The 139,940-nt window shown below is 41.1% G+C and overlaps 1 protein-coding gene, 1 long non-coding RNA gene and 1 other non-coding gene across 4 annotated transcripts; 1 reads left to right on the top strand and 2 right to left on the bottom strand.

Annotated features, from left to right (window-relative positions):
- Nucleotides 1-26,718: 26,718 nt before the first annotated feature.
- IL13RA1 (interleukin 13 receptor subunit alpha 1) lies at nt 26,719-103,524 on the bottom strand. 2 transcript variants are annotated; one of them, XM_025276423.3, is made up of 12 exons: nt 103,296-103,524; nt 96,977-97,116; nt 91,092-91,230; nt 89,723-89,843; nt 76,635-76,822; nt 74,332-74,483; nt 68,428-68,475; nt 68,021-68,153; nt 64,106-64,202; nt 60,379-60,463; nt 31,318-31,357; nt 26,719-29,186 (listed from the first exon to the last, which is right to left on the bottom strand). In XM_025276423.3, the coding sequence occupies exons 1-11, from the start codon at nt 103,372-103,374 to the stop codon at nt 31,343-31,345; spliced, it is 1,197 nt and encodes a 398-aa protein (XP_025132208.1). In that variant the 5' UTR covers nt 103,375-103,524; the 3' UTR covers nt 26,719-29,186; nt 31,318-31,342. The 2 variants fall into 2 exon arrangements, with proteins under 2 accessions (XP_025132208.1, XP_025132207.1); XM_025276422.3 differs by lacking the exon at nt 31,318-31,357.
- Nucleotides 98,404-98,531, bottom strand: LOC112582419. Its single transcript, XR_003106957.1, has one exon. It is a non-coding gene; the product is annotated as a small nucleolar RNA SNORA35 (small nucleolar RNA).
- Nucleotides 103,525-121,092: 17,568 nt separating the features above from the next.
- Nucleotides 121,093-124,345, top strand: LOC112582149. Its single transcript, XR_006548927.1, has 3 exons — nt 121,093-121,278; nt 121,432-121,600; nt 124,189-124,345. It is a non-coding gene; the product is annotated as an uncharacterized LOC112582149 (long non-coding RNA).
- The last annotated feature ends 15,595 nt before the right edge of the window (nt 124,346-139,940 follow it).

Genomic DNA, 139,940 nt, shown 5'->3' with positions numbered 1-139,940 from the left:
TTTTCCAGCATTTAAAACCTGAAGGTTAGGAGCTAAAGCTTTCAGTTGAAACAGTATAAGCTACTTTTGATGGCCTTACTCCTCTCTGTTACCTGTCTACTTTCATCTGTTACCTGTTTAAGCTTCTCCTGAAACTTTGTTGAGATAGACACTGTTCCCTCATCAAAGGACTGAGAGCATACAGGCACTTCACACCAGGGCTTCAACTCAGCCCTGGAAGTTAAAGCCGGGGTGAGGGTGCTTACAGGAGATCCTGCCTATCTGGGACCCTGAGGGCAGCATATTTCATGAAAATCTTCAACAAGAGGGTGAAATAAGATATTTTTAAAAAAACATAAACTAAGGGGGTTTGTTACCAGCAGACTGCACTAATGGAAATTTTAAAGGATGTACTTCAGGAGGAAAATGATTTGGGAAGAACTAAATGCAGGAAAGAATGAAGAGCAAGAAAAGCGATAGTATGTAGACAGTGTAAGGGAACATTGACGACAGAAGGAATCATAAAAAAGTCTATGCTGTTTTTTTAAAAAATAAACTTTAAGTACCATACAGTAAGAAAAGACGTCAGAAGGGGCATAAATGGAGTTCAACTTTTCTAAGAGACTTGTATCATATCGGAAGTGATTTAGGTATTTATTAAATTTATACTTTGATAAGGTAGTTATCTATGTAAGAATTAATAGGATGTAACTATTAAAATGTGGGGTCGCTAAGAGTCAGACACGACTGAGCGACTTCACTTTCACTTTTCACTTTCATGCATTGGAGAAGGAAATGGCAACCCACTCCAGTGTTCTTGCCTGGAGAATCCCAGGGACGGGGGAGCCTGGTGGGCTTCTGTCTATGGGGTCGCACAGAGTCGGACATGACTGAAGCGACTTAGCAGCAGCAGCAACTATTAAAATAATAGCAACAGGGAATTCCCTGGGGGGGGGGTGTCCAGTGATTAGGACTCTGAGCTCTCATTGGGCAGGGTTCAAGTTTGATTCCTGGTCAGGGAACCAAGGTATCACAAGCCACATGGCGTGACCAAAATTAATAATAATAATAGTGACAGAATAATTGAATAAAAAAATTCTGAGTCAATTTTTTTAAGTCAAGAAAGAAAAGGTTAAAATAATAGAAGGAAAAAAGATAGATTAAAACTATACGAGTACAGAAACCCAAATATATTAATAATTTTATAAATGTTTCTGTATTACATGCTCAAGTTAAAAAATATTGTCAGATGGAACTACTAAATACACCCATATGCTTTTCAGGAGAGATTAATCCAAAATATAAGGATACAGATAGGTTGACAAAAAAAGATGGAGAGAGACAAATCATACAAATAACATTTAAGTGATAGAAAACTTGTACAGCTGTGTTCGTATCAGACAAAATACACTTAAAAGCAGAAAGCATTATTAGAGATAGAAGGTTATTTTTAGTGATAAAAGGTTCAATTCACTAGGAATGATTTTGCACTTATAATAAAATTCCAAAATACATGAAGGAAAAGTTAACTTATGTAAAGAAGAAATAGATACCACTCATAGTTGATCAAGGAGAGGAAAATAATTGTCTCTGAGGATATAGAATATATATATATATATTATATTTGAATATAATTAATAAATTTGAGCTAATAGCCAATGTATAGAACAATGCCCACCAACGACTATAGAATACACATATAGAACATTTGTAAAATTTGAGCTTGTACTAGGACAGAAAGCAAGTCTCAATACACTTCAAAAATTGAAATCTGATCATAATGCAAATAAATTACAAATCAATAAATAGAAAAAATAACTGGAAAACCTCTATGTTTAGAAATTAAGATACTGACTCTGAAATAACAGATTGGTCAAAGAAGAATCATAGTGAAATTACAAAAATTTGTAGTCGAACAATAATGAAAATACTCACATCAAAACTTGTGGCATGTAGCTAAAACAGTGCTTAGAAGGAAAAGTATCTTTTGACAATGATGAAAGGTTAAAAGTTCATGAGGTATCTATTTCAAGACTTAAGAAAGCAAAAAGTATAAGCCCAACAAAATTAGGGCAACATGAAATGATAAAAATAAGAATATAAATTAATGAAATAGAAAGCAATAAAGACAACAAGTCAAGAATGTCCTATCTTGAACTGGAGTTCTAGCCGGGGAAATCAGACAAGAAAAAGAAGTACACAGTGCTGGACTGGAAAAAAAAAAAGTAAAACAATCTTTATTTATAGAGGACATTATTTTGCATATAGAAAAGACTACAGAAACCATTTAAAAAAAAACTTCTAGAGTGAATAAATTAGTTCAGCGTGATTGTAAGATGTAAGATCAAGCCTGGGTGCTTGGTATACTGGGCAAGTTCATATAGTATACATAAATGGCACATATAGTTCATATATAGTTCACATATAGTTCATATATAGTTCACATATAGTTCATATAGTACAAATAAACCCACTCCAATATTCTTGCCTGGAAAATCCCATGGACAGAGGATCCTGGTGGGCAACAGTCCTTGGGGCTGCAAAGAGTTGGACACGACTGAGTGACTGAGCATACACTCTTTCAGAGAAAACTTTAGTCTCTTTCATTCAGTAGACAAGTGTTCTTAGAAGTTGCTTAAATCATAATGTAGACATTTCTCCAGGGATGGTATAGAAATGGCCAATAAACACATGAAAAGATGCTCAACATCATTAACCATAAGGGAAATGCAAATCAAAACCACAATGAGATACCACTTAATACCTACTAAGGTATCTGTAATAAAAAAGAGACAAGTGTTGGCAAGGATATGGAGAGATTTGAATCCTCAAATATTGCTGGTGGGAATATAAAATAGATGAATACCTGAGAGAAATGGAAATGTATATCAATATAAAAACTTGTACACAAATGTTCATAACAGCACTATTAGCTCCCAAAATGGAAACAACCCAAATGTCCATCAACTGATGACTAGTTAAGAGGAAGGAAGTTCCGATATATGTTACAATATGGATAAAACTTGGGGACATTATCCTAATCCATGAAATAAGCCAGTCACAAAAAGGTCACGTATTGTATGACTCCATTTATAGGAAATGTTCAGAACAGGCAAATGTAAAGAGGCCAAAAGTAGATCAATGGTTGCTAGGAGTTGATGGAGGAGGAAAAAGGGGGAGACTGTCAATGGGTACAGACTTTCTTTCTTTCTTTTCTTTTTTTTTTGGCCATGCTAGGCAGCATGCAGGATCTTAGTTCCCAGACCAGGGATAGAACCCATGCCCTTTGCAGTGGAATATAGAGTCTTAACCACTGGACTGCCAGGGAATTTCCCATGGTTTCTTTTTGTGAATATAAAAATATTTGCTGATATAAAAATATTCTAAAATGATTGTGATGATGATTGCACAACTCTGAATTATTTTTAAAAACATTGAATTGTACACCTTAGAAGAACAAATTTTATGGATGCACACTGTAGCACAATAAAGCTGTTTAAAAAAAAAGAATACTTGTGGTATGGATCCATTTATATAAAGCTCAAACACAGGTGGGACTATATTGTTCAGACATGTATTCAGAGATGATAAAACTAAAAGAAAGCAAGCAAATATTAAATATATACATATTAAATAAAGTCAGGACAGTGGTTACCCTGCAGGTGAGGGTGGAGTTTTGATTGAAAAGAAACCTCCAGCAGGCTTCCCCAGTATTTTATTCCTGACCTTGATTGGTGGTTACATAGGCATTTTTTTTTCTGTTTGTTAAAATGTACATATGTGTTCTGTGCACATTTCTATATAAATGTCCTATTTTGGATAAAACAATAAAATTAAATTCATTCACATAAGTGTATGTGGACTACACCAAACTGTTAAAATGTTGGACTGAGCCAAGTTATTCATTCCAGATATTTAAAGAAAAGAATTTCTGATATTTGGCATAACTAATACAATTTTGTAAAGTTTAAAAATAAAATAAAATAATAAAAAAAGAATTTCTGTATTAACTGTCAGTGAGAGTCTAAGACTTCATAGAGGTGGACAGGAAATAGGGCAGAGGAAGAAAGAAGAGGATTTGACTTTCTTAAGAAGTACTACTCCTTGGGGTCCTGAGCAATGCACTGAAGATGGGGTAATTGTGGTAAAGTATCCAGACTCTGCAGCCAAAGCAACTAGGTTCAAATTCTGCAACTGCTACTTAGTTTCTGACTCCTCCTCTGTCTTAGTTTTCACATCTGTCAAGGGAGTTTATAATCCCATCTTGCTTTAAATGTTATCGTGAGGATTAAAGGAGACTACCCTTGTAAGGTCTCGTGTGTTCGGTAACTATCATCTGTTACTATTTCTTCCTAAAACTCTTAATAGGGCTTCCCAGGTGGCACAGTGGTCAAGAATCTCCCTGTCAGTGCAGGAGACACTGACAGGGTCAGGAGACTTCCCTGGGTCAGGAAGATCCCCTGGAGGCAGAAAGGGCAACCTGCTCCAGTATTCTCATCTGGAGAATCCCAAGGACAGAGGAGCCTGGCGGGCTACAGTCATGGGATTGCAGAGAGTCAGACACAACTGAGCGACTGAGCACACACAAGTTCTTAATAAGGTGAATAAGTTCATTCTGAGTCCCTGTTTTATGTCTATGAGATACACAAAAATAAGTTCTTGCACTTCTCCACTTGGAGCCCTGTCCCTTTTCTATTGACAAGGTGATGCCCCACAGGTATTAAATATCCAGTGTCCTCATGCTACTATGTTTTCCCTCACGCAGCCCTCTTGGTACCAATCATGAAAAGAATGAAAGCTGCCATTCATTGAGGGTTTTGATGTCCTTGGTACTATCTTCTACAGGCACATTCTCAGCTTGATCTTTGACTTCACCCCTGCGTTTAGTGACTATTTTTTCTTGGGGAAAAATATATGTTAATGGCTGTAAAGTTTTCTTATCTAGGCCATAAGGCAAATCCAACTACAGGAATGGGCATAATTACCGTTGGAGTTTCCTTTCTCAGAATTCTTCTAAGGCCAACTCAAACCCAGTCTCAAAATTGTGTGGGAAGGAGCCCATCTGCCATTGCTGTGCATAAGGCATGGTTGTGATCACTGGGGGCAAGAGCAAGGGCACGGCAGAAACTGGAGCTCTTTGTTCCTGAGGATGTTTCCAATGTTCTGAGGAATTAGCTAAGGACTCTTACTTTTGGTGGGTTCCAGCCTGTACTGAGGCCCTGAGGCTGTTCTATCTCTCTCACAATTACATTGCTGGGACAGAGTGGCTATCCTTCAAATCCAGGCAATTTTTTTCAATGCTCTGTGACATTTAAAGAAGCAGATGGAACAACTTGTCAGATGTTTGTCTGAAGCTGCTCACCTGAGCCCCCAAATCCTTCCCCTCAGCCAACAGATTTTTCATAAAGGAACACCAATCTCTCTGGATCACCACCCTTTGCATCCGTACACCCGTAGGTGCTGAGGCCATTTCTGGATTCAGAACCTTTGGGTAGGCTCTTTTATACCACCCTCTGCCCCTTGTAATTCTATCACAGTTAGAAAGAATAGAACTAGTTTGTGGAATGATTTTGATTTATTCAAAGTTTCCATGAGAGCAGATGGAATTGACTATCTTCTCTGCTATAGCTACAGTGCCCAGCTTTGCACCTGCCACAAAGCAAATACTCAATCAGTATTTGTCAAAGAATGAATGAATGAACAAGAGAGAGCAAAGTAGAAATGAATAAATGTAATGTTCTCAAACTTTTGCAGAGCTGTCATACAGAAGACAGAGGATTTTTTTAAATTAACTGTTTATTTTGAAATAATTTCAAAGTTACAGAATAGTTACAAGAATATTACAAAGAATTTTCATATGCTATATTATACAGATCCCACCAATTTAAACCATTTTGACATTTTATCACTCTTGCTACTTTTTTCTGAACTAGGTCTGTTAAACATACCATGTTACTTTATTTCTTAACATTTTAGTGCATAATTTCAAAGGACAAGGACATTTCCATAGATAATCACAGTCCAGTTATCAAATTCAGTAAGTTTAATGTGATACACTATTGCAGTTCTTATTCTAGTTTTTCCAATTGTAAGGGAAGATTTTTTTTTTCCATTTGGTTCCCCAAGGCAGAAGGAAGATTAAGAGGTAGACATATGAGGAATGTAATTTTTGGCTATATAATATAAAGATTGTAGAATGGTATACCAATGAATAAAATGGCCTTTCTCTAAAGATAGGGAATGCTCTGTTGTTGGAGGTATTTAGGTAGAGACTAGATGACCTGTTAGGAATGAAGGAAGAGGAGATGACTTTTGAACATGAGCTACAGAACAAGCTTCTATGTACTTCTCTAAACTAGATGACTTACATGCAATATACTGGGCTTGATTCTTTTTTTCCACTTACCATTTCTTTTTTTTTTTTTTTAAGTTTTTTGATGTGGACCATATTTAAAGTCTTTATTGAATTTGTTACAATATTGTTTCTGTTTTATTTTTTGTTTTGTTTTTGTTTTGTTTTTGTTTTTGGCTGAGAGGCAGGTAAAATCTTTGTTCCCCAACCACGGATTGAACCCATCCCCCCTGCATTGGAAGGGGAATCTTAACCACTAGACCACCAGGAAAGTTCCTCATTTAGCATTTCTAGTGTCAGAGTTGGCCCTATGTGTAGCTCTAGTAGCCAGCCTCTTCCATGACATGGTGTTGAAGCAACCTCAGTGTTCCATTAGGCTGAAACTATTTCCTCTGACATGTTCTATAAATAGGTCAGCCCTGAAATAATAATACTAATGAAAGGTTGCTGCTACAAGCTGTGAATGACGCCAGGATTCTTGGCCTCCAGAGGAGAGGAATTTGATCTAGGGCCAGTGACAAGACTTGATCACTCAGACCTTTTGTGTAGCAAAGTTTTATTAAAGTATAAAGAGATAGTGAAGGCTTCTGACATAGACATCAGAAGGGGAGAGAGAGAGTGCCTCCTTGCTAGTTTTTAGAAAGAAGTTATTTCCCTATTACTACTAAGTCACTTCAGTCGTGTCCGACTCTGTGTGACCCCATAGACAGCAGCCCACCAGGCTCCCCCGTCCCTGAGATTCTCCAGGCAAGAACACTGGAGTGGGTTGCCATTTCCTTCTCCAATGCATGAAAGTGAAAAGTGAAAGTCAAGTCGCTCAGTCGTGTCTAACCCTCAGCGACCCCATGGACTACAGCCTTCCAGGCTCCTCCGTCCATGGGATTTTCCAGGCAAGAGTACTGGAGTGGGGTGCCATTGCCTTCTCCATATTTACCTATTATCAAGTTGAAAATTTGAGAAAGGAAATGCCTCAAAATTGAGAGAGTTGCACCAGGCCCCTCCCCCACAATATGCATTTTGAGATAGTATTGGCACAAGGTGAGTCATCCCAGGCCATAAAACAATTGACATGAATTTTGAAGAAAGGCAGATTTCCAAGCAAATACATAGTTCATTAAAAACATAGCTTAAGGAAGACATTTCCATGGGATAAACACGTTGATTAGCTCAACGTTTGAGATAAAGTTAAGCTCAAGTGGAACCAGATAACCACAATGGTATGATCACTCACCTAGAACCAGACATCCTAGAGTGTGTGAAGTCAAGTGGGCCTTAGGAAGCATCACTATGAAGAAAGCTAGTGGAGGTGATGGAATTCCAGTTGAGTTATTTTATATCCTAAAAGATGATGCTGTGAAAGTGCTGCACTCAATATGCCAGCAAATTTGGAAAACACAGTAGTGGCCATAGGACCAGAGGAGGTCATTTTTCATTCCAATTCCAAAGAAAGGCAACGCCAAAGAATGTTCAAACTTTTGCACAATTGCACTCCTCTCACACACTAGCAAACTAATGCTCAAAATTCTCCAAGCTAGCCTTCAACAGTACGTGAACCGAGAACTTCCAGATGTTCAAGCTGGATTTAGAAAAGGCAGAGGAACCAGAGATTAAATTGCTAACATCCATTGGATCATTGAAAAAGGAAGAGGGTTCCAGAAAAACATCTACTTCTGCTTCATTGACTATGCCAAAGCCTTGACTGTGTGGATCACAACAAACTGTGGAAAATTCTTAAAGAGATAGGAATACCATCTGCCTCCTGACCTGCCTCCTGAGAAATCTGTATGCAGGTCAAGAAGCAAAAGTTAGAACTGGACATGGAACAATGGACTGGTTCCAAATTGGGAAAGGAGCACCTCAAGTCTATATATTGTCACCCTGCTTATTTAATTTATATGCAGAGTACATCATGTGAAATGCTAGGCTGGATGAATCACAAGCTGGGATCAAAATTGCCGGGAGAAATATCAATAACCTCAGATATGCAAATGACACCACCCTTATGGCAGAAAGCAAAAAGGAACTAAACAACCTCTTGATGAACATGAAAGAGGAGAGTGAAAAAGCTGGCTTAAAACTCAACATTGAGAAAACTAAGATCATGGCATCTGGTCCTATCACTTCATGGCAAATAGATGGGGAAACAGTTGTAACAGTGACAGACTTTATTTTCTTGGTCTCCAAAATCACTGCAGATGGTGACTGCAGCCATGAAATTAAAAGATGCTTGCTCCTTGGAAGAAAAGCTATGACCAACCTAGACAGCATAGTAAAAAGCAGGGACATTACTTTGCCAATAAAGGTCCATCTAGTCAAAGCTATGGTTTTTCCAGTAGTCATGTATGAATGTGAGAGTTGGACCATAAAGAAAGCTGAGCATCAAAGAATTGATGCTTTTGAACTGTGGTGTTGGAGAAGACTCTTGAGAGTCCCTTGGACTGCAAGGAGATCCAATCAGTCAATTCTAAAGGAAATCAGACCTGAATATTCATTGGAAGGACTGATGCTGAAGCTGAAGTTCCAATACTTTGGCCACCTGATGTGAAGAACTGACTTATTGGAAAAGACCCTGATGCTGGGAAAGATGGAAGGCAGGAGGAGAAGGGGACGACAGAGGATGAGATGGTTGGATGTCATCACTGACTCAATGGACATGAGTTTGAGCAAGCTCCAGGAGTTGGTGATGGATGAGGAAGCCTGGTGTGCTACAGTCCATGGGGTCGCAGAGTCAGAAACAACTGAGCGATGAATTGAAGTGAACTGATGACAATACAGGATTAGAAGAGAAAAGAAAAAGAAATGCCTGCCACTTGCAGTTTTATTTTCTCCTGCTGCTTGGGGACTTCTGGCCTCCCTACTTGCAGCTATTAACACTCTCACTAACACGTTCCATGTGCTTAAGGCCAGGCATTGGTGTAACTGGTTTGGATATGTTAATTCATTATGTTTCCAAAACCGCCCCCCCATACATGATACAGTTCTTATTATTAGCCCTATTTTAACAACAATGAATCTGAAGTTCAGACAGATTTTGATATCTTAATTTGATTCAAGTTCAATGTGCTAGAACACTTAAGACATTATGTTCTAGTCCAAGTGAGAGTATATGGAGATTTAAAAAATTGGTTTAATTCTTAGAAAAATAAAAATGAAAGAAAGAAGTAAAAATCTAGTATTTCAAGACTTCAAGAAAATTAATATTTCTTTATCTACTTATATCTATTCTTTTCTGAAAGGGGCAGCCTAATCTGTAGTTACTTTTTATCTCTACTATGTTTCCTGATTTTCTGATTGTTGCTGTAATTATTATTTTGATTTTAGACACATACTTTTCACTTTAATTGACATGCCAGCTCAGGATTAAAGGTTCTCCTAAGGATTGTCTGTGTAAAGCTTGGGATCTCCCTACTGCACTATCATTCTAGAAGACAGAAGAACCAGGAAAATGGCTCCTTATTTGCCCAGCCTTATGGGTTCCATATTTTTCAGAACAGTTAACTCCTGGCTAATTCCACTAATCCTTCAAATTTCAGCTTAAATGTTACATCCTTAGAAAAGTTTTTGCTACCCTTCAAGACTAGGTCAGATTACCTTGTTACCTGCTCTCACTGCATCATGAAACTTTCCTTCATAGCAATGATCACATTTATATGATTATTTTTCTCTCTTTATGGTTAGACTGTAATACAACTTTTGAGGGGCCCCATTTGTTTAAGTATTTACTGGTATTATTATGAATAACAAGCTCTCTGTTAAATTCAAACCTTTCATTTTTTATTTTACCTATTTACTATTTGGTGGAGAAGGCAATGGCACCCCACTCCAGTACTCTTGCCTGGAAAATCCCATGGATGGAGGAGCCTGTTAGGCTGCAATCCATGGGGTCGCTAAGAGTCGGACACGACTGAGCGACTTCACTTTCACTTTTCACTTTCAGGAATTGGAGAAGGAAATGGCAACCCACTCCAGTGTTCTTGCCTGGAGAATCCCAGGGATGGGGGAGCCTGGTGGGCTGCTGTCTATGGGGTCACACAGATTCGGACACGACTGAAGTGACTTAGCATAGCATAGCATTTACTATTTGGAGCTGCACTGCACAGCATGTGGGATTACTTCCCCTACCAGGGATCAAACCCACTGCCTTGGAACCATGGAGTCTCAACCACTGGACTACCAGGGAAGTCCCAGGGTCCCATCTGTTTTTGCTTCTCAGTGTATCCTCAGCACCTAGCACACTATCAGTTCAGTCACTTCAATCACTCAGTCGTGTCTGACTCTTTGCTACCCCATGGACTGCAGCACACGGCTTCCTTGTCCATCACCAACTCCCGGAGCTTACTCAAATTCATATCCATCGAGTCAGTGATGACATCCAACCATCTCATCCTCTGTCATCCCTTTCTTCTCCCACCTTCAATCTTTCCCAGCATCAGGGTCTTTTCTAGTGAGTCAGTTCTTCACATCAGGTGGCCAAAGTATTGGAACTTCAGCTTCAGCATCAGTCCTTCCAATGAATATTCAGGTCTGATTTCCTTTAGAATTGACTGATTGGATCTCCTTGCAGTCCAAGGGACTCTCAAGAGTCTTCTCCAACACCACAGTTCAAAAGCATCAATTCTTTGATGCTCAGCTTTCTTTATGGTCCAACTCTCACATTCATACATGACTACTGGAAAAACCATAGCTTTGACTAGATGGACCTTTATTGGCAAAGTAATGTCCCTGCTTTTTAATATGCTAAGTTGGTCATAGCTGTTCTTCCAAGGAGCAAGCATCTTTTAATTTCATGGCTGCAGTCACCATCTGCAGTGATTTTCAGTTCAGTTCAGTTCAGTCACTCAGTCGTGTCCAACTCTTTGCGACCCCATGAATTGCAGCATGCCAGGCCTCCCTGTCCATCACCAACTCCCGGAATTCACTTAAACTCACGTCCATCGAGTCGGTGATGCCATCCAGCCATCTCATCCTCTGTCGTCCCCTTTTCTTCCTGCCCCCAATCCCTCCCAGCATCAGAGTCTTTTCCAATGAGTGAACTCTTTGCATGAGGTGGCCAAAGTACTGGAGTTTCAGCTTTAGCATCATTCCTTCCAAAGAACACCCAGGACTGATCTCCTTTAGAATGGACTGGTTGGATCTCCTTGCAGTCCATGGGACTTTCAAGAGTCTTCTCCAACACCACAGTTCAAAATCATCAGTTCTTTGGTGCTCAGCTTTCTTCATAGTCCAACTCTCACATCCATACATGACCACTGGAAAAACCATAGTCTTGACTAGACGGACCTTTGTTGGCAAAGTAATGTCTCTGCTTTTGAATATGCTATCTAGGTTGGTCATAACTTTCCTTCCAAGGAGTAAGCGTCTTTTAATTTCATGGCTGCAATCACCATCTGCAGTGATTTTGGAGCCCAAAGAAATACAGTCTGACACTGTTTCCACTGTTTCCCCATCTATTTCCCATGAAGTGATGGGACCAAATGCCATGATCTTAGTTTTCTGAAGCAGTGATTTTGGAGCCCCCCAAAATAGAGTCTCTTACTGTTTCTATTGCTTCCCCATCTATTTGTCATGAAGTGATAGGACCAGATGCCATGATCTTAGTTTTCTGAATGTTGTATTTTAAAGCAACTTTTTCACTCTTCTCTTTCACTTTCATCAAGAAGCTCTTTAGTTCTTTGCTTTCTGCCATAACAGCAACATCATCTGCATATCTGAGGTTATTGCTATTTCTCTCTTGATTCCAGCTTGTGCTTCATCCAGCCCGGCATATTGCATGATGTACTCTGCATATAAGTTAAATTAGCAGGGTGACAATATGCAGCTTTGATATACTCCTTTCCCAATTTGGAACCAGTCTGTTGTTTCATGTCCAGTTCTAACTTTTGCTTCTTGGCCTGCATACAGATTTCTCAGGAGGCAGGTCAGGTGGTCTGGTATTCCCATCTCTTGAAGAATTTTCCAGTTTGTTGTGATCCACACAGTAAAAGGCTTTGGCGTAGTCAATAAAGCAGAAGTAGAGTTTTTTCTGGAACTCTTGTTTTTTTGATGATACAACACATGTTGGTAATTTGATGTATAGCACGCTATAGCCCATTTGTTGACTGAATGAATGAAAAGATGAAGGTCCAGTTCTGTTACTGAAAAGGAGACTGGCAAAAGAAAACATTCAAGTGGAGCCCCTGAATGCTAAATGTGGGATATTCTACAACAGTATTAAAAATCAGGGCCAGCCAGTGACTCAGTCAAAATCAAGAATTCGATGGGTCCCATAAGGAGTTGCGGTCCAGGCTAGCATTTTGGTCAGTAGCTACAAGACAGCAAGGGCAGCATGAAAGATCTCAATTTAGTGCTGTGATGCCAGACTGGAAGCAATCTGTGGTCAAGGTCAAGCCCTTTAAGAAAGAAATGATACTACGGAACATCTGCCCCCAGATTTCTTCCCTGGTGACAGAGACATAGATCTGGCGGAAAAGAATTTGAAGGGGAATTCCCCGGCCGTCAAGTGGTTAGGACTTGAGGATTTCGCCGCTGAGGACCTGGGTTCAGTCCCCATGGGGGAACTTAAATCCCTCAAGCCACGTGGTAGAGCCAAAAAATAATAAATTGAGGAAGAACTGTAAAAGACTTTTGAGAGGCGAGGTTTTTCTTGCTGTCTCAAAATACGTCCCCTCTCACTAAGAGGTTTCCACAAAGCCGCCGTTACAGTTTCTCCATACAGCCCCCAGAGGGCAGCAGTGCGTTAGTCTTCAGCTGGAAGGTCCTGCCTAGCGCTCTGACTCTCCGACTGTCCCATGACTGCCCCACAGTAAGCTTCGGTTTGGAGTTTCTTCACCCTGTGCCTAGAAGGCTTGCAATGTGTCTTCTCCTGGGAGTGCCCCCCATCGGTCTTCCTGGTGTTATGCTTCGGAGACCCCAACTCTTGAAGTCACTCTCCTCTCACTGTCACCCCCGAGTGCCCTCCACCCTGATAGAAATCATGACCCAATGGTTCCAACAATCCATGTCAACATGTCCAAGACAGAATTCCTATTTCTCGTCTGCCCCATCCCCCACCCCCACTCAAGCCTGCACATTTATCATCTTTTGTTTGTTTTGGCCGTGCCGCACTGCATGCGGGGATCTCAGTTCCCCCGACCTGGGATGGCACCCACATTCCTGGTTTGAAGTGTGGCGTTTTAACCACTGGACCACCTGGGATGTCCTGTCTGTCATCTTAGACACCTTCCATCCATTCTTGGTGAGTCCACCTCTAAAATATTTCAGATTTGCACCCTGTTCTCCAATTTCTCTGGCACAGGAGATCCTCGCACCTCTTGCCTGAGCTCCTATCTCATCTGTTTGTCTCCATCATCTCGCCTCCACAGTCCATCCTGGCACCATGATCTCTGCCTTCACTCCAACTTCTCCAAGGATAAGAGTGTCCCTTTTGATAATCTCTTCAAATTCTACTCACACTTCAAAATGCAGATCAACCAGTACTTTCTTTAAGAAATTTTTCTAGCTCTCCTCCCAGCCACATAACCCATATCACTCTATACCTTGCCTGTCTACAGCACTTTATTTGGACCTCTTTTTCTAGCTCTAATTTTTAGCATTCTGCCTTGTATAATATTTATTATTTATATAGATGAATATTTCCTTCTATTCCTTAGCCCAGGAGGGCAACTGTGTGGCACAAATTCTTCATCTCATCCCCCTGCAGCACCCAATAAGAGACATCATTATTAGATCCTAGCTGTAATCCTACTGGGTCCAAATTCTATCTCAAAATCCTACTTGAAACAGTACTCTAGTCAGAACCGGTCACAAGATGAAACAAATTTCCATCACTGCCCCAGACTATGAAAAACATTAAGACAGAAAACATATGCTATTCTTCCTTGAATAATAGCATCTTAAATATAATCTATACTCATTTAAAGACTTCTTGAATGAATGAATTTAAAAAAGTGGAATGCAGCAGACCCTGGCAGCAGGAATGCTGTTCCCAGACTCCATGGTTCAATTTAATCACTTCTTTTTTTTCACTCCAATATATCTGCTCTATCCTGCTGGTATATCCTAAATTATTGCCAAATTCAGACTGAAATGGAAGAAAGTGGAGAAAACCACTAGACCATTCAGGGATGACCTAAATAAAATCCCTTATGACTATACAGTGGAAGTAAGAAATAGATTTAAGGGGCTAGATCTGATAGATGGAGTGCCTGATGAACTATAGACGGAGGTTCATGACATTGTACAGGAGACAGTAATCAAGACCATCCGCAAGAAAAAGAAATGCAAAAAAGCAAAATGGCTGTCTGAGGAGGCTTTACACGTACCTGTGAAAAGAAGGGAAGCGAAAAGCAATGGAGAAAAGGAAAGATATACCCATTTGAATGCAGAGTTCTAAAGAATAGCAAGGAGAGATAAGAAAGCCTTCCTCAGAAATCAATGCAAAGAAATAGAGGAAAACAATAGAACGAGAAAGACTAGAGATCTCTTCAAGAAAATTACAGATACCAAGGGAACATTTCATGCAAATATGGGCTCGGTAAAGGACAGAAATGGTATGGACCTAACAGAAGCAGAAGATATTAAGAAGAGGTGGCAAGAATACACAGAAGAACTATACAAAAAAGATCTTCACGACCCAGATAATCACGATGGTGTGATCACTCACCTAGAACCCACCATCCCTGAGTCCGAAGTCAAGTGGGCCTTAGGAAGCATCACTACGAACAAAGCTAGTGCAGGTGATGGAAATCCAGTTGAGCTATTTCAAATCCTAAAAGATGATGCTGTGAAAGTGCTGCACTCAACATGCCAACAAATTTGGAAAACTCAGCAGTGGCCACAGGACTGGAAAAGGTCAGTTTTCATTCCAATCCCAAAGAAAGGCCATGCCAACAAATGCTCAAACTACCACACAATTGCACTCATCTCACACACTAGTAAAATGATCCTTAAAATTCTCCAAGCCAGGCTTCAGCAATACGTGAACCATGAACTTCCAGATGTTCAAGCTGGTTTTAGAAAAGGCAGAGGAACCAGAGACCAAATTGCCAACATCTGCTGGATCATGGAAAAAGCAAGAGAGTTCCAGAAAAACAGCTATTTCTGCTTTATTGACTATGCCAAAGCCTTTGTGTGGATCACAATAAACTGTGGAAGATTCTGAAAGAGATGGGAATACCAGACCACCTGACCTGCCTCTTGAGAAGCCTGTATGCAGGTCAGGAAGCAACAGTTAGAACTGGACATGGAACAACAGACTGGTTCCAAATAGGAAAAGGAGTACTTCAAGGCTGTATATTGTCACCCTGCTTATTTAACTTATATGCAGAGTACATCATGAGAAATGCTGGGTTGGAAGAAGCACAAGCTAGAATCAAGATTGCCGGGAGAAATATCAATAACCTCAGATATGCAGATGACACCACCCTTATGACAGAAATTGAAGAGGAACTAAAAAGCCTCTTGATGAGAGTGAAAGAGGAGAGTGAAAAAGTTGGCTTAAAGCTCAACTTTTTTTCAGAAAACTAAGATCCTGGCATCTTGTCCCATCACTTCATGGCAAATAGATGGGGAAACAGTGGAAACAGTGGCTGACTTTATTTTTCTGGGCTCCAAAATCACTGTGGATGTTGATTGCAGCCATGAAATTAAAAGACGCTTACTCCTTGAAAATAAAGTTATGACCAATCTAGACAGCATATTAAAAAGCAGAGACGTTACTTTGCCAACAAAGGTCCATCTAGTCAAGGCTATGGTTTTTCCAGTGGTCATGTATGGATGTGAGAGTTGGACTATCAAGAAAGCTGAGCACAGAAGAATTGATGCTTTTGAACTGTGGTGTTGGAGAAGACTCCTGAGAGTCCCTTGGACTGCAAGGAGATCCAACCAGTCCATCCTAAAGGAGATCAGTCCTGAGTGTTCATTGGAAGGACTGATGTTGAAGCTGAAACTCCAATACTTTGGCCACCTGATGCGAAGAGCTGACTTATTGGAAAAGACCCTGATGCTGGGAAAGATTGAGAGCAGGAGGAGAAGGGGAACGACAGAGGATGAGATGGCTGGATGGCATCACCGACTCAATGGACATGGGTTTGGGTAGACTCCAGGAGTTGGTAATGGACAGGGAGGCCTGGCATGCTACGATTCATGGGGTCACAAAGAGTCGGACACGACTGAGCGACTGAACTGAACTGATCCTGCCAGTAACAGACATGGTGTATATCAATATTTCCCAATGGTATTCAAGGCAGAAACTTAATGAAAGCTGCATGACTAAGTGTACACTCAGCAGGTTTAAGGAGCACATACTTAACCATGCATAACTTTTCTGAGCTTAATATTCAGACTCATAAACCTGTTTTTCTGCTTTGCTTTCAGATTTTCAGTGCATTTAAAAATATCATAAAGGGGTTGCACTATTTTGGTCTGAATCCATGCTGAAGTGCTCTTTCAGTATCACATTTCCAATATGCTTATATCAGTCATTATCCTGAGGGAAAAAAATGATGCAACACATGTATGCTTTGTACTGCCATTTGCAAGACCATTCCCTAAATATATTAAAAGTTGGCATTTGGGTGAGTGTGTGTATGTGTGTGTGTGTGCATGCAAGCTTGCAGGGTTTTTCCCCTCCCCCCAAGAAAACAATGTTGTGTAAGAACTTTGCGATTTCAAGGCCAAACTTGAGTTTTCACTTACTTCACAGATGTCTTACTGTTCTTATAAAGAATTTCTGGCGTCCAATTGGACATTTAATTAATGTTTAGTCACAGCAATCTGGAAAGGGAAAAAAAGCTACTTTGTGGTGACAGGGTCATATTCTTTACTGGTTGTCAACATTGTATGGTTTAAGGGCCAACGATTGTTTGTTTCCAAATCCTTGCCCCTAAGTATCACAGAGCATCAGTATTCAAAAATCCACCATGAGCCTTTTTGGATCCCCACTTGAACAAATTAAAAAAGATTTATGAGACAATTAAGGAAATATGAACATTGACTGGATATTTGGTAGTATTAAGTAATTATTATTCATTTTTAACTGCAATAATGGTATTGCTGTTACTTTTAAAATAAAAGGGTCTTCAGCTTTTAGAGATGTATGCCCTGATATGTTTGCTGATGAAATGATAGTGTTTGGGTTTTACTTTTTTTAGCTTTTTTTCTTTTTTGACACAGACCATTTTTACAGCTTTTATTTGTTACAATATTGCTTCTGCTTTATTATTATTATTATTATTTGGCCACAAGGCATGTGGAATCTTAGCTCCCTGACCAGGGATTTGAACCTGCACTCCCTGCATTGGAAAGTGAAGTTTTAACCACTGGACCCACAGGGAAGTCCCTGGGACTTACTTTAAAATAATTTATTGTGTGTGGAGTAAAGAATGGGTGGAGGTTTAGCTGAAACCAGATTTTGATAATTGTTGAAGCCAGATGATGAGTACATGTTGGTCATTCATTGTAAAAATCTCTCTACTTCTATGCTGGAACTTTTCCATAATAAATGATTTTCAAAAAAATATGAATCTTATCCAGGAATAATTATCCACAAATATCTTGGCCATCCTTGACTTTAGCAAAGATGAACTGATCAAATTTCTTAAAGGAGGAGGAGGAGGCCAAAAGGAAGATGAAATGAGGCAGATAAGTCTGAAAAGAGAGGAAGTTGGGAAAGGCTTGGAACATAGACTCTTGCCAGAGTGGACAAGTGACTGCCAGCCACAGAGAGAGAGCATTTGGGAGTGGTAGTAGCTGGAGAGAGAATGCTGCAAGAAAGTAGTAGACTCAAAAGAAGGAAGGGATCCTGTGTATGCATGTTGGTGAGGGCTAGTGAGATGCAGCTGGAATGTAAAACCTGTAAAACAAACTTACCTTTTGGGTCAAGCTGGCTTTGTCTCCCCTCTAGTGCCTTTGGAAACATCATGGAGATAAGGCATTTAGAATTCACTCCTGGTCCAATTCTCAAGTCAAACAGTAAATTATAGAATCATCTTCTGTTTTTGTCTACATTTTGAAATCTACAAGTCTTGGGTCAGCTGCTATTTTTCTATATCTGCTTTCATTTTTGGTTAAAAACAATCAAAAGTTACCATTTTAATGATGGTGGATGGCAGACCTGAAGGGGCTCCTATAGATCACTTACTCCTTTTCCCAGGAGAGAAAATAGAAACTAAGAGGAAGGAAGTGAGTTGCCTAGCATTGTACAGTATGGGGACATGGTGAAAGTGAAAGTGAAGTTGCTCAGTCATGTCCGACTCTGCTACCCCGTGGACTGTAACCCACCAGGCTCTTCCGTCCATGGGATTCTCTGGGCAAGAATACTGGAGTGGGTTGCCATTTCCCTCTCCAGGGGATCTTCCCGACCCAGGGATCGAACCCAGGTCTCCTGCATTGCAGGCAGACATGGTAGGTACTCAATAAATGTACATTCTAGTATAACTCTTCCCTATGGCTCAAACGGTAAAGAATCTGTGTGCTATTCATGTTGAAGTTTGACAGAAAACAACAAAATTCTGTAGAGCAATTATCTTTTAATTTAAAAAAATATTTTTTTTAATAATAAAAAAAGAATCTGCCTACAGTTCAGGAGACTCAGGTTCGATCCCTGGGTCCACAAGATCCTCTGGAGAAGGGAATGGCAATCCACTTCAGAATTCTTGCTTGGAAAATTCCATGGACAGAGGAGCCTGGAGGGCTACAGTCCATGGGGTCACAAAGAGACAGATATAACTGAGCGACTAACACACACAGTATAACTCTACCAAGAAATTACAGCTGGCATCAGATATGATTGGTTGGTGCCCATGTCACACAGTTTTAATACCATTCCTGGTTGGAAAAAATGAATAAATAAATAGAGAAAGCAAAGTTAGATCGTCCCTGACTTATAGGCCTTCTCTATAATTCTAGTTCTGGTCTCCATGGGATCCCTATGTGTAGACAGAGTGGCTCTTGGCTGTGAAGGTCATAGCTAATCCAGGTTCAAGGTTTGCACTGCACTCCCATAGTGAGAAAATGGTGAGTTGGGCACCAAACTACCTATTTTACTGTCAAGGAGTAGCTATATAGCATTATTTTTCCAATTTTTAATCTACCCCAGGGGTGAGGGGAGCAAGTGAATCCATGGAGTGTTTTTGTTTCCCCAACAGCTTGAAAAGTAGAAAAAAAAAAAAAAGAAAGGGGAAAAAACCCTACTTTTAATCTTAAGCATTTCTAGAAATGTAAACAAGAGTTAAGCTTTGAGTTCTAGCATTCTAAGATTTTAATATTGCTAACTAGATTAATACCATATTTTTCTAAAACAGTACAATTAGAAAATGTCATGCTATTACAAATTCAGTACAATGAAGGTTAATAGTATAATAAGATATTATAAAAGCAAGATATATTGCTGCCACTAGGATTGTCATTTTCACATAAGAAGGAAAAAGGAATTGATGCTAGAAAAACAGTATATGCAATTATAGCCATCATTTATTGAAGTTCACTTTACATGGTTTATTTCATCAATATCTCAAAATAACCTGATGAGGTAGGTCCTTTTATCACCATTTTACAGATGAGAACTGAAGCTCAGACAGATCAAGTTGAGGAAACCTCCCCAAAGTGGAACCAAAAGATGATTAACTGGAGCATGAAAGATGTGAAAATGAGAGAATCAGTCTAAGACATACAATATCCAATTTTTAGGAGTTCTAGAAGTAGAGAAAACAAAAAAGATATTATGTGAGAAATAATACAATGTCTCAAAAATGAAAGATAAGTTTTTTGATTGAAAGGGCTCACAAAAGCCCAGCCCAGTACATGGAAGACGATGGATAAGAAGGTATATTACTGTTTAATGTTAAAACACTAAAGATCAAAAGAGAACATTTAAAGTTTGTAGAAAAAAAGTTGTATACAAAAAAATAAGAAATCTTTCAAAAAAAAAAAAAAGAAATCAATAGAAGATCAGACTTTTCAAAAGCAACACAAGAACCAAGAACATTGGGATAAGGTTTTCAAAATTCTTACAGGAAATTGTTTCTAATTAAGAATTCTTCAACTGGTGAAACTCTGAATGATGTATGAAGATATATTCAGACACAGAACGGTTTTATTCAAATTACCTCCCATGTAATCTTTCTAAAGAAGTTAGTGCAGGGTATGGTCCAGCAAAACTAGATCATAAAGCAATCAAGAGGACAACCTAAGATCTAGGAAATGGAATTTAACACAGAAGAGAAGCAAAGGGAATTCCTGGGACGACAGCTGGGTAGTAGACAAAGAGGGCAACCATTCCAGAATGGAGAAGGAGGGCAGGGTTGTCTCTATGAAAAATAGAATCTCATAGATTACCTAATATACTTGACCATACTGAGTGGAGTTTAATGGTTTTGATAGAAAGTTTGAGCCTGGACTCGAAAAGGCAGAGGAACCAGAGATCAAATTGCCAACATGGTAGGTTTATAGAAAAACAAACCAAACCAAATGTACAGTGTGGGGAATAGAGTCACTAACTATGTGATATCTTTGTATGGTGACATGTTGTAACTAGACTTACTGTAGTGATCAGTTTGCAATATATAGAAACATCGAATCACTATGTTGTGTAACAGGAACCAACATAGGTCAATTACACTTCAAAACCAAACAAATAAAGTCATAAAGAAAGAGATCAGATTTGTGGTTACCAGAGGCAGGGGGCAGGGGAATTGGATGAACACAGTCAAAAGGTACAAACTTGCAGTTATAAGATAAAACAAGTACTGGGGATATAATGTACAACATGATAAATATTGATGTAATTAACATGGCTGTATGTTATATGTGAAAGTTGTTAAGAGAATAGAGCCTAAGAGTTCTTACCCCAAGAAAAAAATTGTTTTTTTCCTATTTCTTTAATTTTATATCTATGTGAGATGATGGATGTTTGCTAAACTTATTGTGGAAGTTATTTCATGATATATGCAAATCAAATCATTATGTTGTACACCTTAAATTTATGAAGTCAGTCAGTCAGTTCAGTCACTCAGTCATGTCCGACTCTTTGTGACTCCATGGACTGCAGCACACCAGGCTTCCCTGTCAATCACCATCTCCTGGAGCTTGCTCAAACTCATGTCCATTGAGTCAGTGGTGCCATCCAACCATCTCGTTCTCCATCATCCCCTTCTCCTCCTGCCTTCAATCTTGTGCAGTTATCAGGGTCTTTTCCAATGAGTCTGTTTTTTGTATCAGGTGGCCAAAGTATTGGAGCTTCAGCTTCAGCATCAGTCCTTCCAATGAATATTCAGGACTGATATCCTTTAGGATTGACTGGTTTGATCTCCTTGCTGTCCACTTATGAACTGCTGTATGACAATTATATCTCAATAAAACTGGAAGAAAAAAAAACAAATCAAAGCAAAAGAGACGATTTGGGAATCACAAAATAAAGGCACTACAGTTAATGGCATTTTACATGGATCAACTGTAGACCAATAATTATATGATATAATGCAAATACTGAATGTTTAAGCTCAAATTTGTTGCATTTGTGGAAGGGAATTATGGGTGCATGTGGTGTGTATGTAAAGCTAGTTCCTCAGCTTCTATAGTAGAAATTTAGAAATAGATAATCTCTAAGCCTAAGTAAAAATAAAGAAATAGCATTAAGTATTAGGGTATTATTCCAAAGTAAAGAGTTATATGCCAAAAGAAACAGCTACAGATGTTAAAAGCAGTTTTAAATAACACAAATTTATTAGCTTACATTTCTGCAGGTCAGAAGGGCAGCCCTGCATGACTGAATTCTCTGCTCAGGGTCTCACAAGGTTGAAATCACACCAGGCTTGCCAACCTGGGCTCCTCTCTGGAGGAAGTAGGGGAGAGTCTGCTTTCAGGCTCATTCAGGTTGCTGGCAGGATGCGGTTCCAACACTTTGTCCATGGCTTCTTCCATCCTTAAGCCAGCAACATTTTGGGTCCTTTCTGTGTTTTGAATCTCTCCTCCTCTTATGTTTTCAGAGAAATCTCTCTGCTTCTAGGGGCTCAAATGACCACATCTGACCCACTCTCATAATACAAGATAATCTCCTCACTTAAAATTCTGTTATGTTAACCACATTTGCTGAGTCCTTAGAACTGACTCATTGGAAAAGACCCTGATGCTAGGAAAGACTGAAGGAAGGATGAGAAGGGGACGACAGAGGATAAGATGGTTGGGTGGTGTCACCGACTCGATGGACATGAGTTTGAGCAAGCTCTGCAAGTTGGTGATGGACAGGGAAGCCTGGTGTGCTGCAATCCTTGGGGTCACAAAGAGTTGGACACGACTGAGTGACTGAACTTTGCCATGTAAAGTAACATTGTCATGGGTTCCAAGGATTAGGGTGTGAGCCTCTCTCCTGGGAGGAGGAATCAGCATAAGAGTGGCAGGACAGGGGAACTGTTTTGTTTTGTTTTTTACAAGCCCTGTGGTATTCTTTGACTTTTAAAATTGTTGTTGTTCAGTTGTTTCTGATTCTTTGTGACCCCATGGGCTGCAGCACACCAGGCTTCCCTGTTTTTCATTATCTTCTGGAGCTTGCTCAAACTCATGTCTGTGATGCCATTCAGTCAGTGATGCCATTTAGCCATCCCATCCTCTGTTGTCCCCTTCTCCTCCTGCCTTCAATCTTTCCCAGCATCAGGGTCTTTTCCAGTGAGTCAGTTCTTTGCATCAGGTGGCCAAAGTATTGGAGCTTCAGCTTCAGCATCAGTCCTTCCAATGAATATTCAGGACTGATTTCCTTTAGGATTGACTGGTTTGATCTCCTTGCTGTTCAAGGGACTCTCAAGAGTCTTCTCCAGCACCACAGTTTGAAAGCATCAGTTCTTTGGTGCTCAGCCTTCCTTATGGTCCAACTCTCACATTCATTCATACATGACTACTGGAAAAACCATAGCTTTGGCTATATGGATCTTTGTCCACAAAGACTTTTAAAATTAGGTACATGTTTTACGTTGATCAAATGAAATCCCAAAAGTTAATTGCAATGACCCAATTTCCAAGTATTGAATTCAAAGGGACTATTTTAGAGAATGCATCAGATATAGTAGCAGATGTACAAGCAATCTATATTATACAAAGTCCATTTTGGCATTTCTAGGCAAAATGACCTAAGACTGCAAAGCATGTTAAGAAATACTTGTTAGGTACAACCATGGCTGGGCCCTTGGGAAAATTCTGATTTGGATGAATCACAGGATTCTTCCAATGTATCAATTCCTTTGTTCTTATATTTACATTAAAGGACCAACTTTGGTTATTTTTGGCAGATACTGCTGATAGCTAACTATCTACTGTAGCGAGAATAGGAGGTGACCATAAACATATTCTCTTGATATGTAAAACAAAAGTCATCATCTTAATTTTTGCAGGATATCAGAACAGAGCCAATCTAGTCCAACCTCTTCATTTTACAGATGAGAATACTGAGGCTGAGAGAGAGAAAGGAAGCTGCCCATGCCATTGCTAGTGCATACAGCAAAGATCCTCACTTCTAAATGAGCTCTACAGCTTATGGCCATTGTTGTGAGCCTTGGATGGGATGATAAATCACTGTCTAACATCTTCATTTTCTAGATGGGGAAGTAGATGCAGATAGGAAGAGATACCTGTCAAAGCATTTGAAACTTCTAAATTCTAATCCAGGTCTCTTTCCCTGTACAAAGTAGCCTCTCCCTGACTAACCACCTGAAAGTGAAAGTGTTAGTTGCTCAGGCAGGTCTGACTCTTTGCCACCCTGTGGACTGTATTCCATCCTCTGTCCATGGAATTCTCGAGGCAAGAATACTAGAGTAGGTGGCCATTCCCTTCTCCAGGGGATCTTCCCAACCCAGGGACTGAACCTGGGTCTCCCAAATTGTGGGCAGATTCTTTACCATCTGAGCCACCAGAAACACCCACTAACCAGTCGATACCAAGACACACCTTACCCACTTCTAAATTCCTAGTGCCTAGCATACTGCCTGGCTCATAGAGGAATGAATGCACAAATGAATCTTTAGACAGTGTATAAAAGCTCACTTTGCAATGAAAAGAACCTGGAGAAGGAAATGGCAACCCACTCCAGTATTCTTGCCTGGTGAATCCCACGGATGGAGGAGCTTGGTGGGCTATAGTCCACGGATTGCAAAGAGTCGGACACGACTGAGCAACTTCACTTTCACTTCACTTTGCAACGAAATGATTTAAATTCTTAGTCTTCCAGTTGATAAGAAATCTGGTAATAATTTGAAATAAGATGTTTCTTCTTTAGCCTTCTAGAACAAATAAGTACATCACTGGCAGCATTATACAGGTTCTAAAGTCAGGCTGACTTGTTTTCCAATTCTGTCCTAGTCATGAGCTATGTGATCTTGCACTCCCAACTGAATCACATTATGCCTTGCTTTCCTCATCTGTAACATGAAGATAATAGCACAATTTATCTCATAGGACTCATATGGGGATTTAGTGAAATAACACATGTAACTTGGCAGACAGTAGCTACTGGGTAATTATTAATTTTCTCTTTTAATATAATGGTCTACCTAATAAATATTGAAAACTAGCAGTGAAATATTTTCCTGTTGCTAATGGCAAACCAAGTGTGACCTAGAAAAGACAGCTAAAGGCCAAAGAACCTTCAGGAAGAAATCATGTTGGGGATTGATACAAAAGTACATCCAAGTGTCAGCAAAACTCCTCCCTCACTTGAAGTAGAAGCATGCCAAGATTTTGCTACAGTATTTACAAAAACTGTTATTGCTTGATCTAATCATTAGGGTTTACAAGAAAATAGAGTCTCTGAAATAAGTATTCTGTTGTTGTTGTTCAGTCGCTAAGTCATATCGAACTCTTGTGACCCCATGGACTGCAGCACACCAGGCTCCCCTGTTCTTCACTGTCTCCTGGAGTTTGCTCAAATTTGTGTTCATTGAGTTGTGGTTGGTGTCTAACCATCTCACCCTCTGCCACCCCTTTCTCCTTTTGCCTTCAATCTTTCCCAGCATCAGGGTCTTTTCCTATGAGCCAGCTCTTCGCATCAGGTGGCCAAAGTATTACTTTCTTCTAAAACTATTACTTTCTTCTAAAACTATTAATATTCTAGTAGCATGAAACACTACTCATGTGAGCACAAAGTTGTGCTTGTAAAAGAGCAGGACTGCATGGAAATGACAAAATGGTAAATTATCCTGGAAAGCAAATGGGCTTAGATCGTTCTGGCTCCTCTTCCCTGAGATGAGGTGAACACATTTGTAGATACAGGAATTTGTTTTCTATAGATCTCATACAGATATATAATCTCAAGGGCCCCCAGTTAAATGTTTTCTGTCCTAATAGTGTTGATGTGTGGAGAATCAAAAGGCAGTTTCTTAATCAAAACTATACTTACCTAGAGATGGATTTCCAGAATCTTCCTGCATCATTTTAAATAATTACAAAAGTAACCTGACCCAGACCAGCACCTCCTATCCATACCCTAGGGCTTGGATCCTGGAAAGTTGCAGGGTAAGTGACAAAGGTCAGGTTAAAGACCCACTCCTAGAACATAATACAAATGAGAAACTCTCCATGACATTCAAACCATTTTGCTGTAGTTAAATAAAACATGGAAATATATTACTACCTCTTAAAAGGGAAAATTTTGTAAATGGATTTTCTTAGTCTCAAATCTAACTTGCTTATGTGATTCATTCATAACTAGAGGTCCCTCATCATGTATATACCATGACAGCTTCCTGAGGTACACTGCACTCTGTGCTGTGCTTACTTAGTTGTGTCTGATGCTTTGTGACCCTATGGACTGTAACCTGCCAGGCTCCTCTGTCCATGGGGATTCTCCAGGCAAGAATACTAGAGTGGGTTGCCATGCCCTCCTCCAGGGTATCTTCCCAACCCAGGAATCGAACTCAGGTCTCTCACATTGCAGGCAGATTCTTTATTGTCTGAGCCACCAGGGAAGTCCAAGAATACTGGAGTAGGTAGCCTATCCATTCTCCAAGGGAACTTCCTGACACAGGAATCGAACCAGGGTCTCCTGCATTGCAGGCAGATTCTTTACTAGCTGAGCTACCAGGGAAGCCCACACTGTTCTCTATTGGAAGCTTAAAATCAGAAAGGACCAGTTCCCCATTTCCCTTGTTAGAACCATGATTTATCAAACACTTATGTCCTTTTAGGTACTGTTTGCAAAGGCTGTGCTAATATTAAACCACATGCACACCTTTATCAGAAAACCCAGGCATGCCAAGAACAGCAGAGAAGCTCATGATAAATGGTTGTAAGATAAATTAGCAGTCTTGGAATTTTTTCCCAACTTACATTCTTTTAACTCCATTTTTTTCTGCCACCTACTCCTCATAACACTTTCTTAGAAATAAGACAAAAGGAAAACATTTGGGTGACATACAAAAAAACAATATTTATTTTACTCAAGCTTTACTGCAAGAAGTTAAAATGATCCCCAGTTGAAGGTATTACCAAAAATGTTAACATAGTTTCATGTATCCCTTCTGTGCCAGATGAGGAAAAGACTTATCTGAATGAAAGAATAAGAATGACCATTTTTACAGTGGGTTTACTTAGCTATGTGGACAAAAAAAATATAGGTTAGACATCAAATAGTACATAAATCTACTAGTTTCCTATAGGTAGTGGGAATTAAGCTGATGTATTAAAGTATCCAATTGCTCTCAAGACCTGGGGATCACTTTTCAGGAATTATAAAACAGCCATAGGCACTTTCATAATTCACCACCCCATTTTCCCCCCAACTATTTTGCTACTAAAAGAGCAAGATGGAAACAAAACACAGTTTTCCCACTCCCAGGCTGCAGGACTGTCTGGCATCAGTAGTTCCTTAGATCATCAGAATATTAGAGCATCCCCCACCACTGCCATCTAAGTAGGACGACAGGAAAAACGGCTTTGGGTGAGGCATTTAGGTGTTGTGTTTTCTGGAAGTATAAGATCTGGCTAGGAAATAATAATCTCCTCCCTACACAGGAAAACCAAATATTCTTTCTAGAGAACAGTAGGGCAGAATGGAACATCCATGCCTGTCTTCCAGCCTCAACCTGACCTCAAATATAGAAGTGCAGGGAGGAAATATCTTGACATCTGCCATTGCCATGATCCCCAATTTTCTCCTCCACTGTGGTGCAAGGACATTGCCACTTTTGCCCAAACCTGTAAAGAGTAGGGATGTCTTATCTCCCTTCCCCCTAAGAGCAGGAATTGGAACTAGCACTATCTTATTAATATGAATGAATGAATGTTTGGAGAACTTGTGACATAGAGTTCTCAAATTCCTACCAGTAATCGGAGTCTATGTGAGGAGGGGGACTTCTCATTTCCATACTCTGAATATAGAGGAAGTAGAAATAGAGGGAATATATATATATATACACACATATGAATATGTTGTGGGGATGGGTGAGGATGGAGCCCTAACATAGGCAAAAAACAAACAAACAAACAAAAAAACCCCACAAAGGACTAACGTTGGAGCCTGGGATGGCTGGCTATCAGTATTAGAAACGAAGCCTGCTAATAACCATTTGGGGGAGTAAGGGAAAAGAAAAAGATAAACTATTCTTTTTTTCTCAAGCAAATATCAAAGTTCTAAGTGAAGAGAATACTTCTTTTCTGTGTAGAAAATGCATAAACAGTAAATGCTGAAAACCTTCAAATAAATGCAGACTCACATAGAAGTTACAAAATATGCGAGAATTAGTCATTGTTTCTCAATCTACTCACACTTTTCCTGAGATGCAAATTACTCCCTGCTCCTCTAGGTGCTGTGAGCAGATTTATATTCTAATTGCTAATGAGAGGTGAAAGAATACACAGAGGGAGAATGCAAAAGGGGAAATCGGGGTGGGGAGTGGGGAGCTGAAACGTCTGGAAAATGACTAGTGGGGAGAAAAAACTGATCGAGCCCCAACTAGACTGTGAATTCTTTGAGGGAGTCAGCGCTTCACAGCTGGAGGCCCAATACAATCCGGACATGTGCTAAATACTTGATCTGAATAGCAGAGGTGAAGAAGAAGTTCATCATTAGAAACTGTGTCCTTCAAACTCTAATAGTCAATAAGTTGTTCTGCTTCCACTGCCATTAAAAGCCTGCGATGGCTTCAAAAGTTCTCAGTAAAGAAGCTGCCTCTGCTTTTTCTGTAGTCACAGCTGGCTGACATGGATGCCTGGGCCTTTCAAAGCAGAGAAAAATGCTGCTGGAGGGGATGAAGATTCCAGACTATTAAAGAGTTTTAATAGCCGTAGCCCCAACTCAATGGGATCCCAAACAATAGATAACAGATTCTATCAATTCTGTTTTGTTAGATGTTTTCTATGACTCAAGTTTGACTTCAGCATTTGCACCCAAAATGAGTTCTCCTACAAATAATATGTGTTGGTATTATCTGAGAAAAAGAATTCAAAGCAGGCATAGATCCCTCAGGAAGTTGTCACAATTCTTGATAAGATTAACTCGACTGCCATCATCACTTTCTAGCTTTTGCCCCCTAGTGTGAAGCCTTCGCAAAAGATGCCTGCTTTTATAATTCAACAAGAATGACTCTGTTCTTTTCTCCAAACGGCCTATTATTTTTAGTTTTTCGGTGCACGACTCAACAGAAAAACCTGTGGCTCTTATGAGCTGCCTGTTTTGAAATGGTCCAGTAGTTTCAGTTTCCCTTTAACAAGTTCCCAGATAATAAATGGAGAACAGAATGAATCTTCACAAGGTCACATTGAAGGTTAAAATAAATTATCTCCATCACTGAGAGGCTCTCTTCAGGCTTTCTATCAGCACTACAGAGTCAGTTTCTTCTTTGGTTTGCTTCTCATAGATGTCATACTTCTTCCAGTGCTGGAAGGGAAGAAAAAAAGCACATGATGACTTTTTTAAACAGTGTTCTTTTCCTGAGTACCTGCAGTAACTGCTTATTTTTAGGTTTGTGTTCATGGAACCCCGAGTGTATGTTTTCCTTTTTGTTTTGGGTTTTTTTGTTTGTTTGTTTTGACCCAAGAATCTTCATCTGTTTGGACAATTAAATGAATTTATCAATAAGAAAAGCATGGGATTGTTAATAGCTATCTCAAAAGGTAAACTTATGTGGACATACATCTCCAAAACTGGAAACAAAGTCTTTTGTAGAAGAATGAAAGAGTGACATGTTTTTCTTACTTCAACTGTTTCTATCTTTATTTTTTTACTGCTCAAATTTGACCATTGCTCCAGAGCTGTCAGAGGCTCAGAAAGGCATCAAGGTTTATGGCAATGTATAAAATATCCTAGAAGACAGTGCAGTTAAAAGTTTTGAAAGACCTTGCATTAACAACTTCATGCAAGAAAAGGGAATTGTGCATACAAAGTAAGCACATCTTGAACTCAAGTTAAGTGTGTCTCTTATGGTGAAAGCCAATATCCTAGTCCTTGCCTTCCTTCCTTCCAAGTCAGAGGAAAGGATGAAATGTGAGCTCAGTCCCCTCATCTGTAAAACACAGCTGTTAGACTAAACCAGGGGACAGCAAACTATGTTCTAAGGGCCAAATCTAGCAGGCTGCTTGTTTTTGTAAATGAAGTTTTATTAGAACACAGTCACGTCCATTTGTTTCTGTATCACCTATGGCTGTTTTCACGCTACAACAGCAGAGCTGAGTTGCTGTAATAGACCCAGTGGCTTGTGAAACCAAAAATATTTACTATCTTGTTCTTTACAGAAAAAGTTTGTCAATCCCTGCATTAGATTATTTCTAAGCTCCTTTCTGCTCTGCTGTTTTCTGGTTCTGTAAGACTAGAGAAGGAAATGGAAAGAAGAAAAACCAAAAACAAATGACAATGAGGATTCAGCTGCCTCATGTTGTGCAACTGGAGATGGACCCAGCAAGTCAGGAGCATCCAGTCTTAAAGCACATATAGAGGAATGAGTTGGGGAAACACTGCTTAAAATATCCAAATTATCCTAAATATTTAACCGTGATACTCCTAGTAGAAAGGCTACAATAAAAAAATACTGACAATTCCGAGTGCTGATAAGGATGCAGAGTACCTGGACTTCTTATATATTGCTGGTGGCAATGTAAAATAGCACAATCACTATGGAAAACAGTCTGACAGTTTCTTATAAAACAAAATATACACTTACTGAATGACCCAGAAATCTCACTCCCAGGTACTGACCGAAGAGAAATGAAAATATGTCCACACAAAGACCTCTACATGAATGTTTATAGGACCTTTATTCATAAAAGCCAAAAATCAGGAATAGTCATGATGTCCTTGAACAAGTAAATGGTTAAATAAAAATAAAAGCAATGGTACACAACAACACAGCAACATCATGCTAAGTGAAAGAAGCCAGACTCAAAAATCTGTGGGTTGCATGATTATTTTGGGCTTCCCTGGTGGCTCAAATGGTAAAGAATCTGCCTGCCAATGCAGGAGACCTAGGTTTGATTCCTGGGTTGGGAGGATCCCCTGGAGAAGAAAATGGCAACCCTCTCCAGTTTTCTTGCCTGGAAAACCCCATGGACAGAGGAGCCTGGCAGGCTACAGTCCATGTGACCACAAAGAGTAAGACACAACTGAGGGACTAACACTTTCCCCATTCACTTTAATCATGATTCCATTTATATAATATTCAGGAAAAGGCAAAAACTTATGGATAGAAAACAGATCAACGGTTGCAAGGGTACAGGATCAGGGAAGGGGGTGTACTGTAAAAGAGTATGAGGGAACTTGGAGGGATGATGGAAGTTTTCTATATCTTGATTGGAGTGGTGGCTACAAAATTGCATACATTCGCTAAAACTCTTCTAACTGTACACATAAAAATAAAATGTATGGTATGTAAATCTTAACACACCTAAATTTTAAAAAATGCATAGATAACTGATAAAAAATCTAAAAACATTATACAACCTTAAAGTAATGGTTTATCCAATAAATGGCACTAAGACAACTGGCTAAACATTTGAAAAATAAAGTTAAACCCTACCTCACAGCCTATATGGATAAACCCTCTATGGATTAAAGACCTGTATGTGAAAAACAAAAATCAAGTAAGTCCTGGAAAAATGTATTAAGGAGCAATTATATACATCTGTAGTAGGAAAGAGCTTTCTACACATAAAAAATAAAGGAAGAGGAAGAATAAGATGGTGGATGAGTAGGTGGACATGGAGTACAATTCTCTCCACGGATACATCAGGAATACATCTTCAGACACAGATGTGCATGCAGAACACCAGCTGAGAGCAGACAGGAGTACCTGACCAGAGGAAAAGAGTATATAGAATCATGTAAAACTTGGTAGGACGAAGGAATTAGGGAGAAGAACAGGAGTGTTAGTAGGACTGGACCTGCCCTCGGTGGGTGGGGGAACTGAAGCAGGGGTCCGATCTCCACACCGGGGCAATCATCTGAGTCAGAGGAGACACATTTAAGGCTGAGAGTGAAACAGCTGATCTGTGGCAGTCTAAATGGAATGAGAATCAGACAGTCCTTGCCACAGCCATACATACCCCAGACAGGGATGCAAGTCTCCTAGAAGGTGCAGCGGCCAGGAGCTAAAGTTTAGGAATTGTGGAGCAATCCCAGGGTGAGGGCTTCTGTTGACTGGGGCGAGACCAACTGAGGGGACTTGAGGGAGGAGATTGTGGTGGGAAATGCCTGTGGAGGAAAGCCAGGCAGCCATGGAAGCAAGACGATACTGCTGAGTCATGCATAGGGGGTGGAGCCATCACCATAGCCTCTCTCTCCCCACATACCAGCATCAGGAGCTGAACAATAGACAGGCTGGCCCATCAAACCCCTGACTGCACTGAACTACAGAGCAGGACCCCACCCAGGGTGCTCCTTTACGTGCCTGATACGCTGATCTACAGAATAAGACCCCAGCCATGGGGGTCCCTCTATGTACCTGACACACTGAACAACAGAAGAACCCCAGGCAAGGGAGCCCTCTAAGTGCCTGAACGGGCGGAGTTATGGAGAAAGACTGGCCAAAGAGGCCTTCTGATCACTAGCTAAAAGGGGCTTGAAAAAAGACTCTGATAGGGCCATAACTTCTGTGGCAGAGGCAATCCGTGTCCCTGCAGACTTGGTGCCACCAGGGTCCCCGCAGGCCAAGCAGCTGTACCACCTTCATGCTCAACTCTCACTGGGGCAGAGCTGCCACAGGCAAAAAAAATTCTTGCATCTATGCATGCAGGGTCACTTCAGTAGTGTCTGAGTCTTTGCAACCCTATAGACTGTGGCCTGCCAGGCTTCTCTGTCAGGGAGGGGGGTTCTCCAGGCAAGAATGCTGGAGCAGATTGGCCAATACTGGTTGCCATACCCTTCTAGAGCACTATATTTCCTGCTACCCAACCTGCCAACTCCCCTGACTACCTGGTACTGCCAGAACCCCTGCGAGCCAAGCAGGTGCACCACCTCCACACCTCGCCCTCACAGGGGCAAACCCAAATCCTCCAGGGCAGCCTCAGGAGCAAATCCCAATGGAAGACCCACATGCAGAGGTAGAAGTAAAACCACAATTGAAACCCAGGGGCAGTGTGGCTAAGGAAGAAGACCCAAAACCTTCCCACCAGCTGTACAAGCTGCAGATTAAATCCACACAATCAACTAGGCAGACTCTGTCTATGGAATATATAAAAGGTCATGAGAGCTCCCACAAAAGAAAATGCACTAGTTCTGATAGCTGAGGACATTGAAGGCAAGAACACATAGTAGTTGGGTCAGATTAGAATACGAGCTGCCCCCACAGCAGGTCCAGAGATCAGCACAGTGTTGGACGGCATCCTAGGGAGGTGAGGTGGACTTTGACTCCCAGAGAGGGAAAGGACTCTGACAGCAGTGACCCAAGAAAAACATTTATTATTCTTAGGTTTTGACTTGTTCTGTAGATTCTTCTGGACTTTTTCTTTCTTTTTTCCCCCCTTTTTCCACCCTCTGTTGTAGTTGCAGATTTTATTGGCACTATGAAATCTAATTAAGCTTTTGATTTTTTTCTTTTTTTTCCTCAGTCACAATTTTTACTGTTGTTATAAACCTCTGCCTGTACATTGAGCTTTTGCAATTCTGTGGAGTTTTCCCTTTTCTCTTTTTTTAATTTTAATTTTTTAAACCTATTATTATTTTTCTAAATTTACTCTTTTGTTTGCCCTTCCTACTGTTCTTTTCCCCTTGCAGTTAATCTTTAATGTATATGAATCTTCTTCATCTACCTCTATTTGACTGCATATTTATTCTTTTTTTCTTTTCTTTCTTTCCTTTCCTCTCAACGTATTTGTTAGCTTTGTTTTCATTGCTTTATTCCCCACTTGGTACCTTGAACTAGTTTTGTTTTCCAGTTTGCACTTTAGTTAGTTTTTTTCTTAACTGGTAAATATAATTTTTGATTTCCATTGTTCTCTGGGTCAATCTACTGTACTTTATTTTTGTTGGACTTTTTTGACTTTGCTCATGGGTGTATATATATATGTGTGTGTATTCCATTATTTTAATTATTATTTGCCTGATTTTGTAACTGCCATTTGTCTGGGGTTCATTTTTGGTTTCTTGATTTTGGATATTTGTTTTAATCTCACTTAATGCCATAACAAGCCACTTGTGGCCAAGTGGAGTCAAGTTCACTCCTGACCAGAGATCAAGCCCTGAGCCTTTGGTAGCACTGACTCCAAGACCCTAGATACCAGAGAACTAACCCTAGGGAGTATCAAATAGTGAGAACTCACACAAAAGAAACCACATGAATTCAAGACCTGGCATCACCCAACCACCAGTAGCATCCTGTGAAGGATGCCTCATCTAAATAACAAACAAAACAAAAATACAAACCCAATCATCAGCAGACAGGATTATCACCTCACTCAGCCTTGCCCATCAGAGGAAAAACAAACAAACAAACAAAAACTCAGCACAAAACTCACCCTATACGAAGCTCACACAAACCACTGGACCAAACTTAGGAGGGCAGAAACCAAAAGGAAGAAAGAATTCAATGTTGAAGCCTGGGAAAAGGAAACTTTAAACACAATAACTTACAAAAAAAATAATGAAAAGGCAGAGAAATACTACACAAATGAAGGAACAAACTAGAAACACAGAAGTCCAAATAAATTAGGGGGAAATAGGCAAACCACCTAAAGAATTCAGAATAATTATAGTAAAGATGATCAAAAACCTTGAAAACAAAATGGATAAAGTGCAAGAATCAATTAACAAAGACCTAGAAGAATTAAACAATAAATGTACAGAGACAAACAACACAATTACTGAAATTAAAAATACTCCAGAAGGAATCAATAGTAGAATATCTGAAGCAGAAAAATGAATCAGTGATCTGGAAGATAAAATGGTGCAAATAACTGCTGAAGAGAAGAATAAAGTAACAAGAATTAAGGATAGTCTCAGAGTCCTCTGGGAAAATATCAAATGCACCAACATTTGAATTATAGGGGTCCCAGAAGAAGAAGAGAAAAAGAAAGGGTATGAGAACAGTTTTGAAGAGATTATAGTTGAAAATTTCCTCAACATGGAAAAGGAAATAGTCAATCAAGTCCAAGAGGCACAAAGAGTCCCATACAGGATAAACCCAAGGAGAAACATGCCAAGACATACACTAATCAAACTAACAAAGATTGAACACAAAGAAAGAATATTAAAAGCAGCAAGAGAGAAGCAACAAGTAACACACAAGGGAAGCCCCATACATTTAATAGCTGATCTTTCAGCAGAAACTCCGCAGGCCAGAAGAGAATGGTAGGATATATTTAAAGTCCTGAAACAGAAAAATCTACAGCCAAGATTACTGTACCTGGCAAGGATCTCTTTCAAAACTGATGGAGAAATAAAAAACTTTTCAAACAAGCAAAAGTTAAGAGAATTCAGTACCACCAGACCAGCTTTACAACAAATGTTAAAGAGACTTATATAGTCAGGAAATACAAGAGAAGAAAAAGATCTACAAAAACAAACCCCAAAAAATTAAGGCAATGGCATTAGGGAACATACATATCAATAATTACTTTAAGTGGAAATGGATTAAATGCTCCAACCAAAAGACACAGACTGGCTGAATGGATACAAAAACAAGACCCATGTATATACTGTCTACAAGAAACCCACTTCAGACCTAAAGACACGTATAGACTGAAAGTGAGAGGATGGAAAAATATATTCCATGCAAATGGAAAGTAAAAGAAAGCTGGGGTAGCAATCCTCATATCAGACAAAGAAGACTTTCAAATAAAGAATATTACAAGAGATAAAGGACACTACATAATGATCAAGGGATCAATCCAAGAGGAAGACATAACAATTGTAAATATCTATGCACCCAACATATGAGCACCTCAATACGTAAGACAAGCACTAACAGACATAAAAGGAGAAATTGACAGTAACACAATAATAGTAGGAGACTTTAACACCCCATTCACACCAATGGACAGATCATCAAAACAGAAAATTAATAAACAAACACAAGTCTTAAATGATTCATTAGATGAGATAGATCTCACTGATATCTTCAGGATATTCCAGCCAAATACAGATGAGTACAACTTCTTAAGTGCACATAGAACATTCTCCAGGATAGAGCACGTCTTGGGTCACAAATGAAACCTCAGTAAATTTAAGAAAATTGAAATTGTATCAAGCATCTTTTCTGACCACAATGCTATGAGATGAGGTGAAGTTTTTTTTTACAAGAAAGAAACTGTAAGAAACACAAACACATGGAGATTAAACAACATGTCTCTAAATAACCAACAGGTTACTGAAGAGATCAAAAGGGAAATCAAAAAATTTCAGAAACAAATGACAATGAAAACACAACTCAAAACCTGTGGGGTGCAGCAAAAGCAGTTCTAAGAGGGAAGTTTATAGCAATACAATCCTACCTCAAGAAACAAGAAAAACATCGAATAGGCAATCTAACTTTACACCTAAAACAACTGTAAAAAGAACAAAAACAACCAAAATTAGTAGAAGGAAAGAAATCATAAAGATATGAGCAGAAATAAATGAAAAAGAAATAAAAGAAACAATAGTAAAGATTAATAAAATGAAAAGCTGCTTCTTTAAGAAGATAAAATTAACAAGCCTTTAGCCAGACTCATCAAGAAAAAAAGAGAAAAGCATCAAATCAACAAAATTAGAAACGAAAAAGGAGAGGTTACAACAGACAATGCAGAAATACAAAGAATTATAAGAGACTATTATGAACAACTATATGGCAATAAAATGGATAGCCTGGAAGAAATGGACCAATTCTTAGAAAAGTTCAATCTTCCAATACTGAACCAGGAAGAAATAGAAATTATGAACAACCCAATTACGAGCACTGAAGTTGAAAGTGTGATAAAAAAAAATCTCCCAAAAAACAAAAGCCCAGGACCTGATGGCTTCACAGGAGAATTCTATCAAACATTTAGAGAAGAGCTAATGCCTATCCTTCTAAAAGTCTTTCAAAAAACTGCAGAGGAAGGAACACTTCCAAACTCATTCTATGAGGCCACCATCACCCTGATACCAAAACCAGACAAAGACAACACCAAAAACCAAAACTACAGGCCAACAACACTGATGAACATAGATGCAAAAATCCTCAACAAAATTTTATCAAACAGAATTCAGCAACACATCAAAGCTCATACACCATGATCAAGTTGGGTTTATTCCAGGAATTCAAGGATTCTTCAATATTTGCAAATCAATGTGATACACCATATTAACAAACTGAAAGATAAAAACCACATGATCATCTCAATAGATACAGAAAAAGCCTTTGACAAAATTCAGCACCCATTTGTGATTAAAACTCTTCAAAAAATGGGCATAGAAGGAACCTACTTCAACATAGCAAAGGCCATATATGATAAGCTTACAGCAAACATTATTCTCAATGGTGGAAAACTGAAAGCATTCCCCTTATGATCAGGAACAAGACAAGAGTGTCCAGTTTCACCATTATTATTCAACATAGTTCTGGAAATCCTAGCTATAGCAATCAGAGAAGAAAAAGAAATAAAAGGAATCCAGATCGGGAAAGAAGTAAAGTTCTCATTGTTTGCAGCTGACATGATACTGTACATAGAACCCTAAAGATAGTATCAGGAAATTACAAGAGCTAATCAGTGACTTTCACAAAGTTTCAGGATATAAAATCAATACACAGAAATCACTTGCATTTCTATATACTAACAATGAATAATCCGAAAGAGAAATTAAGGAATCAATCCCATTCATCATTGCAACAAAAAGAATTAAATATCTAGGAATACATGTTTCAATGCCATTCTCCCAAATCTTCCCACCCTCTCCCTCTCCCATAGAGTCCATAAGACTGTTCTATACATTAGTGTCTCTTTTGCTGTCTAATATCATGTATGAAACGAGTCGCCAGTCCAGGTTCGATGCATGATACTAGATGCTTGGGGCTGGTGCACTGGGATGACCCAGAGGGATGGTATGGGGAGGGAGGAGGGAGGAGGGTTCAGGATGGGGAACACATGTATACCTGTGGTGGATTCATTTCGATATTTGGCAAAACTAATACAATATTTTAAAGTTTAAAATAAAATAAAATTAAATATCTAGGAATAAACTTACCTAAGGAGACAAAAGAATTGTATACAAAAAAAAATATATATATATATAAGACACTAATGAACGATATTAAAGATGACAAAAACAGATGGAAACAACAAAAACATAATCCATGTTCCTGGGTAGAAAGAATCAATATTGTGTAAATGACTATACTACCAAATGCAATCTACAGATTCAATGCGATCCCTATCAAGTTACCAATGACATTTTTCACAGAACTAGAACAAAAAATTTCACAATTCTTATGGAAACACAAAAGACCCCGAATAGCCAAAGCAGTCTTGAGAAATAGGAATGGAGCTGGATCCCGACTTCAGATTATACTACAAAGCTACAGTCATCAAGACAGTATGGTACTGGCACAAAAACAGAAATATAGACCAACAGAATAAGATAGAAAGCCCAGAAATAAACCCATGCACCTATGGGTACCTTATTTTTGACAAAGGAGGCAAGAATATACAATAGGGCAAAGAGAGCCTCTTAAATAATGGTCCTGGGAAATCTGGACAGCTAAATGTAAAAGAATGAAATTAGAACACTTCCTAACAGCGCATACAAAGATAAACTCAAAATGGATTAAAGACCTAAATGTAAGACCAGAAACTATAAAACTCTTAGAGGAAAATATAGGCAGAACACTCAATGACATAAATCAAAGCAACATCCTCTATGACCCATCTCCTAGAGTAACAGAAATAAAAACAAAAGTAAACAAGTGGGACCTGATTAAACCTAAAAGCTTTTGTACAGCAAAGGAAACTATAAGCAAGGTGAAAAGACAACCTTCAGAATGGGAGAAAATAATAGCAAATGAAACAACTGACAAAGGATTAATTTCCAAAATATACAAGTAGCTCATACAATTCAATACCAGAAAAACAAACAACCCAATCAAACAGTGGGGAAAAGACCTAAACAGACATTTCTCCAAAGAATACAGATGGTTAACAAACACATGAAAAGATGCTCATCATTGCTCATTATTAGAGAAATGCAAATCAAAACTACAATGAGATATCACCTCACACCAGTCAGAATGGCCACCATCAAAACATCTACAAATAAAAAATGCTGGAGAGCGTGTGGAGAAAAGGGAACGCTCTTGCACTGTTGGTAGGAATGTAAATTGATACAGCCACTATGGAAGACAGTATGGAGATTCCTTTAAAAAGTAGGAATAAAACCACTGTATGACCCAGCAATCCCACTCCTAGGCATATACCCTGAGGAAAACAAATTTGAAAAAGACACATGTATCCCATTGTTCATTGCAGCACTATTTACAATAGCTAGAACATGGAAGCAACCTAGATGTCCATAGACAGATGAATGGAAAAAGAAGTTGTGGTACATATACATGATGGACTGTTAGTCAGCCATAAAAAGGAACACATTTGAGTCAGTTCTGATGTGGTGGATGAACCTGGTACCTATTATACAGAGTGAAGTGAGTCAGAAAGAGAAAAATAAATATCATATTCTAAGGCATATATACGGAATCTAGAAAAATGGTACTGGAGAACTTATTTACAGGACAGCAATGGAGAAACAGAGAATAGACTTATGGACATGGGGAGAGGAGAGGAGGGGGTGAGATGTATGGAAAGAGTAACATGGAAACTTACATATGTAAAATAGATAGCCAATGGGAATTTGCTGTATGGCTCAGGAAACTCAAACAGGGGCTGTGTATCAATCTAGAGGGGTGGGATGGGGTGGGAGATGGGAGGGAGTTTCAAAAGGGAGAGGATATATGTATACCTATGGCTGATTCATGTTGAGCTTTGACAGAAAACAACAAAGTTTTGTAAAGCAATTATCCTTCAACTAAACAAATAAATTAAAAAAATAATAAAGGAAGATTTGACTGCAAAAAGAAAAACCTTTTGTACATCGTTAATCACCCTAAATACAATACAAAGGCAAACAGTGATGACAAACCAAAGGATTACTAATTGATATATTAACAGCTTTACAAACTACCAGGGAAAAGAATATTGCCAGGCAAAAACAAGCAATGAACAAGAATTTCATAGAAGAATTAATTCAAATCAATGAACACGTGAGAAATATAAAATTTGATATGTAAATTTAAAACAAGATGCCCTTTCCTCATCTTTCACATTGGGAAGAATTTTTTTTTTTAATTAGATACATTCCTGTGGGCAAAAGCATGGCCAAACAACCAGCAAGTCATACTACTGGTTGCTATGTAAGTCAGAACAACCTAGTTGTAATCAGTGCTTCTTGTGAAAAATTTAAGTATGTGTATTCTAATGCCACCATTTCCTTAATATGAAGGAATCATACCCTAGATATTGAACCAGAGTGTTTAATGAGACAGCATATATTATATATTTTTATACATCAGTAAAATAGACCTACCTCATTTTCTTGAACCTCTGTATAATATTTCATTGTATGACTACACTATAATTTATTTAACCAGTATCCTTAATATTAATAGATATTTAACTTGTATATCCTTTCTGGATGACAATTTGTCAATGGCAATTCAAGAGTTTAAAATGAATATAATCTCCTTTCATCTGGCAATCTTAACTGTAACAATTTATCCCAAGAAAGTAATGAAATATATATGTTAATATTAGCTGTGAAATTATGCCTATAATAATAAAATTTAGATTAATCTAAATGGCTAATAATAGGGAACTGATCAAGTGCATCATGATATTGACACTCTGCTGCTGTAGCATGAAAGCAGCCATATACAGATGAATAGGCATGGCTGTGTTCCAACTGACCTTTATGGACACTGAAATTTGAATTTCATATAATTTTCTTCTTTAGATTTTTTCAACTACTTAAAAGTATACACACCATTTGCAGCTTTCAGCCTGTATGCAAACAACTGGCAGACAGGAGTTGGCCCACAGTCTGTAGTTTACAGAGAAATCCTATGAGGAAGGTCATGGATGGCAGCATAATTTTTTTTTAATTGAAGGATAATTGCTTTACAATGTTGTGTTGGTTTTTGCCGTTATGACAGCATGAATCAGCTATAAGTATATACATATCCCCTGTCTCTTGAGTCTTTCTCCTCCACCCCACCCTTCCATCCTGCCCACCCTTCTACCTTCTAGGTCCTCACAGAGCACCAGGCTGAGCTTCCTGTGTTATCTAGCAACTTTCCACTAGCATGGTAATGTATATATTTCAAGGCAGCATAGTTCTTCTATTTCCCCAAATGCCACAATAAAAAGCACAAGCAGGAAAGGTAAGTCCGCATGCTAAGTAGGAAGGCAAAGCTAAAATCCACAGACATAGTCTGTGATAAGACCAGATCAAAGTGATGCTCCAATGAACCCTGAAATATGACTGGGTGGCCAAATTAGAGATGCTAGAAGAGCAGGATCGTATTAGTTACAGGAGAGTCTGGAGACAGAATCAGCAGGGCCTCTGGTAGATGTCAGGACTCTAAGACAACTCACTGAAATGTCAGCAAACTGATGTATGAAGTGAGTGAGTCTGGTTAGGAGTCTGCATTGTCCAAGAGTGACCAAATGCAAGGAGACCATGGGACAGCCTGGGAGCCACCTGGGCCCTTTGAGCTCTCAAAACCACCCAAAGCTCCCTTCCTGGGCCAAGTCTACCCTGAAGAGAAACTGATGGAAACAGACTCCACACTGGCTAGGATAGAGCCAGGAGACACAAATTAGAGTCCAGATAAAAGTAGAGGAGGTGAACAGGCAGAGTCAGATTTCAGAAAGGAATTTACTATAATTAAATTGGCAAAAATAATAGAAGATGGAACTCTATTGCTGTGAAATTAGGAAAAAAAAAAACTATCCTAAATCAAGCCTCCTTCTAAAACTTCAGGGAAACTACTTTCATGTAAAAATAAGCAACAGAATAATATTGTTACAGAATTAAAGCAGGCCAGAAAGATGTCCACCAAAAAATAGATGAAAATTATAATCTAATGTTTTAAAACTAGTGAAAAGATATTAAGAAAAAGTTATGTGATATGGGAAAATGTACATGATATCAAAAAATATAAAAATTCAAAATAAGAGCAACACAGAAATTATATGGTAAAACCCAATAAACAGTTAGAAGTAAAAGAAAATAATCATTTCAGAAATGAAGACTAGCTAGAGGAAACATGGGCAAATAAACACAACAGATAATACCTTAAGAGAAACAGACAATGAAAATTTCTTTTAAATCAAAAGAATTAATTAAATCAGATTTCTTTTATATCAAAAAGAAAACTGGAAATAGAACTGCCTTATGATCCAGCAATCCCACTGCTGGGCATACACACTGAGGAAACCAGAAGGGAAAGAGACACGTGTACCCCAATGTTCATCGCAGCACTGTTTATAATAGCCAGGACATGGAAGCAACCTAGATGTCCATCAGCAGATGAATGGATAAGAAAGCAATGGTACATATACACAATGGAGTATTACTCAGCCATTAAAAAGAATACATCTGAATCAGTTCTAATGAGGTGGATGAAACTGGAGCCTATTATACAGAGTGAAGTAAGCCAGAAAGAAAAACACCAATACAGTATACTAACGCATATATATGGAATTTAGAAAGATGGTAACAATAACCCTGTGTACGAGACAGCAAAAGAGACACTGATGTATAGAACAGTCTTATGGACTCTGTGGGAGAGGGAGAGGGTGGGAAGATTTGGGAGAATGGCATTGAAACATGTAAAATATCATGTATGAAACGAGTTGCCAGTCGAGGTTCGATGCACGATACTGGATGCTTGGGGCTGGTGCACTGGGACGACCCAGAGGGATGGTATGGGGAGGGAGGAGGGAGGAGGGTTCAGGATGGGGAACACATGTATACCTGTGCCGGATTCATTTTGATATTTGGCAAAACTAATACAATTATGTAAAGTTTAAAAATAAAATAAAATTAAAAAAAAAAAGAAAACTAAAAAAAAAAAAAAGAAATGAGATTAAAATAATCAAAAAGAAAGTTATCAAAAGGATGTGACAAACATAGAAGACAGGCAAATAAAATAAGGGGACAGAATAACAAAGTCTATAAGCAAACAAATTTTTACTGAAATTTTAAAAAATGATTTGAAACTACATACTGAAAAGGCACACTATATACCTTGGAAAATAAACCCAGAATGACTAACACCAAGACATATCCTAATAAAATTATTAGACTTGAAGGAAAAAAGTCTTTTGACAACCAGGCAAAAAAGACCAAGTGTTTCAATACAGAGAGAATTGTCAGTAGACTTTGACAACATTTATGCCAGAAGAAAATGGATGACATATTTAAGACACCCAAGGCAAGAACATGTAAGCCAAGGATTTTATATCTAGCTAGAATGACTTTCAATTATTAATGAAGGAAACTCCATCAGTGTGTAAATAATTTAGGAAATGTTGGTCTCATGAATCCTGAGAAAACTTTTGGTGCTTCATAAAACCAAAATTACTGGAACGACATCAACAGAAAGACTGGGAGTTAGCATCAAATACATACCATACAGAATTAAGACTAAAAAGGGCTATAATGGAGAAAATATAGTACATAATGACCTTATGCATTGGACATGTAGATACTGGACAACTTCAAGAATGGGGAGATAATGGGAAGAACATATGGAAAATTTGCTATATTTGATAATCATTAAAAATTATTTTATAGCTTTGTCAAAAGTTAAGAAATTCCTTCAGTTCCACCTGTTTCTTTCTCTTCTGTTAAATTCAAATAAAGATGTGAGCATTTTATTAAAACATGTTATATAATATGATTTGTTAAAAGCGTGGACTGGGCGGTCCTAAGATGGCGGAGGAATAGGACGGGGAGACCACTTTCTCCCCCACAAGTTCATCAAAAGAACATTTGAACTCTGAGAAAATTCCACAAAACAACTTCTGAATGCTGGCAGAGGACATCAGGCACCCAGAAAAGCAGCCCATTGTCTTTGAAAGGAGGTAGGAAAAAATATAAAAGATAAAAAGAGAGACAAAAGAGGTAGGGACGGAGCTCTGTCCTGGGAAAGAAGTCTTAAAAAAGAGAGAAGTTTCCAAATACCAGGAAACACTCTCACTGCCGAGTCTGTGGCAAGCCTTGGAACCACAGAGGGCAACATAATTAGGAGGAAAAATAAATAAATAATTAAACCCCACAGATTACGTGCCCAACAGTAACTGCCCCAGCGGAGAAGCAGCACAGATGCCTGCATTCACCACGAGCAAGCAGGGGCTGGGCAGGGAGGCTTGGGCTGCATTGCTTAGAGTAAGTACTGGGCCTGAATGCCCTGAGGACAATCTGAAGGAACTAACTTGGGATAGAAAACCAGATTGTGGGATAACTACCACGTGAAAAGCCCTAACCTGAGACACTGCCAGGCCGGCTCACAGAACAAAGGACCGAGCAGAGCTAGCCAGCTGCAGACCAGCAATCCCCCTCCAGTGCCAGGCAGACGAGGGTAGCCAGAGCCGGAAGGGGGCAAATGCAGCCCCAGAGAGGCATTATCTACCAAACTGCAAGCAGGCTTCGTTGCTAACCAAGACTTCTTGGGATTCTGGATGGTCAACATCTGCCTGAGAAGGTGCACTGGTTGTACACCCAGAAAACCAAGAGGCAGGGACAGGGGAGGCGATAAGTTCAGCTACCGCACTCACCAAATACCTGGTCACCTGAGCTGCTTGGACCTGGCAAGGGCACAAAACGCAGGCCCAACCGAGTCTGTGCCTCTGAGGACTACCCGAGTACCTGAACCTGTGTGGCTTAGACCTGGGAAGTGCATACAAGCTGGGGCTGGCCTCAGACAGTTCCCGGCAAAGCAACCTAGAGCCTAAGCAGTATAGACAGGGAAAGCACACACGCCGTGAGCGGGGGCAAACCCAATGTGGCTGAGACACTGCAAGCACATGCCAGCGTTATTTTTTTGCAGGGTCCTTCCTTCCCCACAGCATGACTGAACAAGTGAGCCTAAAAAAGTGTCCACCACCGCCCCCTTGTGCCAGTGCGGAAATTAGACACTGAAGAGATCAGCAAACAGAAGAAGCTAAAACAGAGGGAACCTCCTTGGAAGTAACAGGTGCAATAGATTAAGATCCTGTAGTTAGCACCAAACTACATAGGAAGGGGCCTATAGATCTTGAGAAATATAAGCCAGATCAAGGAACTACCCGAAAATGAACTGACCCCACACTGCCCACAACACCACCAGAGAAAGTTCTAGATATATTTTTACTATCATTCTTTAATTTTTTAAACAAAATTGTTCTATTTTAAGTCCTCTACTACTCCTTTAATTTTCATTTTTATAACCTACTATTACTTTGCAAAAAAAAGAGAGACCTATTTTTTAAAAGCAAACTTCTTATGTATATATTTTATAATGTTTGTGACTTTTTTTTTCTTTTTCTTTAATATTGTATTTTTGAAATTCCAACCTCTACTCTAGATTTTTGATCTTTGCTTTTTGGTATTTATTCTCAATTTTGTACCTTTAAGAACCCAGTCTTCAGTACCCATTTTTACTTGGGAGCGAGATTACTGGCTTGACTGCTCTCTCCCCCTTTGGACTCTTCTTTTTCTCCACTAGGTCGGCTCTATCTCCTCCCTCCCCCTTCTCTTCTCTACCCAACTCTGTGAATCTCTTTGTGTGTTCTGGATGGTGGAGAACACTTAGGGAACTGATTACTGGCTGGATCTGTCTCTCTCCTTTTGATTCCCCTCTTTATCCTCCTGGCCACCTCTGTCTCCTTCCTCCCTCTTTTCTTCTCTGTAAAACTCCTTAACATCTCTGAGTGATCCAGACTGTGTAGTGCACATAAGGAAGTGATTACTGGCTAGCTTGCTCTCTCCTCTTTTGATTCCACCTCATCTCATTCTGGTCACCTCTATCTCCTTCCTCCCTCTTCTCTTTGCCATGTAACTCTGTGAACCTCTCTGGGTGTCCCTCACTGTGGAGAAACTTTTCATCTTTAAGCTAGATGTTTTATCAACTGTGCTGTATAGATGGAGAAGTCTTGAGGCTACTGTAAAAATAAGAGTGAAAACCAGAAGCAGGAGGCTTAAGTCCAAATCCTCAGAACACCAGAGAACTCCTGACTCCAGGGAGCATTAATCGACAGGAGCTCATCAAATGCCTCCATACCTACACTGAAACCAAGCACCACCCAAGGGCCAACAAGCTCCAGAGCAAGACCTATCACACAAATTCTCCAGCAACACAGGAACATAGCCCTGAGCTTCAATATACAGGCTGCCCAAAGTCACTCCAAACCCATTGACATCTCATAACTCATTACTGGACACTTCATTGCACTCCAGAGAGAAGAAATCCAGCTCCACCCACCAGAACACCAACACAAGCTTCCCTAACCAGGAAACCTTGATAAGCCAGCTGTACAACCCCACCCACAGCGAAGAAACTCCACAATAAAGTGAACTCCACAAACTGCCAGAATACAGAAAGGCCACTCCAAACACAGCAATATAAACAAGATGAAGAGACAGAGGAATACCCAGCAGGTAAAAGAACAGGATAAATGCTCACCAAACCAAACAAAAGAGGAAGAGATAGGGAATCTACTTGATAAAGAATTCTGAATAATGATAGTGAAAATGATCCAAAATCTTGAAACCAAAATGGAATCACAGATAAATAGCCTGGAGACAAGGATTGAGAAGATGCAAGAAAGGTTTAACAAGGACCTAGAAGAAATAAAAAAGAGTCAATATATAATGAATAATGCAATAAATGAGATCAAAAACACTCTGGAGGGAACAAATAGTAGAATAATGGAGGCAGAAGATAGGATTAGTGAGGTAGAAGATAGAATGGTAGAACTAAATGAATCAGAGAGGAAAAAAGAAAAACGAATTAAAAGAAATGAGGACAATCTCAGAGACCTCTGGGACCATGTTAAACTCCCCAACATTCGAATCATAGGAGTCCCAGAAGAAGACGACAAAAAGAAAGACCATGAGAAAACACTTGAGGAGATAATAGTTGAAAACTTCCTTGTTTGGGACCCAGAGAGTCCCAAACAGGATAAACCCAAGGCAAAACATCCCAAGACACATATTAATCAAATTAACAAAGATCAAACACAAAGAACAAATATTAAAAGCAGCAAGGGAAAAACAACAAATAACACACAAGGGGATTCCCATAAAGATAACAGGATCTTTCAATAGAAACTCTTCAGGCCAGGAGGGAATGGCAGGACATACTTAAAGTGATGAAAGAAAATAACCTACAGCCCAGATTACTGTACCCAGCAAGGATCTCATTCAAATATGAAGGAGAAATCAAAAGCTTTACAGACAAGCAAAAGCTGAGAATTCAGCACCACCAAACCAGCTCTCCAACAAATGCTAAAGAATCTTCTCTAGACAGCAAACACAAAAAGGGTGTATAAACTCTAACCCAAAACAATAAAGTAAATGGCAACAGGATCATATTTATCAATAATTGCCTTAAATGTAAATGGGTTGAATGCCCCAACCAAAAGACAAAGACTGGCTGAATGGATACAAATACAAGACCCCTATATATATTGTCTACAAGAGACTCACCTCAAAACAAGGGACACATACAGACTGAAAGTGAAGGGCTGGAAAAAGATATTCTACGCAAATAGAGACCAAAAGAAAGCAGGAGTAGCAATACTCATATCAGATAAAAGAGATTTTAAAACAAAGGCTGTGAAAAGAGACAAAGAAGGACATTACATAATGATCAAAGGATCACTCCAAGAAGAAGATATAACAATTATAAATATATATGCACCCAACATAGGAGCACCACAATATGTAAGACAAATACTAACAAGTATGAAAGGGGAAATTAACAATAACACAATAACAGTGGGAGACTTTAATACCCCACTCACACCTATGGATAGATCAACTAAACAGAAAATTAACAAGGAAACACAAACTTTAAATGATACACTAGACCAGTTAGACCTAATTGATATCCGTAGGACATTTCACCCAAAAACAATGAATTTCACCTTTTATTCAAGTGCGCACAGAACCTTCTCCAGGATGGATCACATCCTGGGCCATAAATCTAGGCTTGGTAAATTCAAAAAAATTTAAATAATTTCAAGCATCTTTTCTGACCACAATGCAGTAAGATTAGATGTCAATTACAGGAGAAAAACTATCAAAAATTCCAACATATGGAGGCTGAACAAAAAGCTGCTGAATAACCAACAAATCACAGAAGAAATCAAAAAAGAAATCAAAATATGCATAGAAACAAATGAAAATGAAAACACAACAACCCAAAACCTGTGGGATACTGTAAAAGCAGTGCTGAGGGGAAGGTTCATAGCAATACAGGCATACCTCAAGAAACAAGAAAAAAGTCAAATAAATAACCTAACTCTACACCTAAAGCAACTAGAAAAGGAAGAAATGAAGAACCCCAGGGCTAGTAGAAGAAAAGAAATCTTAAAAATTAGGGCAGAAATAAATGCAAAAGAAACAAAAGAGACCATAGCAAAAATCAACAAAGCCAAAAGCTTTTTCTTTGAAAGGATAAATAAAATTGACAAACCATTAGCCAGACTCATCAAAAAACAAAGGGAGAAAAATCAAATCAATAAAATTAGAAATGAAAATGGAGAGATCACAACAGACAACACAGAAATACAAAGGATCATAAGAGACTACTATCAGCAATTATATGCCAATAAAATGGACAACTTGGAAGAAATGGACAAATTCTTAGAAAAGTACAACTTTCCAAAACTGAACGAGGAAGAAATAGAAAATCTTAACAGACCCATTACAAGCATGGAAATTGAAACTGTAATCAGAAATCTTCCAGCAAACAAAAGCCCGGGACCAGACAGCTTCACAGCTGAATTCTACCAAAAATTTAGAGAAGAGCTAACACCTATCCTACTCAAACTCTTCCAGAAAATTGCAGAGGAAGGTAAACTTCCAAACTCATTCTATGAGGCCACCATCACCCTAATACCAAAACCTGACAAAGATGCCACAAAAAAAGAAAAGTACAGTCCAATATCACTGATGAACACAGATGAAAAAATCCTTAACAAAATTCTAGCAATCAGAATCCAACAACACATTAAAAAATCATACATCATGACCAAGTGGCTTTATCCCAGGGATGCAAAGATTCTTCAATATCTGCAAATCAATCAATGTAATATACCACATTAACAAATTGAAAAATAAAAGCCATATGATTATCTCTGTAGATGCAGGGAAAGCCTTTGACAATATTCAACATCCATTTATGATTAAAACTCTCCAGAAAGCAGGAAAAGAAGGAACATACTTCAACATAATAAAAGCTATATATGACAAACCCACAGCAAACATTATCCTCAATGGTGAAATATTGAAAGCATTTCCCCTAAAGTCAGGAACAAGACAGGGTGCCCACTTTCACCACTATTATTCAACATAATTTTGGAAGTTTTGGCCACAGCAATCAGAGCAGAAAAAGAAATAAAAGGAATCCAAATTGGAAAAGAAGAAGTAAAACTCTCACTGTTTGCAGATGACATGTTCCTCTACATAGAAAACCCTAAAGACTCCACCAGAAAATTACTAGAGCTAATCAATGAAGATAGTAAAGTTGCAGGATATAAAATCAACACCCATAAATCCCTTGCATTCCTATACACTAGTAATGAGAAAACAGAAAGAGAAATTAAGGTAACAATTCCATTCACCATTTCAACAAAAAGAATAAGATACTTAGGAATATATCTACCTAAAGAAACTAAAGACCTATATATAGAAAACTATAAAACACTGGTGAAAAAAATCAAAGAGGACACTAATGGAGAAATATACCATGTTCATGGATTGGAAGACTCAATATAGTGAAAATGAGTATACTACCCAAAACAATCTATAGATTCAATGCAATCCCTATCAAGCTGCTGCTGCTGCTGCTAAGTCGCTTCAGTCATGTCCAACTCTGTGTGACCCCATAGACGGCAGCCCACCAGGCTCCCCCATCCCTGGGATTCTCCAGGAAAGAACACTGGAGTGGGTTGCCATTTCCTTCTCCAATGCATGAAAGTGAAAAGTGAAAGTGAAGTCACTCAGTCATGTCCGACTCTTAGCGACCCCATGGACTGCAGCCCACCAGGCTCCTCCGTCCATGGGATTTTCCAGGCAAGAGTACTGGAGTGGGGTGCCATTGCCTTCTCCACCCTATCAAGCTACCAATGGTATTTTTCACAGAGCTAGAACAAATAATTTCACAATTTGTATGGAAATACAAAAAACCTCGAATAGCCAAAGCAATCTTGAGAAAGAAGATTGGAACTGGAGGAATCAACTTGCCTGACTTCAGGCTCTACTACAAAGCCACAGTCATCAAGACAGTATGGTCCTGGCACAAAGACAGAAATATCAATCAATGGAACAAAATAGAAAGCCCAGAGATAAATCCATGCACCTATGGACACCTTATCTTTGACAAAGGAGGCAAGAATATACAATGGAGAAAAGACAATCTCTTTAACAAGTGGTGCTGGGAAAAGTGGTCAACCACTTGTAAAAGAATGAAACTAGAACATTTTCTAACACCATACACAAAAATAAAATGGATTAAAGATCTAAACGTAAGACCAGAAATTATAAAACTTCTAGAGGAGAACATAGGCAAAACACTCTCCGACATAAATCACAGCAGGATCCTCTATGACCCACCTCCCAGAATATTGGAAATAAAAGCAAAAATAAAGAATTAATCTCAAAAATATACAAGCAACTCCTGCAGCTCAATTCCAGAAAAATAAACTACCCAATCAAAAAATGGGCCAAAAAACTAAACAGACATTTCTCCCAAGAAGACATACAGATGGCTAACAAACACATGAAAAGATGCTCAACATCACTCATTATCAGAGAAATGCAAATCAAAACCACAATGAGGTACCATTTGACGCCAGTCAGAATGGCTGCTATCCAAAAGTCTACAAGCAATAAATGCTGGAGAGGGTGTGGAGAAAAGGGAACCCTCTTACACTGTTGGTGGGAATGCAAACTAGTACAGCCACTATGGAGAACAGTGTGGAGATTCCTTTAAAAACTGGAAATAGAACTGCCATACGACCCAGCAATCCCACTGCTGGGCATACACACTGAGGAAACCAGAATTGAAAGAGACACGTGTTCCCCAATGTTCATCGCAGTACTGTTTATAACAGCCAGGACATGGAAGCAACCTAGATGTCCATCAGCAGATGAATGGATAAGAAAGCAGTGGTACATATACACAATGGAGTATTACTCAGCCATTAAAAAGAATACATTTGAATCATATTATACAGAGTGAAATAAGTCAGAAAGAAAAACACCAATACATTATACCAACACATATACATGGAATTTAGAAAGATGGTAACGATAACCCTGTATGCAAGACAGCAAAAGAGACACAGATGTAAAGAACAGTCTTTTGGACTCTGTGGGAGAGGGCGAGGGTGGGATATTTGGGAGAATGGCATTGAAACATGTATAATATCATATGTGAAACGAATCACCAGTCCAGGTTCGATGCATGATACAGGATGCTCAGGGCTGGTGCACTGGGATGACCCAGAGGGATGGTATGGGGATGGATGTGGGAGGGGGGTTCAGGATGAGGAACACGTGTTCACCCATGGTGGATTCATGTTGATGTATGGCAAAACCAGTACAGTATTGTAAAGTAATTAGCCTCCAATTAAAATAAATAAATTTATATTAAAAAATAAAAAATAAAAGCGTGGACTGGAGGGGACTTCCTTGGTGGTCCATTGGCTAAGACTCCCCAGTCTCAATGCCAGGGGCCTGGGTTTGATCCCTGGTCATGGAACTAGATCCCACATGCCACAACTAAGCGTTCACATGCTGCAACTAATATCGAAGATCCCACATGCTGCAACTAAGACCCAGTACAGTCAAAAAAATAAAGAAATATATATATATATTTTTAATTTTATTTTATTTTTAAACTTTACATAACTGTATTAGTTTTGCCAAATAAAAACAGTGGACCAGAAGATAAGAATGCCTGAGTTCAGATCCCAGCTCTAACACTTGTTAGTTGAGATCCTAGCTCTGCTAGATAGCAGCTGTGTAACCTCAAATGAGTTACACATAATCCCTCTGGTGCTTCATTTTCTTCATCTGTATAGTGGAGATAAAACCTACTGCAGAAGGGGGACAAATTAATGAAGGAAAGACTTGGACAAGTATCTGACACATAGCAAAAGTTCAATAAATATGAACTGTTATTACTATTTTTGTTACTATTTTTCCATTTACTGGTAAAAGTCCAGTCAGTCCTCCAGAGGATATTCATAGGTTACGTGCAAATACTACACCATTTTATATGAGGGACTTGAACATCCATGAATTTTGGTATTTGAGGGGGTCCTAAAGCCAATCCCCACAGATACCAAGGGATGACAGTAAAAATGATTTTAATTTAAAAAAAAAGTAACCTGAATATTACATTTTCATTGGTTTCTGCTCATTAGACTCAATGCTTAAACTGTGCTGGACAGGAAAAAAGCAATGTGCACACTGCAGCAGAAATGGCTTCTAAAAATATATTAATTTTTTAATTGTCTTCTTTTATTCCTGAAACTTTGATTACTCTCATTTTTACCCATCATCAGCATCAGGGCCTTTGAGCACTATGTCTGCGAATATGTTCACATAAGGTTAAAGGGACAAAAGCAAAAGCTCTGACCTATTATCCAATTATATGTCAGTGTAATTTTGAAATTACTTGTAGAAAAAACCTAAATCCACAAAATTACAGTCCACAACTCAATTCTTACCCGATTGATTTTTAAAATAAGATAATCAACAACAGAATAATGGCCAAAGATGAACAACATCCTAGGTGAAAAAATAACAGGTGTTTGGGTGGTGAACACAACTAATTTTTAGTTGTTAGTCATCCTAGAAAAATACATGTATGTAACAATATTTTTTTTTAAAGAAAGAAACAAAAGTCATAGAATAATGGAACATCAAGTCTCAATTGAAGAGTACTTTCAAGATTTAGTTATTTCCTGCAGTGAACTACCCACAGGGGTGAAGTGGGCTTCATGCACCTTAGCATCACACAAAACACTGGACTTGTATGTGAAAGTCAACGGATTACGTGCCTCTGTCTTTTTCAGAGCAACATTCACAATAGAAAATTGTACAATATGAATCATAAATCCCCATGCCTTCAAATCACTGTAGCTTAAAAAGAACTAGCTGAATGTGGTATGGAGGGGACTAATTTGATATCCGTTGAGGTGGTTATCAATTCAAACCCTCACTTTAAAAATTGATAATTAAAGGGAAAGAATTAAATACATTTCCTGCCTTTCTAGCAGAAACTGAATTCCAGAACAATTAAAAGGAGCCTAGCTGATAATTGAGAGCAGTGCTTATAGGAAAGTGTCAGCTTAGAAATGTAGATTAAATGATAGATGGGAAAAATCATCATCATTTCACAACCACTAATGAGATTATTGAATCAAGCAAGGATACTAACTGGCCAATAAAAAGCATCAGCTGAAGAGTTGACAGGGTGCTAACATAACACCACACAGATTGTCTTCCAGTGGCAAGGGGAGGCAACGTGTAGATGGCAAGAGGGGACATGTTCTTATCATCTTAAATACAGTGGTCGATCTTAGCCTCACTATGGGTGGACAACTGGATATTATCTGTCTCCTGATACCTGGGACAGCTGGAAAGATTGAAATATGGACTGAGCATTAGATGATGTGCATGCATGCTAAGTCGCTTCAGTTGTGTCCGACTCTTTGTGACACTATGGACTGTAGCCCACTCTTCTGTCCATGGGATTCTCTAGGCAAGAATACTGGCTAAGTCGCTTCAGTCGTGTCCGACTCTGTGCAACCCCACAGATGGCAGCCCACCAGGCTCCCCCATCCCTGAGATTCTCCAGGCAAGAACACTGGAGTGGGTTGCCATTTCCTTTTCCAATGCAGAATAATGGACTGAGTAGCTATTTCCTTCTCCAAGGGATCTTCTCAACCCAGGGATCGAACCTGCGTCTCTTATGTCTCTGGCATTTGCAGGCGGATTCTTTACCACTAGTGCTACCTGGTAAGTCCGTATTAGATGATATTAAGGACATAATCATTTTTAAAGTGAGGCCATGCTATTTTGGCTATTTAAGAAGTGATCTTAGCTTTTAAAGATACAAAAAATTCAGCAGTATTTGGAAGTCAACTTCAAGTTAAAAAGGCTGTTTTCTAATCAGGAATTCAAAACTGGCACAGGACTGAAAATAAAATTGGTTTCCAAGAAGCAGGGGAAGAATAGATAATATTTTAGGGATGAAAAGAAATGCAGATGCAGAAGAAAAGCAATTCCCTCTGCAAAGCACCCACCCCCAAATATGGCCAGTGGCCCAATTAGTCACAGAGAAAGGGAAAACAGCAAAGCAACAGGAAAAAATGCTGTTGGCCAAAATGTTACTACAGTGATAAACAAAACATTGTCAAAACACTAGAAACCTTAAGGAAAACTATACAGAAGATTTAATTTATTGGTAGCCACACCTAAATGCATTTTAAGTACCACTACTGATGGTACAGCATGGAAGAAGAAAGTGTTTAGAAAGGGCATAGATTATTTCTTGGAATTAGAAGCTGGTCACTTTGGGCTACAGTGACTTTTAGTGCAGGTTCTGGAATTATCTGTCTATGTGATAGTCCTTGAGAAATTTCTCCACGGCCCCCAGTGTCTCCATCTTAAAAGTGAGGGCCTGGACCAGAACCTAGAGTTTTGAAAATTTATAATTAAAGGCAACTAAACATGTAAACATATACCTCATTAGATGACCTCTCGGGCAATGTTCATGCTGTAATTATTCATTCCATAATTCAATGGTTCTAGAAGTAAAATGACAGTCTTTCCGCTAGTATATGCAGTTCAGTTTGTGAGGATTATTGTCATGTAGAGAAAGTAGATTAGTCATCCAGTTAAAAAGCAAACATGGAGATTTGTTCTATTATCCTTTCCCCTGCCTGGCACTTTTATTATATTTTTAGTTTTAACACTGATTTTATTTAATGGTCTGCAGCCACCACAAACAAAAACATCTTATGCTTTTAGTGGTCCATCTTGTCAGTGTATCCGCCTCACTAAATTATAGAATTATCTGACTCATCGGGACAACATATTATCCTCTAGACAGCAAATTGAAAAAAAGCAATTTTCCCATCTCTGAGAAAGATAATTGATTTGATTTTGCTGTCAATGTTATCATCATTCACTCTATCACCCAGACTTGAAACCCTGAAATTATTTTTTACTCTCACCACCTTTCATCACCCACACAGAGTCACTGAGTCATAATGAGTTCCCTTTAATAATGTCTTTTGCATCAATTGCCTCTGCTACCACCTAAGTTCGAATCCCTATTATCTCACAGGCTTGGATGACCATGATATTCTCTTTTCCCTTAATGACTTGTATGGAGTTTCTTTTTATTATAAAAGTAATACATGCTCATTACAGGCAATTTGGAAATTTCAGAAACATAGAGGGAGAGACAAAATAATATCAATTATCCACAATCTTTCTGCCCAGAGATGATTATTTTGACCTATTTCCTTCCACTCATTGTTCTATGTATATATTGATGAATTTTTATAAAAATTAGGATTGTAATACTCTACACATTTATGATACGTTTTTTATACTTATGTCATAAGTATTTTGTTAGGACACTAAATGCTTTGAAAACCTAACTTGTTAAAAAACTTATTCTTGACTGTTGATGTTTCCTTGGCTTCTAATTTTTTGTGTTAGAAACAAAATCTGCATTGGCCATCCTTATGTCATTGTTGGATTATTTTCCTAAAATAAATTCCTAAAGAAATAATTATAAGATTGAAGATGATTCTGATTACATTTTATTGGGTTGCTCTCTGGAAAGAAGGGCATTTTACAGGCCCACCAGTGGTGTGTGAAGAGTACCAGTCCCCCACCCATTTGTTAACACTGGATATTATCACTTTTTAGAAACGTAATAAGCTGGAAATTCATATATCTTTGGTTGTATGTCTCGTATATATCAGTGAGTCCAAACACGTTTTCACAGACATTGGGCATTTGTGTCATGGCACTTTGACTGTCTTCATTCTGCTAAGAGTGGTAGCAAACTCAAATGCCTTTCAGGGGTCTAGCATGTTAGGCCAATGTGTGAAACCACAGTGGGAATTGGGAATGGTAGGGCCTGAGATGAATTGGTAGTCCATGCCCTGCTTAAGATCCCAAATTTAAAAATTTTAAATACACTACACTGGCCAAACAAAACATCTGTGGGACAAATTCAGGACTAGATTATCAGTTTGCAACTGTGATAGCACTTCCTGTCTCTAATTCATTCCCTTCAGGTTGTTGTCAGAATGATAGGTGTGGAGACAAGGGAACCCTCCTACACCATTGGTGGGAATGTAAATTGGTACTGCCACTATGGAGAACAGTATGGATATTCTTTAAGAAGTTAAAAACAGAGCTATCATATGATCCAGCAATCCCACTGCTGGGCATATATTTGGAGAAAACCATGGTCCAAAAGGATATATGCACCCCAGTGTTCACTGAAGCACTGTTTACAGTAGCTAAGACATGGAAGCAACCTAAATGTCCATTGACAGGGGAACGGATAAAAAAGATGTGGTATATTTATACAATGGAGTACTACCTGGCCATTAAAAAGAATGTCATTTGCAATTTAGACGGACCTAGAGATTGTCTGGGAGTAAGTCAGACAAAGACAAATATTGTATGATATTGCTTATACGCAGAATCTAAAAAAAAATGATACAAATGAGCTTATTTATAGAACAGAAATAGACCACGAACTTAAAGAATAGATTTATGGTTACCGGGGGCAGGGAGGGTAGGGGAAAGGGATAGATTGGGGAGTTTGGGATTGATGTGTACACACTGCTATTGATATATTTAAAATGGATAACTAACAAGGATCTACCATATAGCACAGGGAATTCTGCTCAATATTACCTAACAACCTAAATGGGAAAATAATTTGAAAAAGAATAGATACATGTACATGTATAACTGAATCACTGTGCTGTACACCTGAAACTAACACAACACTGTAATCAACTCTACTCCAATTTTAACTATTTAGGTTGGCCAAAAAGTTCATTAGGGTTTTCCATCCCATCTTACAGAAAAACTTGAACAAACTTTTTGGCCAGGCCAATCATTCAGTTCAGTCGCTCAGTCATGTCTGACTCTTTGCGACCCCATGGAGTACAGCATGCCAGGCTTCCCTGTCCATCACCAACTCCCGGAGCTTGCTCAAACTCATGTCCATCGAGTCAGTGATGCCATCCAACCATCTCATCCTCTGTCGTCCCCTTCTCCTGCCTTCAATCTTTCCCAGCATCAGCATCATTGGCCATGCCAATGAAAAGGATTCATGTTGATGTATGGCAAAAACAATACAATATTGCAAAGTAATTAGCCTCTAATTAAAATAAATAAATAAACTTAAAAACAAACAAACAAACAAACCCCCCCCCCCCAAAGAATGATATTCCTACTACCTTCTCATAGAGACCAACCAAAATGTGACTCCAAATCTATTTCTGGGAACTCCTCTATCCCAACCCAGTATTTCTACCACACAGAACTCTAAGGAGACTGTGAGGCTCTTGAGGACAAACATCCTGTCTTACAAAAGGCCCTGCAGCATGGTGGAAAGAGAGAACTCTAGAATCAGACACTTCTTGGTCAAATCCCACCTTATTATTTCCTTGCTGTGTGACTACAGTAAAGTTATCTAACCTCACTGAGGCTCCAATTCCTCATCTACAAAATGCTACTAAGAGCACTGACACCACAGGGTGGGTGTGAAGATGGAGCACTGAATACACTGTGTACACATGGGAGACTGCTAGTCGCTGGTTACAGGTGTTATTAGAATACTTGCACAATTCTTAGCCTCCAGCATCTATCACAGCAGCTGGCAAAATGAAGACACAGGGGTAATCCTAAGGAAAATATCGGTAACAGTGATTTTCAAAGTGTGGTCTGTGAATGATCTTGCCAGGAGAGGCATCACTGTTGGGCTCCTGTTAAGTACGCAGATTCCTGGGAACCATCCCAGACCAGTGAGTTCGAACTTCTCGAGACAGGGCCCAGGATTCTATATTCTTACAAGCATTCCAGTCAACTGTGACTCAAAGGTGAAGAACCACTGGTTGCCACAGCCACCTCGGTCACAATATATGAGCCCTTCATTAGGCAGCTGACTTCTGGATCTCCCTGCCTAGTGGTGCCCTATATAGCAGAGTTACCCACTGTCTATGACCCTGATTTGGTGAAAAAGATCCAGATGACTTCTCCTCTGACAGCATGCAAGCCTCTGTGCCTTCCTTCCCTAGCCATGTAGCATCACTGCCACTGTGAACCACCCGTTATTACAAGAACTGTTTGGGCATTAAAGAGAAATGGAAAGTATTATCAATAGTAATACTAAGCACTAACATTTGTTGTGGTTGTTTAGTTGTTAACTAATAAGTTAATACAAGAGTCATGTCTGACTCTTGCAACCCCATGAACTGTAGCCTACCAGGCTCCTCTGTCCATGGGATTATCCTGGAAAGAATTTTGGACAGGGTTGCCATGCCCTCCTCTAGGGGATCTTCCCGACCCAGGGATCGAAGCCAGGTCTCCTGCATTGCAGGCAGGTTCTTTAACCACTGAGCCACCTGTGAAGCCCCAAGCACTAATATTTACTAAGCACCTATAAAGCAACTTCCAGGCACACTAAGGAGTTTCTATGTATTAATTTAATCCACATAACATTATGCATGATAAATTGCTTCAGTCATGTCTGACTCTTTGCAACTCTGTGAACTGTAACCTGACAGGCTCCTCTGTCCATGGAATTCTCCATGCAAGAATACTGGAGTGGATAGCCATGCCCTCCTCCAGGGGATCTTTCCAACCCAGGGATCGAACCCACATCTCTTATGTCTCCTGTACTGGCAGGCAGGTTCTTTACTGCTAGTGCCACCTATTATTACCTTCACTTTACAAGTGTGAAAACTGAGACACAGGGAGGTTAAGGAAGTTACCTAAGGTCAAATAGATAGTACATGACACAGCAGAGATCCGAATCCAGACAATCTGACTCCAGAGCACAAGCTATTATCTACTATGTTCTACTATTTCCCTGAATTAAGTGTCTTATGCCTGAAATGATTACTTTAAGATACACACAATAATATTGATATTTATTTTATTTAGTGTCTTTATTATCTTATTTGGGTGAATGTGTTTATCAGAGAAACCACAAACTCTTTTGTTCCCACAAGGTCTTAGCTCTCCCAGCCATAAATTCCAGCAGGAATATCTGTAGCCACCTAACTCTAACAGTTCGGGGGGTAAGAGGTTGCTCTAGTTCCATGTCTTCTGAGGCCAGCTTTCCAGGCAATAGCATGAATAAAATCGATTTCAACTGTGTGCATGCATGTGTACTCAGTAGCTCAGTCATGTGTGACTCTTGGCAACCCAAGGACTATAGCTCACCAGGCTCCTCTGTCCATGGGATTCTCCAGGCAAGAATAATGGAGTGGGTTGCCATTTCCTCCTCCAGGGGATTGTCCTGACCTAGGGATCAAACTCGCATCTCCTGTGTCTCCTGCGTTGCAGGCAGATTCTTTATCATGGAGCCATGAGGGAAGCCCTTTGACTGTTTATCTTATGTTTATATTTCCCCAAATTAAATTTGAAAGATTATCCAAGAGTCAGAAGACCTACCCATCAGTTTAGTTTCATAAAGGAGGCTCTTCCCCCTGCATGTCTGGATCAAATACATTCTCTTCCCCAGAGAGAGAATGAAGCCCAGCAATACAAACTGGGTGAAGTATTCTGGGGATTTCTTAAATATTATGTTAGGCCTGAGATACAACATTTTAAATCAGCTCTTTAATCTTTTCGACAAAATGTACTTTAAAATAACCAATCTTGAAATGAAATTCTGACCCATGCTACAACATGGATGAACCTTGAAAACATTATGCTAAGTGAAAGAAGTCAGACATAAAAAGCCAAATATTGTAGGATTCCATTTATATGAGGTACCTAGACTAGGCAACTTCATAGAGACAGAAAGCAGAATTAGAGGTTATCAGGTGTTGAGGGGAATGGAGAATTACTGTTTAATGGGTACAGTTTCTGTTTAGGATGATGATAACATTCTGGAAATAGTGAGGATGGTTGAGGATGGTCCAACAACATTGTAAATGTACTTAATGTCATTGACCTGTATATTTAAAACTGGTTAAAATGGTAAATTTTATGTTATGTATATTTTACCAAAAAAAAAATTTTTTTTAATCCTATAGCCTCCCCTCAAAAAATCAATTTTATACCCCACAGAGTCAGTACTTACCAGGGTATCATCATTCTGGTCTCCAAACATTTCTTTAAAAATCTTGCCAGGATCAGGAATTGGAGGGAATATAATGATCTTGAGCCTTTAAGAAAACAGGGACATTTCTGATCAAATCTTCCAGTCCATAGAAATGTTCCTCTTAAATACAGCCATATTAAAAGAGGGCTTAGACAAAAGACATGGTACACAAGTCATCTTTAGTGATAATGCAGTTGTGAAGAAATTTCTAAAGCAGGCTGAGAAATCAATGTCTCAAGAGTATCAAGTGCGGGTTTTCCAGCTTTATTGAGGTATACTTGACAAACAAAAATTGTATAAATCTGAGGTGTACAAAGTGAGTTTTATGTAGGTGTACATTGTGAAAAGATCATCACAATCAAGGTAATTAACATATCCATCACCTCACATAGTTATAATTGTGTGTGTGGGCCTGTGTGTGTGTGTGTGTTATACCCTATCATTTAAATAATAATGGTGTTTTACTTATCACAGATCACATGGGAGCCTGCTGTTTATAATTTTTTTTAAAAAAATCTGAGAACAGGGGACATTCCTCTTTAATTTTTCTTTTCTTTTTCTAATTCGTCTTCTATTTTAAATTTTTTTTCAATTTTTCTAATTGAAGTATAGTTGATTTACAATGTTGTGTTAATTAGTTCTGTACAGCAAAGTGACTTAGTTATACATATAAACGTATATTCTTTTCCACTATGGTTTACCACAGGATACTGAATATAGTTCCCTATGCTATACAGTAGGACCTTATTATTTGTCCATTCTATACATAATTGTTTGCATCTGCTAATTCCAAATTCCCAATCCATCCCTTCCCCCACACCCCTCCCCCTTGCAACCATCAGTCTATTCTCTATGTCTGTGATTCTATTTCTGTTTCACAAATAAGCTCATTTGTGTCACAGTTTAGAGTCCACATATAAGTGATATCATATGACATTTGTCTTTCTCTTTCTGACTTACTTAGTATGATAATCTCCCAGTGCATCAATGTTGCTGCAAATGGCATTATTTCATTGTTTAATAGCTGAGTAATATTCCACTGTATAAATATACTACATGTTCTTTATCCATTTCTCTATCAATGGACATTTAGGTTGTCTCCATGTCTTGGCTATTGTAAAGAGTGCTGTTATGAACATAGCAGTGCATGTATTTTTTTGAATTACCGTTTTGTCTGAATTCTGTTTTTGCATCTGATAGTATTACATTGGCCCAAAAGTTCATTCAGGTTTCTCTGTAAGATGGTGTGGAAAAACCCAAACGACCTTTTTGGCCAATCCAACAGTACCCTCTGATGCACCTACCTCATCTCCTAGGTCTCTAAATATTGATGTGTCCTAGGGTTCAGTGTTTTGTCCTCTTTATCTCCCTCACTTTATGAGCACTCTCTTCTGGTCTTAGGGCTTTAAATCTGTTTATATGCTGAGGACTCCCAAATTTCTAACTCTGGCCCAAACCTCTTCTTTAAACTCCTGTATACTCATGTATACAGGTAATGATTCAGCATCTCTACCTGGATATTTAATAGGCATTCCAAACTTATCATGTTCAAAACTGAAGTCCTCACCTTTTCCCTAAAGTCAGATCTCCTCCCAATCTTCCCCATCTCAGTAAAAGGCTGCAATATTCACTCAGGTGCTGAAGCCAAAAATCTAAGAGTTATCCCTTGAATCCTCAATTACTCCTACAACCTCCAAAAACAAGCAGCCATCAGCAAGTGCTATTATTAATTTCATCTTCAAAATACATCCTGCTGCTGCTGCTAAGTCATTTCAGTTGTGTCCGACTCTGTGCGACCCCATAGACAGCAGCCCACCAGGCTCCCCCGTCCCTGGGATTCTCCAGGCAAGAACACTGGAGTGGGTTGCCATTTCCTTCTCCAATGCATGGAAGTGAAAAGTGAAAGTGAAGTTGCTCAGTCGTGTCCAACTTAGCGACCCCATGGACTGCAGCCTACCAGGCTCCTCCATCCATGGAGTTTTCCAGGCAAGAGTACTGGAGTGGGGTGCCATTGCTTTCTCCGCAAAATAATCCTGCATCAGAATATTTCTTACTACCTTCATTGCAAACCTCCTGGCCTACACTATTCTCATCTTTCCACCCAAACACTACAGTGTTTCTCAACTGGTCTATCTGCTTTTTACTCTTGTCCAAGTCAAGTCTTCACTCAACAATACAACGATCCTTTATGACAGTCAATCCAATCACATCCCTCTCCTGCTTAAAACTCTCTAATATTTTCCCATCATGCTTAGGATAACATCTAAATTCCATGCCACAGCCTACATGATCTAGTCTTGCCAGCCTCTCCTGCCTCATATCCTCTTGTTCTCCCCCTTGTATGCTCTCCGCTAACAAGACACACTAAGCTCATTCCATCCTCAGGACCTTTGCACTTGCTGTTCTTTTGGCCTAGACTGTTCTTTCTTTGAATATCTGACTGGCTAACTCCTTTAAGTCTGTCTTCAAATGTCACTTTCTCAGAGAAGGCCTTCCCTGGCATTCCATGTAAGAGTAGCCTCATATCACTTCCTAGCCTTTCTCCCCAGCCCAACTCTATAACTTTACTACTCACTATGTGAACCCATAGGTAGGGATTTTGTCCTGTTCAGCACCACAGCTCTAGCAATTAGAATAGTGCCTGGCACATAATGCCGACAAAGGTCCATCTAGTCAAAGCTATGGTTTTTCCAGTAGTCAAGTATGGACATGAGAGTTGGACTATAAAGAAAGCTGAGCACCAAAGAATTGATGCTTTTGAACTGTGCTGCTGGAGAAGACTCTTGAGAGTCCCTTGGACTGCAAGGAGATCCAACCAGTCAATCCTAAAGGAAATCAGTCCTGAATATTCATTGGAAGGACCGATGCTGAAGCTGAAACTCTAATAATTTGGCCACCTGATGTGAAGAACTAACTCACTGGAAAAGACCCTGATGCTGGGAAAGATTGAAGGCAGGAGGAGAAGGGGATGACAGAAGATGAGATGGTTGGATGGTATCACTGACTCAATGGACATGAGTTTGAGCAAGCTCTGGGAGTTGGTGATGGACAGGGGAGCCTGGCATGCTGCAGTCCATAGTGTCGCAAAGAGTCAGACATGACTGAGCAACTGAAATGAACTTAGCTGGCACATAAATAGGCACTCAACACATGCATGTTTAAAGAATACTGAAATAATGATAAAATATTGATTCTAGAACCAGCTTAGTAAACTTATTCCAACTTTAGGTATTTTCCTGAAAGAGCAAATAATAGCACCAGACTAGTCCCTATGATGAAATCAAGAAAGTAAAAAATTCTCCAAGAATGAGTATCATGTCTTAGAACTTGAAGTACTTTATCCTATAGCATTAAGTAGCAACTCATTTTGCCTTCACATTAGACAAGTCATTTAATTGGTAATGATCTCCACTTCTAAAACTTATGAGCTAGCAACTAACGGTTGACAAATTAGGTGTTTTAGGGAGTTGAGTGAATGTAAGTCTTATCAACATTCTAAAACTGTACAAACAGAGCACTGCCTGAGCAGCACCTTGGAAGACTAACACTTTCCTCACTAGAAAATGGGCACAGTAATACTTGCCACACCATCCTACCAAAAGCCAGGTATAGCCAAAATGCTGCCAACACACTGGGCAGACATCAAACACACCCACAAAGAATAGTAGCCAGGCTAGCAGAAAGCCTGCCTGAGCAGCTGCCTTACCTTTTCAAATACAGCAGAAGGACAATGACTGCGGCTGCAACGATGACCGGAATGATGAGTAATGTGGTTATGTAAAATGTCTGATTGGCCTTCTGACCTGGAAATGGAAAGCAAACAGAAAGACATGAGAAATAAAACCCTTTGAGAAATAAACTAAGCAATCTTGTTATATTAGACTAACGAGATTAAGCTATTTCTGCCCTCTACACCAACATATTCCCCTAAATTCTTCAATTCTCTTGTCTTTTGTTATGTTACTAGTGGGGAGGGGGGAGTCCTACTCTAAAATTCCATGGATGAATAAGCACCTTACGGATTATCTGAAACCAGGATATCTTAATTGGTTTTAGACACTATTAACAAAGAAGTTATATTTTTAAAATATGTCATCTCATTAACACCAATTATCTTGTTTTATTGGTTACTTAGCATTATTGTTGTCATTGTTTTAGTTGCTAAGTAGTGTCCAACTCTTCTGCGACCCCATGGACTGCAGCCCACCAGGCGCCTCTGTCCCAAGGAATTCTCCAGGCAAGAATACTGGACTGGGTTGCCATTTCTTCCTCCAGAGGATCTTCCCAATCCAGGGATCAAACTCACATCTCCTGCACTGGCAGGTGGATTCTTTACTGCTGAGCCACCAGGGAAGTTCCAGAGATAGATAATATTATTTCCCATTTATACAGATGAGAAGTATAAGGCTGAGAAAGGTTTAATGGCTTGTCCAGTAATGGAGTCAAGCCTAAAACCCAGCACTGTCCAATTCCAAATCCTTTCATTAACTGCCTTGCTACAATTAACACTTAGAATGGCATATGTCTATTTATATCCTCATCTTTTCCATGAGGGCATGAACATCTGGAAACCATCATCAGGGCCTAGCATTGTGTTAGGCAGCCTCTAAGATGACTCTAAATGATCCTTGCCTCCTGATATTCACACCCTTGTGTAATTCTCTCCCCTTTAGGGTGGGCTAGACTAAATGTGTCAGAGAAGGCAGTGGCAACCCACTCCAGTACTCTTGCCTGGAAAATCCCATGGATGGAGGAGCCTGGTAGGCTGCAGTCCATGGGGTCACTAAGAGTTGAACACAACTGAGTGACTTCACTTTCACTTTTCACTTTCATGCATTGGAGAAGGAAATGGCAACCCACTCCAGTGTTCTTGCCTGGAGAATCCCAGGGATGGGGGAGCTTGGTGGGCTGCCATCTATGGGGCTGCACAGAGTCAGACATGACTGAAATGACTTGGCAGCAGCAGCAGACTAAATGTGTGAACCACAACAGTGATGGAATGTCCCTTCTGAGACGAGGTTATAAAGGGCTGCGGTTCTCATATTGGGTGTTCTCTCATACGCTCTTTCTTTCTTGGACCACTCACTTGGGGAAGCCAGCTGCCATGTCATAAGGTAGCCCTGTGGGGAGGTTCAAGTGGTAAGGGACTGAGAGAGACCTCCGTATTAGTTTCCTAGAGCTGCTGTAAAGAATCGCCATACACTGGTTGACCCAAAACAATAGAAATATATTCTCTCATAGCTCTGGTGGCCAGAAGGCCAAAATCTTAGCTTCTGGTGGCTCTCAAGAATCCTTGGCATTCCTTGGCTTGTAGCTGCATCACTCCAATCTCTGCCTTCATCTTCACATGGCCTTCTCTGTTTCTGTGTATTCTCTCTTCTTCTGATAAGGATACTAGTCACTGGATTTAGGACCTGCTCTCAGCCCTTAAGGGCTTCCCTGGTGGCTCAGATAGTGAAGAATCTGCCTGCAAGGCAGGAGACCTGGGTTTGATCCCTGGGTCGGGAAGAGCCTCTGAAGAAGGGAATGGCAATTCACTCCAGTATTCTTGCCTGGAGAATTCCATGGACTGAGAAGCCTGGCAGGCTACAGTCCATGGGGTCACAAAGAGTCAGACACAACTGAACGACTAACACTTTCACTTTTCACTCTTCACTTAGCCCTTATGGCCTCCTCTTAACTTGATTACATCTGTAAAAATTCTATTTCCAAATAAGGTCATATTCATATGTACGAGGAATTGCAACTTGAACATATCATTTGGAGGCACAAAATGAAACCTTCTAAAGCCTCCATCCAGCAGCCAGTGTGAAAATGAGGATTTGCAATGACCATATAAGTGATCTTGAAAGTGGATTCTCCAGCACCAGCCAAGCCTTCAGATGGAACCACAGTCCCAGTCAACAGCTTGACTGGAACCTTATGAGAGAGAACTTGAGCCAGAGGTACCTAGCTAAGTTGTGCCCAGATTCCTGAGCCATGGAAATTGTGAGATAGTGAATATCTATTTTTTAAGACACTAATTTCTTATGCAATAATATAATGTAGCCTGGCATATAGCTTGTTCAATCTCTCAATTAATAGGGCTTGATTACTTCAATAGCCTGTTTCTCTTATTGTTAGGTAGCTGTTGCTGCTGCTGCTGCTGCTGCTAAGTCGCTTCAGTCGTATCCGACTCTGTGCGACCCCATAGACGGCAGCCCACCAGGCTCCCCCGTCCCTGGGATTCTCCAGGCAAGAACACTGGAGTGGGTTGCCATTTCCTTCTCCAACTCATGAAAAGTGAAAGTGAAGTCGCTCAGTCGTGTCCAACTCTTCGCGACCCCACGGACTGCAGCCTACCAGGCTCCTCTGTTTTTCCAGGCAAGAGTACTGGAGTGGGGTGCCATTGCCTTCTCCAAGGTAGCTGTTAGGAAGTTCTTAAGTTGGTCCTGTTTTGCCCCATAGAGCCACACACACACACAAAAGACAGCCTATTCTCTCTTCTACTTGACACTACCTCAAATATTAGAATTCAGCAAACATGACTCCCTAGGCTTACTTCATTAACTGTGCCTCCCCAAATTTTAACATTCTTCAACATCCTGATTATGCTTTCAGGGAAAAATTCCAGTCTCCTAATGTACCTCTTACAATGTGGTGCCCAGGATGGAGTACTGCACACTTCTGATGTGGCCAGGACATTGTGCCACACGCTGCAGCATTCCCTTATTCTGGATGCTGTACTATCACTGCTGCCTATGATTATATATGCCTTTGGGAGACATTTAAAGGGTCTGATATTGAGTCACTTTGAGCTTACCATCTAATAAAACCCTAGCCCCTACCCTACAATACATGTATCCATAAGGCACATGTCTTTCCAATCCTATACTTGATTCTAGCAATTAATAAGTGAAACTTTTTTTTTTCAAACCTGAAAGTGTGAAAGTCACTTTGTCATGTCCAATTCTTTGCGACCCCAAGGACTATACAGTCCATGGAATTCTGTAGGCCAGAATACTGGAGTGGGTAGCCTTTCCCTTTTCCAGGGGATCTTCCCAACCCAGGGATTGAACCCAGGTCTCCCACATTGCAGGCAGATTCTTTACCAGCTGAGCCACAAGGAAGGCCCAAGAATACTGGAGTGGGTAACCTATCCCTTTTCCAGTGGATCTTCCCGACCCAGGAATCGAATCAGGGTATCCTGCATTGTAGGTGGATTCTATACCAACTGAGCTATCAGGGAATCCCAGATACAGGTTTATTTCGATAAAAATGTCATCAAGGTCATTGTCATACTCTTGATTCTGTTACCAGCACATAAGGATAGTCCTCTAGTACTGCACAATCTGCAGATTTAATCATGCCTGCCTTCTAGTTTTTTTCAGGTTGTTTGCAAAGATGGAAACAGGACAGAAGAGAGAATAACATCATTTGGATGGCAAATTTTCAAAGAGCTACATAATGTACATTAACTCTGAGCGATTTGATAATAATTAAACAGAAAGTATATGTCAATTGTGAGTGTTCTCTGGCTGATGTCAAGAATGAAGAACAGTCCTTTCCCATAATGTTTTCTGCCTCAATTTAGTTTCCATGCATCAATGGTTTAAATTTTAATGAAATCCCATTCTCTTACCTATACTCATCGCTTGACTCCAATTACTCCAGAGTTTGTCATCTTCATAGCATAACTTATTTGTTTTGACTCTTATTCTGACTGTGTTCAAAGTATCAGGAAGAACACCGGGAACCATGAAACAAATTGTACCCTTAGATACAAGATAAAAACACAAGGAATATTACCAGTTTATTCTCTTTCTCTGCTTCTGAATCCTAAATATAATTATCTGCCAAGTTCTGTATATGACAAAGACTAAGTATTGCAATGTAAATTATCTGACTTTAACTCCCGAAAAAGAAAATTGGCAATAATCCATAGAACAAAGTAGTTTGTTTTCCTTAAAGCAGTTCAAATTTAGGATATGCCTCATCATCAATTACCATTGAGTTTAAGTCCAAATAGCTCAAGTTGAATTTACTGACCTCTAGGTTTCCTTCAAATTCTGTATTCTGACATTTGGCCTCTTCAACCTCAAAAATATAAAAAATACATAAATTCAAAAGAAATTAAAGACTACATTTTATATCATTTAAGCATTTTAACAAGTTTTCTTTTATACCATTAACAGAAGACCAGGTATAGTGGGAAAAAGGGAGGTTTTTTAAAAAATAAATGGTGTTAGGATTGTCATACTGAGTGAAGTCAGTCAGACGGAGGAAGGAAATATAGGATAACCCTTTTGTGTGGAATCTAAAAAGAAATGAGGGGCTATATGTACACTTATAGCGGATTCACATTTTTGTATGGCAGAAACCAACACAACATTGTAAAGAAATAATCCTTCCTTTAAAAATAAAAATTAAAAAAAAATAAATGATACAAATGAATTTATTTATGAAACAGAAACAAACTCACAGACTTAGAGGATGAACTTATGGTTAGCAGGGGGAAGGGTTGGGGGAAGGGATAGTTAGGACGTTTGGGATGTACAAGTATACAGTGTTATATTTAAAAAGGATAACCAACAAGGACCTACTGCACAGCACAGGGAACTGTGCTCAATGTTATGTGGCAGCCTGGATGGGAGGGGAGTCTGGGGGAGAATGGATACATGTATATGTATGGCTGAGTCACTCTGCTGTGCACCTAAAACTATCACAACATTGTTAATCGGCTATATCCCAATACAGGGCTTTTCAGGTGGCACTAATGGGATTAGAAGTCCGGATAATAAGTGCTCTTTGGGAAAGTAGTGACCAAAAGAGGTCACGATTGAGCTTATGGGGAGCTGGTTTTGTAAGTGACAAATCATTTGTGAAGAATCACTGAGCTGTCCATAATGACTTCTGCAATTTTTCTATAGTATACTACATAGCAATACATAGTTTAAAAATATGCTCCCTTGTTGAGAATATGTGCTCAGACACTCAGTCGTGTCCGACTCTTTGTGACCCCACGGGCTGTAGCCAACCAGGCTCGTCTGTCCATGGGATTCTCCAGAAAAGAATACTGGAGTGTGTTGTCATTTCTTTCTCCAGGGGATCTTCCTGACCCAGGGATTGAAACTGCGTCTCCTGCACTGGGAGGCAGATTCTTTACCACTAGCACTACTACCTGGGAAGCCCAATAATACATCAAAAAATGACTGAGTTAGGACTTGCCTGGTGGTTCAGTGGTAAAGAATCCACCTGTCATGCAGGAGACACAGGTTCGATCCCTGGTGCAAAAAGATCCCACATGCTGGGGTGCAACTAAGCCCGTGAGCCACAACTATTGGGCCTGTGCTCTAGAGCCTGGGGACTGCAACTACTGAGCCTATGTGCCACAGCTATTGAAACTCGTGTGCCCTAAAGCCCATGCTCTGCAACCAGAAAAGCCATAGTAATGAGAAGCCTGCACACCACAATAAAGAGTAGCCTCTGTTTGCTGCAACTAGAGGAAAGCCCATGCAGCAACAAAGACCCAGCACAGCCAAAAATAAAAAAGTTAAACAAAATTATTGTTTTTAAATGACTGAGTTAGATAAAACAAAGGAAAATGCAAATTTCTCCTCTACACAATTTAAGTCACTTGCTGTATGATGTAAAGAGAATAACCAGTTTCTAAAATGCAGATATTTCAAAATCAACACATGAAAGTCTCTTGCTTCATTTCAATAGTCTACTTTTGGCAACAGGTCCATGAAAAGACATTCAACATCACTAATATACACTATTATACACTAATATCACTAATATACACTAATCATTAGCAAAATATACATCAAAACCACAATCATCTTACACTGTCGATAACAGAAGGGCTGTCGTCAAAAAGATAACAGATAACAAGTGCTGGAGAGGGTGTAGAGAAAAGGAAACCCTCATGCACTGTTGGTGGGAATATAAACCGTTGCAGTCACTTTGAAACAGTATGGAGGTTTCTCAAAAAATTAAAAATAGAACTATCATATGATTCAGCAACCCCAAGGAAATCCTGCCATTTGTGACAACATGGAAGAAACTTCAGGGCACTATGTTAAGTGAAAATAAGTTAGACAGAGAAAGACAAATACTATATGATCTCACTTGTATATGGAATTTAAATAAGTCAAATTTACTGAGGCGCAGTGCAGCATGGTAATTGCCAGAGGCTGGGGAGTGGGGAAAATGGAAAGATGTTGGTCAGGGGTACAAATTTTCAGTTATGAACTCTGAGGATTTAATGGGGCTTCTCTGATAGTTCAGTTGGTAAGGAATCTGCCTGCAATGCAGCAGATCCTGGTTCGATTCCTGGGTCAGGAAGATCTGCTGGGGAAGGAATAGGCTACCCACTCCAGTATACTTGGGCTTCCATTGTGGCTCAGCTGGTGAAGAACCCACCTGCAATGCAGGAGACCTGGGTTCAATCCCTGGGTTGGGAAGATCCCCTGGGAAAGGGAAAGGCTACCCTCTCCAGTATTCTGACCTGGAGAATTCCATGGACTGTATAGTCCATGGGGTTGCAAAGAGTTGGACACGAGTGAGCAACTTTCACATGATGATTACAGTGAATAATAATGTACTGTATACCTGAAATTTGCTGAGAGATCTTGTTTTCTCACCACAGAAAAAAGCTAAGTCTGTGAGGTTATGAATGTGTTAATTTGATTGTGATAATCATCTCACAATGTATATGATTATTATAACCTTGTATACCTTAAAATAATATTGTACAACCTAAATACATATAATTTTTACTTGCCAATCATACCTCAGTACAGATGGAAAAAACAGTCAACTTCTATCAGAGATGTTTAAACATGGGACAAAGACCAGAACACATGCTATGATTTGGGGCATTCAATGTCATTCACTGAATGGTTCCTACCAGCATTTGTGAAGAGTGAAAGGCCAACTGAATGATGATGAGCCATCCTGTCAATACTTCATATAAGGTCAGAGAAAAAGCTACTCGGGGGTTACTGTACCCCAGTGCTGGCCATATGGAGTCAGAGGCCTGTTGTGTAAATTGATGGTTCTGGGCTCTTGTTCAAATGTAAATCTCCTTGTGTAGTTTATCAGCTGCTCAGATACTTCCGTGAGAAAAGGGAAACAAGGACACAGATCACCAAGTGGATAGCTGGCGGGAATGGGCATGCCCAAAGATAAGTCACTCCATGCTTTATGATTCTGTCATAAGCGACCCCTGACCCAGAGCCATGGATGGCACCAGCTCATGCTCCAGCTTACTTCCCCCTCTTAACTAGAACACCAGGCCAAATAGCTCCTCAAAAAGTCTTGCAAGAAGAACCAAGAAAGGGTCTAACCAGTTGAGCTCAAAAGCAGTGTGCACACAAAAAGCTGATGACAATCTAGGGGATGGAGCAGCTGGTAAACATCTGCTAAGATACAGAACATTAAACTCAAGTGTATAAACAGAGTTAATTCCAAATTGACTACAGTTCTGGTTTTGATGGATAAATTCCACAGTATATGTGCTCTCTTCAGTTCAGAAGTTTTTTTTTTTTTAAAGGTAACAATCCAATAAGAATTTATTAAGTGACAACTGTACACATGGTCTTATACCCAGTGTTCTTGGTTAAAATGTAATACCTGGAGACCAACCTCTGAAGTCATACCTACTAGCTGTGTGGCCTGTAGCAAGTTACTCAACTTGCTCTTTGAGCCTTGTTTCTCACTAAAACGTAGGTTAAAAAGGAACCAATTTCATGGATTGCTATGAGCAACTCTATAAGAAGTACATAGAAGACTGTATTTGTAATACATCATGAGCAATAAGTGATGGCTATTACTAGCAAGAGGAAGTATTGAGGTGGTCCCCAGGGGGTTAAGAATAAAAGCTTTGGAGTTAGACTTTTGCTGAAATCTTGAATTCTAACCCTTACTAGAAATGTGACCTTAGGAATAATCTTTGAGACTGAAGTTTTCTCATCTGTAACAGGCCTAGATCCCTGGGGTTATCGTGAGGACTAAATGAGACAACTCAGATAAAGTACTTATTAAAATAGCTGCTGTTGCTGCTGCTGCTGCTGAGTCGCTTCAGTTGTGTCCGACTCTGTGCGACCCCATAGATGGCAGCCCACCAGGCTTCTCCATCCCTGGGATTCTCCAGGCAAGAATACTGGAGTGGGTTGCCATTTCCTTCTCCAATTGAAATAGCTAATACACAGCAATTGCTTAATACATATTAGCTGGTATTAGTAGCCAGAACAGTACAAAGTAAACACCACCTAACTCCTCCCCCTTACAGGAGCTTATATTTTTAGTCAAGATCATGGGTAACTAGCAGGACATCATTTAGTGCCAAGTGAGTAATGCAAGTGGCATGTGTCTCTGGATTTCAGACAGAAGAGAGCAGTCAAGGCTGGAATAGTCAAGCATATTTGGCTTTCTGATAACTCACTTAGTTGTAAATTCAAGCCTCACCCCCACCCCGCATGGAAGCCCTTTGCTTTTTCCTTTTGTGGCATTATTTGGAGACCCTGGTTTCTGGGATGAAAAATGATTTTTCTGCTTCAGCAAATGCTTTCATTTGCAAATGCTCAGAAGAACTCTGCTCAGCTGTGGACCTGGTTGCTCCCTCCAGAGTTACAGCCTGTCAACAGCGGCTTATTTTAGTAAATAAAATACTTTAGTTTTCGAAATTCCCATGACGAGCTAAAACAAGTGAACCAAGGGATCTTCCCACATGTGAGATGCAGGACTCCTGTAAAAGCCCATGGTTTCTAACCTCTCAAACTCAAATGGACACAGGGCCCAGGCAGGTAACACAAGTGAGTGGCACAGTTCCTGTGGTCCTAAGGCGCCACCTTATGGCAACTATACCCTCAGGTACCACAGTTTTCAATCTGGGCAGAAAATTCAAATGTAATATACAAGCAAACAAAACCCCACTTTGTTTTGTGGTCCAAACAAAAATGTTTGAGGTCTGAGTTTGAGATCTCCGTTCTAAAGCATAACAATGCAACTGAGCCCTGAGGTTATGCCACACCCTGTTAGGCCCAGTGCTCCAATGCATGCGTATATGCTCAGTCGCTCAGTGGAGTCCAGCTCCTTGTGACCCCATGGACTGTAGCCCGCCAGGCTCCTCTGTCCATGGAATTCCCCAGGCAAGATTACTGGAGTGGGTTGCCATTTCCTACTCCACAGGGACCTCTAATCTGCTTGCTTTATATTAGATTCTAAATAGCATAAATGTACATTATCCAAAAAATACTAACTACTCAGTATTGACTACTCTAGTTGATACAAACTCCAAAAAAACTGAACGGCCATACCGGAGCCTCTAAATAGCTACATAATCTGATCTCGGCTCTAGGCTCAGACACCTCTTCCTACTATGTTTTGGTCATGCCAGTCTCCTGTTTCTCACACATGCCAAGCTCATTCCTGCCTAAGTCTTTGACCACGCTGTCCCCTCCACCTCCAGATCATCAAATGGCTAGCTCCTGCTCATTGTTCTGGTCTCATCTCAAATCTCATCACTGTGGATACCTACCCTACCTAATATTCCCTCAGGCCTTGCCATCACCCCACTTAAATTTCTGCATAGCATTCATTCTCTAAAATTAGTTTGCTCATTTATGTACTTATTTTCTAGTAGGTAAGCTTCATGGGCAAAATTTTTTTTTTTATCAGGTGTCACATGCACGTAAAATAGTGCCTGGTAGTACATGACAGACATGTAATACAAAGACTTTTCAGCAAATAAATTAATGAATGCCTGAACTCTTGTAGGCAATACTATCATAAACCGTCAAACCTTCCACCACACGCTGTTTCAGAGAAACCATTATCATCAGGTGACAAATCTATAAGCTACTTTTCATTGATATTTCAATTTATTACACTGTAAGAAATGCAAGAAAAATTTCTAAATAACAACTATCTAAAAAAAAAACTTACATAGAAAATATCATGTGTCTCAGCGTGGCTGTTATTGACTTCTACTTCATAAGACAAGCATTTGCTTTGAAAATTCTGTGGATTTGTCCACTGCACATATAAGTCACCATTTTGGAAGGAGAGATTTTTAATATGTGGAGGATCAGGTTTCACTGAAAGACAGAAACAGAAGAATACAAATTAATTTGCAGAGTTAATTTTGATGAGATACACATATGGGCTTTCCGAATAGCTCAGCTGGTCAAGAATTTGCCTGCAATGCAGGACAGCCCGGTTTGATTTCTGGGTCAGGACATTCCCCTGGAGAAGGGATAGGCTACCCACTCCAGTATTCTTAGGCTTCCCTGTGGCACAGATAGTAAAGAATCCACCTGCAATGTGGGTGACCTGGGTTTGATCTCTGGGTTGGGAAAATCCTCATTCTTGCCTGGGGAATCCCTATGGACAGAGGAGCCTGGCAGACTACAGTCCATGGGGTCGCACAGAACTGGACAGGACTGAGCGACTAAACACGGCACAGCACTTATACATAGAGACAATGAAGGTCACAAAGGTAAATCAAAATAGGTCTGATGCTTTTAATGGCCTTACATGATCAGACATATAGTTCTAGAATTTCTGATTAATCACAGTTAATGTAGGAAGCTTATTTTTTTTCTTTGTTTCTTTTTCTTGTTTTTGGCCACACCACACAGTATGCAGGATCTTATTTCCCCGATCAGGATTGAACCTGGGTCCTCTGCAATGGAAGCTCAGAGTCCCAATCACTGGACCAGAAGGAAAGTCCCTTGTAGGAAGCTTAAACTGCCTAGTAAAATAGATCTAAGGAACATCTTCGGGCTGGCAGATGATGCAGATTCTGACCTGCATCTGGTTAGGGCATGGCTGGGGTATAATCTAGACATCTAGCTACAACAAGGGGGTGGGGTAAAGAAGTGCTTGGGTCCAGACGTGACTCTTCCTGATGGTACTGAGGGGCATCAGGTACAAGGGGTTCCCCCAGCCAGCACTCATTTATGCCAATCAAAGACCACAATGAAAACATCAGCATAGTTTTGTCATAGATTACAACAGGAATGAAGGGCTTCTCATGTGGTGCAGTGGTAAAGAACCCACCTGCCAATGCAGGAGATGTAGGAGATGTGAGTTCAATCCCTGGGCTGGGAAGATCCCCTGGAGGAGGGCATGACAACCCACTCTAGAAAATCCCATGGACAGAGGAGCTTGGCAGGCTATAGTCCATAGGGTCACAAAGAGTCGGATATGACTGAGTGACTAAACAACAGGGATGAACTTTGAGGACATGATACTAATGAAATAAGTCCATTACAAAAGGACCAATACTGTATGATTCCACTTATAAGAGGTATCTAAAGGAGTCAAAGTCATAGAAACAGAAAGTAGGAAGGTGGTTACCAGGGGCCGGGGGAGGGGGAAGGGGTAGGGGAGGGAGAATTAGTATTTCATGGGCATGAAGTTTCAGTTTTACAAAATAAGAGAGTTCTAGAGATCTACTGCACAACACTGTGAATATATTTAACACTACTGAACTGTACACTTGAAAATGGTTAAGATGGCATATTTAATGTTATATAATCATAACCATGATTTAAAAGAAAGTAAAAAGAGAAATTAGCCTGGTCAATTTAGTTTTTCAGGAGTCAATTATGCTTAAGACCAAGCAACAAAAGAGAGTGGACAATTAACAGAAAACAACTTCACAGCATCCTCTTCTGGCTAACAAGAATCTCCCACTCATCTCTTACAGCACCATTCATCTCTAGGTAGAAGAGCAGCAAAATGAGCTTTAAAAGGTCCATCAAGGACAAGCTTCCAAGCAAGGGGGAGGAGAGAGAAGGGCTTTGCTTCAAATGATCCCATTTGGCAAGTTGCCCTCAACCTCACTCCCTGGCTTACAAACTAAGCTGCCTTGGGTGCACTATTAGAATTTACTTCCATGACTGTCTGAAAGGGCAGTAAATAGTGTTCTGCTCACAGACTTGGGAACCTTTGTCAATTCATGATTATTTACTTGTAAATTTTCTGTGTACCACTTTAGCTAGAATCAGAGCTCCCTGTTGTGATACTACAGCAAATAAGTAAATATAATGTGGCATATATGCACAATAAATATGAGAATTTACAAGCTTGCTACTTTAACAAGGAACAAAGAAAAATATACATAAATATAGTCCCTTTTTTCTGGGAAGATCTTCAAACCAAAATCATCATTTTTTTTAATCATTCGTATTGATGACATAACACTTTCATTCACACTGTCATGGAGTACTTCTAAAACTTACCATGAGAAGTTAAAGGCACTATATTGAAGGATGGTCTGATTTTTCCTGCATTGTCCTTAACCATTACTTGGACGCTGTGCTGTTCAAAACTGGAATCCTTCACCTTAGTCAGATTAAAGGAACAAGCAATGTGTTGGCCTTCTCTGTAGATGTTTTCACACTGAAGAATTTTTCCCAAGCTGTTGTGCCTACAAGATAAAATGAGATAACCTTCTGCATTATTTTTTAACCACATATGCAAGAAACAAATACAGATGTCTATTTGTTTTTAAATGATTAAAGATATCCATGAAAAGCCATATTTGCAATTTGGCAGGGTAGCTTTTTTTTAAAGCCCTATTTTATAACATGGCTCCATTTCACACTTGAGGAAGAAATGAATATTCCTTTTTCATGAATATGGTATTTTCAATAGCTATGGAAACCATAGGAGTCTTGACTCTTTTTCCTCTTCTGTATGGGAAACAGTACGAGGCCAGGATGAGAAATTTTATGTTTCCTGAAAATGCCTTATCTGCTCAATTCCAAGTCTCCCTAGTCCCTCTGTCTGCTCCTTCCTTGTTCTCTTGGCTTGTTCCTTTCCTTTCTTCTATTCTCATAGAATTCACACACAGTCTTCAGCCCTCTGTGTATTCCTCTCTATTTCTTACTCCCTCATCCACTCGCCCATTTATCACTTCCACTCCTCAACTAGAATTTCTGCACTGAGGATTCCTAATCCTGATCTACTGCCTTGGAGCCAGTCCCAGATTTCTAACTGCTCCACTTTAGAGTTCCACTCTTGCCTCAAATTCAACAGCCAAGACAGATGCCCCCTCTTCTTGGACAAACTGCCTTTTTTTCTAACCATCCCAATTGCCATCAGCCAGAGCTCATTTTCTCTGGGCTCCTTGATTAGATTAGAGCCTCTGAAATCACCCCTCCCCTCTTTTTTATATCTTATCACCAAATTCGGTTACTTCTTTCTTTGCAAACCCTCTGGGATTCTCTATGATATTCCTCTCACCCTTTTTCATGCCCTAATCACTTGAGGCTTCATGTCTTCTCCAAATTGACCTCTCTGACATTATTGGTGTCCTTTAAACACAATCTTTACCTATCAGGGGGCAGACAGAATGAAAACCACAATCACAGAAAACTAACCAAACTGATCACATGGATCACAGCCTTGTCTAACTCAATGAAACTATGAGCCATGCCGTGTAGGGCCACGCAAGATAGACAGATCATGGTGGAGAGTTCTGACAAAACGTGGTCCACTGGAGAAGGGAATGGCGAACCACTTCAGTATTCCTGCCTTGAGAACTCATGAACAGTATGAAAAGGCAAAAAGATATGATACTGAAAGATGAATTTCCCAGGTCGGTAGATGTCCAATATGGCGAAGAGTGGAGAAATAGCTTCAGAAAGAATGAAGAGATGGAGCCAAAGTGAAAACAAAGCCCAGTTGTGGATGTGACAGGTGAAGGAAGTAAAGTCCAATGCTGTAAAGAACAACACTGCATAGGAACCTGGAATGTTAGATCCATGAATCAAGGTAAATTGGAAGTGGTCAAACAACAAGAGTGAACATCGACATACTAGGAGTCAGTGAACTAAAACGGACCCAAATAGGCAAATTTAATTCAAATGACTATTATATCTACTATTGTGGGCAAGAATCCCTTAGAAGAAATGGAGTAGCCCTCATAGTCAACAAAAGATTCCAAAATGCAGTACTTGGATGCAATCCCAAAACAGCAAAATGATTTTTGTTCATTTCCAAGGCAAACCACTCAATATCACAGTAATCCAAGTCTATACCCCAACCACTAATGACAAAGAAGCTGATGTTGAATGGTTCTATGATGACCTACAAGACCTTCTAGAACTAACACCCAAAAAAGATGTCCTTTTCATCATAGTGGACTGGAATGCAAAAGTAGGAAGACAAGAGATAACTGGAGTAACAGGCAAGTTTGGCCTTGGACTACAAAATGAAGCAAAGCAAAGGTTAACAGAGTTTTGCCAACAGAACCCACTTGTCATAGCAAACACTGTCTTCCAACAACACAAGAGACGACTCTTCATATGGACATCACCTTATGGTCCCTACCAAAATCAGATTGATTATATTCTTTGCAGCCAAAGATGGAGAAGCTCTATACAGTCAGTAAAAACAAGACCGGGAGCTGACTGTGGCTCAGATCATGAACTCCTTATTGCAAAATTAATACTTAAATTGAAGAAAGTAGGGAAAAACCACTAGACCATTCAGGTATGAGCTAAATCAAATTGCTTATGATTATACAGCAGAAGTGACAAATAGATTCAAGGGATTAGATCTGATAGACAGAGTGCCGGAAGAACTATGGACAGAGGTTCATGACATTGTACAGGAGGCAGTGATCAAGACCATCCCGAGAAAAAGAAAGGCAAATGGTTGTCTGAGGAGGCCATACAAATAGCTGAGAAAAGAAGAGAAGCTAAAGGCAAAGGAGAAGAGGAAAGATATACCCATTTGAATGCAGAGTTCCAAAGAATAGCAAGGAGAGATAAGTGATCAATGCAAAGAAATAGAGGAAAACAACAGAATGGGGAAAACTAGAGATCTCTTCAAGAAAATGAGAGATACCAAGGGAACATTTCATGCAAAGATGGTCACAGTAAAGGACAAAAATGATATGGACCTAACAGAAGCATAAGATATTAAGAAGAGGTGGCAAGAATACACAGAAGAACTATACAAAAATGATCTTCATGACCCAGATAACCACAATGGTGTGATCACTCACCTAGAGCCAGACATCCTGGAATGTGAAGTCAAGTGGGCCTTAGTAAGCACCACTATGAACAAAGCTAGTGGAGGTGATGGAATTCCAGTTGAGTTATTTCAAATCCTAAAAGATGATGCTGTAAAAATGCTACACTCTATATGCCAGCAAATTTGGAACACTCAGCCACAGGACTGGGAAAAGTCAGTGTTCATTCCAATTCCAAAGAAAGGCAATGCCAAAGAATGCTCAACTACTGCACAATTGCACTCATTTCACACGCTAGCAAAGTAATGCTCAAAATTATTCAAGCCAGGCTTCAACAGAACATGAATCAAGAACTTCCAGATGTTCAAGCTGGATTTAGAAAAGGCAGAGGAACCAGAAATCAAATTGCAAACATCCCTTGGATCACTGAAAAAGCAACAGACTTCCAGAAAAATCTACTTCTGCTTTATTGACTATGCCAAAGCCTTTGACTGTGTGGATCTAAACAAACCCTGGAAAATTCTTAAAGAGATGGGAATACCAGACCACCTGACTTGCCTCCTGAGAAATCTGTATGCAGGTCAAGAAGCAACAGTTAGAACTAGACATGGAACAATGGACTGGTTCCAAATTGGAAAAGAAACACCTCAAGGCTGTATATTGTCAGCCTGCTTATTTAACTGCTTTTTATTTATTTATTTTCCTGCTTATTTAACTTATATGCAGAGTACATCATGTGAAATGGTGGGCTAGATGAAGCATAAGCTGGAGTCAAGATTGCTGGGAGAAATATCAACCTCAGCTATGCAAATGACACCATCCTTATGGCAGAAAGTGAAGAGGAGCTAAAGAGCCTCTTTCAGTTCAGTCGCTCAGTCATGTCCGACTCTTTGCGACCCCATGAATCTCAGCACGCCAGGCCTCCCTGTCCATCACCAACTCCTGGAGTTCACTCAGACTCACGTCCATCGAGTCAGTGATGCCATCCAGCCATCTCATCCTCTGTCGTCCCCTTCTCCTCCTGCCCCCAATCCCTCCCAGCATCAGAGTCTTTTCCAATGAGTCAACCCTTCGCATGAGGTGGCCAAAGTACTGGAGTTTCAGCTTTAGCATCATTCCTTCCAAAGAAATGCCAGGGCTGATCTCCTTCAGAACGGACTGGTTGGATCTCCTTGCAGTCCAAGGGACTCTCAAGAGTCTTCTCCAACACCACAGTTCAAAAGCATCAATTCTTTGGCACTCAGCTTTCTTCACAGTCCAACTCTCACATCCATACATGACCACAGGAAAGACCATAGCCTTGACTAGATGGACCTTTGTTGGCAAAGTAATGTCTCTGCTTTTGAATATACTATCTAGGTTGGTCATAACTTTCCTTCCAAGGAGTAAGCGTCTTTTAGTTTCATGGCTTCAGTCACCATCTGCAGTGATTTTGGAGCCCAAAAATATAAAGTCTGACACTGTTTCCACTGTTTCCCCATCTATTTCCCATGAAGTGATGGGACCGGATGCCATGATCTTCGTTTTCTGAATGTTGAGCTTTAAGCCAACTTTTTCACTCTCCACTTTCACTTTCATCAAGAGGCTTTTGAGTTCCTCTTCACTTTCTGCCCTAAGGGTGATGTCATCTGCATATCTGAGGTTATTGATATTTCTCCCGGCAATCTTGATTCCAGCTTGTGTTTCTTCCAGTCCAGCGTTTCTCATGATGTACTCTGCATATAAGTTAAATAAGCAGGGTGACAATATACAGCCTTGACGTACTCCTTTTCCTATTTGGAACCAGTCTGTTGTTCCATGTCCAGTTCTAACTGTTGCTTCCTGACCTGCATACAGATTTCTCAAGAGGCAGGTCAGGTGGTCTGGTATTCCCATCTCTTGAAGAATTTTCCACAGTTCATTGTGATCCATGAAAGTGAAAGAGGAGACTGAGAAAGCTAGCTTAAAACTCCACATTCAAAAAACAAAGATCATGGCATCTGGTCCCATCACTTTATGGCAAATAGATGGGGAAACAGTAGAAACAGTGAGAGACTTCTTGGGCTCCACAATCACTGCAGATGGTGACTGCAGCCATGCAATTAAAATATGCTGCTCCTTGGAAGAAAAGCTATGACCAACCTATACAGCATATATGCTGTATAGCATATGTACCAACCTATACAGCATATTCAAAAGCAGAGACATTACTTTGCCAACAAAGGTCCATCTAGTTAAAGCTATGGTTTTTCCAGTAGTCATGTATGGATGTGAGAGTTGGACCCTAAGGAAAGCTGAGCACCAAAGAATTGAAGCTTCTGAACTGTGGTGTTGGAGAAGACTCTTGAGAGTCCATTGGACTGCAAGGAGATCAAACCAGTCTATCCTAAAGGAAATCAATCATGAATATTCATTGGAAGGACTGATGCTGATGCTGAAGCTGAAGCTCCAATACTTTGGCCACCTGAAGCGAAGAACTGATTCATTGGAAAAGACCCTGATGCTGGGAAAGATTGAAGGCAGGAGGAAAAGAGGATGATAGAGGATGAGATGGTTGGATGGCATCACTGACCTGATGGACATGAGTTCAAGAAACTCTGGGTGATGGTGAAGGACAGGGAAGCCTGACGTGCTAGATTCCATGCAGTTGCATAGAGCTGGACACAACTGAGTGGCTGACCTGAACTGAACCACTGCCAGATCAATGTTCCATAGCATGAGGTCTTTCTAAATGTCTTAGTCTACTATGTGGCTCTAAATGCTGATATCTTCTTTCTTATTTCCAAAAACCTCTATGTAGACCTTTCCCCAGTGATCATCCAGCACAGTACAGGCAGACAGAATGTGCTCATTACACTTTTTGTCAAAGTTATCAAAGGATTCTCTTTTATAGTAACTAGAAGAATACACAGAATCAAGCCTTACATCATTAGTCACAAGGGAGATGTGCAAACATTCTGCAGAAAAGGAAGACAATTTAGAAAATGAACTAAGAGGAAAGAGTTCCAAACCCTTGATTTGTTTACTTTAGAATCATCTGTGATCATCTGAAAAATGCAAGTCCCTCAACCCCTCTCCCAGAGAATCCTACTTAGAAGGTTTTGCCCAGGGACTAAGATAAGCATTTTGACAGCAATTCTCCAGGGGACTGTGCTACAAATCCAGTCTTATAAAAAGCAGATCTTTCCCATAAATACAGTCAATTGATCTTTAACAAAGGAGAAAAGGCAATACAAGGGAGCACAAATAGTCTCTTCAACAAATGGTGCTGGAACAACTGGATATCCACATGTTAAAAAAAAAAAAAAAAGAATCTAGTCACAGACCTTATATTCTTCACAAAGCTAAACTCACAATGGATCACAGACATAAATGTAAAGTGCAAAACTATAAACCTCCTAGGAGATAACATAGGAGAAAACCTAGACAATCTTGGGTATGGTGATGACTTTTTAGATACAATGTCCAAGGCATGATCTTTAAAAGAAATAATTGATAAGCTGAATTTCATTAAAATTAAAAACTTCTGCAAAAGATAATATCAAGAGAATAAGAAAAGAAGCCAAACACTGGAGGGGCAGGAGAGAAAATGTATGCAAAAGACACATGTGATAAAGGGCTGTTAGCCAAAATATACAAAGAACTCATAAAACTGAACAATAAAGCAAAATACTCAACTAAAAAATGAGCCAAAGATCTTCACAGACATATAGATGACAAATAAGCACATATCATCAGAGAAATGCAAATGAAAGCAACAAGATACCCTTACACACCGGTCAGAATGCCCATAATCCAGACATGGGCAATATCAAATGCTGATGAGGATGTGGAGCAACAGGAAGTCTTGCTCATTGCTGGTGGAAATACAGAACGGTACAGGCACTTTGGAAGACAGTTTCTTATAAAACCAAACATGTTCCTACCATATGATTAGTAATTGCGCTCTCTGGTATTTACCAAAAGAAATTGAGACCTTATATCTACACAAAAACCAACATACAAAAGTTTAAAGCAGCTTTATTCATCATTGCCAGAGCTTGGAAGCAATCAAGATGTCCTTTAGTCACTAAATGGATACATAAACTGTAATACATCCAGACAGTGGAGTATTATTCAGCACCAAAAAGAAATGAACTATCAAGCCATGAAAAGACATGGAGGAATGTTACATGTGTATTATTAAGTGATAGACGTCCATCTGAAAATGCTACATACTGTCTGATTCCAACCAGATGAAATCCTGGAAAAGACAAAACTAGGAGAATAAACAAATAAATGGTTGCCAAGGGTTGGGGTAGGGGAGAGATGAATTAGTGGAACGCAGAGGATTTTTAGGCAATGAAAGTACTCTGTATGGTAATTATAACAATGGATATATGTCATACATTTGTCCAAACCCATAAAATGTAGAAGGCCAAGAGTGTACCCTAATATAGACTATATAGAATTCTGGTGGTGGTGATGTATATCAATGTAGCTTCATCAATTGTAACAAATGTACTATTGGTGAGGGATGTTGATAATGGGGGAAGCTATTAATTGTAGGGGCAGTGGGTATATGGAAAATCTCTGTACCTTCCTCTCAATTTTGTTGTAAACCTAGAACTGCTATAAATAATGTCTTTTTAAAAAAACGAAAAAAAAAATTTTTTTTAATTCAGGTCTAATGTATTTACTTCTTCAAAGGCTGTTCAAAGAAATGCTTCAATATAGAAAGTGACCTTGTCCTTTAAGAGATAGTATATAAATTTTTTCTCCTAGTTGTTGGCCCCTGTGGTTCATGAATGAAAACAGTTTTTTAAAAACTAAGTTACAGCCATGACTAGTTTTTAGATCAGACAGGCCTGAAATGTTTTGCACCCACACAGAAATAGAAACTGAAGAAACTTACAACATTATTGTTACATAACTAAAGAGAACTATGTAGAAAGTTAATATTTTTCAATAATGAAAGGAACTCTTCTAATGAGTAACCTTTGAGATTCCTTTTTCATTGTACCCTGAGTATTTCACATATTCTCATGGAATCCAGATAAGAAATGTAAAAAAAACTTTTGTTGTACTTCAGAAAAAAATAACAAAAGGGAAAATACTGATTTTGAAGAGAAAATTTTTGAAATCTTGTGAAAGATTAGATGATAACCTAAGATAGGAGGCATTTGAGTGCTTCCTGTTAAAAACCACACACTGAAATCCACACAATCACTCTGCTGACAGAAGGAGGAAATGGACAAATTAAAGACTATTTCCTGCACTGTAAAGATGATTAGTTTGTTAAGAAATTCCCTAAAATTCATTGGCTTGACTAGTCTGTAGCTATTAAGGTCAGGCTCCCTTTAATGCCAGACTATCCCTGAAGGACTGGAAGTCATCGCCCTGGGACTTCAAAATGACTCCATGTTTTTCTGACTGGAGATTAGGGAAACAGTCTCTGGCAGTTTGTTTGAGGTGATTTTAAACTGGTACTTAAACCAATTCTGACTGTTTGATAATGAATGAGCCACGTGTCTTTCTTCTGTGCTTTAGATTGGAAAGGATCTCTCCAGGGGAGAGTGGGGAGGAAGAGGTGTGGGCTAGGTGCCAATTCTGTGAGGTGGTGGAAGAGGTCAGCTCTGTGTACTGGCTGCATCCTCAAGGGAGTGGGGATGAATAATAAAAAAAACATATAGCTAGCATGTATTGCATGCTATATGGGCTTCCCTGGTGGCTCAGACGGTAAAGCATCTGCCTGCAGTGCGGGAGACCCGGGTTCGATCCCTGGGTTAGGAAGATCCACTGGAGAAGGAAATGGCAACCCTCTCCAGTACTCTTGCCTGGAAAATTCCATGGACTGAGGAGCCTGGTGGGCTACAGTCCATGGGGTCACAAAGAGTCAGACACGACTGAGCGACTTCACTTTCACTTTCACTTTCATTGCATGCTTACTCTACAGATGTTAGCAATTAGGGCAACTCAAAACACTCTTCATATAACAGCCCTCAAAACATCCTTAAGAGGCAGCACTACTGTTACTACTCCCATTTTACAGATTACAAAACTGAGGCTGAGAGAGAAGTGACTTGCCCCAAATCACACTGCTAGTAAGAGAGTCAGGATCTGAACCCAAGCAGTATGGCTCTAGAAAAGAGAATAAGGTGGTAAGGGCAAAAGATACAGAATTTATACAAGCCTGTCCAATAAAATTTTCTATGATTATGGAAATTTGTGCTGTCTGGTACAGGAGCCACTAGCCATATGTGAAACTGGCTAGTAAAACTGAGCAACTTAAGTTTTAATTTGATTTAATTTTAATTAATTTAAATTAAAATGTAAACACAGTCATGTGTGACTAGTGGCTCTTGTATTGGACAGTACAGGTCTATGTTATAGGAAGAGTCCACGCTGATGACTGACTCTGGGAATGTGTATGACAAGAAGTGGTGTCCCTGCTGCATTCCCCCCACCTCTGGGTGCCAGCGAACCCCCACTATCTTGGGATGGATGCCATCCCATGGTTGTAGCTTATCCCTGCACCACAGTATGAACTAAGGGCTGAAAGCCAGCCAACCAGCCCAAGCACCGTCTGTGGTCAGCTTTGGTAAGATGCTGCAACAGCCCTGAAGTTGAACACTTCAGTCCAGAGGAAGAAGAATGCCTTCTTATTTGGTTGGGCCAGTTTTTGATAATTTATTCATCCAGAGGGGATGCTAGTTTTGTAATCTGCACTAAGATTCATTTTGTGCTGGTATATGCCCCAAGGTGGGGCTTTCCAGGTGGCTCAATGGAAAAGAATCCATCTGCCAATGGAGGAAATGCAGATTTGATCCTTGGGTCGGGAAGATCCCCTGGAGGAGGAAATGGCAACCTACTCCAGTATTCTTGCCTAGAAAATTCCATGTACAGAGGAGCCTGGCAGGCTACAGTTGGTGGGGCCACAGGGAGTCAAACACAACTGAGTGACTGAGCACGACACACTACTATATATAAAACAGATAAGTAATGAGGACTCGCAGGAGATGTGGGTTTGATTTCTGGGTCTGGAAGTTCTCCTGGAGGAGGAAATGGCAACCCACTCCAGTATTCTTGCCTGAGAGAACCCCATGGGCAGAGAAGCCTGGTGGGCTACAGTCCATGGGGTTGCAAAAGAGTCAGACACAACTGAGCCACTAAATAACAACACATGTTCCAAGGCACTTCCCTAAATTTGTCTAATAAGAACTCCAAGGGCTAGGCTATCATCTCTCTCAGAGCTACCCTAATTCTATATTTGGGTTACTTGCCAGCACAGTCTGCTGTGGACTGAGATAAAGTTTTAAGACTTCTTCCCTTCCTTTCCCTGTCCCTGCTAAAGATAGATTCTTTGAAGGTTTTCCCTGTGATTTTACCAATAACAACTCTAGGAAAAGCAAGGGGAATTAATAGCATAATAAACACAGGGATCCTAAGCCTATAGTAACGGCTCTTTCCAGACTTCACCAAAACATTACCAGGGCCAGGCTGCTTCTTTTAAGGCTTAGTTCTTGGGAAGGCAGATCTACTCCATCCTTCTCTCTTTTTGTTCCTGAATTATAATGTTCCTGAGTTGCTTATCCTTGCCCCCTAAGTCCTCACCCCAATCCTGAATGTTGTCTAACTTTGGATACTACCAAACGTTCAAAAACCTATTCACAGAGCACCTCCTGTGTGTCAGGCATGGGGTGTGGGGGAATAAGACACAGCCCCTGCTCTCAAGGGAGACGGTAGCCTGGAGAGGATGACCACTAAGTAAACAGGAAATGACATTGCAATGTGCTGAGTATTATGACACAGGAAAGTACATGGTACTGTGGTACATGACAACCGGGCACGTACCTAGGCTAGAGAGGTCAAGGAAGGCTTTTTGGAAGGGAAGAGGTGCCTGAGCTGAGATAAGGACAAGTTAGAAGCGTCCAGGTGAACAGGCAAGGCCTGGGCCACAAGGGCATGCAGAGTGATTCCACTATTCTGCCTGAATGTTGGGTCTGTATGCCACTCTTCTGTGTGAGTGTCTGAAGAGTGAGTTTGAGGAACTGAAAGAAGTTCAGTGTGGGTTGGGTGGTGGGTGCAGGATGACACTGAGGCGACAGAGCCAGTTAGGAGAGCGAGCATAAAAGGCTTTGTTGCTCCTGCTGATGAGTTTGGACTTTAGACTGTAGGCGCCAGGAACCACTGAAGGGCTTAAAGTAAAGGAGAAGCAACAGGTACCACCAGCAGGCAAGTGAAACTGCAGACCTCACATGAGAATGATCTGTACTGGGGAGTCAGGGGGACTCCAGACTGAACCACGTGAATTCAATGCTGTCTGCCTTCGCCTGCAGTGCCCCTCAACTTGCCTGGGAGCACCTCTGGGGACAGGGGAAGAGAGAGAATGCCAACCCCCAGGCCACCTGGGAGGTTTCTGTTCAAAAATTCATGTGATTTTTTGGTGTCCTATTCCATGATATAGCCACGAGGGTTGTCACGTACCAAAAATATTCATACTTTTCATCCAGTCATTGGGCAAAATGGACATTCCAGGATAAAGGCCCTGTTCATCCTATAACTTCAGAAGTTCTGCATGTGGCCCTCCATACCTCACTCTCTCAGAAAGTCTGAATGAATGACAGATGGGGGGACAAGGCCAGGTGTAGGGCACTCTGCCAACATCAGACCTCCTGCTTCCCTACCTGGAATCACATAAACGAAATACTCCCAGTCCTGAGACCATTCTGCCTCAGCGCCAGCCTCAGAGACACTTCCCCATCTGGGCAGTCCACCCCTTCAGCAATGCCTCTCACCTCGCTCCACCACCATGCCAAGCTCCACCCTCACTTCTCACAGAGCCTGTCTGCACTTCTGCAAGCCTCCATCATGCACTCTTCTTTCTATATAAACTACTGTGCCCAGCGCTGTCACCTCTACAATGATGCTTCAGGAGTAAAGAGACGGGTTTCTTATCTCTGCTCACCATTCAGAGCTTTACCCACTATGTATGCTCAGGTTTTACTAAATTCAGTTGATGAACCTGGTTCCTTCTTCCCTGTTCTGTTGTTAATAATCAATTCTAGGCTCCAAAGGAAAGGAAATAATGAAAGATTAATTTAGAAATTTAACAAATTTTGTAGATACAGTCACACATAGGAAATAAAAGTTATTCTCTGGGGCACTAAACTACTTTTTAACTCTGGGAATGATATAATTTTCCTTTTGAAAGATAAAAACCAATCACTCATACATTGCTGGTGAGAATGTAAAACAATACAGTTACTCTAGAAAATAATTTGGTGGTTTTTTAATAAAACTAAATATGCAATTACCATATGATCCAGCAATTATACCCTAAGGCATTTGTTCCAGAGAACTGAAAAGTGATATTCACATAAAAACCTGAACATGAATATTTATAACTGCTTTCTTCATACTTGCAAAAAAATTGAAAATAACCGAGATATCCTTTAGTGAATAAAAGGTTAAACAAACTGATACATCCATATCATAGAACACCACTCAGCAAGAAAAAGAAATGGACTATTGATATATACAACAGCTTGGATGGATCTCCAGAGTATTATGCAGAGACTGAAAAATATAGTCAGCCTCTGACAGTTATTAATATATTTTGTATGATTCTGTTCCTGTTACATTCTTTAAATGACAAAATTATAGATGGAGAACAGATGAGTGATTGCCAGAGGTTAGAGACTTGGGGGAGAGGAGTGTGGAGAGAGGGGGTGCAGGAAGGAGGTGGGTGTAGCTATAAAAGGGCAACTTGGGACTTCCCTGGTGGTCCAGTGTCTAAGATTCCTCACTCTCAATGCAGGGGGCCTGGGTTCGATCCCTGGTCAGGGAACTAGATCCCACATACCACAACTAAAGATCTATCATGTAGCCACTAAGACCAGGTGCAGCCAAACAGATTAACTGATTTTTAAAAATAAATAAAAGGACAACTAGAGGGATCCTTGTGGTAATGGAACTGTTCTGCATCTTTGCATATGATAAAACTGCATAGAACTACACACACATCCCAATGCCTGGATGGAACACTGGTGAAATTGGAATAAGGTCAGTGGACTGTACCAATGTTAATTTTCTGGTTTTAATACTGCACCCTATATATGAGATGTTACCATTGAAAGCAACTGGGTGAAGGGTAGATGGGATATCTTTGGATATTTTTTGCAACATACCAGTGGATCTATAATTATTTGTTAAGGTTTTTTTTTTTTTTTTTAATGAGACACCAAAAGCAGATGCATTTTTAATTAGAGCAAACTGTAGAAAGGAATAGGGCATTCTGTTTATGTTTTAACTAGGTTAGTTTCAAAGGTTCCTAATGCAATCACAGTCAGTCCCTCTGCAGTAAGTAAGTGTACAGTCCATACTCACCAGTAGTATAGAGTGTAGTTAGTGTCAGGACTTGTATTCCTTCCAGGGAGCCAAGTGCATTTCATGTACCTCAGGTTGTGCCAAATGCATTGGAGCTCAGTAACAGCAGACTCAGGATCACCTAGAACATCCAGCCAAGAGTTTACAACTGTCCTCGCCTTGTAGAGCCAGCTAGCCAATCACTCTGAGGGCTGGGGGTGATGAGGGTGCTTCAGGCTGCTTCTCCAGAAAGCTGACCCCTAACTTAGTCCCATTTGACCCAGAAGGCACCCAGGAGGGAGAAAACCCAAATCTAATTTGCTCACAACTTTCTCTCTCATCTCCTCAGATTAAGAGGACATCTTTACTATCGAGGGACCCTAACTCTTGTACTCCTAACTGGAGAGAGAGTTTAAAGGTCAAACAATATTTCAATCATAGGAAATGACTAAGAAGTTTCCCAAATGAATGTGAAAACATAAACAACCATTATATCTACTTGTTGTTTAAAAAAACACATTTACTGAGTTATAATTTACCTTCTTGTCAATTGAGCAATACTGACACATCTTGTTTTAAAAATTAAACAAACATTCCTCTTGAAGCAATTTGGGGAAAGGTAAACAAAATATAACTCTTAGTCACTGCCTATTGCGTGTTATGGTGTTATGGTCTTAGGAGCCAGAAAATCTTATTGACCTGAAATCTCTACCTTTAGAAAGCCTTTTAAGTTACGATATAACATCTCTAAATTAAATGCCTTTGTTTAAAATTCAAACCTGCTATCTCTCGTGATCCTTAAAAGGCTACTTTTTGCCATAATACAATTTATTGTACCACCAACCACCTTTTGGTCATAATACAGTTTAGGCTTTATTCAGATTATTAAACTCCTCGGGAAATGAGAATAGGGGAGGTTAAGTTGTTATAAACCATGCTCCCAGCCTCTTACCCATACTGAATAATATTTTTGTTATTTTTTTAAGGCACTGGATCTAGGATCTGAAGATCTACAGCAACTCACTCAGTTTCCTTTTTCCTCATAAAATGAATCAGGATAATAATACACACCTTTGTCATTTCACAGAATAAGCTTAAGAAGCTCGATTCAGGGGAAAGGCATGTGTGCGCGTGCGTGTGTGCATGTGAGGGTGTGCCAGTGTGTATTACTTTCCAAATTAGTCAGTACTCTATAACTACCAGGCATGGTCATTCAAGCTGTCTGTGAGCATCTCACAGGTATCAGTGTGTTATCATCTAGTACAAGTGCCTGACACTTATTAGACTCAAGTGTTTGAAAATGGAATGAATTAATGAACACTGAACATAAGCAGGTAGATAATTTGGATGTATTCTCTAAATGCCAAGAGATAGTGCTTTCGGTTGTTACCTTCAGGGGGCGAGATGCACTTTTCCACCAAAATGCTGGGCTTTTCACTTTCATTGGTGCTGCACTGGGACCCCACCTGCAGACAGATCCTCTCATTCAGGGGCACTTCTTTTGAACGATGAGTTTCTGGAGCAATTTTCTAAGGTAAAGACATTTAAAAGGTATTGCTGTAGCCAATGCACAGAAATACATTTATGTAATAAAACATTTGCATGCTGAAATGTGTAAAGAAAATGAAAAGTTAGCAAATGGTATGCAGTTCAGTGATTCTCAACTGGGGGTGATTCTGTTCTCCCCCCCGTTGATGACATTTGTTGATGTCTAGAAACATGTTTAGTTGTCATAACTGGTGGGGGGGGCAGGGGGCAGAGTGAACTGCTACTGGCATCTAGTGGGCAGAGGCCAAGGATGCTGCTAAACCCTTTACAAGGCATAGGACAGCCTCCCTCCCCCCACAACAAAGAATTATCCTACATGAAATGGCAGTAGTGCCACCATTGAGAAACCTTGGTAGAAATAAGAGACAGTTCCTCACATTTTTATGTATAAATATCATGACATTTTCTATAAACCTACCATGCTAACATGTCAACTGTCTAAAAGCAAACTCAAAGGAAACACAGTGAGATTATAAAAATTCACTTCCAAGTAGACGTAGTATAACATCAAGATTAAGGTCAAATGAACTGGTCTAAGAATCTGGCAACTCTGGTCATCTCTGAGGAGAGGAAGTAAAGAAGAGGAGCCTGAGGGCTGAGGAACGACTTTTTCACCAAACATCTTTCTGCACTGACCGTTTTGACAATCTCCCATAAACATAGGAATGATAAGGGCTGACATGTGCACTGAGTGCAGCACACTCTTATTCTGAAAGGTAGATAAGCTTTGTGGAACCACAGAAAGCCAACTTACAGACAGCCTACAGATAAAAATCACAAGTCTTGTTATTATGATTTAGAATAATGAGATTAAAGGACTTTTCAGGAAATTCACATTTTCCAAGGTGACAGAGTTGGAATTATTAAGAATGGAGCTGCTTTTAATCAGAGTTCCAAGGCGCTTCCTGTTTTGTAATATTTTCTGTCTCAAGTTGGAGACAGCATTTCCTTTTATATACGTGCTGAGAGCCATGAAGAGGAAATTTTGTCAGTGTTACTTCTATCTACCACTCTAAAGGGGCTACTCTGCCATTTTACACGCCTGCCAGCAGCTGAGCATGAAGGCGACTGTGAGAGACTCTCAAAATGAGGACCCAAGGATGTCCTCTGAGAGGTAGCCAGCCAATCATCAAGCAACAAACCATAGCAAAGACACAAGGGAAAAAACAACACTTTATGAGACACTGAATAGCTCTAAGGACTAGGCAAGACAGCATTCTAAAAGAGGAGTTCGTTGGTCAGCCCTGGAAGAAAAGAAAAAGAAACGTCTGCAAACAAAATTGTGATGGGGAGAAAAGGTGATTCGGTCCATGAACATTGAATCAGTTTGTCCCAGCAGCAAAGCCATGCCTACCCTCAGTGGTGCCTCCAGCTATTCTGAGCCAAGTACATTTTCACAACAAATTCCTGACTCCTTGCCAAGGAACCTCCTTATCATTTTGCTTTCCATACAGTTGCTGCCTACAGGGATGGAACATACCAGCTGTGCCAACAGAAGCCTCTTGAGACTGTTTCACCATTATTGTTCTCATGATGAAGTAAGGAACTGGCCCTGGATTGATGAATACATGCTGAGGAAATGAGGTTTCTTGAAAGCCTCTTGAGACTGTTTCACCATTATTGTTCCCATGATGAAGTAAGGAACTGGCCCTGCGTTGATGAATGTGTGCTGAGGAAATGAGGTTTCTCAACCAGTGAAACTGACGACCAGTCCCAGGATTTTTGGTGATGATGGCAGGGAAGCTCTGAATGCACATTTCACCAGCCACACTATTTTACTAAGCAAAAGTCCCATATACCCCTGAAGGAGCCGCCCTGACCAAGAATCCTTGATAATTCTTGTGTGGAAGTTGCGTTTGCCATTTGAGGACACCCAGGGGAAAATGCATGGTCAAATGCCATCAGTGAGAATCATCAATGAAAAATCTCAGTTATTATACTAGATATTGTTCCAGTGAGTGGGCTGAGTTTTATTACACAAATATTTTTAATAAATAGAATTTCTTAAATTAAAAACATACTTTAGTACCTAAATCTGAACCTTTTGTTTTGGGCAAATGAATAATAAAATAACTTAGAAAAGACATGGTAGGGGAAAAGATAAAATACTTTAAAAAAATTCTCTTCTGAAGCTCAAGGCAAATAATATTAAACTGGCATGAATAAAGTAGGAATCCCAGTTGTCAATGACTGCCACGTCAAGTGTGCCTCTCTCTATCAGACCAGGAACCAAATCCCTCCCAGCAGATCTTGATGAAGTATGTCTGATGGTTCCCACGTGACTTTCGGCTGTGGTGACTCATTCAACTGGTAGCTGCTGTATGACATTATGCTCCACCCCTCAGAGAGTCTGGGCTCCTTTGAAAATTAATCAAAAATCAAGGCCAGAGTCCTAAGCCAATCCCTCCCCCTCAAGACCAATGTTCATTTGGCTAGGTTGCAGCTTTCCCAATTCCTAATCCTTTCTCAGAAGGAAAGGGGGGTCAGCTTGACCTTTAGCTTCTTTGGATGCCTAGACAGAACAACAGCCTTTTAATTCATTCACCGAGTGAGACTCACCTGTCTCTTGATGATGAAAGAAATCTAAAATCTGAGGCCAGATCCTATTAGATATTGCTAAAACACTGGTGGAGGGCAGCCATTTGGACTAGTCTTCTATTTAAAAAAAAAAAATTATCTACGATTCTCTATGTCTCATCTTAATGTTTCTCCAATCTGAAGACTGAAAATGACCTCAATGATTTACCTCATTTAGCAATTTGGGACCATTAGATGGTCACAAAAACACCATAACACATACAAACTATTATAATGCCACTGCATCAATATGTTTCAAAGCATGGGCCTTCCCTGGTGTCTCAGTGGAAAAAAATCCACCTGCCAAGCAGGAGATGTGGGTTCAGTCCCTGAGTAAGGAAGATCCCCTGGAGAAGAAAATGGCAATCCACACCAGTATCCTTGCCTGAGAAATCCCATGGAGAGAGGAGCCTGGCAGGCTACAGTCCATGGGGTTGCAAAGAGTCAGACACGACTTAGTGACTAAACAATAACAATATATACATCCCAGTGTGGTCTCACGACATTAATGCTATATTCAAAGGACAGTGTGAGGGGAAGAAAATCTCTCCTGCCATTGATTCTCAGACTCAGGATTGTAAACTTCAAAAGGACCAGACAGGAAATCCCCCATCACTGATTGGAAGGGATAATCTGTGTTTATCACGGTCCTGACATTGGTAGCCTTCAATGCTGCAAATGCCTGCAATAAATGAGTAGGCCTTAGGCAGAGGCCACCCTTTATAGGTTTCTTTGGGAGCAAAAGGGAGGGACCAAGATTAAACAATAATACTAGTTGAACCATACAGATGACCTATAAAAGAAACAATTTTACATGATTCGATCTAACAGTAATCATAATAAAAGCTAACAATTATTGAACACAAACTCTGTACCAGGTATATCACAAACATTATCTCCTTTCATAAATGTACACCATTCATATGAAGTAAGTACTTTTACTAGCCTTCCCCCGCCCCACCCCAGCATTTTACAAATAAGAAAGTGGAGGCTCAGGCTCAGAGAAGTTAAATGACTTGCCTGCCTAAGGCCACAAGCCTTGAAAGGGGAAGAGACAAAATTTCCAACCCAATTCTGATTCGACTGCCTCCTAAAGTTACTTTTATGTCTAAGTTTCTGTAACTATACTGAGGAGTCAGCCCCATTTCTAGGCTGGCATGTCAGCATATCTAGCTGACTGATCCTTGAGCATGGCTGACAGGCTACTGAACAAGGCCCTGTTAGAAAGATGGTGACCTCTTTTGGGGGTTTCGGTTAGATTATTTAGGTGACACACTAAAAAGGGTCTTTCCTGTAATTTCTGAAGGCTGAACTACCAGAAGCTGTCACTAAGACTCCAACTGTCTAAGGCCCATCCTTAGGAACAAGAGGAAGCCAACAGTGTGAAAAGGGGAACTGGTCTACCAGAGTTTCACTGGCTTCCGCATTTGGAGGACCTCTCTTAAAAGGCAAATACTTGGAACTGACCAGCCTCTTATCAATCGACATCTAAACTATAATTAACACCTCTGTGGGAAGGCAGATTAGCAAGTTCCCCTCAGGAGGGAGAGCCCATTTCATCCTCACTTCATTAAGCTTTCCCGTACATTAGTTTTGGTGTCCCAGCAAGCCAGAGAAGTGTAAAGCCACAGTTTACACACAAGGAAATGAAGGCTCAGAGAGGTTAAGGACTTTACCCCAGGCCACTGAGCTAGCTGCATGGTGCACTAACTAGTTCTCCAGACTCTTCCTGCCACCAAACTGCCTGGACGTGATGATTCCACAGTTCACTGAGCCGAAGTACTGTCATTAATAACAGCTTCTCATTGGCCTCCTCAAAATCCTGGGCAAACTCAACCCCAAACATCCTCCATCTTCCCCACCCACACACTGAAAGAAGAATCACCCCTCTTACATGGGAGGGGCATTGGTTCCAGGGCCTCCTGTAGACACCAAAATGTGTGGATGCTCAAGTCCTTTATTTAAAATGGCCTAGTGTTTGGATCTTCCCTGGTGGCTCAGACGGTAAAGCGTCTGCCTACAATGCGGGAGACCTGGGTTCAGTCCCTGAGTCGGGAAGATCTCCTGGAGAAGGAAATGGCAACCCACTCCAGTATTCTTGCCTGGAAAATCCCATGGACAGAGGAACCTGGTAGGCTACAGTCCATGGGGTCGCAAAGAGTTGGACACGACTGAGCGACTTCCTCACTCACTTCACTCAGTGTTTGCATATGACCTCTGCCCTATACTTAAATCCTCTCCTATACTTAAATCATCTCTGGATGACTTATAATACCTAGTACAATGTAAATGATATGGAAATAGTTGACAGCTTGAAAAATTCAAGTTTTGCTTTGGAACTTTCTGGGATTTTTTTTTTTCCTGAATATTTTCCACCTGCAGTTGGTTGAGTCTGCAGATGCAGAAACCAAGGAGTGTATACAGGTATAAAACAGTTCTGAACAGACAATATGATGCTTTGAGAAACCTGTCAATTATAAGGGGCTACAAACCAATAAGGCTCTTAAGAGAAATTTAAGTTAAATACGATTATCATAAAGAATCCGAAATCTTGTTAACAAAAATTCACTGAAATTGGTTGCACATCCGACTGGGAAAAGCTGAAAGTTTCTCTCATTTTTTCTCAAACATCAGGGAATCTTTTAGTCAATCCCACCTGTCATGGCCATTTTCTTTGGCAACACATAGATCTTGCATATCTACCTGTGCATGTGATTAATGAGATGGTAAATGAGAAAATTCCCTGAGAAACTGAGAGTCTTATATAAATACAATGCTTCAGGCAACAACACAGAAACCAATTTTAACATAATTAATTATTCATGGAGTGCCTATAGGAACTAATTTTAACATAATTAATTATTTATGGAGTGCCTACTAGACAACGATACCTAATATTTCCTAAGAGAGTAATAACCTCAATTGTATTTGATTAGCAAATATTTTCTGATGTTCAGTTTTGGACATAGTTGTTTCCATAATTTTCCACATTAAAAAAAAATAAAAAAGATGCAAGTGAAAAAAAAAATTTGGACACGACTCAAACTAAAAACCCCACTTTGAAGTGAGATTAGAATGTGGCTCATTCTTAGCTCCAACTCACAGTTGTTCACTTTACCTTATCAGTGTGATCTGTTCCAGAAAACTTACCTTATCCTGTTTGTTGCCAAAATGACTGAAATACTTTAGACTACAATTCGGACTGGCTCCCTCAGGAGGATTCCATGTCCATATGATGGTGCAGAGGTTTTCAACAGAAACACTCAAATTCGTCACAGGTGGCTGAGATTCTGTTTAAATCAAGCACAGGAAACACATTTATCAACAGCAGCCAGTGTTTTCAGTGGTTCATTTCATTTTTCCTCCAAGTCCTAGAGGCCAGAAATCATAAAACTGAGTTAATGAGAACTAACACTTACTGACCCAGGTAGTATCCTAAATACTCTCCACAAACGAATCTGCTCAGTCCTCACAACCTTAGAAGACAGGGACTATCAGCTTGTAAAGATGAGGCGACCAAGACAAGGGCTTTGAGTCACTTGCCCCATATCCCATGGCTGGTAAATGACAGAGCTGAGATGCAAACCCAGGAAGTATGGCTCCCGTGCCGCATCATCTGCTATAGAGTGAACCCAGAGGACAGTATATTCTTAAACATCCAACTTTTCCTCCTGTGGGTATTTGGAGTCCCCTACACTTGCTCACCAAAGAGGACTCAATATAGACACTTCCCTCTCAGCAGTTCTGCGAATGTGTTGAAGTGGCTCATCTTTAACTGTGCTTGCTAACATGACCTGGTAATTGTTTTTTAATGACTATTCCAAAGAAGTACTGAGAGAGAGATTTAACAGCCCTGGTTGCTCCCTTGAGGTCTGACACTAAACAGCTGGAACTGTAGCTCTGGCAAATCTGAAGAGGGAAGAGAAGAGGAGAAACAGTGAACCAATGTCTTGAAAAATGTGTTTCATTTGGAGAAAACCCACCACTGTCTCCACCAAGTATTTACTGACTCTATTATTTTGGATTCAGCTTTAGGACCAGGGAAAGGAGTTTTCATGCTTCTGCCAAATGCAGGGAAGGAAACAGAGAGGGAAAGGAAATATCATTTCAAACTCTCCTGAGAACTTCTCCTGAGGCCAGGACTACCAAAATCACTCCCCCCCCACCACAGGAGACTGGATAAGGGCTTCTCTGTACCATCTTTGCAACTTTTCTATAAGTTGAAAATTATTGCAAAACTCAGTTATTTAAACTAATGGAAACTTAATCATTATTAATTACTTAAAAACTACAGCTATATTAACTTATCAATAGGTAGTTATATTTTATATTCTATGCCAAAACTTTGGAGTGCTCTGGGCCTCTTACATGATATGCAATATTTATAGCATTACCTTCCTTTTTAACTGAACAAAAAAATGCCATTTGTCCCAAAACATCAACCCGACAGGAACTATGTAGTTGTGATTCCCCCCAAAATCAGTTTTCTACACGGCAGCCTGCACCGGCCATGAATTCTCAATATTCAGCCCACCATTCCTGACTCAACTACCATTAGCATTTCTGAAAGGTAGACCAAAGGCCCAGCTGTGGGGAGGAGCAGCCCATAGCAGGCCAAGTCCTTGTAGAAGCAGGGAGTTCCTGTTGCACTGCATTTAAACACAGCTGGTGCCAGGGGGCACCAATGGCTCAGGTGACAATGATTTTAAGTTAAGATTTTAAGTGATTAAAAGTTAGGATTTAAGTTAGGACTTGATATACAGTTACTCCATTTTGGCCTTTCTGACATCACATCAATGATATTTTTGAAGACAAATCATTTATCAGGTATACAGCCTTTAATGAAAACATTGTTCCTACTGGAGACCACACTCTACTTTAGGATTAACTCCCTTACTGTGCAGTTTCCAGAAATGCACTGCACCAAAAGTCCAGGATAGCTGGTTTAGCCCTTCCTGACATACTGCCTTCTCACCCACCTCCCACTCCCACACAGAAATTAAAGCCCTCACAATAAAAATATTACCTATTTATGGTTTGCTTTAAATCATACCCCAATTTTCAAGGTAGTTTAAGACGGGAGGAGGGAGGAGGGTTCAGGATGGGGAACACAGATATACCTGTGGTGGATTCATTTCGATATTTGGCAAAACTAATACAATATTGTAAAGTTTAAAAATAAAATAAAATTTAAAAAAAAATCTATCTTTTAACCTTGGTATTTTAATGGAACATTAGCCTCCCCTATTTCCCATCTCTCAAATGGATTTCTTTTTTGCCCATTTGTTCTGAAGTAGATCCCTGGCTCGGGAAGATCCCCTGGGGAAGGAAATGGCAACTGACTCCAATATTCTTGTCTGAAGAATTCCATGGACAGAGGAGCTTGGTGGGCTACAGTCCATGGGGTCACAAAGAGTAGGACATAACTGAGCGACTAACACACACACACACACACACACATCCTTTAGTCAGATCTTCTAACTCGTTTACATTTTAGGGTGCTTGTGGCTCTCTGCCATCCTTTTTTTCCCTAATAGTTCCTTCCATTTCTCTTGAGATTCTTCTACTTCCTATACTTTAAAACACACACACTCACAGAAAGTTTAAATGCAATCTGCAAATGTTTAAACGTATCTGAATACATGTATATGGGTATAATACATCCAGACATACTCATAAACAAGTGGAGACTGTGCTTCTTGTAAAGCTCTCTAACAGCTCTTCATCTGTAAGACATTTCATTTCAGCGTAGTGTAGTGATTAAGAGCATGGACTATGGAGCCAGGCTGCCTGAACTCAGATGCCAGCTCTGTTACTTACTAGCCAGCAAGTTACTTAACCTCTCTGCCTCTCTCTGCATCTATAACATGAAGATGATAATTAAAACCAAAGAAAATGGTTATTATGAGGATTAAATGAGTTACGACAGATGAAAAGCCCCAAACAGTGCCTGGCACAGAACAAGGGCTATGTAAATACATGCTATTTGCTTTCTTTCTTTTTGAAGAGACCAACAGTTCTGAATGGTTGCTTTGGTTTTCTATGGAATTGATAATCTGCCCATGGCCTTAGAGACAGAACAAGCTTAAATGCCTGATAAACTTTTCTTAGGCACCTAATTCCAACAATTTCTTAGGGGTTGATCACTGGCCGGAAAGGGGAGTGGGAAAGCTAGGGGGACTCAAGTTAACTACCCTTGTCTAAACTTCAAACCTCAAGTGACTCTGTATGGTCATCTAGCGCAAGATTCCATTCTAATTTTGAATGAATACGATCAATGCTGTCTCTGGCTTAACTCAAAGCTTGTGCTCTCTCTCGTTCAGTCACAGGAACTGGCAGAAGCATGCGTATGTCGGGAAAAGTCAAGGAAATCACGAGTCATACGTGAGTCATCCATCTCCTTCCTTTACATCTTAATCATCAACCTTTTTCAGTGCTTTCCTTGCAACACCTCTCTTAATTATCCTGATCATACTCAGGTGCTCTGCTATGTCTCGTGAGGCAGGCAGACATACAGCAGTCAGGCCCAAGCCTGGACAGAAGACGTGCAGGACCCATCTTTCTAGGGGCCACCTCCAATCCTAGATTCCTGTGGAGCTTTGCACTCTGGCAAGTCCCCCCTCCCTCCAGCCCCACACTCAGTCTCCCTGTTGACTTCTCCTCCACTGTCATTTCCCTCCCTCTGCACCCCAACTCAGCCTCAAGGGCAAATGAAGCCCTTCTGCCTTGACTGGTTTGGCCAATGCACCCTCCTGCCAAGCCGGACTCCTCGTTGAGCCCACAGGGGCACCACCACCGTTACTTCTGGGCCTCTGCTCCTGCTCGCCTCCCAAACTGGGAATAACTTCTCCTCTACCAACTCAAATGTCACCCACCCTAAAAGTCTAGCTCAAATTTCAGTTCTTCCTCACAATTCCCAGCCCTCAGTTTCCCCTCTTCTGAATGCCTATGGTACTTATTGTCTGGACTACACAGTCTGGCAGTCATAAAGCAAGTCTCCAGTACATGATCATTCGCTTTTTACCAATGGCCTGTACATACTTGCATGAATGCCCACCAGTCCTGCCCTGCTGCTCTGGGAGAGGCCCAGCTTCCCTCCCAGCCAAGGATTCCCCTCATTTCTGCAGAGAGAGGCAATGAATGCAGTGGTTAGGGGCATGGTCTCTGGAAGCCAGTGCTGGGGTCAGCAGCCTAGCTCCCTCCTGCAGTCTAGCACCTACGAGACTCTGGGCAAGCCTCTGGGCCTTGCCGTGCCTCAGTTTCCTCCTATACAAAACAAGAATGGTAACAGCACCAACAGGAGAGGTTCTGTGGAAACCTGAAATAGGTCAAGTGGAAAACTTAGAACGCTGCCCGGCATAGAGTAAATACTATAGAAATACTAGATGTTATTAAGAATGCCACAATGTGGGCTTACAAATCTACACAGACTAAAACTAAGCTGGTAACCTAATCATTTTTATAAACACTCAAACAATTAGAGCTGGAGGAGCCCTTAAAACTTATGGAGTTCAACCTCCTTTCACAGAGAACACTGTTGCACGAGGGAGAGAAATGACCAGTCCTGAAGTCCCACAGCTGGGTAAGGTCAGACCATTATAATAGTCAAGTCCCCTGTTTTGTTTTGCTTCCCCCCCACCATATCTTAATGCAATTGTATCAATATTTCCAATGGGAAAAAGTTTCTGTATTTCTAAGTAACCAAGTCGCCAATGAACCTCTGTGACAAAACTGATTAGTTGGGGATTGCCAGTATCAGCTAGAGTCAGCTGTTTGTTGTTCCAGGTGTGAGGTGTGTGGGAGAGGGAGTCTGGAGGAGGGAGGGGACTGGAGTGGCACGGTGAAAATCAGGAGACTAAGGAGATGGGTGGCTTCCCTGCTGGCTCAGCAGCAAAGAACCCACCTGCAATACAATGCAATGCAGGAGATGCGGGTTTGATCCCTGGGTCGGGAAGATCCCCTGGAGAAGGATATGGCAACCCACTCCAATATTCTTGCCTGGGAAATTCCCATGGTCAGAGGGGCCTGGAGGGCTACAGTCCATGGGGTTGGAAAAGAGTCGGACGTGACTGAGTAACTCAATGACAACAACCGAGGGGATGGGTGACCCCCCTCCCTTGTCTGCACTGTAGCTGCCCCATGATTATGGAAATCAGATCCCCCCCCCCAAGTGAACTAGGAGCATGGGGGGCACAAGATTACACAATATACTCTAAGGCTCTAAGCCAATGCACAACACCTGGCTCAGTACTAAAGAAGGCAGGCACTTGAATGAATGACTGGCAAACTACAAACTTCCCTCAAGTCTCTCCTCAAATGCTGCCTTTTCAGTGGCAGTCTGCGTAGTCCACCCTATTTAGAATGGCAAACCCCTGGACTGCTTTGTTTTTCTCCATAGTACTTACTGCCCTCTAACATACCTTATATTTTACTCCCCCTCCCCTTACGCTGACTCTACCAATAGCATACCAGCTCCAAAGGGCAAGGACTTGCTCTGTTTTGCTCACCACTGTATTCTCTGCCCCTAGAACACTGCCTGGCACAGGGCACGCAGAGTGGGCATAGGTTTTGTTGACTGATTCAATAGAGGGCATCCAAGTTTCCCAATCAACATTTCAACTGGGGTTTCAAAGCCCAACGCACTGGCTGAAAAAGCAATAAACAAATTGTGGGTGTTTGTGTCAACGTGACAATAAAACCTATCAACTTTGGAGCTACTATGGTCACCAAAAAAACGTCCAGAAGGTCGCTCAGGCCAAAAGCTGTCCCTCAGGAATTCATTAGTGTCCCTCCCCCCAAGTTTTCACAGTAACTCTGGTTGATTCATTTACATGGCCGCACCAGGTGAAGAGTATGCATCTGTGCAACTTTTCTGTAAATCGAAAATTATTCCAAAATACAAAGGTTACTAGAGAAAAAGGCATCCACGCGGATGGTGCTCTGGATTTCCCATGGATTTCTTGTATGCCAGAGGAGACCCGTCCTTTGCTACAGGGACTAGGCGCTTCAGAGTTTCCCTTCGACTGCCGCCACTTCGCTGGACCCGCCACGCTAGGAGCCTCGGCGCGTCACCCGCACTCCCGGACCTTGGTCGCCGTCCCCGCGGGCTCCCGGCCCCTCATCCCCGCTCCGGGCCACGGGCGACACTCCCGCCCCCGACCCCGCGAACTCCTTTCGGGCCCCAGGCCTTGGCGCCAGGCTCCTCGGCGCTGCCCGACGGCCAAGGGAAGTGCGGCGACAAGTCGTCGTCCTCCCGCCCCGCCGCCCCCGCCGCCCGGGATCCGGGAAAGCCCGGTCACCCCGGGTCCCCCAAGCTCGAGCCAGGCGCGGGAGGCGCCTGCCGCCGCGGCCGCGGCATGTCCCGAAGAGGGCCCTCAACCCCGACTCCCGTCGCGGCCCTCGGCCCCAGGCGCCCCGGCGGGCCTCTCGGCCGCGATTCCCGCTGCCCCGGCCGGGGGACCTTACTCACCCGCGGGCGCAGCCACGCCGCCGCGGCCGGCATAGAGCAGCAGCGCCCACAGCCCGCAGAGCCGCGCCGGCCGCTCCATGCAGCCCCCCGCTCGGAGCCCGGCCGGGCTGCAGCCGCCGCAGTCTCCGCCTCTTTCGCTCCCTCTCCCACTTCCCGGCTCCGCCGCCCTGGAGGCAGCGGGGGCCGGCGCAGACGGGAAGGGCTGCCCCGCCCACCGGCCGCAGGTAACCCCGGGGCCAGCGCCGGCGGAGGGGCGGGGCGCCCGCGGCTCCCGCAGCGGCTTCCGAGGCGCAACACCTGGTCCCGCGGCAGCCGAGCTCCGTCGCGCCCCGGGAGTTCGATCGCCAGCCAGGCAGAGCGGCCCCGACCTCGTCGCGGCCAGGCCTCTGCGCCGCCCGGCTCGGTGCGAACGGTGTGCAGCCCGGAGGAACCTCGGACGTGTCCAGCCGAGCACCAGGGCAGGGCAGGGCGGCCTCCGGAAGGAGCCTTGACCTGGACTTCTGGAGTCTCAGCTTGCAGTCGTTGGCCTCTGAGCCCTTGTTTCCTAAAACTCTGACTCCAGGGTTAGAAATCCCAGGCCTGACTTCACAGGGTGCACTTGGAAGACCAAAGAGGGCACTTGGGAGCGTGCTTTGTGAACAGGACGGAAGGTATATTTGAAAGCTGGTGATACATAATGCGAAGTTGAACATAGAAAGAAAGAAAAAAGCTAAATGTTAAATATGAGAGACAGTGCCATGCTGGGCTTCCCTGGTGGGTCAGTTGGTAAGAATCCCTCTGGAATGCAGGAGACCCAGGTTCGATCCCTGGGTGGGAAGATCCTCTGGAGGGGGGCATGGCAACCCACGCCAGTATTCTTGCCTGGAGAATCCCATGGACAGAGAAGCCTGGCGGGCTACAATTCATGGGGTCGCAAAGAGTCAGGCAGGACTGAGCATCTGAGCACAACAGAGTACCATACTATGTACTTGGATTTTTCAAAACTCACAGCCAACTTTCTACACACTTCTTTTTCATAGATATATATTAGGAGATGGAAGATGAGCTGGAAAAGTACACACTGAATACGTTGAAAGTGGGTGATTGTGAGGATTAAGGATGATGAGGATGGAGGAAGAACCCTTTAGTTTTCCTGTGGCTGCTGTAACAAATTATCACAAATTTAGTGGCTTTAAACCACCCAGTTTTATGATATTGATATTAGAATTCTGTAGGTCAGAAGTCTCATTGGACTACAGTCAAGCTGTAGGCAGACCTGTGTTCACTTCTGGAGGGTGTGAGGGTGAATCTATTTCCCTGCCTTTCCCAGCTTCTAGAGACTGCTACATTCCTTGACTGCTTCCTGCACCACTCAGACCTCTGCTTCCCTTGTCACATCTCTTTCTCTGACTCTGACCCTCCTGCCTTCCTTTTCCATTTATAAAAATCCTGGTGATTTGATTGGACCCACCAGCTCTAGAGAAGCTAGTGGTTGGGGTAGGGGAATGGGAGGTACAAACTACTGGGTGTTAGGTAGGTAGCGAGGATGTATTCTACAACACAAGGAATATAGCCAATATTTTGTAATAACTGTAAATGGAGTGTAATCTTGTAAAATTTGTGTACAAAATTTTTTTAGTGTAAAAGGGAAAAAATATGTAGGACCTACTAGATAATCCATGATCACCTTCCCATCTCAAAATCCTTGATTTCTATTAATAAAAAGCTACTGTATAGCACAGGAAACTTGACTCAATACTCTGTAGTGACCTATATGGGAATAGAATCTTAAAAAGAGTGGATCTATGTATACGTATAACTGACTCACTTTGCCGTACAGTAGAAACTAAAACAACATTTTAAATCAACTGCTGCTGCTGCTAAGTCACTCCAGTCGTGTCTGACTCTGTGCGACCCCATAGACGGCAGCCACCAGCCCCCCCATCTCTGGGATTCTCCAGGCAAGAACACTGGAGTGGGTTGCCATTTCCTTCTCCAATGCATGAAAGTGAAAAGTGAAAGTGAAGTCACTCAGTCGTGTCCGACTCTTAGTGACCCCATGAACTGGGGCCCACCAGGCTCCTCTGTCCATGGGATTCTCTAGGCAAGAGTACTGGAGTGGGGTGCCATTGAATCGACTATATGTCAATAAAAACTAGTTTTTGAAACTCATTGATATAATCACACCTGCAAAGTCACTTTTGCCATATAAGTTAACAAACACATGCACAGTTGTCTGGGATAAGGTCATGGACACCACTGGGAGGGGATTATTTTGTCATTGTGTGCTAGGTGCTTAGTTGTATTCAACTCTGTGACCTCATGGACTGTAGCCAGCCAGCCAGGCTCCTCTGTCTATGGAATTTTGCAAGCAAGAATACTGGAGTGGGTTGCCATTTTCTTCCCCAGGGGATCTTCCTGACCCAGGGATCGAACACATGTCTCCTGTATTGGCAGACAGATTGTTTATCACTGAGCCACTTGGGAAGCTCCCCACACCCTGCCAAAAAAAAAAAAAAAGACTCTTGTCTGGATGGATGATGAGACCCACTAACTGGGATGTATTTTTGTTGAATTAAGCCAATTTACACACCTAAAATCTGTTGCAAATAGTATAGCAATAAAAATACTGATAGTACACCTAGTCTAGAGTCTACACAGGGGCTTCCCAGGTGGCGCTAGTGGTAAAGAACCTGCCTGCCAATGCAGGAGACATGAGACACGGGTTTGATCCCTGGGTTGGGAAGATGTCCTGGAGGAGGGCATGGCAACCCACTCCAGTATTCTTACCTGGAGAATCCCATGGACAGAGGAGCCTGGCAGGCTGCAGTCTATAGGTCGCAGAGATTCAGACAGGACTGAAGTGACGTAGCACACATGCAGAGTCTATTCAAAGGGCATGGGAATGTTTAACCTATCCAAAACAATGGCCTCACTCTTGGTATTAGACCCTCAAGTTCAGTAAACTGAGGTTGACAGTCATTAAAAGCAGGCCCTGCCAACAAAAAGTTGCAGTCATTGTGAGAGGAGATCATAAGGGCAAGAACAGGGAACTGTGGGACACAAAGAAGGGACAAGTTATTGGAGAGCAGAGGCAGGAGGGCAGGAGAGGCTTCCAGAAGGCAGGCCTGCCTGCTCTGAATCTTGAGATATTGAGTCTTGTTGGTTCAATTTTCAGAATAAATTCTTGAGTGTATATTTTTGTTGTTGTTTAGTAGCTAAGTTGTGTCTGACTCTTGGGACCCGATAGACTGTAGCCTGCCAGGCTCCTCTGTCCATAGGATTTCCCAGGCAAGAGTACTGGAGTGGGTTGCCATGCCCTTCTCCAGGGGATCTTCCTGACCCAGGGATTGAACCTGTGTCTCCTGCATTGACAGATGGATTTTTTTTTTTTTACCACTGAGCCATCTGGGAAGCCTTTGCATGTGTACATTACTGTACAAAATAATGTTTATGAAAACACTATGTAAACTATCAAAACCAGCAGAACTGAGATATTACTATTATTTCTAAATCCCCCCACAAATAGGCCAGTCACCCTCTAATGTAAGAATCCCCACCCCCATCATCACACATATACACTTGTTGACATTTGCTATAAACATTATACGTTTATAACATAACATAAATAAGTTTATAATAATGTTTCCAAAATGATTATATTATCTGCCTTCAAAGAAGTCTCCAGTTGGAACAGGAGTCCCTGGGGAATGGCTGAGTGCCACCACGGGCATTGTCTTGCATAGACTGAGCGAGTACTTAATGAAATGAACAGTAATGGCAGAAAATGATTGGAAAATAGGATCATGACTTGTCATTAGCCTCCAGAAAAGGCCCTGAAAATGTGAGCACTGTGAGGAAAAAAAAAAACAAAACAAAAAACCCAGGCAGTGGCATGGCCAAGGTAGTCCTGGCTTGCTGTCCTGAGTAAGAGTCTTATATAGAAGTCAGTTTCATTTCCTCTAGATACTAAACATCAAGCAACATTTGAAAAAAGAATTTTTTGGTAGGGCCAGGCAAGGGTTAGGAAGGCTCTTTCTTCAGCATCAAACTCTTATTTGTAATCTCTGTGTACATTTATTCAAAGACCATCTTGGATTGAGTTAGGCCACTGCCCGGGTCTGCAAGAAGATGAAGACAAAAGGAAGACTTTCCAGGGACTGCAATAAACAGAGTTTTCATTTTGGTTTTGTGTAATCAAAGTCCTGATGAGTCAGCATCAGGTTGAGCTTTAACCTTTAATCCATTGTGCCCTAATGACTTGGGTATGAGACTCCCAGTCACAGCTCCTTTTGCTTTGACTGGGTGTGGCTGGAGTTCTGGGCTGACTGGTGCATCCAGTTGGCTTTCTTGATCTTTACCCTTCTCCCTAGGGCTTTCTTCTTTTCTGTAAGTGGAGTTAGAAAAGGACTTGTTGTTGTTCAGTCACTAACTCATGCCCAACTCTTTGTGACCCCTTGGACTGTAACCCTCCAGGTGCCTCTGTCTATGGGATTTCCCGGGCAAGAATACTGGAGTGGGCTGCCATCTCCTTCTTCAGGGGATCTTCCCAACCCAGGGATTGAACCTGCATCTCCTGCATTGGCAGGTGGATTCTTTACTGCTACGACCAGGGAAGCCCTAGAAAAGGGCACAAGAAAATATCTGGAAGGAGAGAATGATATCCTTCTTTCCAATGTCAAATCTCCTTCCAGCCAGTTAGACGCCGCCTCCAAAGTTCATAAAGGACAAGACCCCAGCACAGACTAAGGGCTTAACCAAGAATTCTGGCCCCTTGGGCAAAGATCTCACAAAAGGTCTTCTACGTTTAATTAAGCAAAACCAGAACAGACCCTCATCACCATTGCGATGCAAAGCAAAAAGGGAACTTCCCTCCTGTCACTAGAACAGTGGTTCCCAAACAGGGGCAATTTTGCCTCTGCAGGGGACGTTTGGCAGCATGGTCTGGAGATATTTTGGGGGGACATGACTTGAAGTGTGGGGGTGTGTGCTACTAGCATCTAGTGGGCACAGGACAGTCACCCACAGTAGACTTCCCCAGTGCAAAAAGACAACAGTTGAGAAATTCTGAGCTAGGATACTCTGTTATCTTTTGAACTTCATCCCGAGCCAGCTACCGTCCCCCTGCCCACCAAAAATCAGTGAGACATGAATGCTAAAACTTATCCTTGACACCTCCTTTCCCTGAATCTAGTGTAAATAGTTTGCCCATTCCACCTATTAGCCATGCACTCACTTAAATGCAGTCAATCCTAGGGGAAGTCAATCCTGAATATTCACTGAAGGACTGATGCTGAAGCTGAAGCTCCAAATACTTAGGCCACCTGGCGCGAAGAGCTGATTCAATGGAAAAGACCCTGATGCTGGGAAAGATTGAAGGTGGGAGGAGACGGGGACGACAGAGAATGAGATGGTTGGATGGCATCACTGACTCGATGGACATGAGTTTGAGCAAGCTCCAGGAGATGGTGAAAGACAGGGAAGCCTGGCGTGCTGCAGTCCATGGGGTCGCAGAGTCAGACACGACTGAGCAACTCAACAACAACACTTAGATGGGAAACCACCTCTCAGATCTACTCTCCTCCCATCCTCACCTCTGCTGTTCTGTTCAGGTCCTTATGGCCTCACCCTTATAGGTCATGTGTGTGTGTGCTGTGTGCTAACTCACTTTAGTCGTGTCTGACTCTTTGCAGCCCACTGGAATGCAGCCCACCAGGCTCTTCTGTCCATGTGGATTCTCCAGGCAGGAATACTGGAGTGGGTTGCCACGCACTTCTCCAGGGGGTCTTCTCAACCCAGGGATCAAACCCTCTTCTCCTACCTCTCTTGCTTTGGCAGTCGGGTTCTTTACCACTAGCACCACCTGGGAAGCCCCTGAGTACCCGTGGCACTTGACAAATTCCTCTACTGTAGCAAATAATACAGACGATTGTAGGCATGTCCATTTTTTCCCACTGGATTCAGGTTTCTGGAAGCCAGAGACTGTTCAGAGTGATTCCAGGATTTCTACCTAGAAGGAGCTTAGGGCCAGCAATCTGATTGGAAGGGGTAACAAGCAGGGGCTTCTCTGGAAGCCATGTGTATATCATGCAAGCACAATAATCTTACTCAAGTTCTGAGTTTATTTGTGATGGCTAGAGGGAAGACACAGTGTGGCACCATGGAGACTATAAAGATGGATGTAACCTGATCAGTCTGGGTTTAATTGACTCATAGGTTCTTTGCTCTTCAGCAAGTGCTTTTTATCTAGAAATGTTGTGGAGGTACACTCAAGGCAATGCTGTTGACACAAGAGGCCTGTGATGGGATCCTCTGACTTTAACCTTAGGCAGAGTAGCAAGGTGCTGAGCAGAGTCTTCATCAATGTCCTGAAACCCATTGATCTCTACGTCTTTACACTTGACAGCAGTGATTAAATTGACTCTTTAAAAATTTTTTATTGGGTTATAATTTACAATGCTGTATTAGTTTCAGGTGTATAGCAAAGTGAATCAGTTATTCATGTACATATATCTAGTCTTTTTTAGCTTCTTTTCCCATATAGGTCATTACAGAGTATTGAGTAAAGTTCTGTGTACTATATAGTAGGTCCTTAGTAGTTGTCTATTTTATATATAGTAGTGTATATTTATCAATCCCAATTTTCAATTTTATCCCTACCCTTACCTCCCAGTAACCATGTCTGTAACTCTCTTTTTTGTAGATAAGTTCATTTGTAGCCTTTTATTTTTTATATCGGAGAAGGCAATGGCAACCCACTCCAGTACTCTTGCCTGGAAAATCCCATGGACAGAGGAGCCTGGTAGGCTGCAGTCCATGGGGTCGCTAAGAGTCGGACACGACTGAGTGACTTCACTTTCACTTTTCAGTCTCATGCATTGGAGGAGGAAATGGCAACCCACTCCAGTGTTCTTGCTTGGAGAATCCCAGGGATGGGGGAGCCTGGTGGGCTGCCGTCTGTGGGTCACACAGAGTCGGACACGACTGAAGTGACTTAGTATTTTTTAGATTCCACATGTAAGCAATATTATATGATATTTTCTTTTCTCTTTATGACTTCCTTCATTCTATATGACAGTCTTCAGGTCCATCCATGTCTCTGCAAATGGCACAATTTCATTTCCTTTTATGGCTGAGTAATATTCCATTGTATACATGTGTCACATCTTCTTTATCCATTCCTCTGTTGATGGACATTTAGGTTGCTTCCATATCTTGGCTATTGTGAGTAGTGCTACAATGAATACTGGGATGCATGTATCTTTTTGAATTATGGTTTTCTCCAGATATTTGCCCAGAAATGGGACTGCTGGATCCTATGATAGTTCTATTTTTAGTTTTTTAGGGAACCTCCACTCTTGAAATCAATGAGGCACTCCTCTCCTCAGAACTCTCCAGTGGCCTCCAAGGCCCTACCCCATCCTACCTTGCTAACCTCCTTTCCCACTGCTGTCCCCCAGTGTGCCCTCCTCTAGTCCCAGAGACCTCCAGTCCCCTCCTCACACAGGCCTATTGCACTTCTGCCTCAGGGCCTTTGCCATGCCTATGTCCTCTGCTTCTTGCCCCACTCCTTCCCTTCATTCAGATCGTTGTTCATTGAGGCCTGCCCTGACCACCTCCTTGAAAATTGAAAACCGCATCAATACTCCCTATCTCCCATCATGGGTCACTCTGTCTCTCTACAGCCAAAAGTAAGCTTCAGGAGGGCAGGGAATTTGCTCTGATTTGTTCCCAGCTGTATCCACAACACTCATAACTATACCTGACACATAGTACATACTCAATAAATATATTTGAATGAACAAATAAATTACACTTTGCTAGGTGCTGTCAGGGATACCAACCAACCAACAAAAGGCAATAGTTCTGGCTGTTGCCCTTGGGGAACTACTAACGTAAGTTATGGAAAGACATAGAAAACAACTAGAGAAAATGAAGCAAATGAAATGCTCTTTTGTGTTACAAGTTTCAGAGAAAGGCAAGACAAACCAATATGGTTGGAATTGCTTGTGAGAGCTTCTTGGAATAGATGGAAGTTAAACTAGACCTTAAAGGATGACCAGAACTTAGAGAAAGAAGTGGGGAGGGAGCTGCAGAAGTGGAAGCAGGGAGAGAGCACGAGTCAATAGTAGTCAGCTTATGGCTGGATCTCAGAAGCAATAAGGAGATTTTCATGAACCAGGTAGTGACATACATAATACATGTGGTGTTTAGGAGATTTGGTGGTCTAAGATGAGTCATCAAGACTTTTTCATTCTTGCCTAGAGGGAAGAAGGTAGTGGAAGGACAGTTTGAGGTTTGGGCAATCAGGAACAGTGTCAGCCTCTAGGCAAAGTACGGGCTCCACCATCAGATCACAGGGGCCTGGAGGCTGATTCTTCCGTGGGCCAAACAACTTGGGGCACTCTGCTACAAAGAATACATGGGGATCGGGGGTTGGGGCCTGGTATCCCTACTCTCTCTCTTTCCCCTTGAGAGCATTCAATATCACCTGCAGGGGCTCCATGGCCTCACTCCCTTCAGGCCGCAAACCCTTCCTCTATGGAACTGACCCTTTTCTGCTTTCTGACTCTTTGGAGGAAGGGCCTCTGTCAGTCAGTTCACTTGCTCAGTCATGTCCAACTCTTTGCAACTACATGGACTGCAGCATGCCAGGCTTCCTTGTCTGTCACCAACTCCTGGAGCTTGCTCAAACTCATGCCCATCAAGTCAGTGATACCATCCAACCATCTAATCCTCTGTTGTTCCCTTCTCCTGCCTTCAATCTTTTACAACATCAGGGTCTTTTCAAATGAGTCAGTTCTTCGCATCAGGCGGCCAAAATATTGAAGTTTCAGCTTCAGCATCAGTTCTTCCAGTGAATATTCAGGACTGATTTCCTTTAGGATTGACTGGTTTGATCTCCTTGCAGTTCAAGGGACTCTCAAAAATCTCCTCCAACACCACAGTTCAAAAGCATCAATTCTTTGGTGCTCAGCTTTCTTTATAGTCCAACATTCACATCCATACACGACTACTGGAAAAAGCATAGCTTTGACTAGACAGACCTTTGTTGGCAAAGTAATGTCTCTGCTTTTTAATATGCTGTCTATGTTGGTCATAGTGTAACAGGAGGGAAAGGGGCAAGGCACAACTTTTGAAAGAATGACATAGCCCAAGGACACAACATAAACTGATTAGAATCAAATGCGATCAAATGGCAGACAAGACTAGACCCTAATCCTCAATCAACAAGTGAAATGACACACCCAGAGGTGCCATGACAGTTCCTCAGCACTGTTAAAAGACCAAGGAGTGAGCGGTGACCCAAATCCAGGAAATCTCCGCCCCTTCCCCAAAATAGTTTGAATAGTCGTCCCACTCATTAGTGTATGAAATTACCCAGCCTATAAAAACTAACCATGCCACATTTCTTTTTTTTTAATTAATTTATTTTAATTGGAGGATAATTACTTTACAATATTGTAGTGGTTTTTGCCATACATTGGCATGAATCAGCCATGGGTGTACATGTGTTCCTCATCCTGAAACACCCTCCCACCTCCCTCCCCATCCCATCCCTCTGGGTCATCCCAGGGCACCAGCCCTGAGCACCCTGTCTCATGCATCAAACCTGGACTGGTGATCTATTTCGCATATGATAATATACATGATTCAATGCTATTCTTTCAAATCATCCCATCCTTGCCTTCTCCCACAGAGTCCAAAAGTCTGTTCTTTACATATGTTTCTCTTTTGCTGTCTAGCATATAGGGTCATCGTTACCATCTTTCTAAATTCCATATATATGTGTTAATATACTGTATTGGTATTTTTCTTTCTGACTTACTTCACTCTGTATAATAGGCTTCAGTTTTATCCACCTCATTAGAACTGATTCAAATGCATTCTTTTTAATAGCTGAGTAATATTCCATTGTGTATATGTACCATAGCTTTCTTATCCATTCATCTGCCAATGGACATCTAGGTTGTTGCCATGTCCTGGCTATTGTAAACAGTGCTGCGATGAACATTGGGGTACACATGTCTCTTTCAATTCTGATTTCCTTGGTGTGTATGCCCAGCAGTGTGTATGCCCAGCAGTGGGATTGCGGGGCCGTATGGCAGTTCTATTTCCAGTTTTTTAAGGAATCTCCACACTGTTCTCCCTAGTGACCATGCCAGATTTCATGGAGGCCACATTCACCCTCTGAGATGGCCCACACTTGTCTGTGGAGTGTGCTTCTCTCTGAATCTGAATAAATCCACTTCTTACCTGTCACTTTGTCTCTCACTGAATTCTTTCTGCGATGAGACATCAAGTAGCTAAGTTTCATTAGGTCCTGAAACCAGGTACTGTGGGGTTTGGCTGGGTTTGAGCCACAGCCACATGGGTTTAAGTCCCAAGGAGGGTTTTCACTGGGTTTGAGCCACAGCCACATGGGTTCAAGTCCCAAGCACAGTTTTGGCTGGGTTCAAGTCCCAGCCATGTGGGTTCAATTCCCAATCTGAGGTAAAAGATTTCAAAAGCTTTTCATCCAAGGAGCAAGCTTCTTTTAATTTCATGGCAGTGGTCAACATCTGCAGTCATTTTAGACCCCCCAAAATAAAGTTTCTCACTGTTTCCATTGTTTCATCATCTATATGCCATGAAGTGATGGGACTGGATGCCATGATCTTTGTTTTTTGAATGTTGAGTTTTAATCCAGCTTTTTCACGCTCCTCTTTCACTTTCATCAAGAGGCTGTTTAGGTCTTCATTTTCTGCCATAAGGGTTGTGTCATCTGCATATCTGAGATTATTCATATTTCTCCTGGCAATCTTGATTCCAGCTTGTGCTTCATCCAGTCCAGCATTTCTCATGATGTACTCTGCATATAAGTTAAATAAGCAGGTTGACAATATACAGCCTTGATGTACTATTTTCCCAATTTGGAATCAATCTGTTGTTTCATGTCTGGTTCTAACTGTTGCTTCTTGACCTGACTACACAGTTCTCAAGAGGCATGTCACGTGGTCTGGTATTCCCATCTCTTGAAGAATTTTCCACAGTTTGTTGTGATCTATACAGCCAAAGACTTTGGCATAATCAATAAAGCAGAAGTAGACGTTCTTCTGGAATTCTCTTGAATTTTTGTAGATCCAGTAGATGTTGGTAACTTGATCTCTAGTTCCTCTGCCTTTTTAAAATCCAGCTTGAACATCTGGAAGTTCACGGTTCATGTACTGTGAAAGCCTGGCTTGGAGAATTTTGAGCATTACTTTGCTAGCATGTGAGATGAATGCAATCCTGTGGTATTTTGAGCATTCTTTGGCATTGCCTTTCTTTGGGACTGAAATGAAAGCGGACCTTTTCCAGTCCTGTGGCCACTGCTGAGTTTTCCAAATTTGCTGGCATATTGAATGCGGCACTTTCACAGCATCATCTTTTAGGATTTGAAATAGCTCAACTGGAATTTCATCACCTCCACTAGCTTTGTTCATTGTGATGCTTCCCATGGCCCACTTGACTTTGCACTCCAGGATGTCTGGCTCCAGGTGAGTGATCACACCATTATGATTATCTGGGTCATGAAGATCTTTTTTGTGTAGTTCTTCTGTGTATTGTTGCCACCTCTTCTCAATAGTTTCTGCTTCTGTTAGGTCCATAGCATTTCTGGCCTTTATTGTGCCCATGTTTGAATGAAATGTTCCCTTAGTATCTCTAATTTTCTTGAAGAGACCTCTAGTCTTTCTCATTCTATTGTTTTCCTCTATTTCTTTGCATTGATCGCTGAGGAAGGCTTTCTTATATCTCCTTGCTATTCTTTGGAACTCTGCATTCAAATGGGTAAATCTTTCCTTTTCTCCTTTGCCTTTAGCTTCTCTTCTTTTCTTAGCTATTTTTCTCTTAGCTTTTCTCTTCTTTTTTTCAGGGATTCTGTGCCTCATTGTTTGGAGAAGGCAGTGGCAACCCACTCCAGTACTCTTGCCTGGAAAATCCCATGGGTGGAGGAGCCTGGTAGGCTGCAGTCCATGGGGTCGCTAGGAGTTGGACATGACTGAACAACTTCACTTTCACTTTTCACTTTCATACATTGGAGAAGGAAATGACAACCCACTCCAGTGTTCTTGCCTGGAGAATCCCAGGGACAGAGGAGCCTGGTGGGCTGCCATCTATTGGGTCACACAAAGTCAGACACAACTGAAGCAACTTAGCAGCAGCAGAAGCTGTGCCTCATCATTAGTCCAGGGCTTGTCCTTTGGCCTCACATTGGGGTGGTGTCATTGGGGCCACTAGCCCAGGTCTCAGCCAGGACCCCTGCCACCTTCTCACTACACTCTCCACCCTGGAGGTAAGCCCTATTCAGGTCCTGCCCCTTCCCTGACCCAGGCAGGGCCAGTCTGTACACACCATCAGGTCTTCAACAGCCCCATCTGTGCTGGTGCCTCAGGACTCAGGACTCTTCACTTTAAAGATGCAAATACATCATTTGCATGTTAGTTTCCTGCAGCTTCTGGCCCTGAAAAGCCTCCGTTGTTTGTCTAGAATGTGTTATGAGTTACATCTGAACACCAAGTCTCCAGCCCTCCTGCCTCTTCTCCATCCCGTCTCTCCAAGGTGTTTCTCTGAGGAGGGGGCTCTTTGCATAGCTGTGACACTGCTCTGGGCATCAGTGTGCTAGTGTGCACTTCCAAAGAACAGAAGGAAAAGGCAAAGGAGAAAAGGAAGGATATACCCATTTGAATGCAGAGTTCCAAAGAATAGCAAGGAGAGATAAGAAAGCCTTCCTCAGGGATCAATGCAAAGAAAGAGAGGAAAACAATAGAATGGGAAAGACTAGAGATCTCTTCAAGAAAATTAGAGATAGCAAAGGAACATTTCATGCAAAGATGGGCACAATAAAGGACAGAAATGATATGGACCTAAGAGAAGCAAAAGATATTAAGAGGTGCCAAGAATACATAGAAAAACTATACGAAAAATATCTTCATGACCCAGATAATTGAGATGGTGTGATCACTCACCTACAGCCACATCCTGGAATGTGAAGTCAAGTGAGCCTTAGGAAGCATCACAATGAACAAAGCCAGTGGAGGTGATGGAATTCCAGTTGAACTATTTCAAATCCTAAAAGATGATGCTGTGAAAGTGCTGCACTCAATATGCCAGCAAAATGGAAAAGGTCCACAGCACTGGAAAAGGTCCACTTTCATTTCAGTCCCAAAGAAAGGCAATGCCAAAGAATTCTCAAACTACCACAGGATTGCATTCATCTCACACGCTAGCAAAGTAATGGTCAAAATTCTCCAAGCCAGGCTTTCACACTACATGAACCATGAACTTCCAGATGATCAAGCTGGATTTAGACAAGGGAGAGGAAACAGAGGTCAAATTGCAAACATCCCTTGGATCATCAAAAAAGGGACAGAGTGCCAGAAAAAACATTTACTTATGTTTTATTGACTATGCCAAAGTCTTGATTGTGTGGATCACAACAAACTGTGGAAAATTCTTCAAGAGATGGGAATACCAGACCTCCTGACCTGCCTCCTGAGAAATCTGTATGCAGGTCAAGAAGCAACAGTTAGAACTGGACATGGAACAACATACTGGCTCCAAATCGGGAAAGGAGCACCTCAAGGCTGTATATTTTCACCCTGCTTATTTAACTTATATGCAGAGTACATCATGAGAAATGCTGGACTGGATGAAACACAAGCTGGAATCAAGATTGCCAGGAGCAATATGAATAACCTCAGATATGCAGATGACACCACCCTTATGGCAGAAAATGAAGACCTAAACAGCCTCTGGATGAAAGTGAAAGAGGAGAGTGAAAAAGTTGGCTTAAAAGTCAGCATTCAGAAAACGAAGATCATGGCATCCGGTCCCATCACTTCATGGCAAATAGATGAGGAAACAATGGAAACAGTGACAGACTTTCTTTTCTTGGGCTCCAAAATGACTGCAGATGGTGACTGCAGCCATGAAATTAAAAGAAGAAAAGCTCCTTGGAAGAAAAGTTATGACCAACCTAGACAGCATATTAAAAAGCAGAGACATTGCTTTGCCAACAAGGGTCCTTCTAGTCAAAAGGTTCGGTTTTTCCAGTAGTCATGTATGGGTGTGAGAACTGGACTATAAAGAAAGCTGAGTGCCAAAGAATTGATGCCTTTGAACTGTGGTGTTGGAGAAGACTCTTGAGAGTCCCTTGGTCTGCAAGGAGATCCAACCAGTCCATCCTAAAGGAAATCAGTCCTGAATATTCATTGTAAGGACTGATGTTGCATCCGAAACTTCAATGCTTTGGCCACCTGATGCAAAGAACTGACTCTTGAAAAGACCCTGATGCTGGGAATGATTGAAGGTAGGAGGAGAAGGGGACCAGAGAAGATGAGATGGCTGGGTGGCATCACCGATTCAATGGTCATGAGTTTGAGTAGGCTCCAGGAGTTGGTGATGGACAGGGAAGCCTGGCATGCTGCAGTCCATGTGGTCGCAAAGAGTCAGAGCGAATGAACTCAGCTGAACTTAGAGGTCACTTTGCTTATCAGACTGTTGGACATTTGCTTCAGCAAGCAAGGAATGGAAGTCTCACTATTCACTTGGAAAACACCAGGCTTGGGGGAGGGCGGGGGAGCAGCAACACCTGTCTTGATTTAGTTCCCCAATGAAATGACACAGTATCGCCCACAGCTCCTTCCCTGGATTGCTCTTTCTGACTCGCTGCTACTTAAAGCAGCATGACTGCAGCTAGACCACGTTGTGGGTCGCATTCCTGGTGCTGGGCCGTGGCCTTGGGCTCTCTGGACCAGCCTCCCCACTTCTAAGTCACAGAAGCCAAGGCCAGCACTTAACTCCTCTGCATCCTCACTTCCCAGGATGGTACCAAGCCTTGCAGATTTGATCAGCTTTGCTTTATGACACAATGCATAGCTGATATTTGTAAATGTTCCATGAGTGTTTGAGGAACAATTCTCCAATTATGGAGCCCAGTGTTCTGTGTGTTTACATTATATCAAGTCTGTGGGTTGTGTTGGTCAAATCCATGCACTTGCTGAGCTTTTCCTTTTCTTATTGAACCTGCCAGTCACTGAGACATGTTAAAATCTCCCACTATGATACTCTGGTGGTGGATCTATCAAGCTCTCCTTATAATTCTGTTCGTTTTTGCTTGACAAAGATGTATTTTTGAAGCTATTTCATCAGAGGCATGCAAATCTAGAACTGTTATAGCTTCATAGTGAACCATCGAGGGCTTCGCCAATAGCTTAGTGATAAAGAATCTGCCTGCCAATGCAGCAAATACAGGTTCGACCCCAGGGTTGGGAAGATCTCCTGGAGGAGGGCATGGCAACTCACTCCAGCATTCTTGTCTGGAGAATCCCATGGACAGAGGAGCCTGGTGAGCTACAGTCCAAAGGGTGGCAAACAACTGGATATGACTGATGGATTGAGCACTTAGAGAACCGAGTTATTAATCACTAAGAAGTAGGTTTCATTAATCTGTGAATGTTATTGGCCTCAGGTTCTGTTTTGCCTAATATTAGTCTCACTTCATAAGCTTTCTTTTGGTTAGTACTGTGTACCTTGTACCTTTCCACACATCCTTACTCGCCTGTCTCTGCTATGTTTTAGATGTGCTCTTGGAAACAGCATAGAGTGCAAATCTCTTTGTTTTCTATCCTATAGGCAATCATTGTCTTTTAACTGTAGAGTTTAGTTCTAGTATGTTTCAAGTTATTTATACTGTCTGGTTTTGTGCTTTCTGTTTGTCCCATTTTTTCTGTTTCTTTTTATCACCTCCTCTTTCGATTTCTTTTAAATGTTGTGTGTGTGTGTGGCTGGGGGGCTCTTCATTGCAAGAGCATGTTCTATTTTTTGTAAAATATGCATACCAGAGGGTTTGTTGTCAGTATTGAATGAGATGAACAAGCTCACCTGAAATGCTTATCCAGTGCCTAACACAGAGTAAGCACTCCTAACTGGGAACTATTATTAGAAGTTCTAGTACTCTTTCAACTTTAGTGTTCCCTTGTATCGTGCAGTTCCGCTTCTGGTCTCCTTTCTGCTGACAATATCCCATTTGTTTTCAGTCCCTTTTCTTTCATTTCTCCTTTACGCCATTTGATTTCCTGTTTCCGCTCAGCCCTCCATCCCCAAGGCAGCTCGGTGGTGAAGCCCCTCGGGGAGGAGTCTGTGTGCTGCGGCTCTGTGGCGCAGTAGGTGCGGGAGAAGACGGTGGCACCTTGACTGAATCCCATTCCACAAGGTGATGGCTGTCCCCCCCAACACGGGGCTTCATTAGCGTGTCATTCTAGGCTGGCCACGGTGAAACTGAATCAGCTGCGATTATCAGTTTCTGTGAAATGGGTCTAAGGCCGCAGAACCCACCAGCTAGGAAACAGTTTAATTCCTTGTGTCTCTTCCTAGAGAGGATGGCCGGATCCTGGCTGTCTGCTCTCAAGAAGTTGTCCCGCTGTGAGAGTGTGGGGGTCACCATACTAGGAATTTGTGTATGTACTAAGCAGAGCCTGGAAAGAGGAACCATTTGTACGCAAACACATTGTGGTCAGAAGGAAACTTTGTTATCATTGTTGTGACAGAACCACAACTAAATTTAGCAGCTACGTACTTTGTGTGTGTGCATGTGCACATGTGTGATGCCTGGAGAAAGTAACACTGTATGTTTCCAAAAGCAAAATCTCCCCAGACCAAATAGAAAACCTTCTTCTTACCTGGTATTTGATTGCCATGACTATTCCTCACCCCACTTACTGCATATCTTCGCTTTTTCTGTGTCCTGGGTAGCATGACATTCTTTCAAAAGAGATTATATCACTAGAGGAACACTGGAACCTGGTGGAGTTTTGGGTGTTTTTCTGTTCTCTGGTGGTTTCTGTGCTTGGATTGAAATAAACTGAGGTGTTGAACATCTGTATTTTGAATGGACTTCACACAAATATGAGAGTCTAATCTCTTTTCTAAATTAATTAATTTATTTTAATTGGAGGATAATTACAATACTGTGATGGGTTTTGCCACACATCAACATGAATCAGAACCCCCTTACCACCTCCCTCCCCACCCTATCCCTCTGGGTTGTCCCCGAGCACCGGCTTTGGGTGCCCTGCTTCATGCATGGAACTTGTACTGGTCATCTATTTTACATATGGTAATGTACATGTTTCAATACCATTCTCTCAAATCATCCCATAATCTTTTGATAGCAATTTTGTATATACTTTTATTCTTCACAGTAAACAGTAAATAGATGCTCTCAGTATTTTTTGAAAGTTGTTCCAAAAGTGCAATATCAACTTACAATGTGAAAGAGATGCTATACATCCCTGTTAGCATGTACAGTAACAAAAGGCCTCTCTGGGATTCACAAGTTCTAAAAATACAAACTATATATAATGTATTATAACTGTCTTCACCAAAGTGAATGCTTCTGCCAGTGTGGAAAATAGGAGCAGTTTAATGTCTTGAAATCCACAGAAAAGATGTGGAGAAGAAGGTGAGATAAACATATGCTGGGGGGGACTTCCCTGGTGGTCCAGTGGTTGAGAATCTTCCTTCCAATGCAGGGAACATGGTTTCCATCCCTGGTCGGGGAACCAAGATGCTATGTGCCCTTAGCAACTAAACCCGCATGTTGCAGTGAAGACCCAGTGCAGCCAAAAACAATAAAACCCCCAAATACATGCCGGAGACCTGGTGCAGAGTGAAACACACCTAGAGACGTGAGACAGTCTTAGGAAAAAGTAGGAACAGGAATAGAGGAGAGAGAGGCAGGAAATGGGAGAGTGCATATTAGAATTTTTTATGTTTTTAGGTGCATCAAGTTTTAGTTGCTCACTTGGGATCTTTGACCGTCATTGTGACATGCAGTTTTTTACAAATTTCATTTTAGTTGCAGCATGAGGGATCTAGTTCCCTGACCCAGGATCGAACCCAGAGCCCCTGCATTGGGAGCATGGAATCTTAACCACTGAACCACCAGGGAAGTCCTGGGTCTTCCAGTTGTAGTAGTCAGGTAAGAATTTGATTTGAAGTGACTCTGAGCGGGTTTCACTTCCCCTAATACGTTCTAGGCCTGTGGCTCTCAAATTTTTTGATCTCAGAACAACTTTAAACTCTTAAAACTTTTGGGAACCGCAATTCAACTTTGTTTCCCTGTCTCCCACAGGTGTTCATCCCAAGGGCACTCCTTCCTTAACATCCTGCACTCTGAACTTCCTCAGAGTTCACTTCCTGGGAAGATTAACCCATGACAAGTGTCCAGCCCAGGAACTTCCATATTTATGCAATTTACTTTCAGTAAATCCCTTTACAGTAAGGGATATACTTGACTTCAAGTAAGTAAATTTAATAATATGTGTGGGGATTATTTGTTTTGTAAACAATTTTTTTTAAATCTCGTAAGGTAGTTCTTCGATAATATAGCTCAGGAAAATATGGCATAATCATTAGGAAAATGCAAATCAGAGCCACAATGATGCACCACTTCCCACTCATCAGGATGACTATTATTTTAAAAAGAAAGGAAAAGAACAAGTTTTGACGAGGATCTAGAGAAGTTGGAATGCTGGGGCACTGCTGGTAGGAATATAAAATGATGACGCTACTGTGGAAATCTGGCTACTGTGAAAAGTCTGGGCAGTTCCTCCAAAAGTTAAACAGGGCTTTCATATGATCCACACATTCTACTTCTAGATATGTATCTAAAAGAACTGAAAGCAGTGACTTTAACAGGCATTTGTACATCCACGTTCATACCAGCATTTTTCACAACAGCTGAAATGTGGACGCAGCCTAAACATCCCTTGACGGATGGATGATCAAAATGTAGTGGAATATTATGCATTCTTCAAAAGGAAGGAAATTCTGACAATGCTAAAACAATGATGAACACTGAAGACTTTATGCTAAATGAAATAAGCCAGTAACAAATGGACAAATAGTGTATTATTCCTCTTATCTGTGTTATCTAGAAGAGTCAGATTCATAGAAACAGAAAGAACAGTGGTGGTTGCCAGAGGCTGGAGGGGAGGGAAGAGTGGGGAGCTATTACTTAATTCACACAGCATTTCAGATTGGGATGATGAAAAACTTCTGGAGATGGATATTAGTGATGGGTGCACAGCAATGTGAATATTCTTAATGTCACTGAATTGTACACTTAAAATGGAAAAAATTTGTGTTATGAATATTTTACTACCAAATACTTTTTTAAAACTAAGTATAAAATATGTCTGGAATCTTGCAATGCATTAGTAAGTTGGTTGCATAAAATAGTTAAGGAGTCATTTTTTTTTTATTGCCAGATAATAGTTCATTGTAGGGATATTCATTGGAAGGACTGATGCTGAAACTGAAGCTCCAATACTTTGACCACCTCATGTGAAGAGCCGACTAATTGGAAAAGACCCTGTTCCTGGGAAAGATTGAAGGCAGAAGGAGAGGGGACGAGAGAGGATGAGATGGTTGGATGGCATCACCGACTCAATGGACATGAGTTTGAGCAAACTCCTGGAGATTGTGAAGTACAGGGAAGCCTGGCATGCTGCAATCAATGGGGTCGCAAAGAGTCGGACACAACTGATCGACTGAACAGCAACAACCACCCTAAAAATATTAGCTAAGTGAGAGAAGTTAGTCACACAAAAAACACGTATTGAAAGATGTCTAGAAGATGCAGGTCCTTAGAGACAGAAACTAGTTTAGAGCTTGCCTAGGGCTGGGAGGAGATGTGGGAAGAAAAGAGGAAAGGCTGCAAAGTGGTGTTAATGGACACAGGGTTTTTTGAGGCAGAGTGATGATAAGGTTTTAAGTTGATTGTGGTGATGATCATACAACTCAATGGCAATACTGAAAATCATTAAATTCACTTTATATCTCAATAACGCTTTTGTTAACAAAAAGATTAATGAAAACCAAAATCACAGAAAAGTCTCTTGAGGAATATCTTTCCTGATTGACCTAAGAAATTAACCTTTTATGCCTCTGTGTGGAAAGGTTCATGAATTTTCTTGTATTTCGCTTCAATCATTCAGTAAATATTGCAAATTTTCTGTGGGCAAATAACGCTATTGAATGACATAGTGACCTACAAAAAAATATTGTCTTAAAACATGGTGTCTGCCTTTCAAAAGCTTTCTCTCTGATTGAGACAAGCCATTCACACATGAAATGAAATTAATTAAGGCAGTGCCACATTGGCGGTCAATTATTGACTCATGTCCATTTGCCACAGGCAACAAACTGAAAGCATTATTATTGTAAAATTAGCGATACTGAAAATAGGATTTCACAGTGGTTAAGAGCAAGGGCTCTGGAGCCAGACTGTCTGGTCTGAATCTTGGCTCCATCATTTACCAACTGTGCGACCTTGTGCAAGTTACTTAAATTGTCTGTGCCTCAGCGTCCTCCTGTTGAAAATAGGGATGATTATGATAATTATGGCACTACTTCACAGAGTTGTTGTGATGATTAGATGTGTTAATACAGATAAAGTGCTCAGAACAGATCCTTGCACATAGTAAATGCTCAATGAAAGTATTAGTTACCATCATTTCCAGAAAACTGTGGGTGACGTCTTTGAGAAATATTGAATATTTGTGCAGTAAAAAGCTTTAAACCTGCATTGAAGATACTTCTTAACAGAGCTGAAACCCTATGCTGGAGATTTTGGCAACACATATGGCAGGTGTCATTCAGGATGTCATAGTTTTATTGGTTCAAGGCATCTACAATGTCCCAAATCCTGACTGAGCATGAAGTACAGGCTCAATAAATATTAGAATTCAAAGAAAAAACCTAGATTAAAATGTTAACATTTTGGATGATGCAATTAATTCATTTTGTAGCCATTTTCTAATTTTTTTTCTGAAAATGACTGGATTACTTTTATTTGTTTTTTATATTCTATTGTTAATATTTCAAGTCCACAGAAATATATAGAGACTAACATGCTGAGCCCTTATGTCAGAAAGTGAAGAAGAACTAAAGAGCCTCTTGATGAAAGTGAAAGAGGAGAGTGAAAAAGTTGGCTTAAAGCTCAACATTCCAAAAAAAGATCATGGTATCTGGCCCCATCACTTCATGGCAAATAGATGAAGAAACAGTGGAAACAGTGGCAGACTTTATTTTTGGGACTCCAAAATCACTGCAGATGGTGACTGCAGCCATGAAATAAAAAGACACTTACTCCTTGGAAGAAAAGTTATGACCAACCTAGACAGCATATTAAAAAGCAGAGACATTACTTTGCCAACAAAGGTCCATCTAGTCAAGGCTATGGTTTTTCCAGTAGTCATGTTCGGATGTGAGAGTTGTACTGTAAAGAAAGCTGAGCGCTGAAGAATTGATGCCTTTGAACTGTGGTGTTGAAGAAGACTCTTGAGAGTCCCTGGGACTGCAAGGAGATCCAACCAGTCCATCCTAAAAGAAATCAATCCTGAATGTTCATTGGAAGGACTGATGCTGAAGCTGAAACTCCAATACTTTGGCCACCTGATACAAAGATCTGACTCATTTGAAAAGATCCTGATGCTGGGAAAGATTGAAGGTGAGTGGAAAAGGGGATGAGAGAGGATGAGATGTTTGGATGGCATCACCAACTCAATGGACATGAGTTTGAGTAAACTCCAGGACTTGGTGATGGACAGGGAGGCCTGGCGTGCTACTGTCCATGGGGTCGCAAAGTGTCAGACAGCACTGAGCAACTGAACTGAACTGAACTGAACATGCTGAGCACACATATACCCGTTACTTAGCTTTGTTAAACTGCAACCCTAGGAACTTCCCTGGTGGTCCAGTGACTAGGACTCTGTGCTTCCAGTGCAGGGATTCAGGGTTTGATCCCTGATCAGGGAATTAGATCCCACATGCCCCAACTAAAAGTTCGAATGCTACAACTAATAAATCCCACATGCCACAGCTGAGGATCCTACATTGCACAGCTTAATAGAAAAGATAGGAAAAGATCCCTTGTGCCGCAATGAAGACCAGGCTCAGGCCAATAAATAAATTCAAAAAATTTTTGAAATATAATAAAAAGTATGTCTGGAGCTTTTAAATAAATAAAAGCAACTACTAAATAAAAGTTCACTTTAAAACATAGGTAAAAATAAACTGTAACCCTAGGCCTTGTGTACCTGAGTTTCTTTTCTTAAGATGTAAAACGTTACAGAGTGGACACCCTGGATGCACCTTTCTCAGTCTCTGAGACACCACCTCTCCCTAAAAGTGCCCTTATCTTGAGTATTTTTATACTACTACCAGAGTGAGGGTATTCATAAATAATATAGGGTTTTTGCATATTTTGAAACTATATACACAGAGAACAAACTTGTGGTTGGAAGGGATAGTTAGGGAGTTTGGAATGGGCATGTACACACTGCTATATTTAGAAAGAATAACCAACAAGAACCTACTATATAGCACATAGAACTCTGATCAGTGTTACATGGCAGCTTAGATGCTGGAGGCAGGGGGGAAGTTTGTATACATATGGCTGAGTCCCTTTGCTGTTCACCTGGACCTGTCACAACATTGTTCACTGACTATACCCCAATACAAAATAAAAAGTTAAAAAAATTGTATACCTGTGGCGGATTCATTTTGATATTTGGCAAAACTAATACAATTATGTCAAGTTTAAAAATAAAATTAAAAAAAATTATGTACAAATGGTAATCTGTACGTGTATCATTCTGAAACACCATTTTCATTGAGCACTTTCTGAGACGCCTTCATGTTGCTACATGTAGCTCTAGTTCATTTTCACTGTTGTAGAGAATTCCAGAAGGTCTATGTTCATTTATCCTTTCTTTTGATGGAGGACATTTATATCCTTTCCAATTTTCCCTACTACAAATGGGGTTCCTCTGAAAATTCTTGGGTATATGTATAGATTTCTCTAAATGTCCGTCTAAAAGAGATATTTGCACCTTCAACTTGACCAGATATTGCCAAATTGCTCTGTAAAGTACTTCGATTCTCACCAGCAGTGCCAGGAAGTTTCCATTGCTTCACATCCTTGCCAAAAGTTGATATGTGTTGTGCTTTTAAAAGTTTTGCCAGTTTGATGGATGTGAAATGATATCTTATGGAAAGCACATAGAAGTTTGCCTGGCACGTAGTAGGGTCTGAGTAAGGGTGAGTTGGTATTTTAATGACCATATCCATAATCAGTATGATAATCAATATGGGTTGGGCACCTTTTCCTTTGTTTGTTGGTCAAGAAAAGTTTTCTGTAAGGTACCTCTTCAGGTCTTTTCCCATTGTTCTACTACATTGCCTCTTTCTTAGTGATTTATAGGATTCTTTATATTTTCTTGCACTATTCCTTTGTTTCTTATGTATTCTTTGGCATGTCTTTAACTTCATTTATGGTGTCTTTTGTCATTCAGAATTATGCTTTTTAATTTAATATACTCAGATTTATCATTTCACCCTGTGGGTTGTGCTTTTTATACCTTATTTTAAAAAGTCCTTGCCTATTAGTGGGGCTTCCCAGGTGGTGACCGTGGTAAAGAATCCACCTGCCAATGTAGGAGACATGAGATGCAGATCTGATCCCTGGGTCAGGAAGATGCCTTGGGGGAGGAAATAGCAGTTCACTCCAGTATTCTTCCCTGTTAGTGGTTATGAGTTCCCAAGGGAACTCTGTTTTTCTGGACAGAACCCCGGCCTAGGTAGGCAACCTTTCATTTAGTCTCCTCTGCCAGTGGACACATGGTTTTCCCTAATTTTCCATTTCACTGAGGGAATAACGAATTAATGGTCCACGATTAAATATGAGGGTCTTGGTCTCAAAGCCTTGGCTCCTCTCTCTGTTTGTACACTGAACTGATTAGTATTGGGCTCAGCTGAGAGCTGAACCTGATACTCCACAATAATAGAGACATTGATAAGAGCCAAACTGTCTCATATACCAGTCCAGAGAAAGGCAGCCCATGCTAGCATAGAGTGTTTATCTTCACCATGTCCTCAGGTACCCAAGCTCTTTCTATCTTGCTGTTCCAGTCTATGTGGCCTCTGTATCTCAGGTCACTTCATAGTCCAAGAAGGCCCTAGCTTTCACGTTTACATTCCAGCCAGCAGAAAAGAGCAAGAGGTCAAGACAAACGGACATGGCAGCTATCTTTTAAGGAAGATTCTCAGTCACTTCCCAATGACATTTTCTTTAATATCCCATTGGTCAGAACTTAGTCATGGTAGTCTTTACTCCAGATGAGTGTCCCACTGAAAATTAGGAGTTTGGTTTTAGATACACAGGAGAATGTATATTGGGGGCTAACAGTCTTGGCCACAGAGATCAAATCTTAAGTCATTAGATGACAAGTTGCCCATATACTAGTCTAGTTTTTAGTTCTTTCATCCTTTCTGGTACCTTATTTTCTTGTACTCTCAACTGTACCTTTCAGACAGTCATTCAATAATTATTTATTGAGCATGTACTATGAAGCCAGGAACTGTTTTCAGAGCAGGACTTATACCAGTGAAGAAGACAAAAGCCCTGCCCTCATGAAGCTTGCATTCTAATTGAGGGGGGCAGACCACCAGCAAACCAGAAAATGCAATACTGTAATGTCAGAGGGTATGAATTGGGATGGAGAAAAGTAAAGCATGTTTACTAAGCAGATGAGGACTGCTGGGAGCGGAGCGAGTGGTTACCAACATTTGGGTGAGAGCATTTGAGGCAGAAGTAAGACCAAGTGCCCTGAGGTGGAAGTGGACACTGAATGTTCAAGGAAAAACAATAGGGTGTGTGTCGCTGGAGCATGGTGGGAAAGTGGAGAGAGAGAAAGAGATCAGGGGTACACCAAAGATGCCAAAGCACCAGATCAGCCAGAGCATAGCAGGCTTTTGCTTTTATTGGAGTGAGAAGAGATCCACTGGAGGGTTTGAACAGAGGGGCATGCCATGATCTGACTGACGTTTCATTTATGTATTTGACCTCACCACGCTGCACGTGGGATCTTATTTTCCCAACCAGGGATCAAACCTGTGCCCCCAGCAGCAGAAGAATAGACTCTGAATCACTGGACCACCAGGGACGTCCTTGTCTTAAGTTTTATGAAGACCACTTCAGCTGTAGAGGTGAGAATAGACTCTAAGGTAGGAAACGGTGGATGGGGGGAGATAAGTGAGAAGACTACTGTGGGTGGCCAGGCAGGAGATGTAAGTCACCCAGATTAGGATGGTAGTAATGGAGGTGGCTTCCCCAGTGGCTCAGTGGTTAAGAATCTGCCTGCAGTGCAGGAGACTCAGGAGACCCAGGTTCGACCCTTGGGTCAGTAAGATCCCCTGGAGGAGGGCACGGCAACCCACTCCAGTATTCTTGCTTCAGGAATCCCAGACAGAGGAGCCTGGTTGGCTACAGTCTATTGGGTTGCAAAGAGTCAGGCATGACTGAAGTGACTTAGCACAGGACAGCAGAATGGGGGTGACAAGAAAGGGTAAAATTACAGGTAGATTGTGATGGTTCAGCCAAAAATATATGCTGAAGGATCAAGACAAGGTGTGTGTGTGAGACAGACACAGGTGATAGAACCAAGTCTTAGCTTTCTGGCCTGAGCAAACATTGAGTGGTGATGTCATTTACAGAGACGAGGAATTCTGGGAAACAAGCAGGCTTGGGGGATGGAAATCAAGAGACCTGGTTAAATTTGAGATATGCAAGGGGAGACATGATACAGTTGGGCATAGCATTTGCAAGTTCAGAGATATTTGGGTTGGAGATATGCCTGTGGGTGTCATCAGCATATACGTGGTCATGAGATGAGGGGAGATCAGGAGGAAAGGCAGCATAGAGTTTGGGAGAGTTGGCAGTAGGGAAGATGGAGACATCCTCTTCTGAATCCTATTTTTTCAGAGAAATCAGAAGAAAGATCATTTGCTGAGAGTGACATGGTAGAGAAGAAACTGGAGGTTTGAGGAGAGGGGACACTGTGAAATATCTGTGTGTGATGTTGTATTTTATACAACATTTCTAGGTGTTTGTTTTGGAATGGAGTTTTGTGTTATTCAAGGAGCAGTTTGCTGTGGTAGTTCACTTTTACAGAAAGGAAAAGGTCATTTTAAAAGACATGTAGTTACTTCTAATCATCCTATCCTTGGCAATGTAGAAAAAAGAAACAATCAGAAATCAAAAATGTTTCTTACAGATTTCCAGTTGTCATGAGGAAGCGGGGTGGGGGAGGGAAGTATTGGGAGTTTGGGATTAGCAAATGCAAACTATTATATATAGCATGAATACACAACAAGGTCCTACTGCATAGCACAAAAGGCCATTTTCAGCATCCCATGATACACTGTGTGGAAAAGAATATGAAAAAATATATGTGTGTGTGTACTGAATCACTTTACTATACACAGAAATTAACACAACATTGGAAATCAATCACACTTCCATAATATTTAAAAAATCTAAAATGCTTCTTAAATTCCAGCAAATGAATAAAATCGAAATGGAATTGGCTTTCCCCTTTCTTTACATGGGAGGCATGACATCAGAGAGTGATTGGCCTAACGTCTCTTGCTCCCACCAGGACTAGGTGACTGTCATCCTACAGACAGGGTGAACTCCAGGGATGTTTGGCCACTGGTCCCCTTTCCAGGGAAGAATGCTGCTGCTCTACAATGCTGCACTGAAAGTGTAGACAGGACAGAGGACTAGAAACTGAGAAGCAATGCCTCAGCTGTCTTGGGCAGATTAGCTGAGTTCTAGCCACCTGAAGATGTCATGGCCCCTAACCAAAGCGGATCTGAGTGTCTCAGTCTGGAGATCACTGGAGATAAGGGCCCGACCTTGGCCAGGCAGTCCCTGAGGTTAGACGGAGCCAGCGTGTACTCAGGAGCTCTCTCCCATTCTCTGCTTCATAGTCCCTTTCACATGGACTAGATTACAGAGCATCATTTCCCCTCTCCTCCCAGGCCACCTCATGAAACACTGGCAGTCATTAACAGATTGTTTTCTGCAGTGCCAGATGTAGGAAGAAGCAAACTCTTCTTTAGCTTATCCTTCACACTGTGAGGAACTTAACCTGGGAGGGACATGTACTTCTGCTTACCATAGTCATAGAGGATCTTTCTTTGCAGTCTTCAATTTTGTTTAACTGTCCATGTCAGGAAGCCATGTGGACAAGTGGTGTAGATATGGACAAAGATCTCACGTGGTGTATGTATGGATGAAGAAGTGGGACAGATCCAAGACGTGTTCAGGAAATGAGTTCTGTAGGACTTGCCCGATTAGACGTGGGAAGGAAGGAGCATGAGGATTCTAGACCAACCAAATCCAGCCCATTTATTTCTGTACGACCCACGACCTGAGAATGGATTTTACATTTTTAAATAACTGGGAAAAAATCAAAAGGAACCTTTCATTTTGGAACCTATGAAAATTATGTGAAAACTGTTTTAGTGCACCTAATTGAAGATTGATTGGAACACAGCTCCACCCACTTGCTACATGCTGTCTAATGACCGCTTTCATTCTGCAACGGCAGGGCTGACTAGTTGCGACAGAGACCATATGGCTGGCCAAGCCTCAGATATTTCCCATTTGGCTTTTTATGGAAAATGTACGCTGACCTAGGTGACTCGTGGGTTCCTGGCCTGGGTAACTGGATGGGAGATATTGTCATCACTGAGACGGGGAACACAGGAAGAGGAGCAGGTGTTCAGGGAAGAGCAGGAGGTCAGGTCGGGGCATGGTGATCCTCAAGTACCCATGGGTCTCCAAGGGGAGAAGCCCAGCAAGCAGCTGGGTATAGGCTCTAGAACTTAGGAGAGAGGCTGGAGCTGGACGCCAAGCCAGGGAATATTGACACCCTTCTGGTTCTACCTACTGAAATAACACGCCAAACCCCATAGTCTTCTTGCCACTCTGGGTAAGGAGCTGAGAGTTCCAGGTTTGTTCTCAGGGCCAGTGTTTGCTTTAGCCATAAAGCTCTCATTTCTTTTGTAACCCTAAAGATGTGGCAAGGTGCAGGTGAAGGTCAGAGGGCTTTTGAGAATTTATTTGAGAATTGGAATGATCTTCAGTTTAGTCTCCAGTCTTCCTAGGATCTTAAGGCCTGTTCTTGTTTAAATTGGGCTTCCCAGATGGCTCAGTGGGTAAAGAAGTCACCTGCAATGCAGGAGACACAAGAGACACAGGTTCAGTTCCTGCAGGAGGGCAGGACAACCTACTCCAGTATTCTTGCCTGGAGAATCCCATGGACAGAGGAGCCTGGTGGGCTACAGTCCATGGGGTCGCAGAGTATCTGACACGACTGATGATACTTGGCAAGCACACATGCACACACTTGTTGAAATTACAGCTGTGTGGTGAGGGAGGACATAAGTGGATCTTTTGATTTTGTTGTCCTAGGTTGGGCCTTGGCAGAGGTGAAAAGCAAAACCAAATGTAGCATTTTTCTATTCCTGAAATCAGAATCCTTCGGAAAACCATTGCTTTTTTTACTATATAAAAATAACAGTAGAATGTTAGTGAAAGTGAAACTGAAGTCGCTCAGTCGTGTCCAACTCTTTGCGACCCCATGGACTGTAGCCCACTAGGCTCCTCCGCCCATGGGATTCTCCAGGCAAGAATACTGGAGTGGGTTGCCATTACTCAGCCATAAAAAAGAAGAAAATAATGCTATTTGCAGGAACATGAATGGACCTAGAGATTGTCATATTGAGTGATGTAAGGAAGACAAACATCATATGATACTGTTTATATGTGAAATCAAAAACAAAAATGGTACAAATGAATTCATTTGCAAAACAGAAATAGGGTCACATAGCAAAAGAGACAAAGTTGTATAGAACAGTCTTTGGCATCTGTGGGAGAGGGAGAGGGTGGGATGATTTAGGAGAATGTCATTGAAACATGTATAATATCATATATGAAATGAATTGCCAGTCCAGGTTTGATGCATGATACAGGATGCTTGGGGCTGGTGCACTGGGATGACCCTAAGGCATGGTAAGGGGAGAGAGGAAGGTTCAGGATGGGGAACACGTGTACACCCGTGGCGGATTCATGTTGATGTATGGTAAAACCAATACAATATTGTAAAGTAATTAGCCTCCAATTAAAATAAATAAATTTATATTTTAAAAAGGGTGAAAAAAAAAAGAAATAGAGTCACAGATATAGAAAACAGATTTCTGGTTACTAGGGGGGAAACTGGTGTTGAGGAGGGATAAATTTGGAACATTGGGATTGACACATATACACGACTACGTATAACTAATGAGAACCTACTGTATAGCACAGGGAACACTACTCAATGCTCTGTGATGACCTAAATGGGAAGGAAATCCGAAGAAGAAGGGATATATGTATACATAGAGCTGATCCACTTTGCTGTACACCAGAAATTGAAAAACATTATAAAGCAACTGTACTCCAATAAAAAAATTTTAATGAAAGAAAACGTTGATTCCTCTGGACACCACTTATGTCATTGATTTGAACTCTTGCCTAAGTCCGATGTACTTGGGAAGCTTTGGTAACAGAGACAGAAGTGGGTGATCCACGGGCCTGGAAAAAGAGGCTGGGTACCGTCTAGCAACTGCCTTCTGATGTCAGGGAACTGAAGCTTTCCTCCTCCTTCCTTCCTCATCATTTTATTCTCCTGCATCTGTCCTCTTTTTTCCTTGATTCATCTCCATGTGGTGGTTCAGAGTGTGAATTTCTACACTAGATTCCCTGGGTTCAGATTCTAGCTCACTACTTATTGTGTGATCTCATACAACTTGTCTAGCTTCACTATGCCTCAGCTTCCCCAGTCGTAAGGTGGTGAGTGATATTAGTAATTGCCTCACAAAGTTGCAGTGAGTATAAAATGAGCTTGTGTATGCAAAGCCCACCTGTAGACCAAGTTCCAGATTAGAAATGAGGGTCAGGAGGCCCACTCCTGCTTGTGGTATGCAGGTATGTGTGTGTGCACGTGCTAAGTCGCTTCCGTTGTGTCTCACTCTTTGTGACCCTATGGACTATAGCCTGCCAGGCTCCTCTGTCCACGGGATTCTACAGGCAAGAAAACTGGAGTGGGTTGCCATGCCCTCTTCTAGGGGATCTTCCCGACCCAGGAATGGAAGCCGCAACCCTTACGTCTCCTGCATTGGCAGGCGGGTTCTTTACCACTACCGCCTCCTGGGAAGCCCAGTACGCAGGAACACAAGAGGGTAACAGTTGCAGTTGAGGGTAAAAAAGCCCCTAGTAGGAAAGAGATCACCAAGTGAATTTACTGATGGGATGGCCAGCAAAAGGGTCCTTGAGGACGAACCAGCCGGTGGAGCAGCTTTCAGGGAGTTCACTGAGGCAGGTGGTAGTGGTACTCCGCTCTCCTGACCTTAGAGGCCAGGTACATTTTTGTTGTGGGTGGCTGCCTGTGCACCTTAGGGTGTTGAGCAGCACCCCAGGTCTCTACCCCACTTCCCAAAATGTCTCCAGTCATTGCCAAATGTCTTGGCATTGATCCTGCCCAGTGATCAATCCCCATTAAGAACCACTGTTCTAAGATCTAAGGGACCAGGGAACAAAGGAATAACCAAAGAAGTGAGCATGTGTGAGGTCGGCCAGCAGGTGATGGTGGGGAAGGTCAGGGTCTATACACACATACCTGCATACCACAGGCAGGAGCGGGCAGCCTGACCCTCATTTCTAACCTGGCAGTTGGTCTACAGGCAGGCTATGTTTAGGAATCTGAGGATGCTCAAGGTCTGCCTCACCATCCCTGTAGCTGTCCTTTCCACTTCCTGGTGAAGTCTTTCTCACTACTAGCGACTTCCAACTTGTTAACGTGAACAATTTCAGTTCTATTACTGCTGCCAACTATAAAGCAGTTTAATTCCTCTAATAAGACCCAAGACTTCTAAGATATTAGCCCTGAAGGAAAAAAGCATTATCTGGAGAAGACTATCTACTGAAAGACATAAAAATAGTCCTGAATCACTGGAGGTGCGTGTGTGTATCTTGTCACAATTACAAAGATGTGGTGGCCTGTTGGCCTCCTGGAAAGAGGAAGTGCAAGATACCCACCCCACTCTGCTACCTCCTGGAAGAGGGGGTGGGATGGTGAGGTAGCTGACTTCCTAGGGATGTCCCAAAATAGGATCAGGAGGAGGAAGCAGAGTAGGGCCAGGGACTGATTTGCTGAGAGCCACCCAAAGGAAGAAATCCGTGCTGCAGAATACCTGGCAGGGAGGGAGCCTGAGGGTAGAGAGGTATCCATCTGTGAGATAAATTTCAGATTTGTAGTGAAGAGAGGGAGACTATAGCCAGTTCCATCTCAAGACATTTCCTTAGTGCAGGCTTGTCAGATCCTGACTAACTAAGTGTCATTTTCCCGCAAGTTGCAGTGGCTGCAGAAACTTGCTGAAATGCCCTTCAGTGACATGAGCTGGAGTTATGGGTCATGGTTGCAGGAACAGATTCATCCAGACAGCGAGCACTGAGCAGCTAGTGTGAGGAGAGCACACAGCACAGAGGGGTGGGGAGCTCTTGGAGAGAAGAAGAGACTGAGCAGAGGAGGATAGGACCTAGGAGGCACTGGGAGGGAGGGGCCAGCACTTGACTTCTAGACACAGAGAGTGTAGACCACACTCCAGGTCCCATCACCCAAAGTGAGGATGAAATGTCTTTAAACAAGATTGGTTGGGCAAATTTTCCCCTACAGGATTTCAAAATGGGTAGGAAATGGGGATGGGAAACTGAAAATATTTTCATCTTTTTTAAGAGAGCTGGTTATCTGTGAACTTTGACAGAAGAAATCCAAATGAGAAACATACATTAAATTCAACAGAAGGAAGCTATGGCTTTAGAGACTCTCTAGAGAGGAAATACTGAGGGAGTAACTCATATCAGTTCAATTGCAAACCGAAAACCACTTCTGTGTAATTCTGATAGTGGAAGGAAGCCAGAGGAGGTAAGCAGAGAGGCCCAAGAGTTTGGGGGCATAAGGGACGGGTGGTCGATGCTCAGATGTGTGTGGAAGCTACAATGATCAATAACTGGCTACCGTTCAGGAAGACAGACACAGGGCAGGGTTCCCATGCAGTCAGCGTGTGCCAGTATGGCAGCATTGATTGCTATCAGCCAGCATCTTTGTATGTTTTGTCAGTGGGCTTCTGTGGTGGCTCAGATAGGTAAAGAATCTGACTGCAATGCAGGAGAGCCCAGTTGGATCACTGGGTAGGGAATGTCCCCTGGAGGAGGGCATGGCAATCCACTCCAGTATTCTTGCCTTGAAAATCCTATGGACAGAGGAGCCTGGTGGGCTACAGTCCATCGGGTCGCAAAGAGTCGGACATAACTGAGTGACTTTCACTTTCTGTAACAAAGGAGGATGTGGTGGTGGTGGTGGTGGGATTACCTTATTTTCAAAACCAAAACATTCTGTGTAAATACCCCAGATTACCTCTTTGAACATAATTTCTCTTGCATGTGACCTGAATTGTATTCAGCTGACCCAGTGCCTAATTGAGGTTCCGGTGGAACCAAGTGCAGCCTAGTTTCCTCCCAGAAGCCTTTCACTTTCACTGTACTTGTTCTGGTAGGGATCATTCTGCCAGATCAGCCCTTTCCCTTCACTCAACCTCTTTCATTTTGGGTGTTTGTCTATCTAGATTTAGTTTGGGCTATGGAGGGAAGATCTAGTACTATCTGCATCTTACATTGCTTCTGGAAGCATCTCAAATCTTGACTATGGCAAAGAGGAACTATGAAATAATTCAGTGCATGAGCACTATAGGACCTGGTCAGCTTTGCACTGAACAGAACTCCACATCTATATTAGCTCTGCTTTTGCTTCTCAGTATCAAACATCCAGATATAACAGTGCTAGGCACTATTACTTACATCTCTCAAACGGATACAGAATCCAGAATACCCAGTCCAGTTAATGAGAGAGAAAGGCCACCCTCGGAATAACTACTAGATTACAATGTCTTAGCTGTGTATCCCAGGTGGCTCAGTAGGTAAATATTCATGTTGATATATGGCAAAACCAATACAATATTGTAAAGTTAAAAAAAAATAACTTTAAAAAAAAAGAAAAAGAAAAAAAGAATCTGCCTGAAATGCAGGAGATGCAAGAGACTTGGGTTGGATCCCTGGGTTGGGAAGATCCCCTGAAGGAAGGGATGGCAATCCACTCCAGTATTCTTGCCTGGAGAATCCCATGGACAGAGGAGCCTAGCAGGCTACAGTTCATGGGGTCACAGAGTTGGACACCACTGAAGTGACTTAGCACGCACCTGTGTATCTACCCACTGAATACAGCCTTGATCGTCCGTATAGCTGGCTTACAATGGTAGATCAAAAAACTGTGACAGATGGTCGACAATTCCCAGATTACAGCCCTCAACAGTTCATATGATAGCTTTCCTTGGTTTCCTATCAGAGGCACACACTCAGCACGCCAGATGAGAAGTCCAGAGCCTGTAAGACTCTCAGCCCCAGGCAATCTACAGAGTTGGTGATTATTACAAAATGCTGCAATACACAAAGAATACAAAATGCTGCAATACACAAAGAACAAGACTTGTTGGTCAGAATTTGACCGAGGTTGGCTTCAAAATTTTTCTAACATGGGGACGAAGCAACTAGAGTGCAAATGTTCTGACAGAAAAAAAAACTGCTTTACTGAGTTTGAGTCTAAGGCAAAAGGGGAAGGGGGTGAGAAGAACAAGATAATGTTACCTGCTTTTATATGCAGGTAACATATTATTATTTTTATTATTTATTTAGTTTTATTATTTATTTTTTATTTATCTATTATTATTTTTCCTTTGCATGGCTCTTATTATAGTGATCGGTTCTAATGGTCAGTGTTCATATAATAATTAAAATGAAGTTTTTAACTACCCTGCCTAAGGTCCTTCCTTAACACACACATGCTGGTTCCTACCCATCCTTCAAGGCTGTCGTCCTTCATGAAGCCTTTTTTGTTCTACATCTAAAAAAGCTCTGCCCATTCAAGCACTTGTCATGACCACTGATTTGCTATTATCAGACCTCATATCTCCTTAGGTGACTTTGTCTTATCGTCCTCAACCACAAGCTCTTTGAGGGCTGGGGTATTGTTCACACTGCCTCGCCCATACTAAAAGCTCTAGAAGGATCTGCTTATCTAAACTGGCTTTCTTGAGACTGCTCAAGTACTTATCTTTTGGCAGGTGCTTTTATGTTTCAGGGAAACAGAGACAAAAAATCAGAAGAGACTCTACCCTTAATGGGCTTACCTTCTTAGTAAAAAAGTGGAAGAGAGGAAACTTTTTGTGTGTCTCTGTACAAAGCTGCAGCAGGAGACTGTAGGAAATAGTATATAAGAGCTGAAAACACGTTGGACTCTGAATTAGGATGCTTTGATTTCATTTCTAATTTGATGTGTATCTTGTGTACATTTCTTAACCATTTGTCATCCATTTCCTTATATGGCATAGAGTACATGTCATATTAACATCAAGAAATGTACTCTTTCTTAATAGGGTACATTTGTCATCTATTTCCCTATACGTCATACAGGGATCATATGATTACTGGGGGAATTGATTGAATCGGAAAACAGATGCAAAGCATGTTGCAGGGAACTTCCTCAGCCTGATAAAAAGCATCTATGAAAAACCCATGGCTAAAACTACACCTAATGTGAAAGTTTGAAAGCTTTCTCCCAAAGATGAGTAATAAGACAAGAATGTCTTGCTCTTACCACTGCCATTTAACATTCTACTGGAAGTCCTAGCCAAGTGCCAAGTGAGAATACGAAATGAAAAGAATCAAGATTGGAAAGGATGATGTAAAATTCTCTGTATTTCCAGATGACACAATATTATATAGAAAACACTAAAGAATCAGTTAAAAACAAAAAACAAAAAACCTATTAAAGCTAATAAATGCATCCAGCAAGCTTTCAGGATACAAGGCCAATATACAAAGTCAGTTGTATTTCTATAAACTAGCAAAGAATAACTGGAGAATGAAATAAAAAAAAAAAACTCCCTTTATAATAGTATTAAAAAGAATAAAATAGCAAGGAATACATTTAACAAAGGAAGTGAAATATTTCTACACTGAAAACCACAAAATACTGTTGAAAGAAATTAAAGAAAACCAAAGTAAACAGAAAAACATCTTATGTTTTTGAATTGAAACTTAAGGTGGCAAAACTTAAGGTGGAAATACTTCTCAAATTAAATTATGGATTCACAGCAAATCCTACCAAAATCTCAACTATATTTTTTTTTTGCAAAAACTGACAATCTGAATCTAAAATTCAAATGGAAATGCAAGGGACCAGAATATCCAAAACAGTCTTGAAAAAGAATGAAGCTGGAGGACTTGCGATTCCCAATTTTAAAACTTACTATAGAGCTACATTAATCAAGACAATGTAGTCCTGGCATAAAGACAGACATGTAGATCAATGGAACAAAACTGAGAGCCCAGAATAAAACCATGCGTTTATGGTCAATTGATTTTTGAAAAGAGTACCAAGGCAATTCAAGGGGGAAAATAAGTCTTTTCAACAAATGGTACAAAGACAACAGGATATCCACATGCAAAACAATGAATCTGAACCATTATCTCAAACCATAAACAAAATCCAGCTTGTAATGAATCAAAGACCTAAAAGTAAGAGTTAAAACTATAAAACTCAGAGGTGCTGATAGTCCCTACAGCGGCTGCTCCGGAGCCTAAGGACCCAGGGAACGGGAAGGTAGAAATAGAAGATTATGTGACACTGGAGTAGAAGGATTTATCTTGGCGACTTTAGGACGCTGGTTCCATTGTAGGTGTAATTATGAAAAGCTAAGAATCCAGGAAAGACTTGCCAGAGAAGGAATTAAAAATAAGATTATATATGAAAGTGCCCATCTTGATCCTGAAAGAAAGCAAATCAATGGCAGCAGCAGCAATTGAGCATAGAAAACAACTCACTTCAGTGTGAACAAAGCTGAGATGAGCTACAGAAAGCATTTTATGTACCATAAGAAGACTTGCAATTTGTAAATAAAGTATGGGTAAGTCGTAAAATAATTTTTTTTTTAACTCAAAGAAAATTAGGTATAAATCTCCATGACCTTGGATTAGGCAATGTATTCTTAGGTACAACATCAAAGCACAAATGACAAGAAAACATAGAGAAATTAGACTACACCAAAATTAAAAACTTTTGTTTCAAAGAACACCATTACAAAAGTAAAAAGTCAACCACAGAAATATATGGAAATCATATAGCTGATAAGAAACTTGCATCTAGAACATATAAAGAACTTTTGCAACTCAATGATCAAAAGACAAACCAGTGTTTAAAAATGGGTAAAGAATCTAAATAGACGTATTTCCAAAGAACATATAAGAATGGTCAACAAACACATGAAACAATGTTCAACTTCATTAACCTTTTGAGAAATGCAAGCAAAAACCCCAATGAGATACCCCTTCACACCTACTAGAAAGGTATAATCAAAGAGGCAGATAATAACAAGTGTTGTTGAGAACATGGGGAAATTAGAACCCTTATTTAGCGCTGCTGGGACTGTTCAGTTCCGTTCAGTCCTCAGTCGTGTCCGACTCTTTTGTGACACCATGAACCGCAGCACACCAGGCCTCCCTGTCCATCAGCAACTCCCGGAGTCCACCAAACCCATGTCCGTTGAGTTGGTGATGCCATCCAACCACCTTATCCT

The sequence above is a fragment of the Bubalus bubalis genome, chromosome X, assembly GCF_019923935.1.
Source record: "Bubalus bubalis isolate 160015118507 breed Murrah chromosome X, NDDB_SH_1, whole genome shotgun sequence".
Taxonomy (NCBI): Eukaryota; Metazoa; Chordata; class Mammalia; order Artiodactyla; family Bovidae; genus Bubalus; species Bubalus bubalis.
This window is presented reverse-complemented; position numbering and strand designations above follow the sequence as displayed.

What these genes read in the sequence shown, in the direction of transcription:
- IL13RA1 (XM_025276422.3), bottom strand. Translation starts at nt 103,374, where the DNA reads ATGGAGCGGCCGGCGCGGCTCTGCGGGCTGTGGGCGCTGCTGCTCTAT. An exon ending in CGGCGTGGCTGCGCCCGCGG is followed by an intron (nt 97,117 to 103,295) that starts GTGAGTAAGGTC and finishes TGATTTAAACAG; the next exon opens with AATCTCAGCCACCTGTGACG. An exon ending in AACTACACTCTATACTACTG is followed by an intron (nt 76,823 to 89,722) that starts GTGAGTATGGAC and finishes TTTATCTTGTAG; the next exon opens with GCACAACAGCTTGGGAAAAA.